We start from the raw sequence: 133,008 nt of genomic DNA on the forward strand, positions 1-133,008 counted from the left end.
CTTAAATAGTTTACAGCTGACTTTCAAATATGTATGTAGAATATACAAGGTCTGAAAATTAAGTTTGTGAACTTGTTGCAACGATGTTGCTAACCTTTTTTGATATCAGAGGGATTATTCATTATGAGTTTGTACCAACTGAACAAACAGTTAACCAAGTTTACTATTTGGAAGTGCTGAAAAGGTTGCGTGAAAAAGTTAGACGACCTGAACTTTTCGCCTACAGTTCATGGCTCTTGCATCACGACAATGCACCAGCTCACACGGCACTGTCTGTGAGGGAGCTTTTAGCCAGTAAACAAATAACTGTATTGGAACACCCTCCCTACTCACCTGATCTGACCCCCAATGACTTCTTTCTTTACCCAAAGGTTAAAAAAAATATTGAAAGGAAGACATTTTGATGAGATTCAGGACATCAAGGGTAATATGACAGCTCTGATGGCCATTTGTGGGGACAGAGTCCCAGAGAGCAGTTTCCAGGCTCTCGGCCTCATGTGGAAAGGTGCTGGCTCAGGTACTAGATGGCCATCAGCTGTGGCTAGTTGACCATCAGCTGTAGCCGGTTAGCCAATTAGCCACTGATATAAGCTGCGCTGGAGAGTGGAGTCGGTCAGTTGGCAGAAAAGCGGACAGCAGGTCGCACATCGTGTGAATCCAGCCTCCAGTGAGACTAGTGGTGTGACTCCCCTACCTATGACTCCGTGGGTATTCCTTTCTGGCCTAGCCACATCCTGCGTTCTTATGTGGGGAGTGGGAGCTGAGACCCTGCATGCCTCCCCGAACAACACCATTCTAGAAAAAGAGTTCCAAAATTGCCTCGAAGGGTGGACTAGGCACTGGCATCGATGCCTAACTTCCCAAGGGGAGTACTTCGAAGGTGACCGTAGTGATACTCAGCAATGAGGTATGTAGCACTTTTTCTAGGATGAGTTTGCAAACTTAAGTGTCAGATCTTGTATACTCTCAAAAAGTAAGAGTTTGTTTATCTATTTTTCATCCTTAAAATGTGAGGAGGTACTGTGGGGACAGAACCCCAAAAAGCAGTTTCCAGGCTCTCGGCCTCACATAGACAGGTGCTGGCTCAGGTAGTAAATGGCCATCAACTGTGATTGCATGGCCATCAGCTGTGGCTAGTTGGCCGTCAGCTGTAACCAGTGAGCCATTGGCCACTAATATAACTGCCATGGCTACGCTGGCAGAGAGAGTGGGGGGCTAGCAAGAAGATGGTGGCTGAGCTAGCAATAGTGGGTTGCAGTTAGCACGGCAGATTGCAGCTAGCAAGTAAGGTTGGTTGGCAGAGAGAACTGGACGGATAGTGTGGCTCCTGCTTCTTGTGTCTCCAACCCAGCCGCCAGCGAGAATATAATGGTATGACTCCCCTACCTATCGCTCCGTGGGTGTTCCTTTTTGGCCTCACCATATCCTGCGTTTTTATGTGGGGAGCGGGAACAGAGACCCCACATGACACCCTGCATGACATCCTAATTAACTTGAACCAAGATCAAACCAGAAATTCCCTGAGAGGTATTCACATTTGGTCACTAGGTGGCAGTCTTGCCTAAAATTAGACGGCTAGTTTTTTATTTACGTGTGTGTGTGTGTGTGTGTGTGTGTGTGTGTGTGTGTGTGTTGCAAGTTTGTATTTAAGAGAAGAGAATCATTTGAAACCCTTCAGAACTGGAAAGAGTCTCAGAGGTCATTGTTCATGTGGGGACAGAGCCCCAGGGAGTGGTTTCCAGGCTCTCGGCCTCACATAGAAAGGTGCTGGCTCAGGTAGCAGATGGTCATCACATCAGCTGTGACTAGTTGGCCAGGCTGTTACCAGTTAGCCATTACCCACTGATATAACTGCTGTAGCTAAGCTAGCAAGGTGGTGCAGTGGTGTAGCGTGGTGATGTGGCGTCCTGGCGTGACGTGGCGTGGTGGAGCGTGGATTTCGGATTGCAGAGAGGCGGATTGCCGCTAGCAAGTGAGGTTGGTAGGCAGAAATAAGTGGATGGCGGGTTGAGGATCGTGTGGCTCCTGCCTCCTGTGTCTCTAACCCAGCTGCCAGCGAGAATATGGTGGTATGACTCCCCTGTCTATGGCTCCGTGGATGTTCCTTTTTGGCCTCACCATATCCTGCATTCCAATGTGGGGAGCGGGACCAGGGACCCAGCCTGACACCCCGCATGACAGCTCATTACTTCTGTGGATCCCTCTAGTATGTCAAAGGAGAGGGCCAACATTTCACTCTCAATAGCTACAACATTCAGCTACCCAAGAGATTACTAGTTAAATGAGGAAAAAGGCACAGGCGCCAAGTCAGCTCAACATTTGAGAACTGATCTGAGCAAGCGTGGGTCAGGTGCTGCAAGAAACACACTTTGATTAAGCCCCTGCTTAGAAGAGCTCGGTCTGTGGCAACGTGTCCCAGGCAATCAGCTTGCACATAGGACAGTGAATACACACCCAGACACTGAAGCCACACCAAATTCTGATCTCAGAGACCAGTATGGAAGTGAGGAGGTTATAACAGCAGCTTCTTCAACTTCAAACAATATCCAGCAGCATCTAACACTTTATCTGGAATTCTTCCTTCTCAGTCTCCAGTCAATGCAATGAAATTAGGGAGATGCTAGAGATGACATTCACAAACGAGAAACAAGTGTCCAATAGAATGACTCCCGTTCTTGTACCAGGGAGTTAGTTTTATTCTAGTCAATGTGACTCGAGAGAGAAACTAGGCTCAGTACCAGCCTCACTGTATGACAGCCTGCTGGACTGAGCCTGGGCCAAGCTGAGGTGTAATTCTCATCTGCCATGACTCCTTGGGCAAGGCAGAGCAAACTCCTACCTCTCCCTTAGCAACTTCCTGTCCACAGAACAGGAATGATAATCCTGACCCACTTCCAGGACAGTTCCGACCTGTGGAGTTGTCCCTATCTTCACACCAGAGAAACAGTAAAGAGACCCACCTCCTCAAGAACTTCCCTGGACCAAAGTTGTTCCTCATGTTTAAGATAAACAATAATTTGTAACACCTGCTATTTATACATTTTTGGCTCTTGAGATCTGTGGTCTTGACTTATAAAATCATCTTTGAGTAGTGACTTGATGTTGCAATAACACAACAGAGAAGAGAAAGAACTATAAATCCCTGGTTGATATGAGAAGGCACTGCTAAGAAAGGTTTATGACTTATAGAAAGTATACAAGAAGAAGCATAGAATCTTTACACTAACAAACTGGATGTAATTTTATGGCAATGCATGTAATATGTCTACTATTCTCATTTTATTTTGAATGTATTCTACATTGAAAAAGGTCTTGGTTTAAAAATATTCTGAAAGCAAAAAAAAAAGAAATCTTTCACCACATGCACAACAAATTACTAAATCAGGAATCAACAAGGGACGTCAGCATCAACCTTACAGAAATAAAAAGGATTATAAAAGCACACTGAACAACTGTATGCCAACAAGTTAGATAATCTAGATGAAAGGGGTAAAGTGCTAGAAAGACACAAACTACGAAAATTGACTCAAGAGTAGCAGAAAATTTGAAAAGCTATCCAACAGTAAAGAGATTGAATTAATAATCAAAAAACATTTTACAAAAAAAGCAGAAGATCACATTGATTTCACTGGTCAATTCTACCAAACATTTAAAGAAGAATTAACACCAGTTCTTCACAAACTCTCCAAAAAGTAGAAGAAGAGTAAACACTTTCAAATTATTCTATTTGCCCAGTCTACACTAAAATAAACCAAATCAAGATATCACAAGAAAGCCTCAAATATATTTATAATTATACATGCAAAAATCATCAACAAAATAGCAAATCCAATCACAAATAAAAATGATTATATACCATGACCAAGTGGGATTTATTCCAAGCAAGAAAGGTTGGTTGAATATTTCTGAAAATCAGTGTAATACACCACATTAATAGAATAAATGACCAAAATCATGTGATCATCTCAAAGACACAGAAAAAGAATTTGACAAAATACAACACCAATTCATGATTAAAAAAAAAAAAAAAAAAAGGAATAGAGGGAATTTCCTCAACCTGATAAAATGCATCTATTAAAAACCCACAGCTAATTCCGGAAAAATGGCGGCGTGAGGTGAGCCTCTGTAAAGCTCCCCTGGAATTAACAAAAAATCGAACAACAAAAACTCCACAAAGGACTCCCTGCACAGCAGACAGGCAAGACGAAGAGGCCCACTACCGACTGAAATCACCTACAGGTGGGAGATTCGCGCTAGTGGGGGGAGGAGGAAAGGGAGAAGTGAGCAGAGACGGAGCCGCGCGGGCGCAGGACGCAGACCTAGCTCAGTGCGCGGAGCTCGCTGCTTCCCGGAACTACCGCAGCTGCGGGAGAGGGAAGAACTCGGACTGCTAGGGCTCCGCCAGGGCCCCACAGGGCTGAGGGGGCAGCATATAACACGGCTGAACCCAACGCTCACGGCAGAGACCTCGGAGAAAAGACTGAGGGAAAAAGGCTGAAAACGGTGGTTTAAGCCCGCACTGCCGAGCAGAGAACGGAGCCTTAGGCACTGAGACTAGCCGCCCCCTCCCTCCCCTCCCAGAGCTCGCCCCGCCCCCACCTGCCCGGTGCTAGAAGCGAAACAGTAGCAGTTTCAGATCAAAACAACAGAAAATTTGCTGTTTTGAGAACTGTGGACTGCAGACACAAATTCACAGCCCAACTAGTTCCAGCAAACGGGAAAGACCTGTGGAAGCAGGACCGGCTGTGGTGGTGGTCACCGCCATTGCTCTGGGCCACCTCTCACAACTCACCCCGCCCCTGACCCCACCTATCTGGGCGGATCCCTGCAGGAGTAAACAGAACTGCTGAAATATACGGGCTCTGAATCAGGAGCTGGAAGAGCTTTGGAACATCAAAAGCTCTCCGCATACCCACCGGGACACTGCGCCCTGTGACCTAGACGAACTATTAACAGAGGAGAAGCCCGTCTCCCAGGGAATCCCCCCATTGTGTGAGAAGTTGGAATAGTACAGAGAAAACATAGCACTACTGTGTGGGAAAAGAAAAATAAGTTGCAGTTGGAGAAATAATAAAACATTCTACCAACAAGTACTGGCAAACAAAAGAAAGACCTCTTCCTATCAACCTGTTGCAGAAGTCACTCCTGTAGATGTCTAGGAAGAGAAATAGTAAACCAGTAATCGCCATGAATAACCAAGGCAACAAGATAGCTCAGAAAGAAAGTGAAAAATCTCCAGAGAAGGCACTTAATGATACAGAAATATGTGACTTAAATGACAGAGAATTCAAGATTGCAGTTCTGAAAAAACTCAACGAGATACAAGAAAACACAGATAGGCAGTTTAATGAACTCAGAAACTCAATCAAAGAACAGCATGAGCATTTTACAAAAGAGATTGAAATCTTAAAAAAGAACCAAATAGAATTTCTGGAGATTAAGAACTCAATAGAAGAAATTAAGAATGAAATAACCAGCTTAGGTAGTAGAGTTGACCAGATGGAGGAAAGAATCAGTGACATCGAAGATAGAAACCTGGAAATGACACAAATAGAAGAAGAAAGAGACTTGAGACTTAAAAGAAATGAAAGAACTCTACAAGAACTTTCTGACTCCATCAGAAAGAGCAATATAAGAATAATGGGCATACCAGAAGGAGAAGAAAGAGAAGGGAACAGAGAATATATTCAAACAAATTGTCGATGAGAACTTCCCAAATTTGTGGACAGAACTGGACCCTCGAATCCAAGAAGCAAATAGAACACCTAGTTACCTCAATCCAAACAGGCCTTCTCCAAGGCACATTGTATTGAAGCTGTCTAAAATCAACGACAAAGAAAGAATCCTCAAGGCAGCCAGGGAAAAGAAGACGGTAACTTACAAAGGAAAGCCCATTAGATTATCATCAGATTTTTCAGCAGAAACTCTACAAGCCAGGAGGAGTGGAACCAAATATTCAAACTATTGAAAGAGAGAAACCATGAGCCAAGAATAATATATCCAGCAAAGATATCCTTTAGATATGAAGGAGGAATAAAGACCTTTCCAGACATACAGAAGCTGAGGAATTTTCTAATACACGACCTGCACTACAAGAAATACTAAAGGAGGCTATTCGACCACCATCAACAGGGACAATTTGTGGCAACCACAACTCAAAAAGGGGAGAGTAAAGGCCTGAACCGAATATGGGAATGGAGAAAGTAAGCGTGCTGAAGAAAATGGAATACTCTAAATATCAAACTTTCTTTTACATAAACTTAAGGGTAACCACTCAAAATAAATCCAGAATTGAAATATATACTGAAATAAAAGAAGAAACAGAGGAAACATCATAGAATACCACCACACAGAAATAATAGACAACAACAAAAAGGCAAAGAAACAATGGAGACACAGCCTTACCAGAAAACTAAAGATAGAATGACAGGAAATCCTCACATATCAATAATCACCCTAAATGTAAATGGACTGAACTCACCAATAAAAAGGCACAGAGTAGCAGATTGGATCAAAAACTAAACCCAACCATATGCTGTCTCCAAGAGACACATCTCAGCTACAAGGACAAGCATAGACTCAAAGTGAAAGGGTGGAAATTGACACTCCAAGCAAATGGTACCCAGAGAAAATCAGGTGTAGCCATAATGATATCAGATGAAACAGACTTCAAGGTGAAAAAGATAACAAGAGACAAAGATGGACATTTCATAATGGTGAAGGGACTGTACAACAAGAAGACATAACAGTCATCAATATTTATGCCCCCAATCAGGGAGCACCGAAATACACCAAGCAACTACTAACAGAACTAAAGGGAGAAATTGACCAAAACACAATTATACTAGGGGACTTAAATACATCATTGACAGCTATGGATAGATCATCCAAACAGAAAATAAATAACGAAATAGTAGCCCTAAATGACACATTAGATGAAATGGACATAATTGACATTTATAGAGCACTTCATCCTAAAACATCAGACTATACATTCTTTTCTAGTGTACATGGAACATTCTCAAGGATAGACCATATATTGGGACATAAAATCAGTCTCAACAAATTTAAGAAGATTGAAATCATACCATGCATATTCTCTGATCACAAGGCTTTGAAATTGGATACAACTGTAAAAAGAAAGCGGGAAAAAACACAAATACATGGAGATTAAATAACATACTTTTAAAGAAGGACTGGGTCAAAGAAGAAATTAGAGGAGAGATCAAAAGATACATAGAAACAAATGACAATGAAAATACATCCTACCAAAATTTTTGGGATGCAGCGAAAGCAGTTTTAAGAGGGAAATTTATCTCATTACAGGCCTATCTCAAGAAACAAGAAAACTCCCAAATAAATAACCTCATGTTACACCTTAAAGAACTAGAAAAAGAAGAACAAGTAAAACCCAAGGTCAGCAGAAGAAAGGAAATAACAAAAATTAGAGCAGAACTAAATGAAATAGAGAACAAAAAGACAATAGAAAAAATTAATATGACAAAGAGCTGGTTCTTTGAAAAGATTAACAAAATTGACAAACCCTTGGCTAGACTTACTAAGATAAAAGAGAAGACACTGATTAACAAAATCAGAAACGTAAAAGGGAAGTTATCACGGACACCACAGAAATACAAAGGATCATCCAAGAATACTATGAAGGATTATATGCCACCAAATTCAACAACCTAGAAGAAATGGACAAGTTCTTAGAAACATATAGCCTTCCAAGGCTGAACCATGAAGAACTGGAAAATCTAAACAGACCGATCACCAGTAACGAAATTGAATCAGTCATCCAAAACCTTCCCAAAAGCAAAAGTCCGGGACCAGATGGCTTCTACCAGTGAATTCTACCAAACTTTCAAAGAGGATCTAATACCAATTCTGCACAAACTCTTCCAAAAAATTGAAGAAGAGACAGTACTCCCTAACTCATTTTATGAGGCCAACATTACCCTGATACCAAAACCTGGTAAGGACAGCACAAAAAAAGAAAACTGCAGACCAATATCTCTAATGAATACCGATGCAAAAATCCTAAATAAAATTCTAGCAAATCGAATACAACAATGCATTAAAAAGATTATTCATCACGACCAAGTGGGGTTCATCCCGGGGCACAAGGATGGTTCAACATATAAATCCATCAATGTGATACATCACATAAACAAAATAAAGGACAAAAATCATATGATTATATCAATTGATGCAGAAAAAGCATTTGACAAGATACAACATCCATTTATGATTAAAACACTTAATAAAATGGGTATAGAAGGAAAATACCTTAACATAATAAAGGCCATATATGACAAGCCCTCTGCTAATCTCATAATTAATGGAGAAGAACTGAAGCCCTTTGCTCTACGTTCAGGAACACGACAGGGATGTCCCCTATCACCTCTGCTTTTCAACATAGTGTTGGAAGTCCTTGCCAGAGCAATCAGGCAAGAGAAAGAAATAAAAGGCATCCAAATTGGGAATGAAGAAGTTAAATTATCACTCTTTGCAGATGACATGATGCTATATATAGAAAACCCTAAAGACTCCACCAGAAAGCTATTAGAAACAATCAACGAATACAGTAAAGTTGCGGTACAAAATCAAAGTATAAAAGTCCATTGCCTTCCTATATACTAACAATGAAATCTCCGAAAAAGAAATACAAAAAACAGTTCCTCTTGCAATTACAGCAAAAAGAATAAAATACCTAGGAATAAACTTAACCAAGGATGTGAAAGACCTATATGCTGAAAACTATAAGACATTTTTGAAAGAAATTGAAGAAGACACAAAGAAATGGAAAGACATTCCGTGCTCATGGATTGGAAGAATCAACATAGTTAAAATGGCCATATTACCCAAAGCAATATACAGATTCAATGCAATCCCCATCAAAATCCCAATGGCATATTTTAAAGAAATAGAACAAAAATCATCAGATTTGTTTGGAACCACAAAAGACCCCGAATAGCCAAAGCAATCTTAAGAAAAAAGAACAATAATGGAGGTATCACACTTCCTGACTTTGGCTTGTACTACAGGGCTACAATAATCAAAACAGCATGGTATTGGCAGAAAAACAGACACATAGACCAATGGAATAGAATTGAGAACCCAGAAATAAAACCACATAAATATGGACAGATCATTTTTGACAAAGAAGCTAAAAACATACAATGGAGCAAAGACAGCCTCTTCAATAAATGGTGCTGGGAGAATTGGATAGCCACGTGCAAAAGAATGAAACTGGACTGCTATTTGTCACCATGTACCAAAGTTAATTCAAAATGGATCAAAGACTTAAGCATAAGACCTGACACAATAAACTGCATAGAAGAAAACATAGGTACTAAACTTATGGACCTTGGGTTCAAAGAGCATTTTATGAACTTGACTCCAAAGGCAAGGGAAGTAAAAGCTAAAATAAACCGAATGGGATTATATATATGAAACTTAAAAGCTTTGCACAGCAAAAGAAACCATTGACAAAATAAAGAGGCCACCAACTGAATGGGAGAAGATTTTTGCAAACAGTGCCTCCGATAAGGGGCTAGTATCCAGAATATACAAGGAACTCATGCAACTCAACAACAAAAAAACAAACAACCCAATTGAAAAATGGGCAGAGGACTTGAAGAGACATTTCTCCAAAGAGGACATACAAATGGCAAATAGACATATGAAAAAATGCTCAACATCACTAATCATCAGAGAAATGCAAATCAAAACCACAATGAGATATCACCTCACCCCAGTCAGAATGGCTATCATCAACAAGACAAATAATAACAAATGTTGGAGAGGCTGTGGAGAAAAAGGAACCCTCATACACTGTTGGTGGGAATGCAGACTGGTGCAGCCGTTATGGAAGGCAGTGTGGAGGTTCCTCAAAGAATTACGAATAGAATTGCCATATGACCCAGCAATCCTCTCCTGGGTATCTACCCAAAAATCTGAAAACATTTAGAGATAAAGACACGTGTGCTCCAATGTTCATTGCAGCTTTGTTTACGGTGGCCAAGACATGGAAACAACCAAAATGTCCTTCGATAGATGAATGGATAAAGAAGTTGTGGTATATATACACAATGGAATACTATTCAGCTGTAAGAAAAGATGATATAGGAACATTTGTGACAACATGGATGGATCTTGAGAGAGTAATGCTGAGCGAAACAAGTCAGACAGAAAAAGCAGAGAACCATGTGATTTCACTGATATGTGGTATATAAACCAAAAACAACAAAAGAACAAGACAAACAAATGAGAAACAGAAACTCATAGACACAGACAATAGTTTAGTGGTTGCCAGAGGGTAAGGGGGCGGGGGTGGGGGTGGGAGATGAGGGTAAGGGGGACCGAATATATGGTGATGGAAGGAGAATTGACTCTGGGTGATGAACACACAATGGGATTTATAGATGATGTAATACAGAATTGTACACCTGAAATCTATGTAATTTTACTAACAATTGTCACCCCAATAAATTTAATAAAATTAAAAAAAAAAAAAACCCACAGCTAACATCATTGTCAATAATGAAAGACTAAAGGCTTTACTTTTAAGATCAGGAATAAGGATGACTGAACTCCCCATTGCTGTTCAACACTGCACTGGAAGCTGTAGCAAAGACAATTAGACAGGAAGAGGAAATAAAAGGCATCCAGGTTATAAGGAGTAGGCACCATACCTATTCATAAATGACATGATCCGGTATATAGAAAACTCAAAAGAATCAACATCAACCAAAAAAAAAAAAAAAAAAAAAAAAAAAAATCAGAACTAATGAATAATTCAGCAAGCTTGCAAAATACAAGATCAATATACAAAGGCCAAGTGTAGTTCTACGCAGTACCAATAAATAATTCAAAAATGAAATTAAGAAAATAATTTAATTCACAATGGCATTAGAAATAAGATACTGAGGACTAAATTTAACAAAAAAGTGCAAAACTTGTACAAAATATCATTAAAAGAAATTAAAGTAGATCTAAATAAAAGACATCTCATGTTCATGGATTAGAAGACTTAATATTGCTAAGGTGGAAATATTTCCAAAATTGAGCTACAAATTGAATACAATTGTTATCAAAATCTAAGCTGTCTTGTTGAAGAAATTGATAAGCCAGTTTCAAATTCATATGGAAATGCAAGGGACTCAGAAGAGCCCAAACAATCTTGAAAAAGAACAAAGTTAGAATTGCTTGATTTCAAACCATACTACAAAACTACAGTAATCAAGACTGTGTGGTGTTAGCATGAAATGAGACATATAGCTCAATGGAATAGAATTGAGAGTCCAGAAATAAACCTTTGCATTTATGTTCAATTGATTTTTGATAAAGATGTCAAGACAATTCAATCAGAAAAAATATTCTCTTCAATGAATGTGGCTGGGAATACTGGATATCCACATGCAAAAGAATAAAGTTGGACTCTTATGTCACATATATTTTGCATTAGTATACAAACATTAACTCAGTAAATAAAATGCCTAAACGTAAAAACCAAAAGTATAAAACTCATAAAAGAAAACCTAGGAGTAAATCTTCATGACCTTGGATTAGGTCATTGTTAGATATGACACCAAACACAAAAAAAGAAGAAAAAATAGATAATTTGACTCGAAAATTAAAAACTTTTGTGCATCAAAGGACACTATCAAAAAAGTGAAAAGACAACCCACAGAATGAGAGAAAACATTTGCAAATCATATATCTAAAAAGGGTTTGTAACTTGAATATATAAAGAACTATTATACCTTAACAATAAAGACAAATACCCCAATTAAAAAATGGGCAAAGGACATGAATAGACGTTTCTCCAAAGATATATATATATATATATATATATATATATATATATATATATATATATATATATATATATATATATATATATATATATATATATATATATATATATATATATATATAGCAAATAAGCCAATGAAACTGATGATCAACATAATTAGGTATTAGGGAAATACAAATCAAAACCACAATGAGATACCATGTCACGCTCACTAGACAGGCTACAATAAAAATACAGACAAGAACAGTCTCGGCAAGGATACAGAAAAATTGGAACCCTGGTTCATAGCTTGTGGGAATGTAAAATAGTGCAGACACTCTGGACAACAGTCTGGCAATTCCTAAAAAAGTTAAATATAGGATTACCATTTGACCCAGTTATTCCACTGTTAGGTATATACCCAAGAGAAATTAAAACCTATGTCCACACAAAGACTTGTACAGGATGTTCACAGCAGCGTTGCTCATTATAGCCAAAAAGTAGAAACAACCTAAAAGTCCATCAACTGATGAATAAACAAATATTCCACACAATGGAATGTGCGGTGTTAGTATGGAATGACTAGCATACAAACGAATGAAGTCCTGATACATGCTAAACATGAATGATCTTTAAAATCACTATACTAAGTAAAAGAAGCCAGACACAGAAGGCACATACTGTATGAATACATTTATATTAAATATCCAGATTAAGTAAATCCAGAAACAGAACTCCAACTGGTGGTTGCCAGGGGCTAGAGAAAGGATGTAAAGCATATGAAAGATCACATATAATTTATTTAATTTCCAGAATGGGAAAAATCTATAGAGACAGGGAATGGATTAATGGTCTCCTCAGGATGGGTTAGGAAAAGAAGAATGGGTAGCGACTGCTAATGGGCACAAAGTTTCCTTTTGTGATGGTAGAAATGTTCCATAATTAGATTGTGGTGATTGTTGTACAACTCTGTAAACATACAAAAAACTATTGAATTATACACTGACAATCAGTGAATATTTATGATATGCAAATTTATCTTAATAAAGCTGTTTTTAAAAATAAAAAATATCCTAGAAAAGGTCAAATTTAAAACATAAGCACAAGAAATGATAATAAGAGAAACCAAGAAACTCATAGACACAGACAATAGTTTAGTGGTTACCAGAGGGTAAGGAGAGAGGAGGGTGGTAGATGAGGGTAAGGGGGATCCAATATATGGTGATGGAAAGCGAACTGACTCTGGATGGTGAACACACAATGGGATTTATAGATGATGTATTACAGAATTGTACACCTGAAATCAATGTAACTTTACTAACAATTGTCACCCCAATAAACTTTAAAAAAAAAAAGAGAACTTTTAGAAGCAAAATAGGAGAAAAGCTTTGTGACCTTGGATTAGGCAACGATATCTTAGATACAATACCAAAACCATGATCCATTCAAGAAAGAACTGATAAATTGGACACTATCAAAATTAAAAGCTCCTCTTCAAAAGGCACTGTTAATAAAATGAAGGCAAGCCCTAGACAGGCAGAATATACTTGCAAAAAAGTATCTGATAAAGGACTAGTATACAGTATATATATAAAAAACATTCAAAAGTCAATAAGAAAACAATCCAACTTAAAAATGTACAAAAAAGGGAAAATACTTTACCCAAGAAAATATATGAATGGGAAATAAGCACGTGCAAAGATGTTACGATCAGTAGGGAAATGCAAACTAAAACGGTAATGAGATAACACTGCACGCCTATTTTAATAGCTGAAACTGAAAAGATGGCCCACCAAGTGCTGGTAAGGACAAGGGGCTTCTGGAACTCTCAGATATTGTCGATGGAAATGTAAAATGGCACAACCATTTTAGAAAAGTTTGGTATCTGATCTTGGCATTTATCCACAAGAAAAGAAAGCATATGTCCATGTAAAGACTTTTACACAAATATTCATAGAAGTTTTCCTTGTAATAGACAAAAACTATAAATAATGCAAAGGCCATCAACAGATGAATAAATAAACAGATCATACTCCACTAAAACTGGAAACACCTGAAAAGATTGTAAAAGATGAACAAACTGTGGTACATTCATAAAGGAACACTCCTCAGCAATAAAAAGGAAAGAACTACCTGTAGAATCAACAACATAATTCAAATTAATTGTGCTAAAGTGAAGAAAGACAGACTCAAAATGCTACAAACTATGTAATTCCATCTCTAGGAAAGTCTGCAAAAAGCAAAACTACAAGGACAAAAGTCAGATCACTGGTTGCCAGATGCTAGGATCTGGGGGAAAGAGACTGACTACAAAGGGACAAGACGCAACTTTAGAAGTATTCATAACAAAGACAGAAATATTCTCTGTCTCTATTATGGTGGTGGTTGTACAGCTATATAAATTTGTCACAATTCTGCTATCCGTTGAAACACCTTCACTGAATGTAAATTATACCTCAATAAACCTGATCCTTTAGAAAAATAGGATATCAATGTTTATTGGAGAGACACAGGCCTTAGCCCGACCAGGGAAGAAGAGCACAGAATTGTCTTTACAATGGAATGGGGCTCCAGTGGAAAAGGTTTGTTTGCCAGGTAAATAAAGACAAAAGGGGAAGAATAGAGGAGAGGCAGGAGAGGGAAAGGCCGACTGAATGCACAAAGCTGTCAGGATATAAAAAAAGGAGAAATCTAAAGATAATGATACAACACATAGACAGCTCCTTACTGACTTAATTAGGAAGTAAGAATTCCTTTCTTGCAAAGGGATTTTACTGTGAATCTAGCCATACAAGAATTAGCAAGTTCATGGCTACTTTTATAATTTAGAGCAGTATACACTGCTAGGTTCTTCAATCAAAGCACACACAGAAAGCTTAGGCTTGGTAGATGATATACCAACCCCATTACATCACTGAAGGGCACACAGTCGGACTGTGTTTAACCTTCTCTGTACCAGAAAATGTACTTCAGTTTCCCTAGATGTAAAATGAAAATATATTTACCTCACAGATCAGTTGTGAGAACTTCTGGTTCTGGATCTAAGTTCACTGTGAATTATCAGAATAATCTTTGTAGAGTCAGAAGAAATCAAGAAATATTAGGTTTTACCTTGTGGTTTCTTATATCTTATAAATAAACTTTAATGCTACTAGTCTAAGTTTTATGTTGCTTTAAAAAAATACTTTCACTATTGAGAAGTAAAATTAAAAGGTTTTTGAAGATTGTTTTTTTGTTCATATTAGTGAGTTCTAGACCTGATGTTTCCACATCATTCTTTTAAACAATATATATTTAAAATGTATATATCAATATATGAGAAATTTAAAATACTTTGATCTTTAAAAATCTATGCTGTAAAATATATACAATAATCTTAACTGGTGAAAATGAAAACAATTAATTACACCTATATACAGAAAATCCAGAAGACCAGAGCATTACATCGCCCAAATCTTAAGTGATTAACTTTTTTCTTCCCTTTTGTAGTTTAGATTCTTTTCAATGTATAGAAATTTTAGAATCAGATTACATTAGTTACTTTAAAATTTTCCTCTCCACTCCAATACCTTTTCCAGACAGGTGGATTCCTTTTATAAGTTAATGGAAAGTGATAATTTTGCGGAGCAAATCAGTGATTTAAGCCACTAAAATTCAGCTTAATCCTCCTGGATTGGCGTCTAATTCCAACTACGCTGTCTCCTGAAAATGTACTTTCTCAGCAGGTCCTGCTAAAAGTAATAGTTTAGCATGCCTTTCTTTTTATCAATATTGACTACAGACTATATGAAAATCTTAAGGAAAAAGAAAATCTTGAGGAAAGGAAATAACATTTATAGAATAGTTACCACATAAACAGCACTATAAAAGATGCTTAATTGACATTTACAGACACACTTGGTATATGCCAGGCATTGTGGTTAAGTGCTTTACAAAAATTGACTTCTTTCAATTCTCATCACAACCATATATTTTAGGATCTATTATTATTCCCAAATTTCCAATGGTGAAACTGAGGCAGAGAGGTTAAATAATGTGCCAAGGTCACACAGCTAGTACCGGGATTCAATCTAGGTGGCTCTGCAAACTGGAGCTCTGTGCCTTTCCACAAATAAATTTGTATCATCCCCAACCACAGAACAAGGTATTATTCTCCCGATTTCACAGGTGAGACAACCGAGTACACAGTGGTTAAATAATATTCCCAAGGTCATTCAGCTGCTGTTGTAGCCTGGATAAAATCCAGGTTCATCCCGTGGAAGGCTGTGCTGAATCCATCATACTATGTCTCTAGCAAAGCATCTAAAGACACAGCCACTCTGGGATTTGTACTAACTTTAGAGAGCACACTTTATTCTCTGGCACAAACTGAGTTACATTGCTGTTATGTATTTTCTCTACTATTGTATATCCACTCCATTTTCCAAAGAATAGAGTAAAATTTAAAAAATTAAATGAACCCAGACTCAATAAACAGGAAATCCATAGTAATTATTTCTCAGGGTTAAAGAATATTTTTAAATGCCTATCAACTCAAGCTTTTCAGGTCTTGGACACAAACAGGCCATGCACAGGCTGAAGCCACATACAACGAAAGGACTTAAATCTAGACTGAAGGTTTCTTGCTTTTATATTTAATTTTCAAGTGATGTGAACTCAAGATAAAGCTGTCTGCAACTGCTCTCTCCCTTATTATCCTCACAAATGACCAACAGTATAGCAGCATCTTAGAGACGTGTTGTTACATAATTAAAATAATGTTGAGTCTCCCTGCTACATGGCAATTTAAGGATTGACTTTATAAAACAGAATGGATCGATTTTGTGGAACATGCCTGTTTGGGCTGAGAATTATCTGCACAATTATAATATTAAGACCAGGATACAGCTGTTTGTGACTAATCCCGTGCTCACTGAGTAAGTGCTATCAGAGCTTTCCACGTCACCAGACATCTGTTTCCTGTTTTCATTCTTCCCGTTATCAATCTATCCCAATTTCCTTACACCTGTAGGCCGCCTAAGACAGCCACAAGTAAGCAAGTCTGGTGTTGCCAGTCTCCTCTACCACCTTTAACTACTACTCTAGGTAGCTTAGTCATTCTACTTGAAGGGTGAGGGAGAGGCGAACCTCAGGGCCCTCAAAAGTACATTCTGAGACTGAAAGGCTGTTGCTCATGTAACCTACCTTATGTGACTAACTTCCTCCATCATTTCTGATTAAGAACTTTCCTGCTGAGGCCATACCAGTCCCTCACAAGGACAATTGTGAACTGAATCACAAAAGGAAAAAACTCCAGCAGCACTAGTAAGTTGAGGCAACAACTTACCTAATGTGATGCCCCCCACTCTGGCACACAAAAAATAGTATTTCAAGTTTGTTTCCATATTTCATGCCTGGATACAGAACAGGATGCATTCAAATTTAAGGAAGTTCATTTCTATGCAAATAGATTGAGGTCAAAGTTTCCTCAGTCCAAGGCAACATCTTATCATCACAGTATATTAGAACTTGAGAGTCACTTTACACAACTCTTGTATTACACAAAGATTGTCATTGCATTTTATATAGTTATACGAAGATTAAATGTCATGCATTTTATATAGTTAAAAAAGATGAAGTGACTTGTATAATGGATCTTATTTTAAATGGCTTAAGAATAAGGGTACAAAAGTTTAAATACCCTAATGGAAGATAGTCAGAAAAGTGTCTTTGAAATACATTAGATGTAATCAGCAAGTTCAGAACAGTGCAACACTCTATCCCTTTCTGATTGGAAAAAAAAAAGACCCCAAACTAACAGTGGTTTAGTTACCTCTAGGAAGTGGGTCAGGCAATAGCATGAAAATTTGGATTTTTTTACTTTTTACACTTCAATATTACATAATTTTAAAGCAAGCATGAACTACTTTTATAACGCTCAAGTTATTTTTCCAGTGGTGACTTTTAAAAAAGAAAATGAATTTTACTCCTGACTCTTAATGATTCGTTATAACCATCAATAAAAACATTTTCTTTGTACCTTGGAATTTTTCTTTGCAACCTATCATCTCTTCCTCCATACACTATATTCAAATACAATTTTTCAGTTACTTGACATAAGGAGCATAAGATGGTTTTCTTGTCAAAATGTTTAGAAATGGGAGGCACAAAAAAAAAAATGACTCTTCTTAGATGGTTTCTGGGACTCTGTCGTCACTCTCCTTCAAAAACATTTTTCTTACCAAAACTAATGAATTAACCAACATTAATGCAGCATTCCAGAATTGTTAAGCATAGAATTAAAGAATTCTGTACTTTTTCTGATGTTTGCTTATTGTAAGTAAATTAATCTCAGTGTTGAAGTTTGAGGAATGCCAAAATAGGTGTCAATTCCACCGCTCTTTATCCAACGTTATTTCCCTGCTGTTTATCCAACATAGCCACTCTGTTATTCACCCATCATAATAGAATGTTTAAGCTAAGAACATACGCTATCAAGTGAAGACCTCAGGCTCCCATGCAGAAGCGGACTGTATCCAAGTTCTGACCAATGGGATTTAAGCATAAGTTTTGTGTGGTAGCATCTAGGAATCTTCCTCAGGAAAAGCTGGCTCCTGGTTGAGCCCTACTAGATTACGAAGACGTGCATCTCCCTATAAGGACAGGTGAGCTGACCAGGGAGAAGCCAGGGACTCTGAGACTCGGTGGAACATAGCCAGCCTCAGCCCTAAACTCATATCTGCACTTCATCTGTAAGAAAAAAATAAACTTACCTCACTCAAGCCACTGTAATTTGGGGTTCCTATCAATGGAGCCAAAATTAATCTTAATACCCCAACTCTGTCACTTGGGGTCTCTGAAAAATAACGTTTTAAAATTTGTCCTGTCTTCTGTAATGCATAAGTGGCTATCATAGAAGAAGGTCCTAGTAGTGAGTCCTATAAGTTTTGGGTATTAAGAAATGGTTTAACAATAAGCCAAACTATATAATCCTAAGTAAAAATTGAAATATACTCTTGGTACATAAATTACTTTATACATTGAATCTCAGGTCATATATATAAGGTAAATAAGTTAACAAAACAAAATATCGCATCATTCAGGTTTTTAAATTTTTTTATTTTAAAAAAATACATAGCTGGAATCACTTTATTTCTACTGTGGAAAAATTATCATGAATTATTCAAGATTTAATTACATCAAGATAAATTGAGCCTTCTTACGGTTTACATACAACAGATCTTTGAAAAGCTAAGTAAGCTTACTAACTGCTGAATTTTTTACATTAATTTTCACAATTACCAATTGTTTTTATGGCTTATATACTCACTAAACAATTTTTTCAACATCACTTAAAATGACTGAAAGACAAATGTCTCCAATATATGAAATAAGTAAATGTATATTAGAATTAGAACACTTTCTTCAGGGGAAAAAAATGTTAATAGCTTAATAATAATTGTCTACACATCAGAGTTGAGAAAATGAACTCACCTGGAATTTTTGTTTCAATTTTAGAAAATATCGTACTACTTAGAAACCAGTCTTAAACCTTAAACTCACACCCCACATCTTTATCATCTCAAGTTGAAGGCTTACCATCTTAACACTGGGTAGCAGAGCCTCCTTGTGGCTACTGAAGAAGGGGGCACCAGCTCCCTAACAAGTGCACTAACCTTGACTGAACAGGCATACAAATCAACCCCATTCCACTTGCATATTCACTCTTATTTGCAACAATAAGACCCGGATGAAAAGATCATGAAAAAATTGACTAGAAATATTTTTAAAGTTATAATCTTCCTTTGGCAGACCACCAGGGAGTTTGTATCTTTGAGACAGAACCTATAGATTCAGTTCCTACAGATTTTAATTTTTAAATTTCTACAAAGGAGATGATTACATAGAAAACATCCAAAAACAAAATCTAGACAATTACAAATTAAGAAAATGCAATGAGATACATATGTTTCATTCCCTTTTCCAGTACTTGTTTACAACTTTGCTTTCTTGGAAGGGAATTCATGAGCTATAATACTTGAGGAGATTCTCATCTGTAGGTTTTAGGATTTTCTTATCTGCCATATTCACCACCCATCCAGGAGCAAGACCAAAGAAAATCTGCCTTGGATCCTTTCGAGTACTAAGCATTTTGAAGAGTTCATCTTTAGTGATATCAGGTAAAATATAACCATACTTCTTGGCGAGTTCAAGTCTTGCTTCAGGAAATTTGGCAGGATCCGCCAGGTAACCACGGTTCTTTGCATCAGTGTAATATGGGACCAGGGCTTCAGGTGGAAGCATTCGTTTTGGAATGGGTTGTCCCCGTAGAAAGAATGGAACAGGTTTGCATAGAATTTCTAAAACGCATTTTTAAATAAAAAAGGAAAGATGCAAATATTGGCTATGTAAATAATGATCATCTTTTAATAATGATTTTCTTTTCATTATTAATTTTTTAAATATTATCAAGATCAGAACTTAATTCCAAAAACCTTTTTTATTAAGTAGTCTTGTCTTAAGTAAGTAAGCGGAAACACTTCATTTTCAAAAGTTTGCTACTTGACAAAATTACTCCTGAGTTACTAAAAAATAATGAATTTCTTAAACATAAGTAACATCATATTTAAGTACTATGTTTAAAAACAGAAAACAAAACCTCTTTATGACATAATGGCTAAAGTATATTAAAAGAAGATGGAGCCCCAATAGCCAGACCAATAGAAGGAAATCCTGAAACAGAAAACCAAGATCTCCAAACTGCAAATCAAAGAACCATGAGGACTTTTAAAATCCTCATATGGCAGCCAGGATAAGACAAAGAGGAACAGAAGAAAATGACTACAGAACAAGCTTACCCAGACTTCTTGGATCATAGAAGGCTGTAGTAACAACACCACCATTTTTTTCAATTGCAGCAATGGCTAGTTCTGAAGCCAACTGTACTTCAATATTAACTTTCGCCTTAAAGGTGTCAGCACCCTGTAATATGTCAAAACGTCTGTAAGTAGATAGCTTGACTAAAAGTAAAGTAATTATGGCAAGTTTCCTTTTTACAGTGTTTTCTCCGCCAAAGTGTCTACAATGTAAGTCATTCCTCCTCTAAATACCTCTGCTTAGAGGTCCTATCAAACAACATCAAATTATTTTACATTTTCAGACCACCTTGTTTTACCAATCTTCATTCCCTATAAGCAGGGATGACTATATTTTCATTTAATGCATTTTGTAGACACCAATATAACCCCCAATCCCAGTACTTCATTAATTGTAGACTGCATAATCATAATAACAACTGTATGACAGAATTATTGCTAAACTATTATCATAGCTGGGGACACTGAAGCACAGAGAAGTTAAGTAATTTGCCCAAGATCACAAAGCTAGGATTCTAACCCAGGGAGTCTAGTCACAAGTGTCTGTGTTCTTAACCACATGATACCATGTGATATAGATAAGAACTTATCAATACTGTATTTCCCCGAAAATAAGACCTAGCCGGACCATCAGCTCTAATGCGTCTTTTGGAGCAAAAATTAATATAAGACCCGATCTTATATTACATAAGATGGGGTCTTGTATAAGACCCGGTCATGTATTATATTATATAAGACCAGGTATTATGTTATATTATATATTATGTTATATTACATAGGACCTGGTATTATATATTATGTCCAGTATTATATTATACACAGTATTATATTATACTATATTATATTATATCATACTGGGTCTTATATTAAAATAAGATTGGGTCTTATATTAAGTTTTGCTCCAAAAGATGCGTTAGAGCTGATGGTCTGGCTAGGTCTTATTTTTGGGGAAAAAAGGTAAGTAAACAAGAGGCCAAGAGATGGTTAAATAATATGAATGGGCTGAAACTGGCAAAAGAACAACAGATCTGACAATAATATCTGAACTTTGAAGAGGTTAGCCCTCTCTAGGGAAAAAGGCAGAAGACAACAACAGAAATTCACTTTGCATTCACTGCTGATTTTCTTATAGTCCCTAAACTGACCAAAAAAAAAAGTCTACCTTTCCCTAGATGGTCAACACTTAAAAAGTGCAGCACTGAACTTTAAAGATCTGGTTTTGATCCCTTTAGTTAGGATGTTATATATTTTACTCTAATTTCAAAACATATTCTGACAAAAATAAAAACATGGTGGCCTCATCATTCTTTTTGTGGTGCCAGAAACTTTTTGCTCTTTTGGTGTGGTTGAAACAAGCCGGCTCCCAATCAGATTCCTTTTCTTAATTATAAACTTTAACATATTTCAATAAATATTCCACTATTCCAACACACATTTTTTTGTCCATGATTCTGGTCTGCATCTGTATAATCAATGGAACCTTTAACTCAATAAAATAACCTCATTATATTACTTGTGATTTTTAATTACTATTCCATAATTGCTTAACCATTTCCCTATCCTTGGGCATTGGGGTTAGTTTCAGTATTTTCAGTTTTATATAAAGCATTTTTAGAAATGTCTTTATATCAGATAGGTTTCTTTGTTTTTCCTTTAGAACATATATTACCAAATTGGTAATTTTATGTTGAAAGCTCAAAACAGTTTTAATAGCCACTATTTATTACAAATCTGAAATCCAGAAAAGGTTAACCAGTTTACAAAGCTGTAAATGATGTGTAACTGTACTTACTCAACCACTGCTCTGGTGTAATTTTCAGGATTATTCCTGCTAGTTTAATAGACATGCATTAACAGCTGTTGGGATGTGCAGTTTACTAGCTAATGAGGTCATGGATTTTTTCCATGTTAATTTACATGTGTATTCCCTCATACACCCAAAGTAGACTCCTGAGGCTTACTCAGGTATTCGGTATTCTCTTTTCAAATCATTTTATTTGGAAAGCTTTTATCCATAAGGTTTACTTTTTCAAAGATATCTAAAAGGTTTTTCTATAAACACATGCTTCCCTCTAGTGGACACTAAGTTACTTACACAGCTGTATTATTCATATACAAGAAACAGGAATAGTTGATTTAACAATGTACGAGTTTATCTGTTTTTGAAATGCCTGGCCAATTTCTATAAACAGAAAACTTCTTTACTACAATTAGAATTGGGTTTGATTTATTCCTTTCCTCCATATTAACTGAGTGACTATCATGAGCCAATACTGAAAACATAGCAATGACTCAAAGCCCCTGCTCTCAAAAAACTTATTTAACAGTAAGGAAGACAATGAAAAATAAATGCATTACTTGGTAATAAATGTCAGGTGTTCATATATTCAAAGAAAAATACTTTGAGCAGGGTAAGGCAGGGGGTGGGATAGGGTGGGGTGGATGTGTGAGTACTCCTTTATAAAAGAATGTCAGAAAAAGATCTTCCTGATATGGTAACATTTGAACAGAGAACCAAAGGAAGCGAGGGAGCAAGCTGAATGGATACAGAGAGAAGAGCAATCCAGGACCAGAGAACAGAGGCCCTCAATGAGAATGCCAGCTTTCTAAAATCACAATTGAGTGTAACACAATCACTACTACATAATGGTTATGACACTGAAAAGGGATATATAAAATAAAGACGGCAACTGTTGATTATATAGAAATTAAATAGTCATCTATGTAACTCCAATAAATCTAATCCAGACTTACCTCCTCTACCAGCTGAACACCATAATCTCTTTTAAGTGGCTGGATGGTCACACCTCTCCCATTAACAAGCTGGGTTAAGTCGATAGGCTGAGTAGGATCAACTCGACCCAAATCAATAAGATACTGCAGTCTGTTAAGACTTAAAGGCTGATACTGGCGTCTGAAGCTACAAAACAAGAATATAACAGTTGAAAAACTCAGTCAAACTTAGCTTCCTATAAATTCTCCAAATCAACTCAACGCTTTGTCCTATGTTGTAGGGACAGAGTCCCAGAGAGCAGTTTCCAGGCTCTCGGCCTCAAGTGGAAAGGTGCTGGCTCGGTTATTAGATGGCCATTAGCTGTAACCAGTTGGCCATCAGCTGTTACCAGTTGGCCATTAGCCAATATTGCTTTGTATATAACTGCCGAGGCTATGCTAGCAAGTGCGGTTAGCAAGCACAGATTGCAGATGGCGCGGATCCTACTTCCTGTGTCTTGCCAGGCCACCAGCAAGACAGTGATACAGGAAGACCCATTGTTGGGGTATTGGAGGATGTTTGCTTCTTGTGTCTTGACTGGCCACCATCGAGAATATAGTGGTATGAACCCTGTACCTGTGGCTCCGTTGGTGTTCCTTTTCGGCCTCACCATATCCTGAGTTCCCCTGCGGGAAGCGGGAGCTAAGACCCTGCATTACGTATGTTTTCCTCCATCAATTTAGATGGTTTAACAAAATAGAACCTTCCTAAGTATAAAAAACATGTAATATTGCTTGTGTCATGCAGGGTGTCATGCGGGGACTCGGCTCCCGCTCCCCACATAAGAACGCAGGACATGGTGAGGCCAAAAAGGAACACCAACGGAGCCATAGATAGGGGAGTCATACCACTGTATTCTCGCTGGCAGCTAGGCTGGAGACACAGGAAGCAAATATCCACCAGTGCCCCAACAAGAGGTCTTCCTGCACCCTAGTCTCACTGGTGGCCAGGAGAGACACACACAGGAAGTAGGATCCAGACGATCTGCAATCCGCCATCTACTTTTCTGCCTGCCAACCCAGTACAGTCCCAGCAGTTATATCAGTGACTAATTGGCTAACTGGTTACAGCTGATGGACAATTAGCCACAGCTGATGGCCATCTACTACCGGAGCCAGCACCTTTCCACGTGAGGCTGAGAGCCTGGAAACTGCTCTCTGGGATTCTGTTCCCACAGCTTGATTTTTGGTAATGAAATAAAATCAGTACTTCCTTTGTTTTACTAAAGATAATTTGCCTTTCTAAAAATTTATTTCACTCTTTTACACAAATAATAAATTTGTGGAAAATTTACATTAATTACTGGGTGACTACAATGGAACAGATTTTTCTAGATATTATTGCTAAGCCTCTAAACAACCAGGAGAGCAGGCATTATTATCTCCATTTTGCGCGTCTTAGTGCAATGTCTGGGCTTTTTTTCCTACTAATCCAGGCTAAGTTTCATTACCAAAAATGGTTCAGGGAACAGCACAAATTGGCTTCAACGTGAACTTAAATTTCTACGAAGCTATTTTTTTTTTAGGTGATGCTCAGGAAAATTGGGGATTTTTACTTTAAAAAGCAAAGCATCTTACCTATGTCCTTCATTAAACCCATATTTGGGGATTCGGATGTAAAATGGAGTCTGGCCTCCCTCAAAGCCCAGTCTGGGCCGGGTTCCTCTCTGCCGTTCTCCTTTATGGCCTCTGCCACATTTTCTACCTCTTCTCCGACCTCTTGGGCGTCTTTCCTACAAAGAAGAGTTTTAGATCTACAGATGCATTTTTAAAAACTGTATTTTGCCTTTTCACTGTATATTTCTTTCATGTCACTCAGTCATCCAACCAACCAATACTAACACTACTAAGTGCCAAGCATGGTTCTAACTGCTGTAATGTCCACACACTCTAAATTAGTATCTTTGCCTCCAAAGATGTAATGTAGCTTATTCTTCTAATTAAAGTCCAAGTTGTGTTTCAAAGGCAAAGATCCAAGATGAAATGGGGATAAGGATTCTGGGACAAGCTGGCGCTGAAAAAAATCCTAGAATGAAACAAACACGACAAACAATGACACAGGATATTCAAGAAAACTTATTTTGTAATCACTTGTAAATATGTAATTATTACCTACATTATTTTTAAAATTGATTTATAAAGAAAATATTTTTCTTAATTTACTTCCTGTCACTTCAGGAAAGCAACAAATTGATTTTAAATTACAGATGTCAACACGTTTTATAGCTGTATTTAGTGATTTTCAGAAGAGATATCCAACGTAACAAATCAATTCAAATTTTTCCCATGAAGACAAAGACATATCAGAAAAGCACTTCATTTTAAATCCAAAATTTAATGAAAATCATTTTGCAGTTTCTGCGACTTCCCTGCAGTTTCTGCGTTCTCCCTCCCTAATTAACATAATTATGCTTTTAAGTGTAAACCTTAAGAATCAGGACCAGGTGGGAAGATTTTCTTCTGTGCAATTCAGGAGAACAAGGACTTGGCAACACTACGTTCATCCCAACACCCTTCGGGACCTGCGTCCCAGAGGACGACCCGCAGTAAAGGGCCGCTCTCATTGCCCCCGCCCCGCAGCGCTTCCTTGCTCCGCCACCAACCATTTACCGGTTTCCTGGAACCTGGATTCGGCTTTAAGTTGGCCAGACTCACACGGGGCAGGCCCCGGAGCAGGTCCAGAGGCCTGGCCCCACGACCTTTCAAGAGACCGGCCATGACCCGCAAGGACGAGAAGACCCGCCGCCGGCCGCCCTTAGCTACCGGGGAGCACACGTGGTCTCTGGACGCTGCTTTACGGCCGCGGCCCCGCCCCTGTCGTGTTGCGGCGGCCGCTGGGCCCTCTGCCCCGGGGCGGGGCGTGATCCTGGCGTTGGGGGGTGGATTTGGAAGGTTTTGCAAGTTTGTTCTGTGGGTGTTGCTTGCTCTGCCCTCTTTTATTTTTTTGTTTCTTTAGTTCTTTGGGCGTGTGATCATATTTTGAGAGTTTGTGCCTTAATGTGGGGCTCTTAACATGCAATGTTCTCTTTTGTCACGCACTGGAAACGCTGTACGTTAGAGAATCTGAGACGGTGTTGGGCCGCGTGGTCCTCCTGAGGCGGTGTCTTCTCGGAGCTCAACGTGGAACCGGGAGTAAACTGACGTGAGCGCTACATTATTAGCTTTAATCTTGGCTAATTACACGCGGTAAGATACGAAAATACTCAGTATGTGCGACTAGATACGGACAATTCTATTAATAAATATTTTGAAATAATAATATTTAGGGTCCAGCTATTAAAATGCCTGGTACCAACCTGTGAATAAGATTCAGACTGCATGCTCATCCGTGTTCGTCTATGCTTTGAGTCACTGAGATACTAACTTCACTTGTTATAATGATAGGAGCCATACTGAGCGCTTGGTAAGTGCCAGACGCTTTAAGTTAGTCTTAACTGGCTTTATGTAACTAAACCATTCATAGAGATAGATGCTATTACATTTTACTGACCGAGACAGTAAGAATTGGCAAAGTGGGTGGGGTAGCTTGACTAAGGTCTCACAACAAACGGCAGAGGCAGGATTCAAACTTACACTGTCCCCTATTATAAAAATATTTTTTATCATATAAAAATTGAATATCAGCAGCACAAAATGCCTAATATTTTTACTGTAAAAATGTTAGCTTCTGTGTTTTTGTCTTAAGTGAGTGTAAGATAGAAGACCATCTTTTTATTCTTTTTATTGTTCTTTTTATATTTCATTGTCTTCCTAGGGAGTTGTTCCTGCTGATTCCTATTAACATCACAAATAGTGAAAGTGAAAACAAATTTTTGGAGGGCAGCTACTTCTATGTTTAACTAAACCTTTTTGAAGTTATGTATAAAATTACTACAGAAGGAGGTTGCATTCATTCCTTTAAGCAATATTTATGAGCAAGACACTGAACTTGCTACTGAAAAATATACGTGGATGAAATCAAACAGGATCTTGCCTCCAGGTTGTTAAAAATCTACTAGGGGAGACTTCCCAAAATTGAATATTTTTTATAAGTTAAAAAAAATGTAAACATCTTGAAGACCTAATAGCACAAACACAAGAAAAATACAAATATATGAGTTCTATAAAACTATGAAGATAAGATCTGGACTCTAGAAGTACAAAAGAAAATATAGGGGGGGAAAGTGAAAACTGGTTCCTGCCTTTAAGGGTTTTCAATTCAATATTTTTCATGATCTTCTTGTTAGAAATGTCATACTTCTGGGAAGAAAACTAAAAAATATATTGCAAAATGTTACCAAATCTACAGAAAGATACACAGTTTTTTTTCTCTACATACCTAGAAAAATCATTGTTTGCATAACTATTAATTTCTGGGTGTGTTAATGCCAATAATGTTTCTGGTTTTTTTATCAGGGAAAAAAACTATCAAATAAATACAAGACAGTCTGCTACTCTTCTTGGAAGTAATGTTTTTTGTTGTGCAGGTTTTATAATGTTATTGGTGGACATCAGTTAATAGTGGAAATCAGTTAATATTGGAAATAATAGTTGTTTGTAGTTAAATTGTAGGTTCCATGTTTGTTTATCCTATATCCAATATGTTGATTAAGCATAAAACTCAAAATAATTTTATGAGTTTCATGTGTGTTTTAAGAATGTCAAGTAAGGTATGTGGTGAATAAGTCATTACTCCTTCCTTAAGCCTATAGAAGTTTTACATCATCATTATCATTACCCAATAATATTTATTAAGTATGCACATGCTTAGGGTGTTGTGCTAAACCCTGTTTAAATCATGTTAAGGAGACCTTGTAATAAGAAAACATCTCAACAACTAGTTAAGGTCCATCTTGATTCCAGCCTGTTAATAGTGACTATTGAATCATTATATAAAAAGAATGAAATGAACCTTGTAAAGATGGTATAATTTGAAGTCCCTTGGGAAGACCTTTTTCTCCCACATTCCCAAATAATCTTTTCCAACCTATCCCAGTGCCTGACAGTCTGTCAACATAGATTAATTCCTTTGAACTCTTTATTTAAAAAAGAAAATTCTCAAGGTGGATAAAGAATGAGAGGGGGGGGGTGAAAATCAAAGGAGATAAATTCATCACACACATTATGGCTTATCTAAACCATAATGATAATACACTATGAAATGAAGTGTCTGATCATCTTAAGCCCTGTGTTTGAGATTAAAAAGACAAAACAAAAACAGGCACATAAAACTCTCCCATCTCCCTAAATGAGATCACACATTTGGCAGGAATGGCAACAAGAGGAAGAAAGAAATGTCAATGATTAGATTATTACTGAATTTTTCAATGGAGTAAGAGCAAGACATATTAAGAATAGTGCTGGGGCGGGCGGGTGGCTCAGTTGGTTAGAGCGCGAGCTCTGGGCAACGGGGCTGTCGGTTCGAGCTGCGCCCTCTGCAACTAGAATGAAGTCAATGAGCTACCGCTCAGTTCCCGGGTGGCCAGATAGCTTAGTTGGTTGGAGCATGGGCTGTCAACCACAAGGCTGTCAGTTTGACTCCTCGACTCCTGCAAAGGATGGTGGGCTGCACCCCCTGCAACTAAGATTGAACACGGCACCTTGAGCTGAGCTGCCGCCGAGCTCCTGGTTGGCTCAGTTGGTTGGAGCGCATCCTCTCAACCATAAGGTTGCCAGTTCGACTCCCGCAAGGGATGGTGGGCTGCACATCCTGCAACTAACAGCAACTGGACCTGGAGCTGAGCTGCGCCCTCCATAACTAAGATTGAAAGGAAAAAAACTTGACTTGGAAAAAGTCCTGGAAGTACACACTGTTCTGCAATAAAGTCCTGTTCCCCTTCCCCAATAAAATCTTAAAAAAAGAAAAGAAAAAGAATAATGCCAATAATAGCCTAATAGGCTAATTTTGTGATGATCAAAATTGAGGAGTGGGAGACAGCTCTGGAGAAGTGATTTTCCTTAGTGAAAGAGGGAGGGAACCAAGAGCATTGATACTGGGAGAAGAAAAATACAGAGAGCTGTGAAGAGGGCATGGAATGAGACTGTAAATAAATGTCACCTTAATAAAACCTACCTAGTTTTGTCAAAGGTTGGTCCTGACTTAAAGGTCTTCATTCACACCTAAATAGGTTTTTAAATTTTATTAAAGTATAGTCATGTGTACATTTGCTATGAAAAAAAGCAAATCATACAGAAGGGCCTGTAATGAGAAGCAGTAGTTCGCCATAGGCAGTCACTTTTAACTTTGTTTTTATTTCTTCTGGTGATTGCCTCCATGTTTATAAATTAAAATGTCTATCACTAATTGTTTTAACAATATTTGATGTTTATTCACTTGTTTTATGATCAATGAAGATTTAGATAATCTGAACTATTTCCTCCTTGTATTTTGGTTCTCTCACGATAAACGATGTAATTTAAATAATGTAATGTACTTTAAACATCTATTTCTAGGATTTTCAACTTTCAAAAATATACATTTGCTCCTCACTGTGTGTAAGATGAAGATATCGAGATCCCCAATCTCTCACATTAACATCCCCTTTTATTTTCCAGCTTCTGTTAGCCATATCTTATAATATGCCTATACACTTATTTAGTGTAAATAAAAAAAACTACAACAATTACTGTATATTTGCTCTCTCTAAGCAATTTTCAGTATTTCCCTCTTTCCTGGCCACAAAGAACTGCCTTTCAGACTAACAGGCTTTTTTTAAATTTCATGGTCACAAACCTCAAATTGGTCATCCTATTCCAGTGTTCTAGAAAACTTACTTTTTCACTCTCCACAGTAATTATTTTGTATCTCCACACACACCACACCCCCTCTATTTTCCTCCCTCTACCCCTCCTTCCCTCTCCCTCGCTCCCTGCCAATTTTCCTTATACTTTAGAAAAAGAAGTTACGCGATAGGGAACTTCCTCCACATCTCACTACTAAATGTACAATCCTTCCTATAGAATGAATTCATCCTCTGCATTCTATTAAAGTGAAGGAAGTGGCTTTTTTCTTTTTGTCAGTCTTGCCACCTCTGATGTGGACTCCCGTCCTTTCTATATGCTTAAGGATTTCGTTGTTTTGATTACCCCCTCCTGCATCATCAATATCTCATGCTGAATAGTCTCAGCAGCATATAAAAATGCTCTTAGCACTCATCTTAAAAAACTAAACACTTCTCTCTACCCCATCATTCCTCCGTATCTGTCAGCTGTGCCCATTTCTCTGTTTGCTTTCACAGAAAAACTCCTCAAAAGAGTTCTACATGGACAATCTCTATTTCCTCCTCTTTGATTCATACTTTTTCCTGTGAATAACCTGCACGTTGCCAAATGTGATAAATACAAATCAAAACCACAATGAGATATCACCTCATACATGTTAGGATGACATTTTAAAAAAGAATGAAAAGTATTGGTGAGGGTGTGTAAAAGTTGGAACCCTTGTACACTGTTCTTGGGAGTGTAAAATGGTGCAGCCATTATGGAAAACAGTATGAAAATTCCTCAAAAATTTTTAAAAATAACTACCAGCAATCCCACTCCTGGGTATATATTCCAAAGAATTAAAATAAGGATCTTGTAGAGATATCTGCACCCCTGTGTTTATTACAGCATTACTCACAATAACCAAGATAACAACCTGCATGTCCATCGACAGACAAATGGATAAAGAAAATGTGGGGTATACATACAATTAAATATTATTCACACTTAAAAATTAAGGTAATCCTACCATTTGTGACAATATTGATGGACCTAAAAGACGTTATGCTAAGTGAAATAAGTCGCAGAAGAACAAATATTGCGTGATTCCTCCTATATGAGGTAGCTAAAATAGTCAAACTTACATAAACAGAAAATAGATTGGTGGTTGCCAGAGAGAGGATGGGGGTGGGGGACATGGAGAGTTGTTGAATAATATAAAGTTTCAGTTATGCAAGATGAATAAGTTCTAGAGATCTACAATATTACAACATTCTGCCTATAGTTAACAATATGGTGGTGTGCACTTAAAAATTTAAGAGGGTAAATTTCAACTTTAGTGTTCTTATTACAAAACAAGCAAGGGGACAGTAATTTTTTAGCGATGATGGATATGTCTATTACCTGGATTGTGGTGATGGTATCATGTATGTATGCATATGGCCAAACTCATCAAAATGTATGAGTATATATTAAATATGTACCAATTTTTGTATATTTTACCTCAATAAAGCTGGATAAAGTAGAAATTCTCTGTTCTCTTAAGTGACTTCTTAGCAGCATTCAAGGAGGTTGACTACTTCCTTCTTGAAACACTTCCTTTGTTTGGTTTATGGATAGCCTATATTTCTGTGTTTCTTCCATCCCTGATTGATCTCTCTGTTACTTTTTACTGGCTCCTCCTGTACTATCTGACCTCTAAATGTTGAAATTTATTTTTTTGTATGTAGATGTTCTCCCTGAGTGATCTTAAATGGCTTGTAAATTTTCAGATTTGTATCTGCATCCCAAATCTGAGTTCAACTTCTGTACATCCAGCTGCTTGATTGATATCTTGACTGGGATATCTTCTTAACAAGTCAAAGGGAATTCTAGATTTCCAACTCTCTGCCACAGTCCCCTAAAACTGCTCTTCCTTTATATTCCCCATCTAAACAAATGATTCCTCCATTTACCTAGTTATTAAAGCCAGAAACCTGAGAGTCATTTTTGATGCCTCTCATTCCCATTTTCCCACATCAACAAGAGCTATGTCTTTGATCCACAAACGCCATGCTGGTTCAACTCATCATCATCTTGCATAGAAAAATGCTACAATCTACTGACTCCTCTCTTTATTTTCACTTCCACTGTTGCCCTCTTTCAGTCCCTTCTTCAAAAGTAGTCAGAGTCTCATTACCTTTCAGTGATTTCATGTTGCACTTAGAATAAAATGCAAACTTGCCATGGCCTAAAAGAACTAGGCTGATCTGCTTCCTGCCTGTCTATCTTCAAAGTGCCAGGGATACTGCAGTGAATGATAGGCTGATCTTCTGTTCTAATGTAGTTTTCTGAATTTGTGTGTGTGTGTGTGGGGGGGGGGTTGCTATACAATAAACAAGTACAAATTTAAAAATAAAAACCATTTCCTAGAGTAATGAGTATCATGAAGACAAACGGAGTATGTTGGAGAGTAATTGATATTTGTGGTGGTTTTTAGACTGACTAGTCAAGGTTTGCCTCTCTGAAGTGACATTTGAACTGAATGCTACAAAAGGATTTTTAGCACTTTCTAAGCAAAGGTTTATTTCTTATTACATCATAATCCAACTGAGGAACTCTGCTCCTTATCTGTCTAACTCTAGGGTATAGGCTAAGAGAGTAACCACCATCTTAAAACTTGCAGGTTGCTGTGACAAAAGGAAAGAGGATTCGGGAGGGTCTCACACAAGCAATGAAAAGTGCTCATGTGGAAGTGACACTTTTCCACCTACAATTAATTGACCATAAGTACATGATCCCACCCAAACCAAAAATCTAGGAAGTATGATCCTACCATGTCCCAGAAGGCAAAGAATCAGAAATATTTGGAAAGTGTTAAGGACAGCCATCGTCCTTCATATTCACAAGGGAAAATAAAAGGGAGGGAAAGGCATAGATACATGCTTATTAATGGAAAGAGTTTTAACAAAGCCATCCGTATTGCCAGGTCTGATCCCACTGGTAAGCATATAATAGACACAGAAGATGGTTTGGTGAATCTAGCCAAGACTTGATACTATCCCATCCCTCTAAGAATGAGGAAATGGTTTTGTACTATTTTACAGAGCTGAAAGAATGAGCCCATAGAATGTTACCTCATTCTCTTTACTCAAGATTCCAGTTTGCTCAGCTTCAGTCAACTGCCTTAGCTTTTCTAAAAGTCAAGAACAGTCTGGAAATATATGCATTCTCCATATCAACTCAGTAAAAATCAAAGAAATGGGCATAAGACTGACTCAGTGATTTTTCTGAATGGTTGATGATTTTCATTTCAAGATTATTATTACATATGACACATACATTTGCAGGAAGGAGTAAAAAGATTCAAGGTTATAATGATGTACTAAGGCATACATGTTTTTTCTTCTAGTGCTTTCATGATTTCTTTTTTAAAAATTCTTTGTTCTGTTTGAGATCTTTATTGTGAAACATTCCAGGCCTTATATTAAATATAATTAATGAGCTGAATACCTGTGTGCTCACCACCCAGTTTACAAAACAAAAAATATATAGTAGGCCCCGAGCTCATACAGGGCTGGGAATACTTTATGATCCTACCAACTAAATTAAAAAAATATATATTAACACAAGGATATTCTCAAAAGGGTATTGCATCAGTGTTGGGACCAAGTTATTCCTGTACTAAAGGCTGTAGTGGACCCACCTAACAAAGCATAAAAGCAAGCCTCAAAAGGACCAAGTTGACTACAAGTGATTTATCTACATCTCAAAAGAGGCGCCAAAATATTTTTGGAAAAAAAAAACAAAACACAGCAACTTCAGCAACTCACAAAATAAAATTCACAATATTTAGTATTTGTGTTTTTTTTAAATGCAAAGAAGCAGGAAAATAAGATCTAAAAAAAAAAAAATGTAATCAAGACCAAAGGCTCAGAAACTACAGAGACAATACAAGTAGTTGGCAGGAATGTTTAAATAGTATAAATACAGTTCATATGTTCAACAAAAAAAGGATGAATATTTTAAGGAGATAGGAAAAATGTAAAAAAAAATTTCGGTGGAGGGGGGTGGTAGATGAGGGTAAAGGGGGTCAAATATGTGGTGATAGAAGGAGAACTGACTGGGTGGTGAACACACAATGGTATTTATAGATGATGTAATACAGAATTGTACACCTGAAATCTATGTAACTTTACTAACAATTGTCACCCCAATAAACTTTAATTAAAAAAAAAAAAAGTGGCAAGAGAAAAGCAGTTAGTTACCTACAAGGGAGCTCCCATGAAACTGTCAGCTGATTTCTCAACGGAAAGTTTGCAGGCCAGAAGGGATTGGCAGGATATATTCAAAGTGATGAAAAGCAAGGACCTACAACTAAGATTACCCAGCAATATCAAAGGACAGATAAAGAGCTGCCCAAACAAGAAAAAGCTAAAGGAGTTCATCATTACTAAACCAGTATTACAAAGAATCTTAGAGAGACTTCTTTAAGATGAAAAAAAAGATAAAAAATATGAATTATAAAATGGCAATAACTACATATCTATAACCAATCACTTTCAATATACATGGAGTAAATGCTCAAATCAAAAGGTAGGGTGGCTGAATGGATAAGAAAAGAAGGCCCTTACATATGCTGCCTACAAGAGACTCACTTCACATCAAAAGACACACACAGACTGAAAATAACAGGATGGGAAAAAGATATTTCATGAAAATAGAAACAAATAAACAAAAGGCTGCGGTAGGAATACTCAAATCAGACAAAATAGACTTTAAAACAAAGATTATAACAGACAAAGAAGGACCCAGTAATCCAATTCTGGGTATTTATCAAAAGAAATGCAAAATGCTACTTTGAGGGGACGAATGCATCCATATGTTCATTGCAGCACTGTTTACAATGGCCAAGATGTGGAGGCATCCTGGGTGTCCATCAGTAAATGAATGGATAAAGAGTAGGTGATATATATATATATATATATATATATATATATATATATACACATGTTGTATATATATATATATCACCTATGAAATGGAATATGTAATGTAATTATATATATATATATATATATATATATATATATATATATATATGTAATGGAATGTTGCTAGGCCATGAAAGGAAATGGGTTTTTGGCATCTGTGGCAGCATGGGTGGACCTGGATGATATTGTGCTGAGTGGAGTATGTCAGAGAAAGATACATGCAACATGATTTCACTTATATGTGGATTCTAAAGAACAAAAAAATAAAACAGGAAAATATTAATAGAAATTCACAACAATGCACTACTGGACTACATTTATAAATGGTTTAGGTGGTAAATTTTTTGTGGTTTTAACAAAATAAAAAAACTGCTAATCTAGAAGGCAACAAACAAAACAAATAACTAAATTCTAGAAGTGAAAAATGAGAAGAAAAATATAGTATGGAAAAAATTATCAGATTAGACACTGTAGAAGTAGACATTAATAAACTTAAAAAAGTTAATAGAAATCACCTGCAATGAGACAGGAAAAACTGGAAAAAAATATCAATGAGCTGTACTCAAATGGACTAATATAGATATAATTGGATTCCCACAGAGAGGAGAGGGGATGGGATAAAAAGTTTTGAAGAACTAATGGCTGAAATTTTTCCAAATTTAATGAAAATTATAAAATCCTATTTCCAAGAAGCTCAATGAATCCCAAGCAGAACAAAGAACTACACCAATACACATCATAACCATGTTTCTTAAAATCAGTCATAAAGAAAAACAGCAGCCAGAAAAATAAGACACACATACAGAAGAACAAACGAGTGACAGAGAACTTCTCATTGGAATAAATGAAAGCCAGAAGACAATGGAGCAACACCTTTAAAGTGATGAAAGAAAAACAATGGTCACCTAGATTTCCATATACAGTAAGTATCCACTTAATAAATGAAAGTGAAATACTCAGACATAACAAAGCTAGAAAAATTCACCACCAGCAGTCCAGCATTATAATAAATATTGAAAAAAATCCTCCAGATGGAAGAAAAATAATACTAACTATAAACCTGGAAATATACAAAGAAATAAAAAGCACTAGAAATTGAATGTTTGTGATTAAATATAAAATACATTTCCCCTAATTTCTAAATATTTTAAAAACACAATTGACTGTTTAAACTAAAAAAACAACAATGTGGAGTTACTAATATAGGTATGTAGAAATAAAACGTGTAACAATAGCACAAAATCCAGGAAAGATAAAATGCAAGTAAACTACGTATTATAATCAGCTTATACTACACATAAAGAATAATATTAGAAGGTACATTGTAATAAGTCAAAGATGTCTACTAAAATGCTAAAGTAACTTATAAAGAAAACAATGAGGTATAGAAATTAATGGTAGGAATAATAACTTTTTCCCAATAAGTAAATAAAGGAGATTAAATGGAATCATAAAATATACTAAGTTATCCTAAACAAAGTCTGAAAAAGAGCAAAATATCACAAAGAAGAGATAGAATGAATAAATAGCAAAATGGTAGATTTAATCCAAACACACCAATAATCACATTAAATGTAAATGCTTTAAACACAACAAAAGGTAGAGATTTTTGAAACAAAAAGGTAGAGGTTGTCAGATTGTATGGAAAGACAGAACAGTACTAAGTACACATGTACCTAATAGAGTTTCAAAATACATTAAAAAAGAAAATGATAAAATTGCAAGAAGAAATACATCAATCCACAGTTATAGCCGCTATTATAAATGTCAATGTCCCTCTTTCAATAAATGATAAAAGAAGTAGAAAATCAGTAAGAATATAGAAGACTTGAATCAACAAACATTCTACCTAACATTTTTTTTTTTTTAATCTGGCTGGATCGTTGACCAAGCTAGATCATAAAATGGGCCTTAAGGAAAGTCTTAATAAATGTGAGAGAATTCAAATAATACAAACTATGATTTCCAACCACAATGGAATTTGGAAACAGCAGAAAGATATCTGGAAAATCCCCATATATTTGGAGTCTTAACATTTCTAAATAACCCATGAGTCAAAGAAGAAATCACAGAAGAAATTTTAAAATATTTTTAATAGAATGAAAATGAAAGCATGACGTATCAATATTTGTGGGGTGTAGCTAAGCAAGTTCTTAGAGAAAATTTTATAGAAATAAGCATTTATAGGGGAAATAAAAGTCTCAAGTCAATGGTTAAAGCTTAAGAAGCTAGATAAAGGAGAGCAAAATAAATCCAAGTAAACAGAAAAGGAAATAAAAGAAATCAATGAAAATAAAAAAGAGAAAATGAAGAAAAAGAGAAAACCAATTAAACTGTAAATAGTTTGTTTGAGATCAATAAAACTGGTAAACCTCAAGCAAGACCAACAACAGGATAAAAAGAGAAACGACACAAACTACTAATAGGAAAGAGAGAGGAACCATGACTACAAATCCTTCAAACATTAAAAGAGATATAGGAATATAGTGGACACATTTATGCCAATCAGCTCAGAAACTTCGATAAATTAAGTGGACAAATTCTTTGCAATCCACAAACTACCCAAGCTGATTCAAGAAACAATAGAGACAGGACTTCTGGAATGGTGGTGTAAGGAGCTTAGCAGAACATCTCCCAAATGAAAAAAATCACTTAAGTGATGAAAATTATTATTGTTTTTTAATTTAAGTTCTATGGAAATTGTCCTAATGGCATAGAGCAAATGAAGAAACATTTATTCAAGAAAATCTAATAAATCTTGGTAAGAACAGCAAGAATCTGTGCCATTTGAGTTGTGTGCCACTCCTTTCACCACCAACCCCATCCCCAACTTGGAGAAATATCAACTCTATGCAGCTATGTACAGGAAAATGGGTTCTCTGTCTCCCCTCTTAGCTCCCAGTCTCAGGGTGACAGTTTCTCCCTGTAAGAGTAGGCTGCTGGCATCTCTAATACCCTCAGCTTCAGTTACAAGAACTCTATTCCAGGCAAGTGCAGCCAAAAGGACTGGGGCCCTTTTACCCCAACTAGTCCTTACTTGTAGGGTGGAAGCTCTACCCCAGTTGGTGGCAAGTTGAAAATATTGGTCCAGAGAGCCTGTGGGGGCAGAGCCCCAGAAAGTAGTTTACAGGCTCTCGGCCTCACGTGGAGGAGTGCTGGCTCGGGTAGTAGATGGCCGTCAGCTGTGGCTGATTGGCCGTCAGCTGTAGCCAGTTAGCCAATTAGCCGCTAATATAACTGCTGCGGCTACGGAGGAGAGGGGAGGAGAGTGAAAGAGAGTTGTCGGTGGGTTGCAGACAAAACGGACAGCAGGTCGTACGTCCAGTGAACCCAGCCTCCAGTGAGACCATAGTGGTATGACTCCCCTACCTATGGCTCCGTGGGTGTTCCTTTTTGGCCTCACCATATCCTGTGTTATGTGGGGAGCGGGACCAGAGACCCTGCAGGCCTCCCCGCATGACAAATGGCACAGCGAGCAGGGTATGGTGCCGGCCAAAACCTACCGAAGCATGGTGGAGCGGTTTGTTCGTGTGAGAGCCCAGCTTCGGGAGGCCCATGAGGAGCGACACCGGGAACGGGAGGCACGGTCTGCCTGGGAGACTCGAGCCTCCAGCTGGCACACCACCTTCTTGGGCATAGAAGGCGGTGTCCTCCTTTTGTTGGTCTGCTGCGGCCTTAGGATCCGAAGCTTGTGGATAGCTTACAAGGAGGCCTCCACCAACTCAGACACCTGCCACGGTGAGCAAGATTCCGACCAGGTAGGAATGGAGTCTGACTCTGGGCAGGAGGACGTGTGGCCCCCACACAGTGTGTGGTGTCCGGTGGCCACTGTTCTCAGGAGTTGGACCCAAGGAGGGGTGGGAGGACATGGACGGCTCTCCAGCCAGTGTGGAGAGGGCGCTGCAGGCTCTGGCTGAGCAGTTGCTGGAGGAGGAGAAGGCTACAGCCGGCCGCGTGGGCTGGATGTTCCTCACGGCCTTGAGTCTCAACACGGAAAATGCACTTAATGAAGTGGCCCAGGTGCCTGACCAGGTGTCCCGGTTGGCGGAGCTGGAAGCCTGGGTCCGCCTGTTTGAAGAGGGGCCCCAAGGTGGAGACTCTGAGGCAGAGGCGGAGGAAGCAAGTGGAGACAATGTAGCCCCCAACTCCCAAGCCCGGCCAATCTTGAAGCAAAAGGTAAAGCATGAGCAACCTTTGGGCCCCAGGGGCATTGCTGCTGGCAACCCAGCTGTGACTGAGTTCACAACCTACACCCCATACACTCCCACTGAGTTGCAGGAGCTGGGGAGGCGGTACAGACAGCGCCCTGGAGAGCCAGTCTCAGCTTGGCTGTTACGTTTATGGGATGAGGGAGCAGACAACATTCTCTGCTCCCCAGGCGAGATGGAAAAGCTAGCCTTCGTGACAGTGCATCCATCCCTGCGACAAAGGTTACAAAACTGCCATAGGTTGGCCCACAACCAGGGCAACCATTCTCTAATGGAGTGGCTCACTGCTGCGGTACGCACAGTATGGGGACAGGCTGGCGAGCTGCCAGACACTGTGAGTCCATGGCAGTCATATACAGAACTTACGCAAATAATCCGTGAAATGGGTATGAGACATGCTATTTTTAACCTCAACATGCAGGGCCCAGATGACGAGCTTTTTACTGCCAGCATGAGAGATCTGGTGTTGGATACTGCACCTGCAAGTGCTTTTGGATCCTAGGTTTCTATTCTTACAGAGTATGTAGGGCAACGGATCCATGAAGTTACAACTGCCATGGTCACCCTAGGGGATGTAGAAACCTGGAGGCGAAGGAAGTTAAGAAGGTGGTCCACGCAGTTGAGACCTGGAATCCCAAATGAAAGGTAAATTGTGAGGTCGCAGGCCTCAGAGAGTAACACGCGCACAAATGTGGCGTGAACTCGTGGCAGCAGGGGTTGATAGGAAGAAAATAGACCAGCAACCCAATGCACTCCTGCTTGAACTTTGGAAACAGTTGCGTCCAGAACAACAATTCGGAGAAGCATAAAGGAGGAGTCTGGCAAAGCGCGACCCGTGTCCCTCCAGGACTTCATGCAGCCGCTTGAGGCCGACTCCTTGCAGCTTGATTAGGGGTGGGGCCAAGGTACCCGGTCAGAGGGGACGAGCAGGGACCGGAGGCCCCACATGGAACTGTCCATACATTGGTCCCCTTCGAATGTACAGAGGGTTTTGGCTCTAGTTGACACTGGTGCTGACTGCAGTCTCGTTTATGGGAACCCAGAACTGTTCCCCGGACCAGCAGTCTGCATTGATGGCTACGGGGGAAAAACTGTGACTGTGAAAGCCGTTTCCTTACCACTGGGTATAGGAAGGCTCCCTCCTCGTACCTACAAGGTTTATGTCTCCCCCGTTCCGGAGTATATTCTAGGGGTGGACGTGCTACATGGCCTCAGCTTACAGACATCGGTAGGAGAGTTCCGTCTCCGGATCCGGGTGGTGAAAGCAGTGACACACAGGCATGCTCACCACCCTCCTCAAGCGTTGCCACAGCCCTGGCGCGTGGTTACAGTGCGACAGTATCACCTGCCAGGAGGACAGGAGGAGATCGGTCATACAATATTGGAATTGGAGAAGGCACATATTGTGAGGCCAACGCACAGTCCCTTTAACTCCCCAGTATGGCCTGTCAAGAAGCCAGGGGGGACCGGGCGAAAGACTGTGGACTATAGGGAGTTAAATAAGGTGACGCCACCCTTGCACGCTGCAGTGCCTTCAATTCATGATTTAATGGATCGTCTGACTGTCCGCCTAGGGACATATCACTATGTAGTGGACTTGGCCAATGCTTTTTTCTCCATTGACATTGCACCCGAGTGTCAAGAGCAGTTTGCTTTTACGTGCGATGGGCGTCAGTGGACTTTTCAAGTCCTTCCACAAGGATACTTGCACAGCCCCACTATCTGCCAAGGGCTTGTGGCCCAGAATTTGGCACAGTGGGATCACCCATCCTCTGTGGCCTTGTTTCATTATGTTGATGACATTCTGTTAACCTCAGATTCTCTTTCTGATTTAGAGCAAGCAGCTCCCTCTCTTCTCCGCCACCTGAAGTCACGCGGCTGGGCGGTGAATGAGGAAAAGGTCCAAGGCCCTGGCTTATCCGTCAAGTTTTTGGGTGTTGTGTGGTCGGGTAAGACAAAGGTTATACCTGAGGCAATCATTGACAAAATACAAGCCTTTCCCCGGCCGACCAAGATCTCCCAACTGCAGACGTATTTGGGTCTGCTAGGATATTGGTGGGCGTTTGTACCCCATTTAGCACAAATGGCAAGGCCCTTGTACAATATGATAAAAAAAAGGGGGCCTCATGGGATTGGACTGAGGCTATAGAGCAAGCCTTCGTTGCCACGAAACGGGCAGTGCAGCAGGCACAGGCTCTGAAAGTAGTGGACCCAGGCCGCCCATTTGAACTTGATGTTCACATAACCCAAGAGGGGTACGGATGGGGCCTCTGGCAACGGCAGGAGCGTCTCCGGTTGCCAGTGGGATTTTGGTCCCAATTATGGAAAGGAGCGGAGGTCCGCTACTCTCTAATAGAGAAACAGCTGGCTGCTGTGTATGCAGCCCTAGTGGCCACAGAAGCCATCACAGGAACGGCACGCGTGTTGGTTAGAACAACGTATCCTGTCCAGGGGTGGGTCCGTACGTGGACCCAGGGACCCAAAACGGAGGTGGCACAGACCACCACCCTCGCCAAGTGGGGTGCCTACTTGGAGCAACGTAGCACCCTTAGTTCAAGCCCTTTGAGCACAGAGCTACAACAGGTCCTGGGGCCTGTGGAGCTTGTAGCCCAGGCTGAGCCAAGTGCTCTGCCTAGAGGGCAGGACTTGGAGCCCTCGCCCTACAAAGAAGGACAGTCCCCAGTACCTGAGGATGCCTGGTTTACCGATGGTTCTAGCCGAGGGGCTGCAGCTGTTTGGATGGCTATTGGTGTGCAGCCCAAAACAGACACCATTTGGTTTGACACTGGGATGGGCCAGAGTAGCCAGTGGGCTGAATTACGGGCTGTGTGGATGGTGATCAGCCACGAGCCTGGGCCCCTAGTTATTTGCACTGACAGCTGGGCGGTGTTCCGGTGCCTAACGCTGTGGCTGCCTACATGGAAACACCAAAACTGGTTGGTGGGACACCGTCCACTGTGGGGTCAAGCCATGTGGCAGGACCTCTGGGACCTAGGGCAGAAAAAGGAGGTGACCTTAATGCATGTCACAGGTCACTCCCCCCTAGTGTCCCCAGGTAATGATGAAGCAGACGCCCTAGCACGTGTACGATGGTTAGAGCGGGCTCCTGCCACTGATGTGGCCCATTGGCTGCATAGGAAATTACAGCATGCTGGAAGCCGAACCATGTGGCAGGTGAGCAGACGCTGGGGCCTGCCTTTGAAATGGCAGGAGATAGCAGATGCCTGCTATGACTGTGCCGTCTGTGCCCAGGACAGCCCCCAAAGGCAGAGGCTCCCCTGGGAGACACAGCAGATTACGCGAGGGAGGGTGTCCCTCACTCGCTGGCAAGTGGATTACATTGGACCCCTGCCTAAGGCCCACAATGCGATATATGCATTTACAGCAGTGGACACTGCTACGGGGTTGATGTTTGCTTGGCCCTGTCCGGCTGCGGATCAGCGGCATACAGTGGTCGCCCTTACATGACTGTGCGCCCTCTATGGGCGCCCCCAAGTCATTGAAAGTGACAGGGGTACCCATTTTACGGGGCAAGAAGTGCAGCGCTGGGCTGCCAGGATGGACGTGCAATGGTTGTTTCATACCCCGTACAATCCGCAAGCAGCTGGCATGATTGAACGCTATAATGGCCTTTTGAAGCAAGGTCTCCGGGTGTCAAAACACCCTCCCACGATGCGTGACTGGGCCTCGCGTCTATGGGACGTCCTGAGAGTCCTGAATGAGAGACCACGGAAGGGAGGGCCCGCGCCAATAGAAGCTCTGCTACATCGAACGGCCGCTCCCATTCAATTACAAGTTACCACCAGTGAGACTGTTAAAGCCAGGCTACGGCAGAAATGGGAACATTTTGCTGCCAGCACCCACATGCTTGAAAGCAGGGGAACGGCAGCAATGGACTTGGCCCTGGCAGGTCAAAAGCCCCCACTGTCGGTGGTTGGGTCTGATAGCCCCATGGGGGGCCGGTTTGACTCATGATTTGCAAGTGACGCCAGGGGTGGTGGCTGAGTGGCCACCACAAGTGACTGTAGTATACAGAGGTCCCGATACCGGGAAGATTTTGCAAGGAAACTATGTGCTCTCACTATGGCCTATTATGGGGTCCCTGTTCTGTTACATGTTGAAACTATGCAAGGGACCCCAAGCACTGCCATAAATGTTTGGTACCACAAACCGGGAAAGGTGCCAGTGGCAGCAACCCTCCTTTCCCAGGACAAGAAGCTGGCATGTATCCTCCCAGATGGAAGGGATTTGCCATTGTTGGTTCCTAAGACTACGGTTTCTTTTCGTCCATAGGTGTCAGTAGGCTAATATGACACAGGGACCCTCGCGGAAGACGCTTGTCGCATAGATTGTGAGGCGAGAACCTGTAGGGGTGGAGTGTGGGGACAGAGCCCCAGAAAGTAGTTTACAGGCTCTCGGCCTCACGTGGAGGAGTGCTGGCTCGGGTAGTAGATGGCCGTCAGCTGTGGCTGATTGGCCGTCAGCTAGCTGTAGCCAATTAGCCAATTAGCCGCTAATATAACTGCTGCGGCTACGGAGGAGAGGGGAGGAGAGTGAAAGAGAGTCGTCGGTGGGTTGCAGACAAAACGGACAGCAGGTCGCACGTCCAGTGAACCCAGCCTCCAGTGAGACCGTAGTGGTATGACTCCCCTACCTATGGCTCCGTGGGTGTTCCTTTTTGGCCTCACCATATCCTGCGTTCTGTGGGGAGCAGGACCAGAGACCCTGCAGGCCTCCCCGCACGACAGAGCCCAGCCCCAGCTTGCTCATAGGATGCAGGTTCCATACTAAGAAGGATGTTATAAGCTGAATTGTGTCCCTGTAAAATTCACATGTTGAAATCTTAACTCCCAGTAACTCATAATGTGATTGTATTTGGAGAAAATGTCTTTAATAAGGTAATTAGGTTAAAATTAAGACATTAGGGTGGGGCATAATTCACAATGACTGGTGTCCTTATAAGAAAAGGAAATTTTGGCAAAAACCTATATTGAGGGAAGACATTGTGAAGACACAGGGAGAAGACAGTAATCCACAACCAAGGAGAGGCTGTGGGGACAGAGTCAGGAGTGCAGTTTCCAGGCACTCGGCCTCACGTGGAAAGGTGCTGGCTCACGTAGTAAACGGCCATCAACTGTGATTGGATGGCCATCAGCTGTGGCTAGTTGGCCATCAGCTGTAACCAGTGAGCCATTGGCCATTAATATAACTGCCATGGCTACGCTGGCAGAGAAAGTGGGGGCTAGCAAGAAGATGGTGGCTAAGCTAGCAAACGTGGATTGCAGAGAGGCACAGAGTATAGTGGTATGACTCCCCTATCTATGGCTCCGTGGGTGTTCCTTTTTGGCCTCGCCATGTCCTGCATTCTTATGTGAGGAGCGGGAGATGAGATCCCACATGAGTCCCTGCATGACACATGGCGCAGTGAGCAGGGTACGGTGCCTGCCAAAGCTCTCCGAAGGGCGGTGGAGCAGTTTGTGCATATGAACCCTCAGTCTCAGGAAGACCAGGAGGAGCAGCTCCCGGAGAGCTGGATTCCTGTGGAGGGGCAGAAGACGTGGACAGATCTCCAATCAGCATAGGCCGGAGAAAACGAAGGTTGCTGCGGCCCTGTGGGCTGGGAAGTGCTTGCTGAGGCAGCCCGGATGCAGGACTTGTAGTCCCAGGAGGAAACGCTTGTTGAGTCCTCCATGGGAGATGAGGGTGAGGTCAAAGTCGTTCCTCACTCCCAGGACAGCCCTGGCGAATGACTATGGACTATGGGGAATTGCCTTCCATTCCTAATTTAATGGACCGCCTGACTGTTTGTTTGGGAACATACCACCATATAGTGGAACTGGCAGATGTTTGCTTTTGTGTCTTGACCGGCCACCATGGAGAATGTGTAAGCACCTTGACTGTGAGTCACTGTTGTTCCAGCACAGTACCCTGAGAGGTCCAGCGAAAATCGCCGTGCCCTGAGAACCCTGGCTGAGCCCAGGAAGTCTGGCTGTGCCCAGTGAGAGCAGCAGTGCCCTGAGAGCCCTGGCTGAGTCCAGGAAGTCTGGCTGTGCCCAGAGAGAGTGGCAGTGCCCTGAGAGCCATGGCTGAGTCCAGGAAGTCTGGCTGTGCCCAGAGAGAGCGACAGTGCCCTGAGAGTCCCTGGCTATGCCCGGGGAGACTGGTGGTACCCTAAGAAGCCCAGGAAGTCTGGCTGTGCCCAGAAGAACTGGTGGTGCCCCGCAAAACCCTGGCTGTGCCCAGAGAGCCTGGCTGTGTCCAGGATATTGCATTCACCTCCAGGCTCCTCTTACAGGGCCCCTCGTGGACAATGCTTGTCGCGTAGATTGTGAGGCAAAACGCTTAGGGGTAGAGTGTGGGGACAGAGCCAGGAGTGCAGTTTCCAGGCTCTCGGCCTCACGTGGAAAGGTGCTGGCTCAGGTAGTAAATGGCCATCAACTGTGATTGGATGGCCTTCAGCTGTGGCTAGTTGGTCGTCAGCTGTAACCAGTGAGCCATTGGCCACTAATATAACTGCTGTGGGTATGGTAGCAGCAAATCGGGCTAGCAAGAAGATGGTGGCCTAGCTAGCAAGTGCGCATTGCAGTTAGCAGTGTGGAGGGCAGAATGTGGACTGCAGATTGCAGAGAGGCACATTGCAGTTAGCACAGGGGATTGCAGATCGTGTGGCTCCTGCTTCCTGTGTCTCCAACCCAGTTGCCAGCCAGCCTATAGTGGTGTGAATCTCCTATGTATGGCTCCATGGGTGTTCCTTTTTGGCCTCACCATGTCCTGCGTTCTTATGTGGGGAGCGGGACCAGAGATCCCGCCTGACACCCTGCATGACATCTGTACCTTGGTAGCTTCATACTTTTCTTGATATAGATCTTGTGTATTCTTGTCAAGTTTTGCCAAAATATATATTTGAAAACTTCTGCTGTGAATATTTTTTCTTTCATTACATGTTCTAACCAGCAATAGTTTGTAGCTAGAACAACCATTCATTTCTGTACATTGATTTAGTAACTGGATATATTTCTGAATTTTCTCATTAGTGACTTTTAAATAGCTTTTTATTAATTTACCCTTTGTATGTTAATCATGAGATAATGATAATTTTGTATTGTTTCAGTTATTATGTTTATTTCATTCCCTTACAAAGGGTAGAGAGAGATCAATTACAGTTGACCCTTGAACAAGACAAAGGTTAAGCCTCCCCCACCCCCACAGTCAAAAATCCACATATAACTTTTGACTCCCCCAAAACTTAATGACAGTCTCTTGTGGACACTAAAACCCTGAGATGCTCTATTTCCTTATATAAAATGGCATAGAACAATGCAGTCAGCCATCTATCTACAACTGCAGATTCCTAGAAATCCTGGCTGGTTTAAACCTACAGGTGCTAATCCTGGAAATATAGAGATCTGATGCTATATTCATTGAAAAAAACATCTGTGTATAAATGGACCCTCCCAGTTCAAATCTCTGTTTTTCAAGAGTCAACTGTAATTAGACCACTGAGGTTTCTTAGAAGATATAGGACTTGGGAGACGTCATCAAAATGGCGGCGTGAGGTGAGCCTCTGGAAATCTCCCCGTGAATTTACAACAAATGGAAAAACTGTAACTCCACAAAGGACTCCTTGCACAGCAGACAGGCAAGACAAAGGGTCTCACTACTGAATTCACCTAAAGGTGGGCAAATTTAGTGAGCAGGGGAGGAGGCAAGGGAGAAGTCTGGAGACAGGACCACGCAGGCACAGGACACAGACGTAGCTCAGTAATCCGAGCTCGCTGCATCCCGGAACTACTGCAGCTGTGGGAGAGGGAAGAACTCGGATTGTTACCGCTCTGCTTATGGCTCATGGGGCTGAGGAGAGAGCATATAACATAGCTGAACGCAGCGCTCACAGCAGAGGCCTCAGAGCAAAGACTGAGGGAAGAAGGCTGAAAACAGTGCTTTAAGCCCTCACAGCCCCAGAGAATGGAAGCCTTAGGCACTAAGACTAGCTGGCCCCTCCCTACCCTCCCAGAGCTCGCCCTGCCCCCACCTGCCCAGTGCTAGAAGAGGAACAGTAGCAGTGTCAGATCAAAAGAACAGGATATTTGCAGTTCTGAGAACTGTGGTCCACAGACACAGATTAACAGCCCAACTAGTTCCAGCAAAGGGGAGGGAGCTGTGGAAGCAGGACCGGCTGTGGTGGTGGTCGCTGCCATTGCTCTGGGCCAATTCTTACAACTCACCCCGCCCCTGTCCCCACCTATTTGGGCAAATACCTGCAGGAGTAAACACAACTGCTGAAACACACAAGCTCTGAATCTGGTGCAGGAAGAGCTTTCGAACTTCAAAAGCGCTCCACATCCCACAGGGATGCTGTGCCCTATGACCCAGGCAAACTGTTAACAGAGGACAAGCCCACCTTCTAGGGAATGCCCCCACTGTGTGAGAAGCTAGAATAGTGCAGAGAAAACATAACACTACAGTGTGAGAGAGAAAAAATGGCAGCAGTCGGAAAGAAAATAAAACATTCTACAAACACGTAATATAAAACAAAAGAAACCTCTTCCTATCAACCTGTTACAGAACCCATCCTATAGATATCTAGGAAGAGACATAATAAATCATTAATTGCCATGAATAACCAAGGCAACAAGACAGCTCAGAGAGACAATGAAAAGTCTCCAGAAAAAAAACTTAAAGATATGGAAATATATGACTTAAATGACAGAGAATTCAAGATTGCAGTTCTGAAAAAAACTCAATCAGATACTAGAAAACACAAAAAGGCAGTTTAATGAACTCAGAAACAGAATCAGAGAACAACATGAACATTTTACCGAAGAGATTCAAATTTTTAAAAAGAACCAATAGAATTTCTGGAGACTAAGAACTCAATAGAAGAAATTAAGAATGAAATAGCCAGCTTAGGTAGTAGAGTTGACCAGATGGAGGAAAGAATCAGTGACATCGAAGATAGAAATCTGGAAATGACACAGATGGAAGAAGAAAGAGACTTGAGACTTAAAAGAAATGAAAGAACTCTACAAGAACTTTCTGACTCCATCAGAAAGAGCAATATAAGAGTAATGGTCATACCAGAAGGAGAAGAAAGACAGAAGGGAACAGAGAATATATTCAAACAAATTATTGATGAGAACTTTCCAAACTTGTGGAAAGAACTGGATCCTCGAATACGAGAAGCAAATAGAACACCTAATTACCTCAATCCCAACAGACCTTCTCCAAGGAGCATTGTATTGAAGCTGTAAAAATCAACGACAAAGAAAGAACCCTCAAGGCAGCCAGGGAAAAGAAGACGGTAACCTACAAAGGAAAGCCCATAAGATTATCATCAGAATTCTCAGCAGAAACTCTACAAGCCAGGAGGGAGTAGAACCAAATATTCAAACTATTGAAAGAGAGAAATTATGAGACAAGAATAGTATGCGCAGCAAAGAGATCCTTTAGATATGAAGGAGGAATAGAGACCTTCCAGACATATAGAAGCTGATGGAATTTTCTAATACGAGACCTGCACTACAGAAATTCTAAAGGACCACCATCAACAAGGACAATTTGTGGCAACCAAAACATAAAAAGGGGGAGAGTAAAGGCCTGAACCGGAACATGGGAATGGAGAAAGTAGGCATGCTGAAGAAAATGGAATACTCTAAATATCAAAATTTCTTTTACATAAACTTAAGGGTAACCGCTCAAAAAAAAAAAAAAAAAAAAAAAAAAAAAAAAAATCCAGAACTGAAATATATACTGTAATAAAACAAGAAACAGATGGAAAAATCATAGAATGCCACTACACAGAAATAACAGACAACAAAAAGGCAAGGAAACAATGGAGACACAGTCTTACCAGAAAACTAAAGAGAAAATGATAGGAAATGCTCACATATCAATAATCACCCTAAATGTAAATGGACTGAACTCACCAATAAAAAGGCACAGAGTAGCAGATTGGATCAAAAAACTAAACTCAAACATTTGCTGTCTCCAAGAGATGCATCTCAGCTACAATGACAAGCATAGACTCAAAGTGAAAGGGTGGAAATTGACACTCTAAGCAAGTAGTATCCAGAGACAATTAGGTGTAGCCATACTGATATCAGATGAAACAGACTTCAGGGTGGAAAAGGTAACAAGAGACAAAGATGGACATTTCATAATGGTAAAGGGGAGTATACAACAAGAAGACATAACAGTCATCAATATTTATGCCCCCAATCAGGGAGCACCGAAATATACCAAGCAACTACTAACAGAACTAAAAGGAGAATTGACCAAAACACAATTATACTAGGGGACTTAAATACGTCATTGACAGCTATGGCTAGATGATCCAAACAGGAAATAAATAACGCAATAGCAGCCCTAAATGACACATTAGATGAAATGGACATAATGACATATATAGAGCACTTCATCCTAAAACATCAGACTATACATTTTTTTCTAGTATACATGTCACATTCTCAAGGATAGACCATAAATCTAATCTCAGCAAATTTTAGAAGATTGAAATCATACCAAGTATATTCTCTGATCACAAGGCTTTGAAATTGGATATCAACTGCAAAAAGAAAGCAAGAAAAAACACAAATACATGGAGATTAAACAACATACTTTAAAGAACGAACAGGTCAAGGAAGAAATTAGAGGAGAGATCAAAAGATACATAGAAACAAATGACAATGAAAATACATCCTACCAAAATTGTTGGGATGCACCGAAAGCAGTTTTAAGAGGGAAATTGTGACAAAGAGCTGGTTCTTTGAAAAGATTAACAAAATTGACAAACCCTTGGCTAGGCTCACTAAGATAAAAAGAGAAAAGACACGAATTAACAAAATCAGAAATGAAAAAGGGGAAGTTATCACGGGTGCCACAGAAATGCAAAGGATCATCCAAGGATACTATGAAGGACTATATGCCACCAAATTCAATAACCTAGAAGCAATGGACAAGTTCTTAGATTCATATAGCCTACCTAGGCTGAACTATGAAGAACTGGAAAATCTAAACAGACAGATCACCAGTAAGGAAATTGAATCAGTCATCCAAAACCTTCCCAAAAGCAAAAGTCCAGGACCAGATGGCTTCACTAGTGAATTGTATCAAACCTTCAAAGAGGATATAATACCAATCCTGCTCAAACTCTTCCAAAAATTGAAGAAGAGACAGTACTCCCTAACTCATTTTATGAGGCCAACATTACCCTGATACCAAAACCTGGTAAGGACAGCACAAACAAAGAAAACTACAGACCAATATCTCTGATGAATACCGATGCAAAAATCCTAAACAAAATTCTTGTAAATCGAATGCAACAATACATTAAAAAGATTATTCATCATGCCCAAGTGGGGTTCATCCCAGGAGCAGCAGGATGGTTCAACATCCACACATCCATCAATGTGATACATCATATAAACAAAGTAAAGGACAAAAATCATATGATCATATCAATTGATGCAGAAAAAGCATTTGACAAGATACAACATCCATTTATGATTAAAACACTTAATAAAATAGGTATAGGAGGAAAATTCCTTAACATAATAAAGGCCATATGACCAACCCTCAGCTAATCTCATGATTAATAGTGAAAAACTGAAGGCCTTTGCTCTACGTTCAGGAACATGACAGGGCTATCCCCTATCACCTCTGCTTTTCAACATAGTGTTGGAAGTCCTTGCCAGGGCAATCAGGCAAGAGAAAGAAATAAAGGGCATCCAAATTGCGAATGAAGAAATTAAATTGTCACTCTTTGCAGATGACATGATGCTATTCATAGAAAACTCTAAAGACTCCAGCAAAAATCCATTAGAAACAATCAACAAATACAATAAAGTTGCTGGCTGAAAAATCAACGCACAAAAGTCCATTGCATTACTATATACTAACAATGAAATCTCAGAAAAAGAAATTAAAAAAACAATTTTTTTTGCAATTGCATCAAAAAGCATAAAATACCTAGGAAGAAGCTTAGCTAAGGATGTGAAAGACCTGTGTGCTGAAAACTATAAGACATTTTAAAAAGAAATTGAAGAAGACACAAAGAAATGGAAAGACATTCCGTGCTCATGGATTGGAAGAATCAACATAGTTAAAATAGTCATATTACCCAAAGCAATATAAAGGTTTAATGCAATGCCCATCAAAATCCCAGTGGCATTTTTTAAAGAAATAGAACAAAATTCATCAGATTTGTTTGGAACCACAAAAGACCTCGCATAGCCAAAGCTATCTTAAGAAAAAAGAACAGTGCTGGAGGTATCACACTCCCTGACTTTAGCTTGTAATCAATAATCAAAAACAGCATGGTATTGGCAGAAAAACAGACACATAGACCAATGGAATAGAATTGAGAACTCAGAAATAAACCACATAAATATGGACAGATAATTTTGGACAAAGAAGCAAAAAACATACAATGGAGAAAAGACAGCCTCTTCAATAAGTGGTGCTGGGAGAATTGGAAAGCCACGTGTAAAAGAATGAAACTGGACTGCTATCTGTCACCATGTACCAAAATTAACTCAAAATGGATCAAAGACTTAAGCATAAGACCTGAAACAATAAACTGCGTAGAAGAAAACATAAGTACAAAACTTATGAATCTTGGGTTCAAAGAGCATTTTATGAATTTGACTCCAAAGACAAGGGAAGCAAAAGCTAAAATAAATGAATGGGACTATATGAAACTTAAAATCTTCTGCACAGTAAAAGAAACCGTCGACAAAATAAAGAGGCAACCAACTGAATGGGAGAAGATTTTTGCAAACAGTGCTTCTGATAAGGGGCTAATATCCAAAATATACAAGTATCTCATGCAACTCAACAACAAAAAAACAAACAACTTAATTAAAAAATGGGCAGAGGACCTGAAGAGACATTTCTACAAAGAGGACATACAAATGGGTAATAGATATATGAAAAAATGCTCAACATCACTAATCATCAGAGAAATGCAAATAAAAATCACAATGAGATATCACCTCACCCCAGTCAGAATGGCTATCATCAAGAAGACAAATAGTAACAAATGTTGGAGAGGCTGTGGAGAAAAAGGAACCCTCATACACTGTTGGTGGGAATGCAGACTGGTGCAGCCGTTATGGAAGGCAGTGTGGAGGTTCCTCAAAAAATTACGAATAGAATTGCCATATGACCCAGCAATCCCTCTCCTGGGTATCTACCCAAAAAATCTGAAAACATTTATCCATAAAGACATGTGTGCCCCAATGTTCATTGCAGCTTTATTTATGGTGGCCAAGACATGGAAACAACCAAATGTCCTTCGTAGATGAATGGATAAAGAAGTTGTGGTATATATACACAATGGAATACTATTCGGTGGTAAGAAAAGATGAATTAGGAACATTTGTGACAACATGGATGTATCTTGAGAGTATAATGCTAAGCGAAATACGTCAGACAGAAAAAGCAGAGAACCATATGATTTCACTGACATGAGGTATATAAACCAAAAACAACAAAAGAACAAGACAAACAAATGAGAAACAAAAACTCATAGACACAAACAATAGTTTAGAGGTTATCAGAGGATAAGGGGGGCGGGGGGGTGGGAGATGAGGGTAAGGGGGATCAAATATACGGTGATGGAAGACGAACTGACTCTGGGTGGTGAATACACAATGGGATTTATGGATGATGTAATACAGAATTGTACACCTGAAGTTTATGTAACTTTACTAACAATTGTCACCCCAATAAACTTTAATTTTAAAAAATGAAGATACAGGACTTGGGTGAACCTTTCAGGAATAGTAGCATTTGGATTGGGAAAGGGGTGGATGACTGAAATATTGAGCTGTCCTACTCTCTACTAATGGGAGGTAATTGATGGAAGTGATTGGTGGACCCTGGAACTCTACATGTTACATCACAGAAAAATTCACATACTAGTAATTTGTCACAAGTTGTGTTCATAGTAAGAGCTAAAGATAGTATTGTTTTCTCTATTAACATCATTAACTGTCAACTGAAAGGTGTCATCGCCAATTCAACATCAACAGGAGTCCCCAGTTTGGGGTGCTGTGAGGAGACAGAAACATTATTTAGTGCAAACAGCTCAATTGTGAAACAGCACAGCTATGGAACAGCTTCACTTCAGAACAGCTCAATTGTGATATAGGTTGGAGTGGAACAGCACAGCTGTGAGCTCAATACACAGCTGTGATACAGCATGGCTAAGAGGGGGCCCCGTGCTTTGGCTCTGGTGTTACAGTTCTGGTGTTACAGTTCTGGTGATACAGCTTAGCTGATATTGCAGCTCCAGCCACAGTAAGTCTTAGACAGAAACTGAAAATACTCCACACCAAGATAAAGGATAAGCTGGCTTTTATAGGGAAGAGTTCCTACTCCAGGCTCCTGATTGGTCCGTTCTTATGCAATGTAGACTCCAAATCCTCACAGTACGATTGGTCCAAAAAGCACTGTCCTGATCGGTTAGTATGGAACTGCTGACTAGTCAGTGAAGACGCAATTGAGGATATTGCTGCTCAGCTCTGATTAGATGGGTAAAGTCTATTGGCTGAAATACAAATTCCAGGAACTCTTTTGTTAAGGGTTGGCTCAACCAGTGGGAACACAGTGCAGGTAGGCAGTCAGTGTGGGAGGCATGCAGTTTAGCAAGGGCTTCTCCCTGAAGCCTGGCTTGGATGTTTAGCAATGGCTGCTAGGCTCTGTCTATAAATTTGAGCCTAATTAGCCACTTCTCAATAGGTACATTACTTCTCATACTTAAAAGCCTGAGATATATACTTGTATGTGAAATGTGAGTCACATTATCATTTTCAATAAAGCAGCATCAACTTAACATTTTTGAGAGCCCACAAAATTCTCAGCACTTAAAGTCAAGGCAAGAATGATAAAAAACAAACAAACAAAAAACCAATATGAAATAAGATCCCCAGTGTTTTGGCATTCTGGTTATCATGTGAATTAATTTTTTTTTTTTTTTTTTTTTTTAGTTATGTTCACCAGCTTCCTTCCCTATCTTACATTGCACTTTCTATAACGATTGTATATATGTCCTTTAAGTTTCTCCAGTGAATTGTAAACTGAAGGTCAGAGATTTGGCGTTACAGTGCTTCCATCTCTTGTTCTCCCATGCACCATTCCCTCTCCTATCATGTATTTGATATGCATTGAGCCTCCCAGGCAGAAAACGGACCTCTAGTTTCAGGCTTAATCATCACTATGTCAGTACCCACCAATCAATAAATTGTGGATTTTCGGTGACAACTGAATGTTTTCCTTTCCAGCTGAAGTTTAAAAGAGATCAGTCGATGCCAAAACTACACACTGGTGTAGCTCCAAATGGAAACAATAGCAAAAGTTGTACTGGCTTCTCCCAGTCCAGTCCTTCCTTTCACAAATGAGTACACCCTGGTTTTGGAATCAAAGGTGTATCTGCAGGCGGGTATGACTGGCTTTGGGGTTCATTCTTTTCACTACAGTGCCCCAACACTGGAGACAAAGCCAGGTTTCAGGGACCACGCTACTAGCCTGGGCCTGAGAGCACCTTCCCCAGGATGGCCTGGACGCCCGGCGGGAAGAAGCGCAGCCTGGCTTCCCGCACCGGCCACGGGGAAGAGAAGGTCAGCTCCGGCCGCGGTTCCGTCACAGCCAATCCGGCGGACCGAGAAGGCGCGCATTGTGACGCGCTGAGAGAGGATTGCGGCGCGGGAGGGGAGAGACTAGAGGCCTCCCGGACGCGGGCGCGCGGAGCCCGCGGAGGTTGGCGCGCACGCGCCTGGGCGCGCGCCCGGTGGGGCGGTCCGGGAATCACCGCCCCTCGCAAGCCTTTGGGCCGCGGCCGGGTGCCTCTTCTTCCTTTCGGTTCCGACGTGCTCTGCAGGTCAAGCCGGTGTATGTGCGGCAATAACATGTCTGCCCCGCTTCCCGCCATCGTGCCCGCCGCTCGGAAGGCCACCGCTGCGGTGAGTAGCGAGGGGTCGGAGGGGTCGGCGGGGTCTGCTAGGCCCGCTGCCGGCCACTGCCCCTCGCGCGGGGTGGGCATCGCAGGCAGGTTGGCGACTGGTGTATAGGGACGCTCCGACCTGCTTGGCTCCGATTGGGGTTGGGGTGGCCCGCGCCGGCCGGGCCCCAGCTGCATGGGGAGAGTGCAGGAGTTGCGGCGGGGCCTGAGGACCAGTCCCCACCACCCCCAACCCAGCCCGGAGTCCGAGTCTTCTGCATTGCGGAGCGAGTGCGGCCCGCGGAGTCCCGGGACCCCCGGCTGCCCAGCCTCAGCTTGGACGGACCGGCGTTGGAGTAGAGACACTAACTCGGGTGGCTTTATAGCATGTTTCTGTCTTGTTTGTGGATGCGGGAAGTCTTACGTCCGCAAGAAAATGACTATTTTCTTACCTTCCACTCTTCTCCGAAATTAAAGAAGTTTGGAGATTTAGTTTCTTATAAAATTAGAAGTGATTTTTTTACAGTACATGTGAGACTTTTATGGTTTGACTTGAAAGACAACTTTTTTTCTTAGAATGTGATCATTAGCACTTAAAAATGGTTAGGTGGAATCTTTTTAAGTGTTGAAACTCCACCTTAATAATCTTAGGACCTACCCAGAGAGTATTTTTGCCATTTACAAGAAGTCCGTAGAGATTAGTTAACTTGCTGAAGGTAGTGTTCTGTAATTCTGGCATCCACCTTCACCAAAGCTACAGTGTGTAACAATTCTGTGTGCGTTTATTTAGGCATTGCTTATTAATTTTTCCTCTTCTCCTCTAGGTGATTTTCCTTCATGGTTTGGGAGATACAGGGTAGGTACCATTATTAGTAACAGTAATGAAATGAGGTCATGCAACTCCACTTATACAATCAAAAGTTTAATATTTAATAACTATGACTGTATTTAAAAAGATTGCTAGTAGTATTTCTTACAGTCCAGTAATAAGACACAATCTTTTCTTTTTTGAAAACCCCCAGAATTTTCCCCTTATTGTCTTGAATTTGTCATTTTTTTCAACTCCTGTTTCTGAAACATATTAAAATTGCAAACTTCTTGAGTTGCTGGGGGTATTGGATAGCAGAGATGGGTGGAATGTTTGGAGAGACTGCAATTGAGAGCTTTCCAGAGGAGTTAAAATTTCAGGGCAGGTTTAGAAGAACTGGTTGATTTTGATAAGAGAAACAATACCAATTCTAAGTGAGAACTTGGATGTTTGCTTAAAAGAAAAAATCAGTTGAAGGGCAAGGGAGGCAATTCAAAGATTTATTTGGAGGTTTCTCAAACAAATTTTGTTGTGCTCACTTTAGATATATGATTTATCTTTCAGGCTTCTACATTGAGAGGTTTTTGTTTCTAATTTAAGTCAGTGATTATCTGTTTGAAACTTAGATAAAATTGTTGTTACAAAATAGTTGTTACAAAATTATAGAATTGGAGGAAAACTGAAGATTAATAAATTTTGATAAAGTAGTAAAAAAAACTGTTAAATCTAATTTACAAGGAGGTATTGGGTTATAATATTTTTTTCTTTTCTGTATTCTTTTAGATTAATTTTTAGAGGTGATTCCTAATAGTCTTTTGTGCCTAATAAATAGAGGTCCATGACATACTTTGTATGGAGTTACAGAAAACGTTGTAGGACTTTTTTCTGGCAATCAGGTAGTCCTATGAAAATGATAGGTTTATTTTACTATTTCTTTTACTAAACAGAGGTGTAGAGAGGCTCTGTTTTATAACCAAATCCTTCTTGATGCTGAGAAACGGGGAGGAACTTCCTATCCGGTAACTTTCCCATTAAAGAGATCCTGAAGAATGAGTCCAAGAGAAAAGTGTAAGAAGATTCTCTGTGGACCTGTTTAGCCAGATTCCATAGACTGAAGTTAAGAGTGAAAATGATGAAAAAATAACAGTGAGACTAAAAATAGCAAGAGCATCCATGACATCTTGATTAAGAATTAAGTTTATATTAAAAAATAAAGGTCTCCAATTCTGAAAGTACTTTGTGAGATAACACTGAAGAAAAGCTGACCCTAGTTTGGTTCCACAAATACGTGGTGAAATTCAAAACAAACCATATGACAAGTGGCAATTTAATGTTTGTGATAATTTTAGAGAACTAAGAAAGTACATTTGTCAGGTTAACTTGGAGGATGTTGGGATTAAGCAGTTTTGAACAACAGTGGGACAAAGGTTTAATGACCACCATAATTGGAAGGCATTTTAAGACTGACAAATGAAGCAGGCAACTCCATAGATTCTAACAAAATTTATTATAGGGTAATAAACTTCTGGGATGATTAAGTCTGAGTCTGAACAGAAAAGACAACTCAGCAGCACAAATTATTCTCAGCTAATAGACTCCTGTCACTGTAGTATAGTATAACTTGGGTACTAATGACTGACAAGATAAAGGGACAAAGAATACAGTAGCCCCAGGCACCATACCTCATCTTCTGGTGGTCTTGTGATAGAAGATTGTTTATAATCAATACTATCACCATTTTGATGTTGTTTATAATCAATATTATCACCATTTTGATATTTATCTCTGCTGTCATTATGACTGTTATTAACAAAAGTATTTATGGCTACCTTTTAAGGAACACAGATAATCATGAACTAGAAAGCTTTGCTATGCTTCCTAAGGACAGTGAAGTTGGTCAAAGGTTACAGCATGAAGCACATCTGGGACACAGACATGGAGTTGGTATTGCTTACATCTACATCAATACAAGTTTGTTGCTATAAAAATGGGCAGCTTTTGCCCTTTTTTGTTAAGGTTCTTTTTTACAGAACCAGCCAAGGTGTGCTGTCTAGAAACTTAGGTCTTGCAGTCTGTGTCTTTTAGATTCCTCATGAAAAAAGTATTTGGTGTCCGAAAAGATTGGGAGACCCTTTATAACTGTATATTTTTTTCAATTCTAATGTCATTTTCCCCACATTTTTATGTTCCTGTTTTTGAGATTAGTATTCATCTTACTTACTACATGTGTTTATTGTGATGGAGATTTTTTTTTTCATGAAAATTTTTTTTCAGTGGTGCCTCTTGACAATCTTCTAGTGTCTAGGAAGTAGGATAAGGCATATTCTCCTCTTGAAGATATGCAGCCAATGCACTAGCACCTTTAAAGCTCTAAGAAGTTCTGCAGTAAAGAAACATATCTGACCACCAAGTGTTCCTATAAACTGTGAAACTAGTATTCAAAGAAATACATTTTCGACCATACTGTATTTCATGTGATCACAGTTTTCCTTGCAAAATAAAAATAGCTTTTGTTATGATTATGAAAATGTTACATTTGTATTTCTAAAAAATTCAAAATGCAAATATACTTGAGAAAAGAATGAAACTCAGTTGAAATCCTACAACCCAGACATACGTATTTATTGTTGATAGCATTTAAAAAAATGTTTTATTTTTAAATCTTTCCAAATTTATAGAATAGTTACAAGAATAATGCAAATATCTCAGTACCTTTTACCTAGATTTACTACTCTCTATGAAATGTTACTATGTTTGCTGAACCCTTTGAGAATAAATTGCAGATGTGATTCTTTGATTCCAAGCACTTTAGCATGTATCTCCTAAGAACAAGGAGAGCCTCTTATATAACCACAGAACAGTTAATCAAATTCAGGAAATTTAGCACTTATTTAATGTTAGTACCTTTTTTTTTAATTAAAGTTTATTCAGGTGACAATTGTTAGTAAAGTTACGTAGATTTCAGGTATACAATTCTATATAACATCATCTATAAATCCCATTGTGTGTTCACCACCCAGAGTCAGTTCTCCTTCCATCACCATATATTTGATCCCCTTTACCCTCATCTACCACCCTCCTCCCCCCTTACCCTCTGGTAACCACTAAACTATTGTCTGTGTCTATGAGTTTTTGTTTCTCATTTGTTTGTCTTGTTTTGTTGTTTTTGGTTTATATACCACATATCAGTGAAATCTTATGGTTCTATGCTTTTTCTGTCTGACTTATTTCGTTTAGCATTATACTCTCAAGATCCATCCATGTTATCACAAATGGTCGTATTTCATCTTTTCTTACCACCGAATAGTATTCCATTGTGTATATATACCACAATTTCTTTATCCATTCATCTATCGAAGGACATTTTGGTTGTTTCCATGTCTTGGCCACCGTAAATAAAGCTGCAATGAACATTGGAGCACACGTGTCTTTATGGATAAATGTTTTCAGATTTTTTGAGTAGATACCTAGGAGTAGGATTGCTGGGTCATACGGTAATTCTATTTTTAATTTTTTGAGGAACCTCCACACTGCCTTCCACGATGGCTGCACCAGTCTGCATTCCCATCAACAGTGTATGAGGGTTCCTTTTTCTCCACAGCCCCTCCAACACTTGTTAATATTTGTCTTGTGGATGATAGCCATTCTGACTGGGGTGAGGTGATATCTCATTGTGATTTTTATTTGCATTTCTCTGATGATTAGTGATGTTGAGCATTTTTTCATGTATCTATTAGCCATTTGTATGTCCTCTTTGGAGAAATGTCTCTTCAGGTCGTCTGCCCATTTTTCAATGGGGTTGTTTGTTTTTTTGTTGTTGAGTTGCATGAGTTCCTTGTATATTTTAGATATTAGCCCCTTATCGGAGGCACTGTTTGCAAAACTCTCCCATTCATTTGGTTGCCTCTTTATTTTGTCGATGGTTTCTTTTACTGTGCAGAAGCTTTTAAGTTTGATATAGTCCCATTCATTTATTTTAGTTTTTACTTCCCTTGCCTTTGGAGTCAAATTCATAAAACGCTCTTTGAACCCAAGATCCATAAATTTAGTACCTATGTTTTCTTCTATGCAGTTTATTGTTTGAGGTCTTATGCTTAAGTCTTTGATCCATTTTGAGTTAATTTTGGTACATGGTGACAGATAGCAGTCCAGTTTCATTCTTTTGTGCATGGCTTTCCAATTCTCCCAGCACCATTTATTGAAGAGGCAGTCTTTTCTCGATTGTATGTTTTTTGCTTCTTTGTCAAAAATTATCTGTCCATATGTATGGGGGTTTATTTCCGGGTTCTCAATTCTATTCCGTTGGTCTATGTATCTGTTTTTCTGCCAATACCATGCTGTTTTGATTATTAAAGTAGTACAAGCTAAAGTAAGGGAGTGTGATACCTCCAGCATTGTTCTTTTTTCTTAAGATTTCTTTGGCTATCCAGGGTCTTTTGTGATTCCAAACAAATCTGATGATTTTTGTTCTATTTCTTTAAAAAGAAATAGATCCAAGACTGGGATTTTGATGGGGATTTTATTAAATCTGTATATTGCTTTAGGTAATATGGCCATTTTAACTATGTTGATTCTTCCGATCCACAAGCATGGAATGTTTTTCCATTTCTCTGTGTCTTTTTCAATTTCTTTTAAAAATGTCTTGTAGTTTTCAGCATATAGGTCTTTCACATCCTTGGTAAAGTTTATTCTTAGGTACTTTATTCTATTTGCTGCAATTACAAAAGGACTTGTGTTTTTTATTTCTTTTTCTAAGATTTCATTGTTAGTATATAGGAATTGAATGGACTTTTCTACGTTGATTTTGTAGCCAGCAACTTTACTGTATTCGTTGATTATTTCTAATAGCTTTTTGGTGGAGTATTTAGGGTTTTCTATATATAGCATCATGTCATCTGCAAAGAGTGACAATTTAACTTCTTCATTCCCAATTTGGATGCCTTTTCTTTCTTTCTCTTGCCTGATTGCTCCGGCGAGGACTTCCAACACTATGTTGAAAAGCAGAGGTGATAGGGGACAGCCCTGTCGTGTTCCTGAACATAGAGCAAAGGCCTTCATTTTTTCACCATTAATTATGAGATTAGCTGAGGGCTTGTCATATATGGCCTTTATTATGTTAAGGTATTTTCCTCCTATACCTATTTTATTAAGTGTTTTAATCATAACTTGGTGTTGTATCTTGTCAAATGCTTTTCTGCTTCAATTGATGTAACAATATGATTTTTTGTCCTTTATTTTGTTTATTTGGTGTTTCACGTTGATGGATTTCCGAATGTTGAACCATCCTTGTGCCCCTGGGATGAACCACACTTGGGCATGATGCATAATGTTTTTAATGCATTGTTGCATTCGATTTGCTAGAATTTTTTTTCGGATTTTTGCATCTGTATTCATCAGAGATATTGGTCTGTAGTTCTTTTTTTGTGTTGTCCTTACCAGGTTTTGGTATCAGGTTAATGTTGACCTCATAAAATGAGTTAGAGAGTACTGTCTCTTCTTCAATTTTGGAAGAGTTTGTGCAAGATTGGTATTAGATCCTCTTTGAGGGTTTTGTAGAATTCACTAGTGAAGCCATCTGGTCCCAGACTTTTGCTTTTGGGAAGGTTTTGAATGACGGATTCAATTTCCTTACTGGTGATATGTCTGTTTGGATTTTCCAATTCTTCATGGTTCAGCCTACGAAAGATATATTTTTCTAAGAACTTGTCCATTTCTTCTAGGTTATTGAATTTGGTGGCATATAGTCCTTCATAATATTCTTGGATGATCCTTTGCATTTCTGTGGTGTCCATGATAACTTCCCTTTTTCATTTCTGATTTTGTTTATTAGTGTCTTTTCTCTTTTTATCTTAGTGAGCCTAGCCAAGGGTTTGTCAATTTTGTTAATCTTTTCAAAGAACCAGCTGTTTGTCACATTAATTTTTTCTATTGTCTTTTTGTTCTCTATTTGATTTAGTTCTGCTCTGATTTTTATTATTTCCTTTCTTCTGCTGACCTTGGGTTTCATTTGTTCTTCTTTTTCTAGTTCTTTAAGGTGTAACGTGAGGTTATTTATTTGGGATTTTTCTTGTTTCTTGAGATAGGCCTGTAGTGATATAAATTTCCCTCTTAAAACTGCTTTCGCTGCATCTCAACAATTTTGGTAGGATGTATTTTCATTGTCATTTGTTTCTATGTATCTTTTGATCTCTCCTCTAATTTCTTCCTTGACCCGGTCGTTCTTTAAAGTATGTTGTTTAATCTCCATGTATTTGTGTTTTCTCCTGCTTTCTTTTTGCAGTTGATATCCAATTTCAAAGCCTTGTGATCAGAGAATATGCTTGGTATGATTTCAGTCTTCTAAAATTTGCTGAGGCTGATTTTATGTCCCAATATATGGTCTGTCCTTGAGAATATTCCATGTACACCAGAAAAAAATGTATAGTCTGATGTTTTAGGATGAAGTGCTCTATAAATGCCAATTATGTCCATTTCATCTAATGTGTCATTTAGGGCTGTTATTTTGTTATTTATTTTCTATTTGGATGATCTATCCATAGCTGTCAATGATGTATTTAAGTCCCCTAGTATAATTGTGTTTGGTCAATTTCTCCCTTTAGTTGTGTTAGTAGTTGCTTGGTATATTTCGGTGCTCCCTGATTGGGGGCATCAATATTGATGACTGTTATGTCTTCTTGTCGTATAGTCCCCTTTACCATTATGAAATGTCCATCTTTGTCTCTTGTTACCTTTTTCACCCTGAAGTCTGTTTCATCTGATATCATTATGGCTACACCTGATTTTCTCTGGGTACCATTTGCTTGGAGTGTCAATTTCCACCCTTTCACTTTGAGTCTATGCTTGTCCTTGTAGCTGAGTTGCGTCTCTTGGAGACAGCATATGGTTGGGTTTAGTTTTTGATCCAATCTGCTACTCTGTGCCTTTTTATTGGTGAGTTCAGTCCCCTTACATTTAGGGTGATTAGTGATATGTGAGGATTTCCTGTCATTCTATCTTTAGTTTCCTGATAAGGGTGTGTCTCCATTCTTTCTTTGCCTTTTTGTTGTTGTCTATTATTTCTGTGTGGTGGTATTCTATGATGTTTCCCTCTGTTTCTTCTTTTATTACAGTATATATTTCAGTTCTAGATTTTTTTTTGAGCGGTTACCCTTAATTTTATGTAAAAGAAAGTTTGATATTTAGAGTATTCCATTTTCTTCAGCACACTTACTTTCTCCATTCCCATATTCCGGTTCAGGCCTTTACTTTCCCCGTTTTTATGTTTTGGTTGCCACAAATTGTCCCTGTTGATGGTGGTCGAATAGCCTCCTTTAGTGTTTCTTGTAGTGCAGGTCAAGTATTAGAAAATCCCCTCAGCTTCTGTATGTCTGGAAAGGTCTTTATTCCTCCTTCATATCCAAAGGATCTCTTTGCTGGGTATATTATTCTTGGCTCATAATTTCTCTCTTTCAATAGTTTGAATATTTGGTTCCACTCCCTTCTGACTTGTAGAGTTTCTGCTGCAAAATCTGATGATAATCTCATGGGTTTTCCTTTGTAGATTACCATCTTTTCCCTGGCTGCCTTGAAGAGTCTTTTCTTCGTCGTTAATTTTTGACACCTTCAATACAATTTGCCTTGGAGAAGGCCTGTTGGGGTTGAGGTAATTAGGTGTTCTATTTGCTTCTTGGATTCGAGGATCCAGTTCTTTCCACAAGTTTGGAAAGTTCTCGTCGACTATTTGTCTGAATATTCTCTCTGTTCCCTTCTCTCTTTCTTCTCCTTCTGGTATGCCCATTATTCTTATATTGCTCTTTCTGACGGAGTCTGAAAGTTCTTCTAGAGTTCTTTCATTTCTTTAAAGTCTCAAGTCTCTTTCTTCTTCCATCCGTGTCATTTCCAGGTTTCTATCTTCGACGTCACTGATTCTTTCCTCCATCTGGTCAACTCTGCTACCTAAGCTGGTTATTTCATTCTTAATTTCTTCTATTGCGTTCTTAATCTCCAGAAAATCTATTTGGTGTTTTGTCAAAATTTCAATCTCTTTGGTAAAATGCTCATGTTGTTCTTTGATTGTGTTTTCGAGTTCATTAAACTGCCTGTCTGTGTTTTCTTGCATCTTGTTGAGATTTTTCAGAACTGCAATCTTGAATTCTCTGTCATTTAAGTCACATAGTTCCATATTTTTAAGTTCATTTTCTGGAAACTTTTCACTTTCTTTCTGAGCTGTCTGGTTGCCTTGGTTATTCATGGTAATTACTGATTTATTATTTATCTTCCTAGACATCTGTAGGAGTGGGTTCTGCAACAGGTTGATAGGACGAGGTCTTTCTTTTGTTTTCCGGTACTTGTTGGTAGAATGTTTTATTTCCCTCTGACTGTAGCCCAATTTTGTCTCTCACACTGTAGTTATGTTTTCTGTCCACTATTCCAGCTTATCACACAATGGGGGAAGGCGGGCTTCTCCTCTGTTAGCAGTTCGCCTGGGTCATAGGGAGCCATGTCCCTGTGTGGATGCGGAGAGCTTTTGAAATTCCAAAGCTCTTCCTGCAGCAGATTCAGAGCCCGTGTGTTTCAGCAGTTCTGTTTACTCCTGCAGAGATCTGCCCAGATAGGTGGGGACAGGGGTGGGGTGGGTTATGAGAGGTGGTCCAGAGCAATGGCGGCGACTTCCACCCCAGCCAATCCTGCTTCCACAGCTCTCTCTCTTTTGCCGAAATTATCTGGGCTGTGAATCAGTGTCTGCGGACCAAAGATCTCAGAACTGCAAATATTCTGTTCTTTTGATCTGACACTGCTACTGTTCCGCTTCCAGTACTGGGCAGGTGGGGGTTGGGTGCACTCTGGGAGGGTAGGGAGGGTCGGTTAGTTTCAGTGCCCTAGGCTTCAGTTCTCTGCGGCAGTGAGGACTTACTTAAACCACCATCCTCAGCCCTCTTCCCTCAGTCTTTGCTCCGAGGCCTCTGCCATGAGCACTGGGCTCAGCCGTGTTTTATACTTTCCCCTCAGCCCTGAGGGCCATCAACGGAGCCCTAGCAGTCCAAGTTCTTCCCTCTCCCGCAGCTGCGGTAGTTCCGGGATGCAGCCAGCTTGGAGCACTGAGCTAGGTCTGCATCCTGCAACTGCATGGCTCTGTCTCCGTACTTCTCCCTTCCTCCCTCCCCTGCTCACGGGATTTGCCCACCTTTAGGTGAATTCAGCAGTCAGACTCATAGTCTTGCCTGTCTGCTGTGCAACGAGTCCTTTGTGGAGTTATAGTTGTTCGATTTGTTGTAAATTCTAGGGGAGATTTCCAGAGGCTCACCTCACGCTGCCATTTTGATGACGTCTCTTCTAATGTTAGTATGTAATATTCTACATATTCAAACTTTGTCATTTGTCCCAGTGATGTCCTGTATAGTATTCCCCTCTTCCTCCATCCCCCCCCTGTCCCCCCGTCGCCCACCGCAATTCAGTTCCATTACTTGCATTTAACTCTTTAGTCTGTTAATCTGGAACTGTTCCTCAGCTCTTTGTCTTTCATGACACTTAACATTTTGCAGAGATCAGGCTAGTCCCTCAGTTTAGGTTTGTTCGACATTTCCTCACGATGAGATTTAGTTTGTGCATTTTTGGTATCACTTCCTTGTAGGTGAGATGTCCTATTTCTTGCATCAGATCAAGAGACAAGTGATGCTGTTTCTCCCATTATGATGTTAACGTGGATTGTTTGATTAAGCTGGTATCTTCCAGGTTTCTCTACTGTAGTTATTTCCCCTCCGTATTTAAAAAGCAAATTGTAGGGAAATACTTTTAGACTATGCAAATTGTACATCAGACATTCACCTGATATTTTTATAGTATCTATTGATAATTCTTAGCTTGAATCAATGGTTACTTTGATGTGATTTTTCTAATTTTGTCGTTCCTTTTGTTTATAAGCCCTCCTCATTTATTTAGTGTGGATATTTCATCATTGTTATTATATTTTACATTTTTAAACTTTTTTCTTTTAAAATAACTCCAAATTTATATGAAAATTACAGAAATGGTATTTACAGCTCCTTATACCCTTCTCTCAGATTATCCAATTATTAACATTTCTGAAACATTTGAGAGTAAGTTACAGATATTGCCTGATTACTCCATAATACTTCAATGTATTTTGTAAGTACAAGGACACTCCCACATAACCGCAGTATAACCATCAATCAAGAAGTTAACATTGATCTAATACTACCATCAAAGTCACCAATCCCATTCACATTTCCTTGGTTTGACCCAGTAATGTCCTTTATGGGCCAACAACACCATCCAAGATCACATTTTGCATTTAGTTATTGTGTCTCCTTCAGTCTGGAACAGGCTTTCCTTGTCTTTCATGACCTTAACATTTTCCCAGAATACTGGTCAATCACTTTGTAGACTACCATGTTTCCCCGAAAATAAGACCTAGCTGGACAATCAGCTGTAATGCATCTTTTGGAGCAAAAATTAATATAAGACCCGGTATTATATTAATTATATTACATTGTATTATATTTATTATATAAAACTGGGTCTTATGTTATAGTAAAATAAGACCGGGTCTTATATTAATTTTTGCTCCAAAAGATGCATTAGAGTTGATTGTCCAGCTAGGTCTTATTTTCGGGGTAACACGGTATCCCTCATTTTGGGTTTATGTGTTGTCTCCTCTGACTTAAGCCTTTTTGGCAGGAACACCACAGAGGTGTTGCTGTACTCGTCTCATTGCGTCGTATCAGACACACATTGTGGTGATTTTCGTACCTTTACATGTGATGTGACATTTTATCAGCTGGTTAAGTTAGTGTCTGCCAGGTTTTTCCACAGTAAAATTGATCAGTATATGGTACTTAAAAATATTTTGTTGCAGATATTTTGATATTTATGAAAATATGTGTTTCTCACCAATGGATTTAGCATCCATTTATGATTCTTGTCTGAATCGTTATTGTGATAATTGCCAGATAATGATCTTTAAAATTTTTTCTTCATTTTAAATTTATTTGTTGTCAGTCTATTGTGGGGTAGAGCTTTCTCCCTTATTTATTATGTACGCATGTATTCTTTTATATATTTAGAAATTTTAAATCAGTAAAGATCTTTGAATTCTGTTTTACTTCTGTTAAATCTATCGTTGTTTATTTTGATTACTTAAATTGTTTTATATTTAGCCAGTGGGAGCACCTTCAAGCTGGCCGTTATGTCTTTGGGACATGCCCCATCACTCCTTGAGCCCTTCCTTGCTTTGTGTTGCAACAGGATCTTTTTCAGGATCATCTTACATTCTTCCTGCATCAGCCCTAGACTCAGCCATTTTTTTCAAGAGCCCTGGTTCTTTTTAGTGGAAATGTTATTTAGGAACCAAGACCTGAGTGCTATGTGTGCTTATTGCTGGAGTCGCTACTTCTGGACCCATTCCAATGCATAGAGCAAGAAATAACATCTATCTACATACATACGTATGTGTACGAGTACACACATCTGTATCCGTTTTGATATTTATATATATTAAAACTTTTGAGTTTACACTGATTATACCAATTCCAACCCAACACTACAGTGTTTATCCTATCCTTCCCACTTTCCATATTTGTAATTTTATGAGAAACTTAGCTTCTATTCGGGCAGTTCTGGCCAGTAGAGCAACGTGGGACATGCTCCTCTCCAGGTGCCCCAACCCACAGCTCTGCAACATACATGGAAACACATGTTCTCCAACCCCCCACAGATGACTGCGACACCTGAAAGCTCAGTTCCAAATAAAGAAAAATGGGAAAGAAAAAAGGCCAGGAAGAAAACTTGGCTCTTTTAATTTAAATCCGTCCCTTCCATATATTCCAGGAATTACTGTTCTGTATTTCCAGTCTATGAGACTTTTCTAGCATGAGGAAATTGTAAAAGCTTAGAAAAGAAAGTTTCAAATACAGTAGTTAAGTGGATCAGATCTTACTCAGAGGTCAAACAAAAGATTGAAAAGAATATTGAATTGGCATCATGGATATATTTTGCAAGTCTTTATTTGCAAGTCTTTCTGTAATCAAGAACTAAAAGAATTATAGAGTATGATTTAGGGATCATTTAGTTACAAGGAATAGAAAGCCATTCAATCAGTTTAAGCAAAAAGTGGAATTTATGGAGGGTACGAGGTGTGATCAAAAAATATGGTGAGGGAGGCCAGTTGTCTCAGTTGGTTAGAGCGCAGTGCTCATAACACCAAGGTCGCCAGTTCGATGCCCACATGGGCCAGTGAGATGCACCCTCCACAACTAGATTGAAAACAACGACTTGACTTGGAGCTGATGGGTCCTGGGAAAACACAATGTTCCCCAATATACCCCAATTAAAAAAAAAATACGGAGAATGTTTAAGTGAAAAAATCATTGCAATAAAAGACACATTACGATTAATCCCCCTCAAAATACTCCCTCTTGCTTTGAACATACTTATCTCTTTGTTCTTGCCACTTTCTGAAGCAGTTCTGGAAGTCTTCTTTTGTGAGTGTCTTTAGTTGCCCCGTTGTGGCTGCCTCGATGTCCTGAATCATTTTCACTTTGGGGAAGAGCCAGAAGTCACATGGTACCAGATCTGGTGAATAAGGTGGGTGAGGACACACTGTAATGTTTTTATGTGGCAGAAATTGCCATATACCAGAAGCAATGTGTGACATGGAGCGTTGTCATGATGCAGGGTGATTTATGGCACACTTTAAAACACACCTTCTCTCAACCGTAGCTCACACCTGTCTGACTGCACTGAACATGTTGAAACTTGTCACACACTGTTACTAAAGTTTGACACACCACTTCCCATATTGAAGATCCCTGCCTTTCTGCTAGATGGCACTCGGCAGCAGCATTCATCATATTTTCTGATCACAACAGAAAGGCTCCATGTTATACATCACTTCTGGTACAGCAACTTCTGTCAAATAAAAACATTACGGTGTGTCATCATCCGCCTTATTCACCAGATCTGGCACCATGCTACTTTTGGCTGTTCCCCAAAGTCAAAATGACCATGAAAGGTAAATGTTTTAAATCGATTCAGGACATTGAGGCAGCCATGACAGAACAACTAAAGACACGAAAGAAGACTTCCAGAACTGCTTCTGAAAGTGGCGAGAACGACGGAATAAGTGTGTTTGAAGAGAAGGGGAATATTTTGAAGGGGATTATGGCAATGCGTCGTTTACTGGAATAAATTTTTTAAATTTAAGTCACTATATTTTGTGATCACACCTCATAAACGAGCATAGCTTACTAGTATATAAACTCCATGAGGGCAAAGATTTTAAAAAATTCATTGACATATATAATTCACATACCATAAGATTCACCTGAGAACAGTATTGGATATGTAGTAGCACTAAGTATTTGAAGAATAAATGAATGAGGAGTTAAAAGGCAAGACATGTAATGAGCATTAGACACCAACTGTATTAATTTCCTAGGGCTGCCGTGCAAATAACTACAAACTAGATGGCTTAAAACCACATAAATTTATTCTCATAGTTCAAGAGGCTAGAAGTCCGAAATTAAGGCGTCAAAAGGGCTACATATACTCCCTCCAAAGGCTTTAAGGGAGAATCCTTTGCCTCTTACAGCTTGTGATGGCTCCTGTTGTTCCTTAGCTCGTGGCAGCCTATTTCCAATCTCTGCCTCTCTCTTTATACTTTTCTGCTGTTTGTCAGCGTTCACTCCTCTTTATGAGGACACTGGTTACTAGATTTAGAATCCATCCTAATCCAGTATAATCTCATCTTAATCCTTAACAAATTGCATTTGCAAAGAGCCTGTTTCCAAATAAGGTCACATGCTGAAGTTCCAGGTGGACGTGAATTTTGGGGGGTACTATTCAACTAACTACAGCAAAGTTATTCTCACTGCCTTTTGTGGCCTCATGATTTCTTACTTTTGCTTCTTTCTGTTATTATTGCACAATTTTCTCTGCTGACACATTTTTAATGTCCGTAGTTTTCTTACAGTGTCTTTGGCTCTGGTATCGGTAATGCTGGCCTCAAAGAGTGATTTAGAAAGTGTTTCTTCTTAGTAGTTTGGGAAAAGTTAGAGAAGAATTGATTTTAGTTCTTTAGATGTTTGGTAGAATTCACCAATGAAACCATCACTTCCCTTTTCTCTTTTGGGAGATTTTGATTACTGATTCATCTTCCTTACTTTACTAGTTATAGGTCTATTCAGATTTTCTCTTTCTTGGTGACTTAGTCTCAGTAGGCTATAGGAGTTTGTGTTTATCGGAATTTGTCCATTTCATCTAGGTTATCCAGTTTGTTGTGTACAATTGTTCATAGCACTCTCTTATAATTCTTTTCTTTCTGTAGAACCAGTAAAAATGTTCCCATTTTTATTAATGATTTTAGTAATTTGAGTCTTCTCTCTTTTTTCTTACTCCATGTAGTTAAAAGTTTGTCAATTTTGTTCCTCTTTTTGAAGAACCAACTTTCGGTTTCTTTGTTTTTTCTCAATTGTTTTTCTATTCTCCATTTAATATAGCTCTGTCCTAATCTTTACTATTTCCTTCCTTCTACTAGCTTTAGCTTTAGTTTCTTCTTCTTTTTCTACTTCCTTAAGTTGTAATTTTAAGTTGTTGATTTGATATCTTTCTTGTTTTTTACCTTAAGCATTTATAGCTATAAATTTCCCCCTTAGATTACTTTTGCTGAATCCCATATGTTTCGGTGTGTTATGTTTTCATTTTCATTCATCTCTAAATGTTTTCTAATTTCCCTTGAGATTTATTCTTTGATCCATTGATTGTTTAAAAATGTGTTGTTTAGGGGTTAATATTCAAAATATACAAAGAATCCGTACAACTCAATAGCATAAAACAAATAATCCAATTTAAAAAATGAGCAGAGAAACAGACATTTTTTCTTGAAGACATACAAATGGACAACAGGTATTACATGATTTCACTTATACATGGACAACAGGTGTATGAGAAGGTGCTCAATTTAACTAATCATTAGGGAAATGCAAATCAGAACCACAATGAGATACGTCACCTCACACCTACCTGAATGGCTATTATCAAAAAGACAAGAAATGACAAGTGTTGGTGAGGATGTGGAAAAAAGGGAACCCTTGTACGTTATTGTTGGGAATGTAAATTAGTGCAGCCATTATGGAAAACAGTATGTAGGTTCCTCAAAAAATTGAAAATATAACTACCATATGATCTAGCAGTTCTATTTCTGGGTATATATTTGAAGGAAATGAAATCACTATTTCAAAGAGATATCTGCATCCCCAGGTTCATTGCAGCCTTATTTACAATAACCAAGACATGGAAACCACCTAATTGTCCACCAGTGGATGAATCAATAAAGAAAATGTGACACACACACACACACACACACACACCGGAATATTATTCAGCCATAAAAAGGAAGTCCTGCCATTTGCAACAACATGGATGTATCTTGAGGGCATCATGCTAAGTGAAATATGTCAGACAAGGAAAGACAGGTATTACATGATTTCACTTACACGTGGAATCTAAGAAAAAAGAAAAAAAGCCAAACTTATAGTTACAGAAAACAGATTGGTGGTTGCCAGAGGCAGGAGGGTGGGAGAGTGGGTGAAATGGGAGAAGGTGGTCAAAATGTACAAACTTCCATTTATAAGATAAGTCCTAGAGATGTAATGTACAGCATGTTGACTCAGTTAGTAATACTGTAGTATACATTTGAAAGTTGTTAAGAGAGTAACTCATAGAAGTTCTCATCATAAGGAAAAAAATTTTGTAACTATGGTGATGGATGTTAAACTTATTGATTTTGCAATATATACATATATCAAAGCATTATGTTGTACACCTAAAAACTAATGCAATGTTATGTGTCACTTATATTTCAAGAAAAGAAGAATAAAAAAACACAATGAGATACCACTTCACATCTAGTAGGATGTCTGTAATAAAAAAGACAGATAACAAGTATTGACAAGAATATGGAGAAATTTGAACCCTCATACACTGATTGTGGGAATATAAAATGCTTTGGAAAACATTCTGGTAGGTCCTCAAACTGTGAAACATAAAGTTACCATACAACCTAGAAATTCTACTCATATTGAAATTGAAAACATGTCTACACTAAAACGTACACAAATATCCACCTCAACAGTATTCATAATAGCAAAAAAGTATAAATAACCCAAATGTCCCTCAACTGATTAATGGTTAAGCAAATGGTGGTATATCCATAGAATAGAATGTTATTAGGCCGTAAAAAATAATGAAGTACTCATACAATGTGAATGAACCTTGAAAACATCATGCTAAGGGAACAAAGCCAGTAACAATGTGTGATTCCATTTATATGAAATGACCAGAATAGGGAAATGTGTAGAGACAGAGGCTACAGGTCTGGGAGTTATGGGGGTAATGGGTAGTGACTGCTATAAGGGGCGCAAGGTATATTTTGAAGGTGGTGAAAATGCTCAAATTGTGGTGATAGTTTCACAGCTGTGTGATATACTAAAAAAGTAAAAAATGTACACTTTAAATAAGTGAACTGGATGATATGTTAGTTATATCTCAATGAAACTTATATAGAAAACAAAACAAATAAAAAATAAAGGTGTTTAGAGGCAGCTGCTGGGGCGTCTTTCTTTCCAAGCAAGGTGGCGGGGGTGCAAGGCTGGTATGACTCTCGGGCAGCCACATCTGTCTTGCCAGGGTCTCTCCACCTTGGATGTTACCAAAGTGATGCTACTTTCACACGAAGTTATCAGCAGACAAGCCACAATTAACGTAGGTACAATTGGTCATGTAGCTCATGGGAAATCCACAGTTGTAAAGCTGTTTCTGGAGTTCACACTGTCAGGTTAAAAAATGAAGTAGAAATATTACAATCAAACTTGGATAATGCTAATGCTAAGATAAACTTGATGACTCAAGTTGTCCTTGGCCAGAATGTTATAGATCCTTTGGAAGTAGTACACCCGATGCGTTTCCTACAGACATTCCGGAGACTCAAGGGAACTTAAGATTAGTCAGACATGTTTCTTTTGCTGACTGTCTTGGCCATGATATTTTGATAGCTACTACCTATGCTGAACAGTGCAGCAGTTATGGATACAGCTCTTGTGTTAATAGCTAGTAATGAATCTTGTCCTCAGCCTCAGACTTCTGAACATCTGGCTGCTATAGAAATCATGAAACTGAAGCATATTTTGATTCCACAAAATAAAATTGATTTGGTCAATGAAAGCCAGGCTAAAGAACAGTATGAACAGATCTTTGCATTTGTACAAGGTACAGTAGCAGAAGGAACTACTGCTATTCCAATTTCTGCTCAGCTGAAATACAATATTGAGGTTGTCTGTGAGTAAATAGTAAAGAAAATTCCAGTACCCCCAAGAGACTACTTCAGAACCCCAACTTATTGTTATTAGGTAATTTGATGTCAACAAACCTGGCTGTGAAGTTGATGACCTAAGGGGGGTGTAGCTAGTAATCTAAAAGGAGTCTTAAAGGTGGGTGAGGAGATAGAAATCAGGCCTGGTATTTTTTCCAAAGACAGTGAAGGAAAACTCGTGTAAACTAATCTTTTCCAAAATTGTATCACTGTTTGCAGAACATAATGATCTTCAGCATGCTGCTCCAGGAGGTCGTACTGGAGTTGAAACAAAAATTGACCCCCCTTTGTGCTGGGCTGACAGGATGGTAGGGCATGTACTTGGTGCAGTTGGAGCTTTACCCGAGATCTTCACAGAATTGGAAATCTCCTATTTCCTGCTTAGACAGCTGCTAGGTGTGTGCACTGAAGGAGACAAGAAAGCAGCAAAGGTGCAAAAGTTGTCTAAGAATGAAGTGCTCATGGTGAACATACCTAGGATCCCTTTCGACAGGAAGAAGAGTTAGTGCAGTCAAGGCTGATTTGGCAAAATCATTTTGACTAATCCTTTGTAGGATTTTTTCTCCTACTTCTGTAGGAGAAGAGAAAGAGTTGAGAAACACTGGCATTTAATTGGTTGGGGTCAAATAAGAAGAGTTGTGACGATCAAGCCAACAAAAATGATGACTGAAAAATTCCAGTTAAATAATGCATTTGGATAAAGTCAGACTGTTCTCTTAACAACCTAGGGGTATATTTTCAAAGCAATACTGGAGAATAAATTTCACTACTCATTACCTTAGTATTAATAGTAGCTATTATTCTCATTTTTTGATGGTGAAAATTGAACCTCTAGTACTAAAATGGAGTCTACAATAAATTGAAAAATTGGCATAATGTTGGATTAAATCTACATTTTACCAGAAATTAATCATTCCCAAATAATGTTTAATTTATATATCAATGCAGGTTTGAAATGAAACTATTTGCTACAACCAGCCTTTGCCATAGCACACACTGAACCTATTTGAAATAAAGTTTTTCTTATGTTCATGATTCATTTTTCAGTAGCTCTAGGATTGAAAGGATTGTTAAACCAGTGAAAACTTGAAAACATGAATTCTTGAACACCAGCTTCCCTTTGCCTATTTTATGTTGCTTTATCTTGGCAGTTTTGAGTAAAAAGAAATTAATGGGTTGAAATAAAAGAAGTGTTTAAATTTAGGTCCAACAATTTTGTGAATTTTCAGTTTTACTGTTGTATTGGTTTCTAACTATCCTGTGTGGTCTGAGAAGATACTTTGTATGATACCTATCTTTTAATATCTGTTGAGACTTAATTTATGGCCTAACTTACGGTCTATTCTGGAAAATGTCCCACGTGGACTTGAGAAGAATGTGTATGCTGTTATTGGGTAGAGTGCTCTGTATATGTTTGTTATATCTAGTTAGTTTAATTTAATGTATTGTTTAAGTCCTCTATTTCCTTATCTTGTCTCTGGTTGTTCTATCCATTAATTGCGAGCAGGGTATTGAAGTCGCTAGTGATTTTTGTAGAGCTGTCTACTTCTCCCTTCAATTGTTTTAGGTTTTGCTTCATATATTTTGATGGTCTGTCATTATGTGCATAAATGTTTATAATTAATATGTCTTCATGCTCTATTGAACTGTTATTGATATATAATGTCCTCCTTTATCTCTTAACCTTTTTTTATTTAAAGTGTATTTTGTCTGATGTTAGCATAATCACCCTTACTCTCTTGGTTTTTATTTGCATGGAATATGTTTTTCCATCCATTCACTTTCAACTTGTTTGTGTCTTTTGATCTCAAATGTGTGTCTTGTTCACAGCATATAGTTGAATCATTTATTTTTATCCATTTTGTCAACTAAAATGTCCAGCAAAAAAAGAATATTTGGTAAGTTAGAATTCCAGCCATTTCTGTGCAGAAAGGTATCTTCTGAAACAATACAGCATATTTGCATAAAAATAGAAGTGTATTCACTGAAATGTTGATTTTTTTCCTTGATTTTGCCATTACACGTGATTTTCTTTTTGTTTTGCTTTTCGCCCTAATTGTCATAAGGAATAAAACCCAGTACAGTGTGCGTGTGTGTGCATGCGTGTGAGAGACAGAGACAGAGACAGAGACACGAGGAAAACATGGCCTATATCTTACAGCTCTTCTGTGTGGATCTTTTCTAGATCCCCATAGTGGAACGTAACCTTGTCCTCCTCTTCCATATTCTGACACTTTTCATAATATTTTTGTAGTGCTTAAACTTTTATTTGCAAGGTATATGATGTTTTACCTACTAGATTATAGGTTCACTGAGGACACAGTCCATATCTTAATCTTTGTATCTTTCATGCATGTACGATAGTTATGATTTTTTTAAAAAATTCCACTCCTTTTGTTTTTCTTCTTTAACACATAAGAAAGACATTTTCTTGGGCTGTTACATTGGGCTAGGGCTGTTGTCCAAAGACCATGTGTATATTGGGGAAAAAGAGAGGTTTATGCGGTTAAAATATAAACAAACATAGCTAAAAGTAGCATATCTTAGGAAAACACAAAATAGAGATGAGTAATTCATATTAATAATTGTGAGATTATGATTTTAGGCTCAAATAGGGGGTAGTGTCATGAATAGTTAAGGTTTAATGTGGCATTGCTTCGCTGTGTATATGTTTGGGTTGCATAGTTGAGAAGGAACTCTTCAAAAGCCTCACTTACTCAAACAGGGCCAAGAACTAGTCAGTAAACCAAAAGGCATTTCAACTGCAGAGTCTATTCTAAAGCTCTACTACCTTACCAGAATGGACTCTAGCTTTTTTATTCTTAGTCAAATGTATGTGTATGTATATATGAGAACTACAAAAGGCCATATGAACATATGTATTCAAAAAGCTATATAAGACCCTTTGGTATGGAGAAAATAGCCAAGGTTTTACTATATTAAGAACAATTCTAAAATTAACGTACAAAATATTTTATTCTGTTTCTGTGGTCACCATTGACTTATCTTTACTATTTACAAACTTTATAAAGTAGCTTTACTTTATAAAATATAAGGGTGTAAGGCTGACATTTTAGACAACTACCGTGTTTCCCTGAAAATAAGACCTAACTGGAAAATAAGCCCTAGCATGATTTTTCAGGATGACATCCCCTGAACACAAGCCCTAATGCATCATTTGGAGCAAAAATTAATATAAGACCCAGTATTATTTTCGGGGAAGCACGTTATATAAAATCAAGCTTTTATTATATGTAGTAATACTTTTAGGAACATAATTGAACCTATTGCAATTTGGACTCTTAATAGGTGGAAAATTGTGTTTTATAATTGTTATTTTTAGTAATTACATATTCCCAAAGCTATAATTAGCTGAAATAATACCGTGGTGTTTAGGGCTTATTTAGTTATCCCAGAGGTTGTTAGTACAAATCCTGAAATAGAAAACACAGTGATGATGCACTTAAGAAATTGAAAAAAAGAGAAACTGAAAGTATACATAAAATTAGTATTGGCAGTGACCATGGAAAGAACATTTTATAACATGGCTATACTGTTATATTTTGCAGGGGTAGCAGATAGGTTTTATATTGTAAATGCTGCTTCGAGTACCTTGTTGAAAAGGTCTCTAAGAGTGGCATAGAGTGTGGTAAATGTCTGGTCTCGGCCCAGGATCTGGGAGTAGCAGCCCATATGCCAGATATTTATCATTGCTGCATAATATTGCTAATTAAACACATTAAAATGCAATTATAGGGGGCCAGCCAGGTGGCTCAGTTGGTTGCCGGTTTGACTCCTGGACTCCCACAAGGGATGGTGGGTTCTGCCCCCTGCAACGAAGATTGAACATGGCACCTTGAGCTGAGCTGCCACTGAGCTCCCAAATGGCTCAGTTGGTTTGGAGCCTGTCCTCTTAACCACAAGGTTGAGGGTTTGACTCCCTCAAGGGATGGTGGCCGTCTACAACTAACAACGGCAACTGGACCTGGAGCTGAGCCGCGCCCTCCACAACTAAGATTGAAAAGACAACAACTTGACTTGGAAAAAGTCCTGGAAGTACACACTGTTCCCCAATAAAGTCCTATTCCGCTTCCCCAATAAAATCTTTAAAAAACAAAGATTTAAAAAAATGCAACTATACTATTTGAAAGCTAACAATCCACATAGTTTGGAATATTATTCCTGATTCTACTGAAAATAGTAGACAGAAAACCTAGAGGTCATTAACACCAAAAAATAAATATATTGAACAATATCACAGTCAAGTCAATAGCCCATAATAAATGGAAGTTAAAATAGAAAAGGCAATGAAAAACTGATTAAAGTTGTTTGAAATAGATAGGTCTAAAATACATACTTGAGTAATTAATACAGCACATGCCTTTATACTTAGCAGATGGCAGGTGATTACATTGGCAAAATCTATAACCCTGTCTTAAAATTATTTCCCAAATCCTTTCAGACTTATCTCAGGGCAGGTAAGTCAATTCACTTAAATGTATCCATCTTGTACCCTTTACCCTAACTCAGTAGACTCTGCATCAGCAATGAGTAGCCTGTAGCCCAGGGGCCATACTCAGTGGTCTACATTTAATTTCAGGAATCCCTTCATTGTAAGGGGGAAACAGGCTCAGAGAAGGCCACACTCAGCCGACTCTAGTGACTTAGTGCAATACTTCACTAGTGGTTGAGTGTGGCAAGCAGAGATTTTTTCAGTTGGTTTGCAACTGTTAATACAGTTCTTAACTCAGATTCTCTTAGTCTAGGAACTTTTTTGAGGTGGAATTTTAACAATTATTTTGAAAATTGTATTGTGGTATAATACAGTATTCAAATGTTCAGCTGGATAAATTTTTACAGAACCATGTCACCATTGAGCTGATGAAGATATAGAACACTCCTAGCATCTCAGAAATATTCCTCCCCTTTCTAGTCAGTACTCTCCCATCTACAGAGGTAACCATAATTCTGACTTCTGTTACTATCGGGTAGTTTTGTCTGTGCATGTCTATCATACAAATGAAATCACGTGTGTCTTCTGTGTCCACCTTCTTTTCATTATGTTTGCAAGGTTTATCCACTTGAACATAATTTTTTTTTATTATACATTTGTGTAACTCAAATATGTATGTGTGCTTTTGGTGTAAAGAAATCCCAGATTGCTGTCATTGAGCGTCCCCAATTGTTAATCTTTTTAACTCTTTGAAATCAACCTTAAGCATGATCTTCCATCACTAAATACTCCACTGTGTATTTCCCATTCATAGGGACACTTACATAATTTCTACATCATAAAACACTCCAACTAGGAAATCAGCATTGATCCAACACTACCAACTAGTACACAGAATCCATTCAAGTTTTGCCTACTCTCCCAACTATGTCTGTTTCCTTCCTGGTCCAAGATCTTTTCCAGAAATGTGTTACTTTTAAGCTGTCAGTCTTCAGTGTGAAAGTGTATCAGCCTATCTTTCATTTTTTGAAGAGTACAGCCTTACTTTCAGTACATTCTGTAGAATGACACTGAACTTGGGTCTAATGTTCCCTCATGATTGGGCTCAGGTCATATATTCCTGTTTTCTTTTTGGTAACAGTTTGATTAAGACATAATTTATATACCACACAATTCACCCATTTGAATTATGCAATTCAGTGATCATTTAGTATATTCAGAAAGCTGTGCAACCATTTTTATCACTCCAAAAAAAATAAAATCCCTGTACTCTTTATCACCCCCATGAATCAGTCCTAGATAACCGCTAATCTACTTTCTAGCTCTAGATTTAACTATCCTGTGACATTTCATATAAATGGAATCATACAATAAGTGGTGTTCTGTAACTGGCTTCTTGTATTTAACATGTTTTTAAGGTTCATCCATTTTATAGCATATATGAGTATTTCATTGCTCTTTATTGTAATATTTTATCTTTTTTTCTGTTTGTTTTTTTTAATTAAAGTTTATTGGGGTGACAATTGTTAGTAAACTTACATAGATTTCAGGTGTACAATTCTGTATTACATCATCTATAAATCCCATTGTGTGTTCACCGCCCAGAGTCAGTTCTCCTTCCATCACCATATATTTGCTCTCCCTTACCCTTATCTAACACCCCTCTCCCTCCTTACCCACTGGTAACCACTAAGCTATTGTCTGTGTCTATGAGTATTTCATTCTCATTTGTTTGTCTTGTTTCTTTGTTGTTTTTGGTTTATATACCACATATCAGTGAAATCCTATGGTTCTCTGCTTTTTCTGTCTGACTTATTTCGCTTAGCATTATAAGCTCAAGATCCATCCATGTTGTCACAAATGGCCCTATTTCATCTTTTCTTACTGCTGAATGGTATTCCATTGTGTATATATACCACAACTTCTTTATCCATTCATCTGTTGAAGGATATTTTGGTTATTTCCATGTCTTGGCCACCGTAAATAAAGCTGCAATGAACCTTGGAGCACACATGTCTGAGGATAAATGTTTTCAGATTTTTTGGGTAGATACCCAGGAGAGGGATTGCTGGGTCATACGGTAATTCTATTTTTAACTTTTTGAGGAACCTCCACACTGCCTTCCATAGCGGCTGCACCAGTCTGCATTCCCACCAACAGTGTATGAGGGTTCCTTTTTCTCCACAGCCTCTCCAACACTTGTTACTATTTGTCTTGTTGATGATAGCCATTCTAACTGGGGTGAGTGATATCTCATTGTGGTTTTTATTTGCATTTCTCTGATGATTAGTGATGTTGAGCATTGTTTCATATGTCTATTTGCCATTTGTATGTCCTCTGGAGAAATGTCTCTTCAGGTCCACTGCTCATTTTTCAATTGGGTTGTTTGTTTTTTTTGTTGTTGAATTGCATGGATTCCTTGTGTATTTGGGATATTAGCCACTTATCGGTGGCACTGTTTGCAAAAATCATCTCCCATTCAGTTGGTTGCCTCTTTATTTTGTCGATGGTTTCTTTTCCTGTGCAGAAGCTTTTAAGTTTGATATAGTCCCATTCAGTTATTTTAGCTTTTACTTCCCTTGCCTTTGGAGTCAAATTCATAAAAAACTCTTTGAAACCAAGGTCTATAAGTTCAATATCTATGTTTTCTCCTATGCGGTTTATTGTTTCAGGTCTTATGCTTAAGTCTTTGATCCATTTTGAGTTAATTTTGGTACATGATGACAGACAGCAGTCCAGTTTCATTCTTTTGCACGTGGCTTTCCAATTCTCCCAGCACCATTTATTGAAGAGGCTGTCTTTTCTCCATTGTATGGTTTCTGCTTCTTTGTCAAAAATTATCTGTCCATATTTATGTGGTTTTGTTTCTGTGTTCTCAATTCTATTCCATTCGTCTATGTGTCTCTTTTTCTGCCAATATCATGCTGTTTTGATTATTGTAGCCCTGTAGTACAAGCTAAAGTCAGGGAGTGTGATACCTCCATCATTGTTCTTTTTTTATTAAGATTGCTTTGGCTCTTCGAGGTGTTTTGTGCTTCCAAACAAATCTGATGATTTTTTGTTCTATTTCTTTAAAATATGCCATTGGGATTTTGATGAGGATTGTATTAAATCTGTATATTGCTTTGGGTGTAATATGGCCATTTTAACTATGTTGATTCTTCTAATCCACGAGCACGGAATGTCTTTCCATTTCTTTGTGTCTTCTTCAATTTCTTTTAAAAATATCTTATAGTTTTCAGCATATAGGTCTCTCACATCCTTGGTTAAGTTTATTCCTAGGTATTTTATTCTTTTGCTGCAATTGCAAAAGGAATTGTTTTCTTTTTAATTTCTTTTTCTGAGATTTCATTGTTAGCATATAGGAATGCAGTGGACTTTTATACATGGATTTTGTAGCGGGCAACCTTACTGTATTCGTTGATTGTTTCTAATAGCTTTTTGGTGGACTCTTAGGGTTTTCTATATATAGCATCATGTCATCTGCAAAAAGTGACTATTTTAATTTCTTCATTCCCAATTTGGACGACTTGTATTTCTTTCTGAATGCCTGATTGCTCTGGGAAGGACTTCCAACACTATGTTGAAAAGCAGAGGTGATAGGGGACAGCCCTGTCGTGTTCCTGAACGTAGAGCAAAGGGCTTCAGTTTTTCACCGTTAATTATGAGATTAGCTGAGGGTTAGTTATATATGGCCTTTATTATGTTAAGGTAGTTTCCTATTATACCTATTTTATTAATTGTTTTAATCATAAATGGATGTTGTATCTTGTCAAATGCTTTTTCTGCATCAATTGATATAATCATATGATTTTTTGTCCTTTATTTTGTTTATATGATGTATCACATTGATGGATGCGCAGATGTTGAACCATCCTTGTGCCCCTGCGATGAACCCCACTTGGTTGTCATAAATCTTTTTAATACATTGTTGCATTCGATTTGCTAGAATTTTGTTTAGGATTTTTGCATCTGTATTCATCAGAGATATTGGTCTGTATTTTTCTTTTTTGTGTTGTCCTTACCAGGTATTGGTATCAGGGTAATGTTGGCCTCATAAAATGAGTTGGGGAGTACTGTCTATTCTTCAGTTTTTTGGAAGAGTTTGAGCAGGATTGGTATTAGATCCTCTTTGAAGGTTTGGTAGAATTCACTAGTGAAGCCATCTGGTCCCGGACTTTTTCTTTGGGAAGGTTTTGGATGACTGATTCAATTTCGTTACTGGTGATCGGTCTGTTTAGATTTTCCAGTTCTTCATGGTTCAGCCTTGGAAGGCTATATGTTTCTAAGAACTTGTCCATTTCTTCTAGTTTATTGAATTTGGTGGCATATAGTCCTTCATAGTATTCTTGGATGATCCTTTGTATTTCTGTGGCGTCCGTGATAACTTCCCCTTTTTCATTTCTGATTTTGTTAATTAGTGTCTTCTCTCTTTTTATCTTAGTGAGCCGAGCCAAGGGTTTGTCAATTTTGTTAATCTTTTCCTAGAACCATCTCTTTGCCACATTAATTTTTTCTATTGTCTTTTTGTTCTCTATTTCATTTAGTTCTGCTCTGAATTTTATTATTTCCTTTCTTCTGCTGACCTTGAGTTTCATTTGTTCTTCTTTTTCAAGTTCTTTAAGGTGTAACGTGAGGTTATTTATTTGGTATTTTTTTTGTTTCTTGAGATAGGCCTGTAATGATATAAATTTCCCTCTTAAAACTGCTTTCGCTGTATCCCAAAAATTTTGGTAGGATGTATTCTCATTCTCATTTGTTTCTACGTATCTTTTGATCTCTCCTCTAATTTCTTCATTGACTCAGTCGTTCTTTAAAAGTGTGTTGTTTAATCTCCATGTATTTGTGGTTTTTCCTGCTTTCTTTTTACAGTTGATATCCAATTTCAAAGCCTTGTGATCAGAGAATATGCTTGGTATGATTTCAGTCTTCTTAAATTTGCTGAGGCTACTTTTATGTCCCAATATATGGTCTGTCCTTGAGAGTGTTCCATGTACACTAGAAAAAAATGTATAGTCTGATGTTTTAGGATGAAGTGCTCTATAAATGCCAATTATGTCCATTTCATCTAATGTGTCATTTAGGGCTGCTATTTCGTTATGTATTTTCTGTTTGGATGATCTATCCATAGCTGTCAATGTTGTACTTAGGTCCCCTCAAATAATGGTGTTTTGGTCAATTTCTCCCTTTAGTTCTGTTAGTAGCTGCTTGGTATATTTCGGTGCTCCCTGATTGGGGCCATAAATATTGATGACTGTTATGTCTTCTTGTTGTATAGTCCCCTTTACCATAATGAAATGTCCATCTTTGTCTCTTGTTACCTTTTTCACCCTGAAGTCTGTTTCATCTGATATCAGTATAGCTACACCTGATTTCCTCTGGATACCATTTGCCTGGAGTGTCAATTTCCACCCTTTCACTTTGAGTGTCTGTTTGTCCTTGTAGCTGAGATGCGTCTCTTGGAGACAGCAAATGGTTGGTGCCTTTTTATTGGTGAGTTCAATCCATTTACATTAGGGGTGATTATTGATATGTGAGGATTTCCTATCATTTTATCTTTAGTTTTCTGGTAAGACTGTTTCTCCATTGTTTCCTTGCCTTTTTGTTGTTGTCTGATATTTCTGTGTGGTAGTATTCTATGATGTTTCCCTCTGTTTCTTCTTTTATTACAGTATATGTTTCAGTTCTGGAAGTTTTTTTTGTTTTTGTTTTTGTATTTGACTGGTTACCCTTAAGTTTATGTAAAAGAAAGTTTGATATTTAGAGTATTCCATTTTCTTCAGCATGCCTACTTTCTCCATTCCCATGTTCCGGTTCAGGCCTTTACTCTCCCCCTTTTTATGTTTTGATTGCCACAAATTGTCCCTGTTGATGGTGGTCGAAAGGCCTCCTTTAGTTTTTCTGTAGTGCAGGTTGTGTATTAGAAAATTCCCTCAGCTTCTGTATGTCTGGAAAGGTCTTTATTCGTCCTTCATATTTAAAGGATATCTTTGCTGGGTATATTATTCTTGGCTCATAATTTCTCTGTTTCAATAGTTTGCATATTTGGTTCTACTCCCTTCTGGCTTGTAGAGTTAATGCTGAAAAAGCTGCTGGTAATCTAATGGGCTTTCCTTTGTAGGTTACCGTGTTCTTTTCCCTGGCTGCCTTGAGGATTCTTTCTTTGTCATTGGTTTTTGACAGCTTCAATACAATGTTCCTTGGAGAAGGCCTGTTGGGATTGAGGTAATTAGGTGTTCTATTTGCTTCTTGGATTTGAGGATCCAGTTCTGTCCTGAAGTTTGTGAAGTTCTCATCGAGTCTTTGTTTGAATATATTCTCTGTTCCCTTCTGTCTTTCTTCTCCTGCTGGTATGCCCATTATCTATATTGCTCTTTCTGATGGAGTCAGAAAGTTCTTGTAGAGTTCTTTCATTTCTTTTAAGTCTGAAGTCTCTTTCTTCTTCCATCCGTGTCATTTCCAGGTTTCTATCTTCGGTGTCACTGATTTCTTTCCTCCACCTGGTCAACTCTACTTTCCTAAGCTGGCTATTTCATTCTTAATTTCTTCTATTGAGTTCTTAATCTCCAGAAATACTATTTGATTCTTTTTAAAATTTGAATCTCTTCGGTAAAATGTTCATGTTGTTCTCTGATTGTGTTTCTGAGTTCATTAAACTGCCTTTCTGTGTTTTCTTGTATCTCTTTGAGTGTTTTCAGAATGGCAATCTTGAATTCTCTGTCATTTAAGTCACATATTTCCATATCTTTAAGTTCATTTTCTGGAGGCTTTTCATTTTCTCTCTGAGCTGTCTTGTTCCCTTGGTTATTCATGGCAATTGATGATTTATTATTTCTCTTCCTGGATATCTACAGGAGTGGGTTCTTCAACAGGTTGATAGGAAGAAGTCTTTCTTTTGTTTTCCATACTTGTTGATAGAATGTTTTATTTTCTCTACAACTGCAGCATTTTTTTCTCTCTCACACTGTAGTGTTATGTTTTCTCTGCACTGTTCCAGCTTTGCATACAATGGACTGTTTTCCTGGGAGGTGGGCTTCCCTCTGTTAACAGTTTACCTGGGTCATAGGGCGCAGCATCTTTGTGGGCATGTGGAGAACTTTTGAAGTTTCAGAGCTCTTCCTGTGCCAGACTCAGAGCCCGTGTGTTTCAGGAGTTCTGTTCACTCCTGCAGGGATCCGCCTAGATAGGTGGGGACAGGGGCGGGGTGAGGTGTGAGAGGTTGCCTAGAGCAATGACAGCGACCACCACCACAGCCAGTCTTGCTTCCACAGCTGCCTCCTCTTTGCCGGAATTACTTGGCTGTGAATCTGGATCTGTGGACCACAGTTCTCAGTACTGCAAATTTTGTATTCTTTTGATCTGATACTGCTACTGTTCCACTTCTAGCACTGGTCAGGTGGGCCGGGGCAAGCTTGGTAGGGTAGGGAGGTGGCAGCTAGGCTCAATGCCTAATGCTTCCATTCTCTGGGGCAATGAGGGCTTAAACCACCATTTTCAGCCTTCTTCCCTCAGGCTTTGCTCCAAGGTCTCTGCCGTGAACGTTGGGTTCAGCCGTGTTATATGCTGTCCCCTCAGCCCTGTGGTCCATAAGCGGAGCCGTAACAGTCTGAGTTCTTCCCTCTCCTGCAGCTGCGCTAGTTCCGGGATGCAGTGAGCTCGGAGCACTGAGCTAGATCTGTGTCCTGCGCCCACCCGGCTCCATCTCTGCACTTCTCCTTTCTCTCCTCCCTCGTTCGCGTAATGTGTCCACCTTTAGGTGAATTCAGTAGTGAGCCTCTTCCTCTTGCCTGTCTGTTGTGCATGGAGTCCTTTGTGGAGTTATAGTTGTTCGATTTGTTCTAAATTCCAGGGGAGATTTACAGAGGCTCACCTCACACCGCCATTTTGATTTTACCCTCATTGCTCTTTATTGTTGATCATACTCCTTTAAATAGAATTGCTGAGTGATAATACCAGCAGTATATGAAAATTCTGATTTTTCTCCATTCTCATTAAATCTTGCTATTTTTGTCTTTTTGGTTATAGCCATCCTAATGGGTGTGAAGTGGTATCTCGAAGTTTTTATTTGCATTTACTTAATGACTAATTTGTTGAGTATTTTTTTCTGTCCTTGTCGGCCATTTGTATATCTTTGGACACATGTCTCCTGAAGTCCTTTACCCATTTAGTTTTTGTTTGTGAATTGTAAGAGTTCTTTACATATTGTGTATACTTTTTAGACCCTTTTTAGATACGATTTGTAAGTACTTCTCCCATTCTGGCAGTTGTCTTTTTACTTTCTTCATTTTGTCCTTTGAAGCACATCAGTTTTTAGTTTTAATGATTGAAATTTTTGTTGTTGTTGCTTGTGCTTTTGGTGTCACATCTAAGATACTATTGCCTAGTCCAAGGTCACAAAGGTTTTTGTATATTTTATATATTTTTTTAGGAGATTTATAGTTTTATCTTTTACATTTAGGTCTTTGGTACATTTTGAGTTAATTTTTGTATTTGTTATGAGGTTGGAGTTCAATTTCATTCTGTTGCATGTGGATATCTACTTATCCCAGCTACTTTTGTTGAAAAGACTATTCTTTCCCTATTGATTTGTTTTGACATCCTTTTCAGAAATGTTGACCATAAAAATACTTGTGTTTATTTCTGTATTCTCAAGTTTCTTCCATTGATTTACATGTCTTTCTTTATTTCAGTTCCACATTGTCTTTATTACTGTTGCTTTGTAGTAACTTTTGAAATTGGGAATTGTGAGTCCTTCAACCTATTCTTTTTCAAGATGTTTTTGGCTAATCTGGGTTTCTTGAGTGTCCAAATGTATTTTAGAATTGGTTTGTCAATTTCTGCAAAGCCAGCTGCAATTCTGACAGAGATTGTATTGACTCCATAGATCAGTGTGGGGACTACTACTATCTTAATATTATCTTTCAGTACATGAACATGGCATGTCCATTTATATAGACCTTTAATTTCTTTGAACATGCTTTGTAGTTAAGTAAACTGCATAGTAAAGTAGTTTAAGTAAAGTTAAGTAAACTACATTGTAAAGTCTTATATGTACATACACACAGACATACAGATAAACTCACATATAAACACACAAATACACGTGTGTGCACACATATATAAGTTCTAGAATATTTTAGCCTGGCTCATAGTGTTATATAAATGTCAGTATTAACACTGTTACTAATTTTTTTTGTATATCCTTAACACTTTCGGGGAAGGTGGATTAAAATAGAAAAATAATTACCAGAAAACCATTTAACATTTATTTCAGACTATTTTACACAAAAAATGTAAGCTACTTTTATTTAATCTTTTAATAGAGACAACATGTAAAAAGTATCAAGTATAATGTCAAGTGTAAAGCAGGAAACTGTAGGTATGTGTAGTATGATCCCATTTTAGTAAAAATCTTTTTCTTAAAGTGATATGCATGGGAAAAAATGGAAGGAAATACATCAAAAGATTACCTGTTTATTTCTGGCTAGAAGGATTATGATTATTTACATTTCTTGTTTTTTTCATATTCTATTTTGAATATATGTGTACATAAACAAAGGACAGAATGCTAATTTAAGTTATTTTTAATAGTGTAAACATGTAGAGATATCAGACAACTGGTTTACTATACTCCTCTGAGGAGTATACAAAATATTAATTCATACAAAATATTAATTATACAAAATATTAATTCATACAAAATATTAATTATATTACCTGTCTTCCCTACTTTGTTAGGCACATTTTTGTGAGGTTATAAAGAGATACAAAAAAGATATCTATATTTTGTAAATTAGAATGCCTTGTGGAAACATAGGAAAGAAAACACACTTCTCTTTAGAAATCATCTTTATACATAAGTAAAGCTTAAAAGTCTTTGGGTTGTTTCTAGGTTGATGCTGGTGTTTTAATTAATAGCATTGATGGCCCACACTTTTAAGATGAGTTAAAATTTATCCTGACAAACTTCTTAAAGTACTGTTCTGTTACTAATTTACTATTAATTGAAACAGTACCTAATGGCATTGTTCAAATAATTTCTCTACTAGGCATGGATGGGCAGAAGCCTTTGCGGGTATCAGAAGTTCACATATCAAATATATCTGCCCGCATGCGTAAGTATTTTTAATCTTTAAGCTTGTGATTCAGAATCGGGAGAGGAACAATTGTGATAGATTTACTTTCCTGAAAAGCATTTGAATATAATTAATTTTTATTCTTATATTCTGTTTAAGAATAAATATTAGTAAATTCTTTAAATCTATAATAATATCTTAGTTACATTGATTTCTTTTCTTTTGTTGAGAAATTTATAATAGTGTTGTCTTAGAGGTTAGTGAACTCACCGCCAGAACAATTCTTTTAGCTATACAAACATCTGTTAAATTCTAAGGATATCCGTGAGGTATCTGTGAAGGGGATTTACCTGTTAGGTTTGTGAGAAATATTTACTATGTTGAAAAACTTCTGCATTTTATCAGTTAGAGGCAATGTTTTGTACTGTGGAAAGAACACAGACTTTGGAGTCTGATAGATTTGGTTTAGAATTCTGAAAGTGTTTGTGGATGTCAAAAAGAAGCTAGTAGGTTTTGAGCAAACTCAGAAAATCAATAAGTCAGTCAAGTTTTAAGTCAAAAGATTGCTGAGAAGCAATAGCCATGGAGAAGGCAAGTGGTAGGCGTGTGCTAGTAGGTTAGTAATTTCACCCTCAGAAGTGGTAGTGGCAGCAGAGGTGATAAATGTGAAAGAGGAAATGGAAAGAGGAAAAACAGAGGGCTTATCATTTTGTGAATCTGCTCAATTGCTACTGGCCCCAGAATTGAATTCGGTCTAAGGCTATTTCACAACCTAGGGGCATTTATGTTCTCAAAGAAATTTTAAGGAGATTTTGTAATCTCTAAAATAGACTTGTTTCACTGAGTTAGGAGGATTGTGGTGAGATGTAGTCACAGTGTATTTATTTTTCCTTTCTTTTCTACCTAGCTACATTCAGGTTGTCCAGCAAAATTTTTATCACAGACTTGAATTGGGTGTAATGGACACTTAGGTAAAACTTGTATTTTCCTTATTTATTTAGAGGTCTCTTAAATAAGCAGGTATATATAGCTAAGAACTAGAAAATAAGCAAAAATGTAATCTGAGTTTATGGGAGTTGATGTTACATTATCTGTGCAATAAATTGCTCATGTCCTTAGCCCTTAAGCCAGAGTCATATTTTGTACATTTCCAGCTGTCTTGGTTACTGGTTTTTCTTCTCATGTCTGGTTTGAAAGTATTAAGTAAGGGTGTTGAGAAAGGAAAATATTTTTTATTTGCCAAACTTAGTTCTTTCCAGCTGCTGCTCTGTCTTCAGAACACACTTGGAGAGTATGGGGAACAGAATTGTACAGGTGTGGATGCAGTGAAACAACTCATAGGTTAAAATTGTAGAATACAGTTTTGTGTAAGCCTTAAGTAATTACCTATCTTTGATGAAATTTATCAAGTTTTTTGCTTTGTTGTATTCTTATTTTGCTGTGGTTTTTTTTTCTTTCCCATGTAGACCAGTTATGCCAGTAACATTAAATATGAATATGGCTATGCCTTCTTGGTAAGTAAGAATTTACTTATTCAGTAACAACTTTATATTTATACTTAGTTGTTTTAAAGCAGAAGTGCTTTTGTGTATAGCAGTTTTTAATTAGCTATTTTAAGTTGCAAAGTTAAATAAATAACTTTAAATTTAACCTTTAATTATTTAAGTTTTTATATTTTAGATTCAGGGGCAAATTTAAGGAGTCAACAGGTAGAGAAACAAGAGAGAGTGGGTAAATAGAAATACTGCAGAAAATATCTCCCACTGCTTGATAAACTTTTGTTGATTTCGGTAACCAAACATTTGACTGACCCTATGTGTCTTTCTGATTAAGCCATGGTGTCTTTACCCTTCCAACTTCTTCTCTTTCTGTAGAGCTGGTGAATTTTTAAGAAAACCATTTCCTCTTGAACCCTTTCAAGATATTTTCACATTCCCTCTATGCTTCATAGTCAGGAAGCAGAGTCAGGTCTTTGTTCCTCTGCGCCACTTCCAGACTATGAGTTTTTTCCTGCTGCTGTCTGAGACGCGTGCAATCAGGTCTTTTCAAAAATGTTAACTTTGATACCTGATTTTTTCCTTTCCACTCTGTTTTCTACCACCATTTTATCTTTTGGGTGACTACTGGATCTTATGTAAATGGCCCATTCACAAACTTGACTGGCTTGTTACTTCCTTGGCTCTTCTCTTCCCCAGTGACATTTTGTTCTCTCACCTTTAGTCATCAGCAGTCATTCCTTGGGCCTTGTCATCTGGAACTGTCCCATCTCTGAAGTCACTTAATTCAAAGCTGATATTAAGCATAATTGTTCATCCTTTGAGTTTGTTTCCGTTTCCATACTATTTGTTCTTAGACCTCTTTAGGACTTCCAGTCTACTGTCTGTCTTCTCTACTTCTTCCCATCCATCACTAACCCACCCCTGCACTTGCTCTTTTATCTACTTTACAGTTCTTGGCAACTGTTACAAGTTTCTGTCTACCTTGGCCTTTAGTTCTTTCATATTTTCCCTCTCTAGCAAAATTGCCGTCCAAAACCAAAATTTCTACCTAATGTTGCTAGAGACCATAATGATAGTGTATAACTTGATAAAGAAGTAGAAAGGCATAATCTATGATGTAATCTAGGCATTATCATGCTAACTGAAATAAGTCAGACAGAAAAAGTCGAGAACCATATGATTTCACTGACATGTGGTATATAAAAATGAAAACAACAAAGGAACAAGACAAACAAATGAAGAACCAAAAACTCATAGACACAGACAATAGTTTAGTGGTTACCAGAGGGCAAGGGATGGTAGATGAGGGTAAAAGGGATCAAATATATGGTGATGGAAGAACTGGGTGGTGAACGCACAATGTGATACATAGATGATGTAATACAGAATTGTACACCTGAAATCTATGTAACTTTACTAACAATTGTCACCCCAATAAACTTTAATTAAAAAAAAAAAAAAAGGTAAAAGAAGTTGAAAGGGCCAAAGGAAGGCTTCCCTTGGTCTCTGGTTTGAGAGATCTGTAATACGTGATGAAAAAGTTTTTCAGAATATGAATAGAGATTAGTAGCTAAATTTCATTGTATCGACTTACGATGCATTAGAAGGGGAAATGAGTAGCTGGAATTTATTGCAAACTTAGGAGTGTGGGTTGAGGTTCCTGCGTTGGTGCAAGATTGGACTAGATAATATTTTAGATATTCTTACACTAAAATTATGTGGCACTGTGACTTTTTAACATTAGAATATATCTAGTTGGGATGAAAGGCATTTATAGAATGTTACATTCACATGTTTAAATTAATTATTTGGCCTCTGTAGACATTTTGAGTCTAATGTTGTAGAGAATACATTTGGTCAGCCCTTTTTATCCCAACTGCTATGAGTTTGGCATACCAACAGTAGATATTCTTAGAATCAAATGATTCTTTTAAGATTTTGCCTTATTTTCCAGGTTTGATATTATTGGGCTTTCACCAGATTCACAGGAAGATGAACCTGGAATTAAACAGGCAGCAGAAAATGGTAAGTACAGAAAAGTTTTGTAAAAACAAAAGCATTCTGAGATATTTTAGTAGATTGAATAGTTTTATTGTGGTTAGAGCGCAGTACCCATAATACTACGGTCGTCGGTTCGATTCCCACATGGGCAAGTGAGCTGCGCCCTCCACAACTAGATTGAAAACAATGACTTGACATGGAGCTGATGGGTCCTGGAAAAACAAACACACTGTTCCCAATATTTCCCAATAAAAATTGGAAAAAAAAATAAAGAAATACCACAAAATTATCTGAACCCAAGAGGTGGTGCTGTTTCCATTTCTTTCTGATCACTCACTCTCTAGCTTGTCTGCCATGATGGCCACATGGACTCACTTAACTGCGCTCAGTGAAGATGGGTGGGGGGAGGAAAGTGGCATTTATCAAGCTTCAACACTGTCAGATGAATAATTTTGCTTTGATTTACATATCAAATGGAGAAAATAGCAAAATGTTCAATAATCGTGGCCAGTTATCTTCATTAAGGGGACTTGAAATACAGATGAAAATAATAATATAATGATGTAATGCTATATAATGCAAATTATATTAATTTTAGTGTGGTATTAATAATAGATGCCACTGACTGAACACTTAGCTATAAAACTAGGCAATTCTTATAAATCATCTCATTTAATACTCCTGTGAATTGAGTATTAGCTATACTTTACAGTATCTCCAAAATGTGTTCTCTGGTTAGTATTCCATGCTCCCTTATGAACAGGATAATTCCGTTTATTTTTTAGGTGAAAGAATAAAGAACACGGACTTATTGGGAAAAATCTGGATTTAGAAAATGCACAGAAGCATCCTTTTACATACGTGTTCTGAAATATTTGCAAATAGACAATGTGATGACTAGGATTGACTTCAGAATGCTCTAAGTGGTGACACAGCAGGCACTGATAAAATTAGCCTGGCTGTGAATTGATAGTTGTAGAAGTGAGGTCCTGTGTACCCAGGGAATCATTGCACGTTCTTTTAGCTTAAAACCCCAAACAAGTAGGATCCTTTTAAAAAATATTTTTTAAAATCTTTTTTAAGGACTTTTAATAACTTTAAAACAGGGAAGAAGATGCATTCAAAACACATTGGATATTTAGTAATGTCAAACCAAGAACACTGACTGTTAGGGTCATCAAAAAGGAGATCAAAGCTAGAATCCTAGAGCTAGGATTTTGTCAAAAAAAAAAAAAAAGTGACAAAAATACATATTGGGTATGGGAATGAGTTATTAGGCCCTGTGGAAGATAGGAGCTGGGCTTTTTGGAGAGGACAGGTAGGCTTGGTGAGTTCCAAAGTAAAAAGTTCTGTTCTAATGATAGAGTTGGCCTATGACATAGTTGCCATTTCTTTCCTCTTCGAGGTGATGTATTATTGGAGAGAATTAGGCTCAGACTCAGCTGTGAAAGAAAAAGTCTCTGTCTGTGGGCTGAGAAACTATGTTACTGAACAAAGAAGCCAGTGCTCAGGTTAAGTCCAGGGAGCACAGTGGTGCCCTTGCCCTTATGCAGAAGGTGACTGAAATTAGATCCTACTGCTCCACAACTGACTGCTGTCATTGTAGTTTGTTAACTTTATCTCAGCTGTTGGTGTAACCATGGGGAGTAAAGCTTTGTGAAACTGAGGGAAAATAGTCCCAACAGTTCCGTCGCTGCTAGCAGCTAACATTTACCAGGCACCCACCGCAGCCTTCCCTCCTCAGAGCTCGGCTGTTTCCTGCCACTTCTGCATCTTCTTTCCAACTGAGGCTGTGCAGTCTTTCCCTAAATAAATCACTCTACTTCTCAACAGTTCTTTTATTTCTTAAGCCCTCTTTACTGTTCTAAACCCATTCTCCTATGCCCTAATCAGGGTATCCCTACCTTGTCATACTAATCCTAACTTAGAACTAAACTTTATGAAAAAACAAAATAATTTTTAATTTGTGCACGTGGTTGTTGTTTTTTCCCCAATGTTCTAATAATTAAAGCAGATTTTTGGTTTTTGATAAAAAGGAAATATAAAGTTGGAAATTTTAATCTTAAAAAATGAAACTCTTGCATATATGTTAAAAATGAAAAACGATACAGTGGTACCTCGGTTTTCGAATGTAATCCGTTCCAGAAGACTGTTCGAGTTCTGAAACGTTTGAAAACTGAGGCACGGTTTCCCCATAGAAAGTAATGCAAAATGTATTAATCTGTTCCAGACCTTTAAAATCAACCCCTAAAATTGCAAATTTAGCATGAATTTTACTGTCTAATGATACTATAGATCCATAAAATTTATGGTGTTCGTAAACCGAAATGTTTGTCAATGGAGACATTCCAAAACCGAGGTACCACTGTAAATTTGTAAAAGGTGCCATTATTCCAAAAACTCAGAGTGACCATAAAGAAAAGGAAATTCTTGGAGTTATCAAATATGTTTAATGATGCATGCCAAAGTATTTTGCAGAAAAAGAAGAACTCATTTGATTTGGTCCTACATTTACTGGCTATAGGAAAATTTAATACTGTGTTTTTTAAAAACTGTTGAAATAACTGTAAATCACAAACCATGTAATCTGCTTTAAGTACTTACATTTTTGGGGGGGAGGGTCATAGAATAAGCGTTTATTATCAGAGCACTGGTGGTCTGAGAAGGCAGTGGGTTAACACCTCCAAAAACTGCCTTCTTAACTACTTACTATTTTAAAATCACAACTTTTAGGTACAAATTCCTATGGTTCATTTGAAGAGAGAGAAGTATAAAATGTATGTAAGCAGAATTGACCATAGATAAAAGAATATCCATGTATTGATGAAAGAACCGTTGTTTATAAAGTATGTAACAAGAAACAATTGAACAGTTTTAGTAGCACCTGGAAAATCTGAGTTTTATGATGAAAATACATTCTAATTTTGTATTTTAATAGAGTGCTTCAAGTTTTTCACTTGTTTTGACTTTTAATATACTTTATGCTTTTCTGTCATTAATATTTTTCCATTTAAATTGTATCAATGGCTTTAACTTTGAAAGTATTGGTGATTTAACTTTCATGTTGTTTTTAGTAAAAGCTTTGATAGAGCAAGAGGTGAAGAATGGCATTCCTTCAAACAGAATTATTTTGGGAGGATTTTCTCAGGTAAGATAAAGTTTGGGTGGTATGTCAGTACCATCAGTATATTTATCTAGAAGTCTGTGGTTTCAATCCTTTTTCTATGAAGGAGTCCTTTTTTAAGAAGATGTTATGGAATCTGATATACTAAGTATTTTTAATGCTGAATTAAGTACGAATGGACTAGAAATAATTATTGAGAATACTTTATACTCTTTTGCTTTTCTAGTTTTCTCTCTTCAGCAGTAGCCTTTACCTTATAGATTACATCTAGAAAATGAATTTATTAAGTAAATTGATTGGAACCTGGAATATTAACGCTATGTATCCCTTTAAACAAAACTAACTTAAATACAGATATAAGTCCCCTGTCTAGGAGGAGACTACTAATAGGAACAGTAAGGTGTAAGACAAGAGAATTTCTTCCCTCTTTTTGTAACAGATTCTCACTGGTTGAGCCCTGCAGATTCCCCTGCAATCCATGTGGGGCGAGATCAGAGTAGGGGCTCCCACAAAGCAGCCCACATGCTGGGGGGCACTGGTCCCACTGGAGGTTCAGGGGAGACCTGTCTGTGTGCTGCTGTGTTAGCCTGATATAGAGGCAATACGGTCAATGTGTGCTGCTTCTCTTACCCTTCTAATGCAGTCTGCTTGGTCTCTGTGGTGCTTCAGCCTCACGCTTGTACTCTAGGATTCTCTCAGAGGTGTCTTATTCTTGAATTGTTGTTAGTTGTTCTTGTGAGGGAGAGCGAAGTCAGGAACAACCTATGTTGCCATCTTGGTGTTGTCACTCTATCCTCTTCCCTCTTTTTATCATGTAAAATAGGTTTTAGATATAAATATGTGCTTATTTTTGGTATCTTCTCTTTATGTACTTTTTCTTCTACCTTCTATACTTTTTCTGTAGGCACAATGACCTCATGTTGATATTACGTCTTTATTTCAGCTTATCATCTGTTTGCCCTGTCATCCATCCCCAAACTGTTATAGCTTCTAATCTGTAAATCTTCTAAATCATTAACTTAGTGTCAGACAACCTGCAATAGGGCAATGTCACAATTAGGGAATTATTTAAAAGTTAGAATTCAGTAAAAAGGTAGGCTGTTGATACAATACAGTAAAAACATGTTACTGCTTTGGTATTTGTTGAAATTCACAGATAATATACTTTGTATTACACATTGTGACATAAGTATAGGTAGAAAAATGAATGCTTGATTCAAATAGGAGTGAACATAGGAGTCTGTGTACTTGACATTTGTTGATCACAATTTATAGAAACCAACTCCTAATACCTTAAGCAAGAAAAAGTTATGAGCCTGTGGGATCACATTAAGGAAACAAAGAACAAGAATGAAGCAAGGCCTCCGGAAATAGCTAGGACTTGGAAAGCCATCAGGACCTTCTCTCCGTCTTCATCTCCGCTTTTCTGCTCATCTGCTTCATTTGCTGCCGTTGGCTATATAAGCTTGTGCAGCCTATAGCATTTCCAGTTCTTGAGTTTACATGTTACAGCTACACAAAGAGACAGTCACTGAATCCCAATTTCAAAATCCTGGGAAGAAAGAACATGACTATCTTGAATGAGAAAGGATCTCATGTCTTCATGTGGCCCAGTGACCCATGGGCAAGGTCAGAGTGATGTGGCATCTAGATGACTGATAGGAATGCAGTTCCCAAAATGCAGGGTGTTGTGAGCTGAATAGGCAGATATTCTAAAGGTGTCTGCTATATATTCCTTATTATCTTGAATTCCTGTTTTGGAAAATAACACCAATTTAAGAAGAGATTTGATTGTATACCTAACACTTTTCAGAGGAGAAACTAGTAACTGTGAATTCAGAATATTCCTAGGGCAGTTGTGAGTGCAGCAGTTAAAACTCTGCTAACTGTGTTTTGACTGACTGGGTAGTCGTTATGTTTTCACAATGTTCAGTTTAGAGAAACCATGTGCTTTAGGACACTATAGGATGGATGTTGTTTGCCTGATTTGATTTGAAATAAGCCACCTAGTTTCATCTTTTTATGGACATTGTTAACAAGAAATCTCTTAAGTTGCTGTTAGCAGAAGATGTGTTCCATTTACTTTCCCTGCTTGTCTTTCCAGGGAGGAGCTTTATCTTTATACACTGCTCTTACCACACAGCAGCAACTGGCAGGTGTCACGGCACTCAGTTGCTGGCTTCCACTGCGGACTTCGTTTCCACAGGTAGCCTGATTGATTAAGCAACATTAAATTACTGAGATAAGAGATAGCAGATAATGTTGGGGAGAGAATAATTTTTTTTAATAAAGTTTATTTTTAGAACAGTTTTAGGTTCCCAGCAAAATTGAGCAGCAACTGCAGAAAGTTCCCGTTTGCCCACTGTCTCCATATATAGACAGCCCTCTTCCCACTGTTGACATCCTGCAACCCAATGGCACGTTGGCTACAATCAGTGAACCTACACTGACACATCATTGTAACCCAAAGCCCATTGTTTACATCAGTCATCCTTTTTTTGAATTTTATTAATACCTTTATTCATTTATCAATGGACACTTGGGTTGCTCCTACCTTTTGGCAATTGCAAATAATGCTGCTGTGAACATGGGTGTGCAGATACCTGTGTGAGTCCCTGCTGTTGGAAGTGGAATTGCTAGATCATACGGTAATTTTTAAGATTTTGAGGAGTCTCCATATTTTTTTCCACAGCAGCTGAGCTACTTTACATTTTCACCAGCAGTGTACAAGGGTTCCAGTTTCTCCACAACCATACTGACATTTCTTGTTTTCTGGGGTTTTTGTTTGTTTGTTTGTTTGTTTGTTTTGATAAAAGCTATCCTACTGGGTGTGAAATGGTATCTCATTGTAGTTTTGGTTTGCATTTCTTTTTTTTTTAAGTTTATTGGGGTGACAATTGTTAGTAAAATTACATAGATTTCAGGTGTACAATTCTGTATTACATCATCTATAAATCCCATTGTGTGTTCCCCACCCAGAGTCAGTTCTTCCATCACCATATATTTGATCCCCCTTACCCTCATCTCCTGCCACCCACCCCCCTTACCCTCTGGTAACCACTAAACTATTGTCTGCGTCTATGAGTTTTTGTTTCTCATTTGTTTGTCTTGTTCTTTTGTTGTTTTTGGTTTATATACCACATATCAGTGAAATCATATGGTTCTCTGCTTTTTCTGTCTGACTTATTTCGCTTAGCATTATACTCTCAAGATCCATCCATGTTATCACAAATGGTCCTATTTCATCTTTTGTTACCGCCGAATAGTATTCCATTGTGTATATATACCACAACTTTTTTATACATTCATCTATTGAAGGACATTTTGGTTGTTTCCATATCTTGGCCACCGTAAATAAAGCTGCAATGAACCTTGGAGCACACATGTCTTTGAGGATAAATGTTTTCAGATTTTTTGGGTAGATACCCAGGAGAGGGATTGCTGGGTCATATGGTAATTCCATTTGTAATTTTTTCAGGAATGTCCACACTGCCTTCCATAACGCCTGCACCAGTCTGCATTCCCACCAACAGTGTATGAGGGTTCCTTTTTCTCCACAGCCTCTCCAACACTTGTTACTATTTGTCTTGTTGATGGTAGCCGTTCTGACTGGGGTGAGGTAATAACTCATTGTGGTTTTTATTTGCATTTCTCTGATGATTAGTGATGTTGAGCATTTTTTCATATGTCTATTTGCCATTTGTATGTCCTCTTTGGAGAAATGTCTCTTCAGGTCGTCTGCCCATTTTTCAATTGGGTTGTTTGTTTTTTTTGTTGTTGAGTTGCATGAGTTCCTTGTATACTTTCGGTATTAGCCTCTTATCGGAGGAACTTTTGGCAAAAATCTTCTCCCATTCAGTTGGTTGCCTCTTTATTTTGTCGATGGTTTCTTTTGCTGTGCAGAAGCTTTTAAGTTTCATATAGTCCCATTCGTTTATTTCAGCTTTTACTTCCATTGCCTTTGGAGTCAAATTCATAAAATGCTCTTTGAACCCAAGGTCCATAAGTTTAGTACCTATGTTTTCTTCTATGCAGTTTATTGTGTCAGGTCTTATGCTTAAGTCTTTGATCCATTTTGAATTAATTTTGGTACATGGTGACAGATAGCAGTCCAGTTTCATTCTTTTGCATGTGGCTATCCAATTCTGCCAACACCATTTATTGAAGAGGCTGTCTTTTCTCCATTGTATGTTTTTTGCTTCTTTGTCAAAAATTATCTCTCCATATTTTTGTGGTTTTATTTCTGGGTTCTCAATTCTATTCCATTGGTCCATGTGTCTGTTTTTCTGCCAATACCATGGTGTTTTGATTATTGTAGCCCTGTAGTACAAGCTAAAGTCAGGGAGTGTGATACCTCCAATATTGTTCTTTTTTCCTAAGATTGCTTTGGCTATTTGGGGTGTTTGTGGTTCCAAACAAATCTGATAATTTTTTTGTTCTACTTCTTTAAAAAATGCCATTGGGATTCTGATGGGGATTGCATTAAATCTGTATATTGCTTTGGGTAATATGGCCATTTTAACTATGTTGATTCTTCCAATCCATGAGCACGGAATGTCTTTCCATTTCTTTGTGTCTTCTATCTCTTTCAAAAATGTCTTGCAGTTTTCAGCATACAGGTCTTTCACATCCTTGGTTAAGTTTATTACTAGATATTTTATCTTTTTGCTGCAATTGCAAAAGGAATTGTTTTTTGTATTTCTTTTTCTGAGATTTCATTGTTAGTATATAGGAAGGCAATGGACTTTTTTACGTTGATTTTGTAGCCGGCAACTTTACTGTATTCGTTGATTGTTTCTAATAGCTTTTTGGTGGAGTCTTTAGGGTTTTCAATATATAGCATCATCTGCATAGAGTGACAATTTAACTTCTTCATTCCCAATTTGGATGCCTTTTATTTCTTTCTCTTGCCTGATTTCTCTGGCAAGGACTTCCAATACTATGTTGAAAAGCAGAGGTGATAGGGGACAGCCCTGTCGTGTTCCTGAACGTAAAGCAAAGGGATTCAGTTTTTCACCATTAATTATGAGATTAGTTGAGAGTTTGTCATATATGGCCTTTTTATGTTTAGGTATTTTCCATCTGTACCTATTTAATTAAGTGTTTTAGGCATAAATGGATGTTGTATCTTGTCAAATGCGTTTTCTGCATCAATGGGTATAATCATATGATTTTTGTCCTTTATTTTGTTTATGTGATGTATCACATTGATAGATTTGCGGATGTTGAACCATCCTTGTGTTCCAGGGACGAACCCCACTTGGTCGTGATGAATAATCTTTTTAATGCATTGTTGTATTCGATTTGCTAGAATTTTGTTTAGGATTCTTGCATCTGTATTCATCAGAGATATTGGTCTGTAGTTTTCTTTGTTTGTGCTGTCCTTACCAGGTTTTGGTATCAGGGTAATGTTGGCCTCATAAAATGAGTTAGGGAGTACTGTCTCTTCTTCAATTTTTTGGAAGAGTTTGAGCAGGATTGGTATTAGATCCTCTTTGAAGGTTTGGTAGAATTCACTATTGAAGCCATCTGGTCCCGGACATTTGCTTTTGGGAAAGTTTTGGATGACTGATTCAATTTTGTTACTGTTGATCGGTTTGTTTAGATTTTCCAGTTCTTCATGGTTCATCCTTGGAAGTCTATATGTTTCTAAAAACTTGTCCATTTCTTCTAGGTTATTGAATTTGGTGGCATATAGTCCTTCATAGTATTCTTGGATGGTCCTTTGTATTTCTGTGGCGTCCGTGATAACTTCCCCTTTTTCATTTCTGATTTTGTTAATTAGTGTCTTTTTTTATCTTAGTGAGTCCAGACACGGGCTTGTCAATTTTGTTAATCTTTTCAAAGAACCAGCTCTTTGCCACATTAATTTTCTCTATTATCTTTTTGTTCTCTATTTCATTTAGTCCTGCTCTGATTTTTGTTATTTCCTTTCTTTTGCTGACCTTGGGTTTCATTTGTTCTTCTTTTTCTAGTTCTTTAAGGTGTAACGTGACATTATTTATTTGCGATTTTTCTTCTTTTTGAAATAGGCCTGTAATGATCTCCCTCTTAAAACTGCTTTGCTGCATCTGAAAAATTTTGGTAGGATGTATTTTCATTTTCATTTGTTTCTATGTATCTTTTGATCTCTCCTCTAATTTCTTCTTTGACCCAGTCATTCTTTAAAAGTATGTCGTTTCGTCTCCACGTTTTTGTGTTTTTTCCTTGCTTTCTTTTTGCAGTTGATATCCAATTTCAAAGCCTTGTGATCAGAGAGTATGCTTGGTATGATTTCAATCTTCTTAAATTTGCTGAAACTGATTTTCTGTCCCAATATATGGCCTATCCTTGAGAAGGTTCTCTGTACACTAGAAAAAAAAAGTATAGTCTGATGTTTTAGGATGAAGTGCTCTATAAATGTCAATTATGTCTATTTCGTCTAATGTGTCATTTAGGACTGCTATTTTGTTATTTATTTTCTGTTTCGATGATCTACCCATAGCTGTCAATAATGTATTTAAGTCCCCTAGTACAATTGTGTTTTGGTGAATTTCTCCCTTTAGGTCGGTTAATAGTTCCTTGGTATATTTCAGTGCTCCCTGATTGGGGGCATAAATATTGATGACTGTTATGTCTTCTTCTTGTATATTCCCCTTTACTGTTATGAAATGTCCATCTTCGTCTCTTGTTACCTTTTTCACCCTGAAGTCTGTTTCATCTGATATCAATATCGCTACACCTGATTTTCTGTGGGTACCATTTGCTTGGAGTGTCAATTTCCACCCTTTCACTTTGAGTCTATGCTTGTCCTTGTAGCTGAGATGTGTCTCTTGGAGAAAGCATATGGTTGGGTTTAGTTTTTTGAACCAATCTGCTACTCTGTGCCTTTTTATTGGTGAATTCAGTCCATTTACATTTAGGGTGATTATTGATATGTGAGGATTTCCTGTCATTCTATCTTTAGTTTTCTGGTAAGGCTGTGTCTCCATTGTTTCTTTGCCTTTTTGTTGTTGTGTATTATTTCTGTGTGGTGGTATTCTATGATGTTTCCCTCTGTTTCTTCTTTTATTACAGTATGTGTTTCAGTTCTAGATATTTTTTTGAGTGGTGACCCTTAAGTTTATGTAAAAGAAAGCTTGATATTTACAGTATTCCATTTTCTTCAGCACGCTTACTTTCTCCATTCCCATATTCTAGTTCAGGCCTTTACTCTCCCCCTTTTTATGTTTTGGTTGCCACAAATTGTCCCTGTTGATGGTGGTCGAAAGGCCTCCTTTAGTATTTCTTGGAGTGCAAGTCGTGTATTAGAAAATCCCCTCAGCTTCTGTATGTCTGGAAAGGTCTTTATTCCTCCTTCACATCTAAAGAGTATCTTTGCTGGATATATTATTCTTGGCTCACAATTTCTCTCTTTCAATAGTTTGAATATTTGGTTCCACTCCCTCCTGGCTTGTAGAGTTTCTGCTGAGAATTCTGATGATAATTAATGGGCTTTCCTTTGTTGGTTACCGTGTTCTTTTCCCTGGCTGCTTTGAGGATTCTTTCTTTGTCGTTTTTTGACAGCTTCAATACAATGTGCTTTGGAGAAGGCCTGTTGGGATTGAGGTAATTAGGTGTTCTATTTGCTTCTTGGATTCGAGGATCCAGTTCTGTCCACAAGTTTGGGAAGTTCTCATTGACAATTTGTTTGAATATATTCTCTATTCCCTTCTATCTTTCTTTTCCTTCTTTTATGCACGTTATTCTTATATTGCTTTTTCTGATGGAGGCAGAAAGTTTTGTACAGTTCTTTCATTTTTTTAAAGTCTCAAGTCTCTTTCTTCTTCCATCTGTGTCATTTCCAGGTTTCTATCTTCCATGTCACTGATTCTTTCCTCCCTCTGGTCAACTCTACTACCTAAGCTAGTTATTTCATTCTTAATTTCTTCTATTGAGTTCTTAATCTCCTGAAATTCTATTTGGTTCTTTTTCAAAATTTCAATCTCTTTTGTAAAATGCTCATGTTTTTCTCTAATTATGTTTCTGAGTTCATTAAACTGCCTTTCTGTGTTTTCTTGCATCTGATTGATTTTTTTCAGAAGTGCAATTGAATTCTCTGTCATTTAAGTTACATATTTCCATATCTTTAAGTTCCTTTTCTGGGGACTTTCCACTTTCTTTCTGAGCTGTCTTGTTGCCTTAGTTATTCATGGAAATTACCGGTTTATTATTTCTCTTCCTAGACATCTACAGGAGTGGGTTCTTCAACAGGTTGATAGGAAGAGGTTTTTCTTTTTTTTTCCAGTACTTGTTGGTGGAATGTTTTATTTTCTCTCCGACTGCAGCCTTGTTTTCTCTCCCACACGGTAGTGCCATGTTTTCTCTGCACTATTCCAGCTTCTCACTCAATGGGGTGATTCCCTGGAGACGGCTTCTCCTCTGTTAATAGTTCGCCTGGGTCATAGGGCGCAGTGACCGTGTGGGTATGCAGAGAGCTTTTGAAGTTGCAAAGCTCTTCATGCACCAGATTCAGAGCCCGTGTGTTTCAGCAGTTGTGTTTACTACTGCAGGGATCCGCCCAGATAGGTGGGGCCAGAGGCAGGGTGAGTTGTGCGAGTTAGCCCGGAGCAATGGCGGCGACCACCACCACAGCCGGTCCTGCTTCCAGAGCTCCCTCCCCTTTGCCAGAACTAGTTGTGCTGCAAATCTGTGTCTGCGGTCCACAGTTCCTAGAACAGCAAACATTCTGTTCTTTTGATTTGACACTGCTACTGTTCCGCTTCTAGCACTGTGCAGGTGGGGGCGGGGCGAGCTCTGGGAAGGTAGCGAGGGGGCGGGTAGTCTCAGTGCCTAAGGCTTCCGTTCTCTCCTCGGCAGTGAGGGCTTAAACCACCGTTTCAGCCTTCTTTCCTCAGTCTTTTCTCTGAGGTTTCTGCTGTGAGCTTTGGGTTCAGCCTTGTTATATGTTATCCCCTCAGCCCTGTGGGCCATAAATGTAGCCCTAGCAATCTGAGTTCCTCCCTCTCCCGCAGTTGCGGTAGTTCTGGGATGCTGTAAGCTTTGCATATTGAGCTAGGTCTGCGTCCCGTGCCCGTGCGGCTCCATCTCCACACTTCTCCCTTCCCTTCTCCCTCACTTGCGGGATTTATCCACCTTTAGGTGAATTCAGTAATGGGCCTCTTCTTCTTGCCTTTCTGCTGTGCAGGGAGGCCTTTGTGGAGTTATAGTTCTTCAATTTGTTGTAAATTCCAGGTGAGATTTACAGAGGCTCACCTCACGCTGCCATTTTGATGATGTCTCCTCTCATCCTTTTTTAAAAACACTTTTCTTAGACTTTTGTGATGTATTACTAGGCTTTATGGGTATACTACATTGTCTTCACTGTGAATTCTGTAGAATGGAATAAGAAATAATTCCTATTATCATAAATCTTATATTTGAAGTACTTGATACTTTCTAAGATGTATACAAAATTACAAAGTATAAGCAACACACAAACATGTGTCAGACATCTGTGCATCGAATCATCCGAAGGTGGGCAAATCGTGTGTGCAGGGAAGGAGGGAAGGTGGAAATACACAGACACGGGCTGCAGGATGCAGGCCACAGTGCAGAGCTCACTGCAGTCTTGGGAGAAGGAAGAATCCAGGCTGCAGTTACTCTCCCTGTGGTCCAAAGTCCTGCTTGAGGTATCACCATATATATAATACGGTTGAACCCAGTGTTTCGGGTAGAGACCTTGGAGCAAAGAATGAATACAGAAGGGTGAGAACTGTGATTTAAGCCCTCACTGCCAGGCAGAAAACAGAAAACAAAGACACAGAGCATGACCGATTTCCCCCCACCCTCCCAGTGTTAGAAGCAGGCTCCAGAAGAAAAGGTAGCAGTGTGAGATTAGGGAACAGAATAACTACAACATTGAGAACTGGAGCTATGGTTCCACAGCCACAAATGCACATTCTGGCGATAGGGAAAGAGCTGTAGGGGCGAGATAGCTGTGGGCTAGTAGTCGCCATTGCTCAGAGCCACAAATGCACCAGCTACCTCTCACAGCCAACCCAACCCCTCTCTTTCTGGGCGGATGCCTGCTGGGGCAAGCAGAGCCACTGAGACACACAGGCTCTGCATCAGGCTGCAGGGGCAGCATTGAGATTTCAGAAGCTCAGATCTCTTATCGTCCTCCATATCCTTCCATGAAGGCGGTGCCCTGACAACCAGGCAACCTGCTCAAAGAGAAGCCTACCTTTCGTTGCATGAGAAGCCAGAATAGCACAAGAGAAAATGTAACGCTACAGCATGAGAGAAATTAAAAGGCTGCAGTGGGAGAGAAAATAAAACATTCCAGCAGCACCTTCTAGAAAGAAAAACACAGATCTTTTCTTATCAGCCTGCTGCAGAACCCACTCCTGTAGATTCCTAGGAAGAGAAATAATAATTCATTAATTGCCATGAATAACCAAGGTAACAAGGCAGTTCACAATGAAAATGAAAACTCTCCAGAAAATGAATTGAAAGACATAGAAATATGTGACTTAAATGACAGAGAATTGCAGTTCTGAAAATACTCAATGAGATGCAAGAAAACACAGATAGGCAGTTTAATGAACTCAGAAACAATCAAAGAACAAAATGAATATTTTACCAAAGATATTGAAAGTTTAACGAACCAAGTAGAAATTCTGGAGGTGAAGAAATCAGTAACATAAATGAAGATTAAAAAGCCCGCTTAGATAATGGAGCTGATCCAATGGAGGAAAAAAATAGCAATATTGAAGATAGAAATCTGGAAATGACACAGATGGAAGAGGAGAGAGACTTGAGAGTTAAAAGAAATGAAAGAACGCTACAAAAACTTCCTGACTGCATTAGAAAGAGCAACATAATAATGGGTATACCAGAAGGAGAAGGGAACAGAGTATATTCAAACATATAGTCAATGAGAACTTCCCAAACCTGTGGAAAGTACTGAATCCTCGAATCCAAGAGACAAACAGTACACTTAATTACCTCAATCCCAACAGGTCTTCTCCAAGGTGCATTGTATTGAGGCTGTCAAAAATTAATGACAGAGAATTGTCAAGGCTCCCAGGGGGAAGAAAACAGCAACCTATAATGGAAAGGCCATTAGATTATCAGATTTTTCAGCAGAAACTCTACAAGCCAGGAGGGAGTAAAATCAAATATTCAGACTATTGAAAGAGAGAAATTATGAGCCAAGAATAATATATCCAGCAAAGATATCCTTAAGATATGAAGGAGGAATAAAGACATTTCCAGACATACTGAAATATACTTAGGGAATTTTCTAACACATGACCTGCATTACAGGAAATACTGAAGAAGGCTATTTGACCAGAAACAAAAAATCAAAAGAATACAAAACCATGAGCAAGATTACTAACCGACAGAAAGAATGAGTAAATGGCAACCCTTACACAAAATAGGGCACTATACACTTAAACATAACATACAGGCTAAAGAAGATAAAAACATTTTTTTTAAAAAGGAGAAAGAAGAACAAAGTTGCTACTGCCACTCAGAAATCAACTCACAGCATAAGTACAAATAACTTGTGACAACAAAAACATAAAAGGGGAGAGAGTAAAGGTCTGAATCTGCAAAAGGGAATGGAGATAAGGGTATGCTCAAGAAGAAGGACTACTGTACATATGAAACTTTCTTTTACATAAACTTAATGGCAACCACTCATAAAAAATCCAAAACTAAGATATATAACATAAAAAAAGAAGGAACAGAGGGAAAAAAATTGTAGATTACCACCACACTAAAATAACAGACAGTAACAAAAAGGGAAAGAAACAATGGAGACACCGAGATACCAGAAAACAAAAGACAAAATGGATATAGGAAATCCTCATATATCAATAATCACCCTACATGTAAATGGAGTTAACTCATCAATAAAAAGGCACAGAGTGGCAGATTGGATCAAAAAGCAAAACCCAACCATATGCTGCCTCCAAGAGACGCATCTCAGCTACAAGGACAAATACAGACTCAAAGTGAAAAGGTGGAAATTGATACTCCAAGCAAATAGTATCCAGAGAAAAGCCATACTGATATCAGATGAAACAGACTTCAGGATAAAAAAGGTAACAAGAAACAAAGATGGACATTTCATAATGATAAAGGGGACTATACAACAAAATAACATAATACTTATCAATATATACTTATATGCCCCCAATCAATATATACTTATATGCCCCCAAAATATATAAAGCAAGCACTAACAGAACTAAAGAGCGAAATTGACCCAAATAAATATAGTAGGGGACCTAAATACATCATCGAAAGCTATGGATAGATCATCCAAACAGAAAATAAATAAGGAAATAGCAGCCCTAAATGACACATTAGATTAAATGGACATAGTTGACATTGATAGAGCATTTCATCCTAGAACACCAGACTATACATTCTTTTCGAGTGTACATGGAATATTCTCAAGGATAGACCATCTATTGGGACATAAAACTGACCTCAGCAAATTTAAGAAGATTGAAATCATATGAACATATTCTCTGATCACAAGACTTTGAAATTGGGTATCAACTGAAAAAAGCAGGATAAACCACAAATATGTGGAGATTAAACCACATGTTTTTAAAGAATGACTGGCTCACAGAAGAAATAAGAGGAGAGATAAAAAGATACATAGAAACAAATACGAATGAAAATACATCCTATCAAAATTATTGAGATGCAGCGAAAGCAGTAATAAGAGGGCAATTTATATCATTACAGACCTATCTGAAAAAAACAAGAAAAATCCCAGATAAACTACCTAACATTACGCCTTAAAGAACTAAAAAAAGAACAAATGAAAGCCAAAGTCAGCAGAAGGAAGGAAATAATAAAAATCAAAGCAGAACTAAATGAAATAGAGGACAAAAAGATAATAGATGAAATTAACGCAATAAGAGTTGGTTCTTTAAAAAGTTTCATAAAATTGACAAACTCTTGGCTAGACCCATTAAGATATAAAGAGAAAAGATAAACAAAATCAGAAATGAAACAGCATAAGTTACTATGGTTACCACAGAAATACAAAGGATCATACAAGAATAATATTGTTACTGGAATCTCCGTTCTTGGGGACGCAGTGAAGAATCACAGGTCAGCAAGCTGATTACTATGCAATCAGTGTTTATTAGTGATACATTCTCAGGGAAGACAACGGGCCTAGCTGAGGTGCGAGAGATGGGGGGAGAGAGAGAGACAAAGAGAGACAGACAGAGAGAGACCTAGTCGAGGTGGGAGAGCGAGGCCTAGCTGAGGTGGGAAAGATAGGCATAGATGGGGGGGGCGAGAGAGCGAGCGAGAGAGAGAGAGAGAGAGAGAGAGAGAGAGAGACTAGAAGGAGGGGGTGGAGGCCGGAGGTGAGAGAGCAAGAGACAGAGAAACCTGCCCCTTTTCCAAGGACTTAGCGTTTGCTGGGTGGAGTGATGGGGCTACATATTGATTTGGTGGGAAAAACGTGGTGCATGTTCTTCCACCTGAGGGCATGACCTAAGATGGGTGAAGGTCTGTTGACTCAGATCATTATCTTGCTTCAGACCACCTCTTGTCATCTCTTGTAAAAACAGCTATGTGGCTGGAGACAGTTAAAGCTATTTATGAGCTTTTTCTGTTGTCACTGTGGACCCCCTGCCATCCATCCTCCTCCTCCTACATTTTAAAACTTCTGCCTAACACAATGAAGGACTATATGCTACCAAATTCAATAACCTGGAGGAAATGGACAAGTTCTTAGAAACATAAACCTTCCTAGACTGAATCACAAAGAATTGGAAAATCTAAATACACCAATCAACAGTAAGGAAATTAAATCAGTCCTCCAAATCTTCCCAAAAGAAAAAGTCCAGGACCAGTGAATTCTACCAAACATTCAAAGAGGATCTAACACCTGTCTTCCTCAAACTCTTCCAAAAAATTGAAGAAGAGGCACCACTTCCTAACTCATTTTATGAGGCCAACATTACCCTGATACCAAAACCTGGTAAGGATAACACACAAAGAAGAAAATTAATAGACCAGTATCTCTGAGGAATACAGATGCAAAAATCCTAAACAAAATTCTAGCAAATCACATACAGCAATGCATTAAAAAGATTATACATCATGATCAAGTGGGGTTCATCCCAGGAACACTGGAATTGTTCAACATATGCAAATTGATCGATGTGATACACCACATATACAAAATAAAAGATAAAATTCATGTTTATATCAATAGATGCAGAAAAAGCATTTGACAAGATGTAACATCCATTTATGATTAAAACACTTAATAAAATGGGTATAAAAGGAAAATACCTTAAAATAATAAAGGCCATATATGACAGAGCCTCAGCTAATAGCATAATGATGAAAAGCTGAAGCCCTTTGCTCTACATTCAGGAACAAGATAGGGTTGCCCCCATCACCACTGTTATTCAACACAGTATTGGAAGTCCTAGCCCCAGCAATCAGGCAAGAGAAAGAAATAAAAGGCATCCGAATTGGAAATGAGGAAGTTAAATTGTCACTCTTTGCAGATGACATGATTCTTTATATAGAAAACCCTAAAGACTCCACCAAAAAGCTATTAGAAACAATAAACAAATACAATAAAGTTGCCCGCTACAAAATCAACGTACAAAAATCCATTGCATTCGTATATACTAACAATGAAATTTCAGAAAAAGAAATGAGAAAAAAATTCCTTTTGCAATTACAACAAAAAGAATAAAATACCTAGGAAGAAACTTAATAAAGGATGTGAAAGACCTATACGCTGAAAACTCTAAGACATTTTTAAAAGAAATTGAAGAAGACACAAAGAAATGAAAAGACATTCTGTGTTCATGGATTGGAGGAATCAACATAGTTAAAATGACCATGTTACTCAAAGCAATATACAGATTTAATGCAATCCTCATCAAAATCCCAATGGCATTCTTTAAAGAAATAGAACAAAAAAATCATCAGATTTGTATGGAACCACAAAGCACCTCGAATAGCCAGAGCAATCCTAAGAAAAAAGAATAATGCTGGAGGTATCACACGCCGACTTCAGCTTGTACTATAGGGCAACAATACTCAAAACAGCATGCATGTTATTGGCAGAAAAACAGACACATAGACCAATGGAATAGAATTGAAAACCCAGGAATAAACCCACATAAATACTGACAGATAATTTATTTTTATTTTCTTATTTTTCAGTGTCTCACTTTTTCCTTCTTTTTTTCCCTTACCCCCCTTCTTCCGTCTTCCACCCCCCACCGTCCCCCACTCCAGTTCAAGCTCTTGTTTCTCAGTCTAGTTGTGTAGGATATAGCTCTTTGGCCCATGCTAGTATTATGAACTTGCGCTCCCCTGGCTGAGGCAGTCGGTCTCCAGTCGTTGGCCGGCCGCTCACAGCAGCCCATGGCAGCTCTCCCTGGCTGCCGGCCACTCACATTGGCCACTGGCTGCTCCTGGCAGCACAGGTAGCCCATGGCAGCACAGAGCAGCCCATGGCAGACCTCAGCAGCCCGCGGGGTGCTGCCCATAGCAGCTCACAGCAGTTCAGGCTGAGCTCCTGCTGCTCATGGCCGCCCAGCTCTAGGGAGAGCTGTTGTTCACAATCTTAGCTGTAGAGGGCGCAGCTCACTGGCCCATGTGGGAATCGAACAGGTGACCTTGGCGTCAGGAGCTCGGCGCTCCACCCACCTGAGCCTCCGGGCCAGCCCAACAGATAATTTTTTACAAAAGAGCCTAAAGCATAAAATGGAGAAAAGAAAGCCTCTTCAATAAATGGTGTTGGGAGAATTGGAAAGCCACATGCAAAAGAATGAAACTAGACTGCTATCTGTCATCATGTACCAAAATTAACTCAAAATGGGATCAAATGCCTAAACATAAGACCTAAAACAATAAACTGTGTAGAAGAAAACATAGGTACTAAACTTATGGACCTTGGGTTCAAAGAGGATTTTATGAATTTGACCTCAAAGGCAAGGGAACAGACACTTCTCCCAAGAAGACACAGAAACGGCCAACAGATATATGAAAAGATCCTGAACTTCCCTAGTTATTAGGTAAATGCAAATCAAAACCACAATGAGCTATCGCCACACACCTGTTAGAATAGCTATCATGAGCAAGACAAATAATAACAAGTGTAGGAGAGGCTGTGGAGAAAAAGGAACCCTTGTACCTGGGGGGAATGTAGACTGGTGCAGCTGCTATGAAAGGCAGTGTGGAGGTTCCTCAAAAGATTAAGAATAGAATTACCATATAACCTAGCAATCCCTCTCCTGGCCAGTATATACCCAAAAAATCTGAAAACATATTTCCATTAAGATGTATCTACTCCGATGTTCATTGCAGCATTATTTACAGTGGCCAAGACATGGAAACAACCAAAGTGTCTTTCGATACATGATTGGATAAAGAAGATGTGGTATATTTACACAGTGGAATACTACTCTGCCATAAGAAAAGATGAAATAGTGCCATTTGTGACAACAGGGATGGATTTTGAGATTATTATTCTAAGTGAAATAAGTCAGACAGAAGTCGAGAATTGTATGGTTTCACTCATATGTGGGATATAAAACTGAAAGCAACAAAGGAACAAGACAGAGAGACAAAAACTCATGGACACAGCCAACAGTTTAGTGGTTACCAGAGGGTAAGCGGGGAGGAGGAATAGTAGAAGAGGGCAAAGGGGGTCAAATATATGGTGATAGATCGAGAATGGACTCTGGGTGGTGAGCACCGACAGTGATGTATAGATGATGTATTATAGAATTGTACACTTGAAATCATGTAATTTTACTAACCACTATCACTCCAATTTAATTTAAAAAAGAAAAATACATTTTAAGATATTTATAAAATTACAGGTATTTTTTGCACATAGAAGTAATTTTGAATACTCAATATGCTCACTGTGTGATAGTAGAATCTCCTATACAATATCATTTCTAAGTACTCAACAGTGTAAAGCAATATATACTATATACGTGGGAGTTGTAGACCATATTTTCAAATTATTCTTTAAATCTAGTGTTTTTTCTTGTCACTATATAGTAACTCTTTGGTGTCTCGAACATAGTAAGTGCTGTTTATTAACCATCTTATTTAAATCAAATAAGAGCTGAGAAGAACATGGTTCAGCTAAAACATTCCTCTCCTTTCAGGACAATGTGAACATATAAAGAATAATTAAGATACAATCTGCTTCAAGGAACCAGTTCATTGGGAAAGCATATATGATAGGGTAATCATGTGTTCTATAAAAGTTTAAAGAGATGTGGAGAGAATAAGGATGGAAGTAATTTTATTTCTGTGGCCAAATATAATCTATAATGTAATTAATAACATGTTGAATGTGCATATCTACCCACATTTTTGAGTGCCTGGCATAATACTCTGTACATTTGAATGAATAATACTAGTTTTGTTATGTTTTTTTGCAGGGTCCTATCAGTGGTGTTAACAGAGATATTTCTATTCTTCAGTGCCATGGAGATTGTGACCCTTTAGTTCCCCTAATGTTTGGTTCTCTTACTGTCGAAAAGCTAAAAACATTGGTAAATCCAGCCAATGTAACCTTCAAAACCTATGAAGGCATGATGCACAGTTCAAGTCAACAGGTAAATTTTGGAAGCAGTGGTTAATGTGCAACTTTTTTACATGTGATATTTTTAAGATAAATAACACTTCACTGCTTAGGGATTTAAAGGAATTAATGAATTCACACTGAATGATAGGTTAGCAGGACTTAGATCAAAATTTATTCAATTTAATTCAAACATTCACTGATTTCCTGTTACATGCAAGCATTGTACATAATTCAAAGACAAATAGAAATTTTATTAAAATTCAAAAGGGATTAATTAAAATTAAAAATTTAATAGGGGAGAAGGATATATATATCCAAGTAACTATAGGAAGCAGAATGTGATATGTGTTATATTAGAAGTTTTAAAAAAGTTATTTGAAAAACAGGAGCGTGAGATCAATTTTATCTTAGGAGGCACTTAGATCATGATGAAAGAGCTAGGTTTTGAACACTGGGTAGGATTTGGATACCAGGTGTGCAGAGAAAGGACTGTAGGACAGGAAAAGCAAGCTGTCTAGTTGTGCTGTAGTCTTATGAAAAGCTAGGTGTCATAGAACAGAGACAGAGGAGAGACTCGGTTTTAGAGAGCTTTTATGTCGTGCTGAGCATGGACTTGTTCTCTAGGCAGCAGAAAGCCATTGACATTTTTTGATCAAAGCAAGATATAATCTAATCTACATTCTGGAAACAAATGAAGCAGAATCCAGTAGAATTTAGTAACTAATTCTATGGAATGGGAAAGAAGAAAGTATCAAAGAGGCCTTATATTTCTACTCAGATGACTAACATGATGCCATTCATAAATTAGGTACAAGGAACGTTTTTAGGGTAACAGGAGGAATAAATATTGAGTTTAGTAAACGTAGTGAGATTGATGTGCCCCAATGATATCAGGATGGGATGTTAGAAATACTTGTCTGAAGCTCAAGCCTGTAATAGAGATTTAAAATAGTTACCAATATTATTAATCAGTGAAGAATTACAATGGGAGACTATCATGAGAAAAAAGCCAAGGGTCAGAACTTTGGGGGAGTTAAAAGGAGTTAGAATTTCTGAGTGGGAGTGAACAGTATCCCAGGATTGAGAAAATGATTAAGGTAGGCCAGGAAGAAAGTATCCAATAGTCAGCCACCTGTGACCTTGGCATTTGGGGAGGTACAGCAGTGGATTGTATGAAGTAGACAGGGAAATGAAGAAGCAGAGGCAACATGAGAAGACTTTTTTTAACACTTGAGCGTTTAATGAGCATGTGGCTTCAAGCTACCAGGATACAGGCTCCTCCAACGCCCTTAATCTTCTCCTCAGCTCTTCTGCTGAAAAATTTGGCCGTCAGATGACAGGCTGCCTTGGGAGTTTTCCCTTCCCCAGAACTTTGTAGTAAGTACCCTGATTGCACCACGTCAATGATAGGAGCAGCTCCTATCTTATTTCTGGCAGCGTTTACCCATGTCTGCTCACTGACCAAGGTCCACAGTTTATGAGGGTTGACAGTTGGGCAGAAGCTCTGGTTCCTCTTTAAGCGATAATGCCTCATACCAACTTTCCCAAAGTAACCTGGGTGATGTTTGTCAAAGTTGATCCCGTGGTGATGCAGCCACCAGCATTACCTCAGCCTCCTGGGTGCTTCCAGTGCTTGCCAATGCGGCCATGGCCTTGGCTCACGTGGCACTGAAGATTCTGGTTCTTCCTCAGTCTGGAAGGCATGTTGTCAGCCAAGATGAAAGAGCTGAAAAGACCTTTTCAAGAAAGGTTTTGGTAAAGGGGGAGGAGAGTAGGAAGCCTCTTCTTAATAGGATGGGAGAAAGAAACCCCTATGAGTGGGGAGGAGGGAGGGAGAAGATGCGATAGAAGATAATTGATAGGGGAAAGCCTTAGAGGGATCATATAATATAATTGAGTCCTGAAATGGGTGGTGGTTGCCTTAAAAGAGGAGAAAAACACTTTTTAATCCAGATAGAAGAGGATGGATGAATAAAAACAAGGATTGTTGTGGTGGAGAAGAGAGTCATTGAGAGCTCACATTAGATCCTCACAATCTGAAAAGTAAAGTAGGAGATGTACTCACTTAATCAGAATGAAGGAGGCCTTGATAGATTTGGAAGCTTGAAAAGGCCTAGAATAAAAACTGATGGCTAAATATTGATGAAGTCCAAGTTAACGTTGTTTTGTAGCTGCTCATGTGGCTAAATCATTTGCTTTAAGGGATGAGAAAGCAGGTAATAACATGATTTATGTAGAAAGACAAGGGGGCCTGAGATTCTAGGGTGTTATTGAGAATGTAGTTGAAACTGTCGTGAGGTACTGAATCCAGAAAGGGAGGTGAGCTGTACTCTGCTCATCCTGGAGGGACTGAAGATCTAGAGCAGTGATTTTCAAAGTCGGCATTGCTTCACAAGGACCCAGGAGCTTAATAGACAGATGCCCAAACTCAGCAATTTTGATTCAGTACGTTGAGGCCTTGGGGTTGAACTCAAGCATCTTTGTATGGAGTTGTTTTTAAAATAAAAGCTCCATAGATGATGTCTTTTGTGCGATCACATTGGAGGACACTAGGCTGAAGGATTAGAAGCAGAAAGTGACAAGAGGTAGAACAATAGGAGGTGGTGTCATAGGAAACTTAAAGGACTTAAGAGTGTTGTAAAATAGACCACTTTTGTGCTATGGCTTTCTTTTCTGAGTGACTAAATTATAAGATTGAAGGTTCTCTGCATTGCTAATTTGTGGGTCTGTGAGGCTAAGTCTTGAAATACTACAGATGATAGGAAGAAATAAATATGTTTGGGGGAAATGAGAAAACTGAGCTAGATGCAGGAGTCTTCTACAAAAGTTTTTTCTGTAATAAATATTTGGTATATTCATTTTCGTATTTTTCCAGGCCTATCTTAGGTACATGCTCTCTTTCAAATGGTTGCTTATATGTACATCCTTATGAAATGCACAAATTATTTTAGGGTATGGATTTAGCATTTTGTTCTCATGACAAAATGTTAAAAGCTAGGCTTTTCCATGGATACGTAGTTGACAGTTATCATATACTTCCTGAAACTTCTCGGTATAGATATTGTCACTTCTAAATCCCCTTCATCTCTCTTACTCTCATGTCTTATTTGTTCAAGTATAGCAAAATGCAGACCATTTTCCTGGAAGTAGATAGTACATGGGAGCTATTGTGGAATGTACAATAATAATAATAATCAGGAAATGTTCTGAAATTTCTATTGGAGCCTCATATCTCTGTTATGACTTATTTCATTGTAGTAGTAAAAATGTGGTTTCATCTTACCTATGCACACCACTGATTTAGTTAGTGGTATGTTAGTTGGGATTTAATTTCTGATTTGTGTAACAGTTAAATCACTTTATTTCAAACAGGAAATGATGGATATCAAACAATTCATTGATAAACTCCTACCTCCAGTTGATTGACATCACTAAAAGGTCTTGTGTAGAAGTCCATACCAGCGTCATTGTAATGGAGTATAACTTTGTTCTGTACCCTATCTTGAAACTTGTAATGTTTGCAGTGTTAAACTGTTTTGCAAATACACACCAATGACACAGACTATGTAGTATCTCATCATGGGAAATTTATGATCTTTTAAGTTTCTATATATGTATTTGTATAATATGATCCAGAATATACTAGTATTAAAAAAGGTGAAGCAGCTAGCTTCTTTTTCCCAACTGTGATTCAGGAAAATAATAAAATACTCCAACCAGACTTTTTATTACATCATTTGAAAATTATTAGTATGGTTAATGAAATCTTGTTCAGGTATAAATGAGCAGTTAAGATATAAATAATTTATAAATGCTGTGACTTAGTCTATGGACTTATTCCAAAATTACTTAGTCACCATGCAGTATCTGTATTTTTATATATGTATTCATATATGCTTAATGATTATAGTACATAAGAATGAGGTGTTATTACATTATTCCTAACAGTAGGGATAATGCTTCTAAGTGTCAATAAAGAGTATTATTGCTCTCTTCAATAAATGGCCCTTTTAGTTTGGGAACCAGGCTTTTTTCCCCCGTTATCATTTCTTAATATTCTTTTTTCCTCTGTTGAAAAGTGTTCTTTCTTCCCTCTTATCCTTTAACACAGACCAAATATCGCCTCCTTGCCATAGACATCTGCTTTCAATACACGCTGTAATTTGACATTCTGAATCACAGACATGATAGTATTTAAAATGTATTTATACTTAAATAAAAAAACCAAGCATCACTTCAAACTTCCTACACTACTAATTTGTTAAACTATACCTTAGCTCAAAGTTATGCTATGTAGTTATTAGAATCTTCAGTCCAGTTTGTGGTTGTATTTTTTCTGTAATTGACTGAAAGAATAATTAGGTCATATTCTAGTGTGTTCTGGAATATTTAAGAATGATCTTAACTAATTTCTAAGATGATTTGCTCTAAGATTATTCTCCTTGTAGCACAGTCTTAGTTTACTTATTTGTACGTATGTTTGAAATCAGCTACTGTAGGAAATGAACAATCCATTAGAAAAATTTGCTTTACTTTTATCTGCCAATGGACTTATTTGAAATATTCACTTTAGTTAGGTGATTTTTTTAAAATTAGTTTTTATGCAAGCGTAAAAGTAGCAGTCATTTGATTTTAAATAGTCAAGTTTTTTAGATTATTGGTAAAGCTATTTGAAAACAAATTTATGGGTTATAAAGTGTAGTCAGAACTCAGTACATATGGTGTAGTTACCACCCAGTTTAATATATAGCAAAAATACATATATGCTTGATATTTCTGAACTGTTGTTAACTTTTCTGCTGTATTCCAATTGACTAAAACAATGTTAGAAATGCATCTTTATAAATGGGTGCTAATTGAAAATGGAAATAATTTAGTAATGGACTATATAGAATGTTAATAATGAAGCCATATGTTTATGTCTGGATTCAAAAATTTTAAACAATCATTTAATAAGTCATTTTGCTTTACCTTGATGAATATAAGCTGTTGTTTCAGTTATAAAAATCAGCAAGATCTAATTTATGGCAAGAGATATTCCGTTGAAATATTGTGCTGTAATGTGGGGAAATGTAAATCTTTTTCACGGTTTCTATCAATGTGAAATAAAATTTAATTCTGATTTTTCTGTGACTGTTTTGAATAGTTTTGAATATTTTAACATTTGGGTTTGTCTTGGCAAGGCTGTCTATAATGAAAAGGGAGAAAATGACAGTGTAATCACAAGAATATACCTTTGGAGAGACAAATTTGATGAGGTAGGTCGGCATCATCAAATGGATGGAACCAGGCATGAAAAAAGCTTCCCTTGTTACTCAATTTTAATAAGCTAAAAAATATATTCATAAATTTGGTTTTCAGCGTTCCTAAATCTATTTAAGTTTTGTTTGGTGTTTCCTTTTGTCTCTTCCTTTTATGTAGTACTCATGGGATTTTTAAATTAGTGTCATAAATCAGTTATCCAAATAGTTTTTTTTCCTTTTATTCACTTTTTTTTTTTTTTTTTAAACAATTGAAAGCATGGTCTTTTTTCTTGTTCTTTTTTTTTTTTTGAGATTTTGTTGGGGAAAGGGAACAGGGCTTTATTGGGGAACAGTGTGTACTTCCAGGACTTTTTTCCAAGTCAAGTTCTTGTCCTTTCAATCTTAGTTGTGGAGGGTGCCATTCAACTTCAAGGTGTTGTCCTTTCAGTATTAGTTGTGGAGCACGCAGCTCAGCTCCAGGTCCAGTTGCCGTTGCTAGTTGCAGGGGGCGCAGCCCACCATCCCTTGCGGGACTCGAGTAGTTGAACTGGCAACCTTGTGGTTGAGAGCCCACTGGCCCACGTGGGAATCGAACCGGCAGCTTTCGGCGTTAGGAGCATGGAGCTCTAACTGCCTGAGCCACTAGGCCAGCCCCTCCTTTCATTCACTATTGACTTCTAACTTTTCCTGGTAAAGGAACTCTTCTGTTCTCTTTAGCAGTCCTTCAGTTTCTGCTTTTGAATACTTAAAGTGACCAGCTCACCTTTTTATAAGGCTGTGTGGGGACAGAGTCCCAGAGAGCTGTTTCCAGGCTTTCAGCCTCGCATGGGGAGGTGCTGGCTCAGGTGGTGAATGGCCATAACTGTGATTGGTTGGCCATCAGCTGTAACTGGTTAGCCAATTGGCTACTGATATAACTGCGGGGCTGCGTTGATTGGTTGGTTGGTTGGCAGGCAGAGGAATGAATGGTGGACTGCGGATTGTGTGGCTACTACTGCGTGTGTCTTGCCGGCCGCCAGAGAGAATATAGTGGTATGACTCCCCTATCTATGGCTCCGTGGGTGTTCCTTTTTGGCCTAGCCATATCCTGCATTCCTATGTGGGGAGCGGGAGCTGAGACCCTGCAGGCCACCTGGCACGACAAATGGCACAGCGAGCAGGGTGTGGTGCTGGCCAAGGCCTACCGAAGGATGGTGGAGCAGTTTCTGCATGTGAAAGCTCAGCTTCGGGAGGCCCGTGAGGAGCGATACCGGGAACAGGAGGCGCGGTCTGCCTGGGAGACTCAAACCTCTGGATGGCACGCCACCCTGTTGGCCAGAGCAAGTGTCGTCTTCCTTTTGGTGGTCTGCTGCTGCCGTGGGCTCCTAGAGTTGTGGACATCTGACACGGAGGCCTCCACCCACTCAGACACCTGGCACGGTGAGCAAAATTTCGACCAGGTAGGAATGGAGTCTGACTCTGGGCAGGAGGACGTGTGACCCCCACACAGTGTGTGTTGTGCAGTGGCCACTCTTCTCAGGAGTTGGACCCCCAAGGAGGGGTGGGAGGACATGGATGGCTCTCTGGCCAGCGTGGAGAGGGCCCTGCAGGCTCTGGCTGAGTGGTTGCCAGTGGAGGCAAAGGCTACAGCCGGCCGTGTGGGCTGGATTTTCCTCACGTCCTTGAGTCTCAACACAGAAAATCCGCCTAATGAAATAGCCCAGGTGCCATACCAGGTGTTCCGGTTGGAGGTGCTGGAAGCCCTGGTTCGCCTGTTGGAAGAGGGGCTGCACAGTGGAGACTCTGAGGCAGAGGCGGAGGAAGCAAGTGGAGACAATGTAGCTCCCAACCCCCAAGCCCGGCCAATCTTGAAGCAAAGTATAAAACGTGAGCAACCTTTGGGCCCCGGGGGCGTTGCTGCAGGCAACCCAGCTGTGACTGAGTTCACAACTTACGCCCCATACACTCCCACTGAGTTGCAGGAGCTAGGGAGGCGGTACCAACAGCACCCTGGAGAGCCAGTCTCGGCTTGGCTACTACATTTATGGGATGAGGGAGCCGACAATATTCTCTGCTCCCCAGGCGAGATGGAAAAGCTAGCCTTTGTGACAGTGCATCCGTCCCTGTGACAAAGGTTACAGAACTGCCAAAGGTCAGCCCCAAACCATTCTCTAATGGAGTGGCTCACTGCTGCGGTACACACAGTATGGGGACAGGCTGGCGAGCTGCCAGACACTGTGAGTCAATGGCAGTCATATATGGAACTTACTCAAATCATCCGTGAAATGGGTATGAAACATGCTATTTTCAACCCTAATATGCAGGGCCCAGATGACGAGCTTTTTACTGCCAGCATGAGAGATCTGGTTTTAGACACTGCACCTGCGAGTGCTTTTGGATCCTCGGTTGCCATTCTTACACCCTATGTGGGGCGACGGATCCATGAATTTACAACTGCCATGGCCACCCTAGGGAATGTTGAAAGCTGGAGTCGAAGGAAGTTAAGACAGAAGGTCCGTGCAGTTGAGACCTGGAAGCCCAAATCAAAAGTCAGGGGGCGAGGTCATGGGCCTTAGAGAGTAACACGGGCACAGATGTGGTGTGATCTCGTGGCAGCAGGGGTCGATCAGGAGAAAGACCTATAACCCAATGCACTGTTGTTGGAACTTTGGAAACAGTTGCATCCGGAACAGCAATTCTGGAGAAGCCTAAAGGAGAAGTCTGGGAAAGAGCGACCCGTGTCCCTCCAGGATTTCATGCAGCTGCTTGAGGCCGACTCCTTCCAGCTTGATTAGGGGTGGGGCCAAGGTACCCGGTCAGAGGGGACGAGCAGGGACCGGAGGCCCCATGTAGACGAGCAGGGACCGGGGCCCCATACATTGGTCCCCTTCTAATGTGTGGAGGGTTTTGGCCCTAGTTGACAGTGGCGCAGACTGCAGTCTTGTCTATGGGAACCCAGAACTGTTCCCCAGACCAGCAATCTGCATTGATGGCTATAGGGGAAAGACTGTGACTGTGAAAGCTGTTTCCTTACCACTGGGTATAGGAAGGCTTCCCCCACGTACCTACAAGGTTTATGTCTCCCCCGTTCTGGAGTATATTCTAGGGGTGGATGTGGCCTCAGCTTACAGACGTCGGTAGGAGAGTTCTGTTTCCTGATCCGGGTGGTGAAACCAGTGACACGTGAGCATGCTCACCACCCTCAAGTATTGCCACAGCCCTGGCGCGTGGTTACAGTGCAACAGTACCGCCTGCCAGGAGGGCAGGAGGAGATTGGTCGTGCAATATTGGAATTGGAGAAGGCACATATTGTGAGGCCAATGCACAGGCCCTTTAAGTCCCCAGTATGGCCTGTCAAGAAGCCAGATGGGACCTGGCAAATGACTGTGGACTATAGGGAGTTAAATAAGGTGACGCCACCTTTGCACGTGGCAGTACCTTCAATTCACGATTCGATGGATCGTCTGACTGTCTGCCTGGGAATATATCCCTATGTAGTGGACTTGGCCAATGCTTTTCTCTATGCTTGTCACATAAATTGAGGTGAGACCCTGGAGGGGTGGAGTGTGGGGACAGAGTTCCAGAGAGCAGTTTCCAGGCTCTCGGCCTCACATGGGGAGGTGCTGGCTCAGGTGGTAAATGGCCATCGACTGTGATTGGTTGGCCATCACCTATAACCGGTTAGCCAATTGGCTACTGATGTAACCACAGGGCTGCATTGATTGGTTGGTTGGTTGGTAGGCAGAGAAGTGAATGGCTGACTGCGGATTGTGTGGCTACTACTGCGTGTGTCTTGCCTGGCCACCAGTGAGAATATAGTGGTATGACTCCCCTATCTATGGCTCTGTGGGTGTTCCTTTTTGGCCTAGCCATATCCTGCATTCTTATGTAGGGAGCGGGACTAGAGACCCCGCAGGCCGCCCCGCACGGCAAATGGTGCAGCAAGCAGGGTCTCCTGCACGACAGGCTGCTTGTTCTACTCGTATTTTTGGATAACCCTAATGGTAAGAGAGTTCTGTATCAAAACATTTCCAACTCTTTTTTAGATTTATTCTTCACAGCAGCACCCTATTTCATGTGATAAGTTTTTATTTCATCATTCTTTTATAACTATTGTGTTCACAGTTAGATGTGGTCAGAGCATGGTATTAATAATACCTATTGATAGATAACAACAGTGTCTTATGTATAAATAAATAATTGGGAAATTTGCCTGCATTGAAGTCAGCCTTATTGCTACTTTTTAAAAGTAGATAGATACATATTTACACCATCCTACCCTGTTTCCCCCAAAATAAGACCTAGCCGGACAATCAGCTCTAATGCGTCTTTTGGAGCAAAAATTAATATAAGACCTGGTATTATATATTATATTATGTTATATTCTGTTATATTATATGACCCAGTCTTATATTAAAATAAGAGTGGGTCTTATATTTATTTTTGCTTCAAAAGATGCATTAGAGCTGATTGTCCGGCTAGGTCTTATTTTTGGGGAAACATGGTAACAATGTATCTTTTATTTTAAAATAAAAATTACTAAAAAGCAAAAATGTAATTTATTAAGTATGTAACGTACTCCAGGCTCTGTACTAAGCATTTTATATCTTTTATTCATATACTCCTCACATCAACTTTATCTTTGTTTTATAGAATAGGAAACTAATACCTAGAGAGATGTACTGTGTGCCTATGATTACAGAGCTATTATGTGTAAGAGCCAGGATTCAAAATGATGTGCCTAACTGTGTGGTCTACTACCTTGTTCTATGCTCCCGGGAGGTAGTTTAAATGCTTCTAAACACACACACAAATCTGTTATTTCATATACTTCAAAACACCTAGAAATGCTGAATAAACTGTGATAAACATCAGTTTACTGTAAAGAAATTGTAATCTCAAGTGCCCAGAGAGAACTAAAAGGGAAACTAAAACCCACGTGGTACACCTAACTTTGGGACTTAGGAAATAAGTCACCATTATAAAGCCAGGAACACTTTAAGGGCTGCACTCTTAAAACTTTTTGTAGAAAACAAAATCTGATTCTCCAGGAAGGGAAAGCAACTAGAGAGAGTCTACTTAAACTGTCACACAGTACACTTATGAAAAACAACACTAGAGGTCAGAAGTTTATGTAATAATATCAAATTTGGGAAAATGGCAGTTTGGAACATTCTACATGGATAAACTCATTTAAGAGAGGGCAAAATAAAACCATTTTTAAATAAATAAAGTTTATAAGAATACTGACAGAACTTTTAAAAGATATTCTTTCAGAAGAAGAAAGAACCAGAGGAAAGGAGAGATACAAAGTATGAGGAACAGACAGTAGTAAACATTTGGGTAACTAAATGAGCATTGGCTGCATAAAACTGGTAACACTAATTTGGGAGCTGAAGTTTTGGATGGAAATAAAGTACGTGCAAAAATCAATTGTATTTTACATACATGTATCAATGAACGTGTGAAAATCCAAATTAAAAATGACAAAATTATAGAGATGGAAAACGGATTAGTGGTTGCCAGGAGTTAGACATAGTGGGAATGAAGGAGTTTGTGTGAGTATAAAGGGGTATCATGAAGATCTTTGAGGGGATGGAATACTTCTGTAACTTGATTGTAGTGGTAGTTACATGAATTTACACATGTGATAAATGAAAGAACTATACACACATTTTATAAATGTCAATTTCCTGGTTTTGATATTATACTATAGTTATATAAGATCTAACCACTGGGGAAAACTGGGTAAAGTGTATACAGGATCTCTTTACTATCTTTACAGTTTCTTTGCAATCTATGAATGTTTCAAAAGAAAAAGGTTTTTATACATACAGAATGGGAGGGCTGGTAGAAGTTGATATATTCTATGGTTCTTTTATTTTCTGAGAGTAAATGAAAAATATTCATTCCCTTTAAATACTCAATAGTGTAAGGCTAACTTAAAAAACAATACAAATATATGTAACTTCCAACCTAGTGGGGGTGGAGATATAGTAAACAAAGCTCATTTAAAAAAGGTAAGAAAGAGACATCAAAATGGCAGCGTGAGGTGAGCCTCTGGAAATCTCACCTGGAATTTACAACACATTTAAAAAGTATAACTCTACAAAGCACTTGCTGCAAAACAGATAGGCAAGATGAAGAGGCTCACTACTGAATTCACCTAAAGGTGGGCAAATTGTGCGAGCAGGGGAATAGGGAAGGGAGAAATGCGGAGACAGAGCCACAGGGCGCAAGACGCAGACCTAGCTCAGTGCTCCGAGCTCATGCATCCCGGAACTACCACAGCTGTGGGAGAGGGAAGAACTCGGACTGCTAGGGCTCCGTTTATGGCCCACAGGGCTGAGGGGACAGCATATAGCACGGCTGAACCCAACGTTCACAGCAGAGACCTCGGATCAAAACCTGAGGGAAGAAGGCTGAAAACAGTGATTTAAGCACTGACTGCCACAGAGAACGGAAGCCTTGGGCACTGAGACTAGCCGCCCCCTCCTTACCCTCCAAGCGATCGCCCCACCCCCACCTGCCAATGCTAGAAGTGGAACAGTAGCAGTGTCAGATCAAAAGAAAAAAAATATTTGCAGTTCTGAGAACTGTGGCCAGCAGACACAGATTCGAAGCCCAACTAATTTCGGCAATGGGGAAAGACCTGTGGAAGCAGGACCGGCTGTGGTGGTGGTCGCTGCCATTGCTCTGGGCCAATTCTGACAACTCACCCCACCCCTGTCCCCACCTACTGGGGGATCCCTGCAGGAGTAAACAGAACTGCTGAAACACGGCTCTGAATCTGGTGCAGGAAGAGCCTTGGAACTTCAAAAGCTCTCCGCATCCCTACAGGGACTCGGTGCCCTATGACTCAGGTGAATTGTTAACAGAGGAGAAGCCTGCCTTCCAGGTAATCCCCCCATTGTGTGAGAAGCTGGAATAGTGCAGAGAAAACATAACACTACAGTGTGAGAGAGAAAAAAAGGCTGTAGTTGGAGAGAAAATAAAACATTCTACCAACAAGTATTGAAGAACAAAAGAAAGACCTCTTCCCTATCAATCTGTTGCAGAACCCACTCCTGTAAATGTGTAGGAAAAGAAATAAATCATTAATGGCCAAGAATAACCAAGGCAACAAGTAGCTCAGAAAGAAAGTGAAAAGTCTCTAGAAAAGGAACTTAAAGATATGGAAATATGTGACTTAAATGACAGAGAATTCAAGATTGCAGTTCTGAAAACACTCAAAGAGATACAAGAAAACACAGAAAGGCAGCTAATGGACTCAGAAACACAATCAGAGAATAGCATGAATATTTTACCAAAGAGATTCAAGTTATAAAAAAGAACCAAATAGAATCTCGGGAGATTAAGAACTCAATAGCAGAAATTAAGAATGAAATAGCCAGATTAGGTGGTAGAGTTGACCAAGAGGAGGAAAGAATCAGTGACATCGAAGATAGAAACCTGGAAATGACACGGATGGAAGAAGAAAGAGATGTGAGACTTTAAAGAAATGAAAGAACTACAAGAACTTTCTGACTCCATCAGAAAGAGCAATATAAGAATAATGGGCATACCAAAAGGAGAAGAAAGAGAAAAGGGAATAGAGAGTATATTCAAACAAATAGTCGATGAGAATTTCCCAAACTTGTGGAAAGAACTCGATCCTTGAATCCAAGAAGCAAATAGAACACCTAATTACCTCAACCCCAACAGGTCTTCTCCAAGGCACATTGTATAGAAGCTGTGAAAAATTAATGACAAAGAACCGTCAAGGCAGCCAGGGAAAAGAAGACGGTAACCTACAAGGGAAAGCCCATTAGATTATCATCAGATTTGTCAGCAGAAACTCTACAAGCCAGGAGGGAGTGGAACCAAATATTCAAACTATTGAAAGAGAGAAATTATGAGCCAAGAATAATATACCCAGCAAAGATATCCTTTAGATATGAAGGAGGAATAAAGACCTTTCCAGACATACAGAAGCTGAGGGAATTTTCTAATACACGACCTGCACTACAAGAAATACTAAAGGAGGCTATTCGACCACCATCAACAGGGACAATTTATGGCAAAGAAAACATAAAAAGGGGGAAGTAAAGGCCTGAACCGGAACATGAGAATGGAGAAAGTAGGCATGCTGAAGAAAATGGAATACTCTAAATATCAAACTTTCTTTTACATAAACTTAAGGGTAACCACTCAAAAAAAAAAAAAATCCAGAACTGAAATATATACTGTAATAAAAGAAGAAACAGAGGGAAACATCATAGAATACCACCACACAGAAATAATAGACAACAACAAAAAGGCAAAGAAACAATGGAGACACAGCCTTACCAGAAAACTAAAGATAGAATGACAGGAAATCCTCACATATCAATAATCACCCTAAATGTAAATGGACTGAACTCACCAATAAAAAGGCACAGAGTAGCAGATTGGATCAAAAAACTAAACCCAACCATATGCTGTCTCCAAGAGATGCATCTCAGCTACAAGGACAAGCATACACTCAGTGAAAGGGTGGAAATTGACACAACAAGCAAGCAGTATCCAGAGAAAGTCAGGTGTAGCTATACTGATATCCGATGAAACAGACTTCAGGGTAAAAAAGGTAACACGAGACAATGATGGACATTTCATAATGGTAAAGGGGACTATACAACAAGAAGACATCACAGTCATCAATATGTATGCCACTAGGCAGGGTGCACAGAAATAGACCAATGAACTACTAACAGAACTAAAGGGAGAAATTGACAAAACACAATTATACTAGGTGACCTAAACACGTTCATATACAGCTATGGCTAGATCATCCAAACAGAAAATAAATAATGAAATAGCAGCCCTAAATGACACATTAGATGAAATGGACATAATTGACATATTCATCCTAAAACATTAGACTATACATTTCTTTCTAGTGTACATGGAACATTCTCAAGGATTTGCTGAGGCTAGTTTTATGTCCCAATATATTGTCTGTAGTTCTCGTGTATATTGGGACATAAAACTAGCCTCAGCAAATTTAAGAACATTGAAATCATACCAAGCGTATTCTCTGATCACAAAGCTTTAAAATTGGATATCAACTGCAAAAAGAAAGCGTGAAAAAACACAAATACATGGAGATTAAACAACATACTTTTAAAGAATGACCCGGTCAAAGAAGAAATTAGAGGAGAGATCAAAAGATACATAGAAACAAATGACAATGAAAATACATCCTACCAAAATTTTTGGGATGCAGCAAAAGCAGTTTTAAGAGGGAAATTTATATCATTACAGGCCTATCTCAAGAAACAAGAAAAATCCCAAATAAATAACCTCATGTTACACCTTAAAGAACTAGAAAAAGAAGAACAAATGAAACCCAAGGTCAGCAGAAGAAAGGAAATAACAAAAATCAGAGCAGAACTAAATGAAATAGAGAACAAAAAGACAATAGAAAAAATTAATGTGACAAAGAGCTGGTTCTTTGAAAAGATTAACAAAATTGACAAACCCTTGGCTAGACTCACTAAGATAAAAAGAGAGAAGACACTAATTAACAAAATCAGAAATGAAAAAGGGGAAGTTATCATGGACACCATAGAAATACAAAGGATCATCCAAGAATATTATGAAGGAGTATATGCCACCAAATTCAATAACCTAGAAGAAATGGACAAGTTCTTAGAAACATATAGCCTTCCTAGGCTGAACCATGAAGAAATGGAAAATCTAAACAGACTGATCACCAGTGAGGATATTGAATCAGTAATCCAAAACCTTCAAAAAGAAAAGTCCAGGATCAGATGGCTTCACTAGTGAATTCTACCAAACCCTCAGAGAGGATCTAATACCAATCCTGCTCAAACCCTTCCACAAAAGTGAAGAAGAGACAGTACTCCTTACTTATTTTATGAGGCCAACATACCCTGACACCAAAACCTGGTAGGGACAACACAAAAAAGAGAACTACAGACCAATATCTCTGATGAATACAGATACAAAAATCCTGAACAAAATTCTAGGAACTCAAATGCAACAATCCATTAAAAAGATTATTTATCACGACCAAGTGGGGTTCTTCCCAGAGTCACAAGGATGGTTCAACATATGCAAATCTATCAATGTGATACATCACATAAACATAAAAGGACAAAAAAATCATATTGTTATATCAATTGATGCAGAAAAAGCGTTTGACAAGATACAACATCCATTTATGATTAAAACACTTAATAAAATAGGTATAGGAGGAAAATACCTTAACATAATAAAGGCCATATATGACAAAACCTCAGCTAATCTCATAATTAATGGTGAAAAACTGAATCCCTTTGCTCTACGTTCAGGAAAATGACAGGCCTGTCCTCTATCACCTCTGCTTTTCAACGTAGTTTTTGGAGTCCTCGCCAGAGCAATCAGGCAAGAGAAAGAAATAAAAGGCATCCAAATTGGGAATGAAGAAGTTAAATTGTCACTCTTTGCAGATTACATGATACTATATATAGAAAACCCTAAAAACTCCACCAAAAAGCTATTAGAAACAATCAGGGATTACAGTAATGTGGCTGGTTACAAAAATCAACGTACAAAAGTTCATTGCATTCCTATGTACTAACAAATCTCAGAAAAAGAAATTTAAAAAAACCCACAATTCCTTTTGCGTTTGCAGCAAAAAGAATAAAATACCTAGGAATAAACTTAACCAAGGATGTGGAAAACCTATATGTTGAAAACTACAAGACATTTTGAAAAGAAATTGAAGAAGACACAAAGAAATGGAAAAACATTCCATGCTCATGGATCGGAAGACTCAACATAGTTAAAACAGTAATATTACCCAAAGCAATATATGCAGATTTAATGCAATGACCATCAATATCCCAGTGGCATTTTTAAAGAAATAGAACAAAAAATTATCAGATTTGTTTGGAACCACAAAAGACCTAGAATAGCCAAAGCAATCTTAAGTAAAAAAGAACAGTGCTGGAGGTATCACATTCCCTGACTTTAGCTTGTACTACAGGGCAACAATAATCAAAACAGCATGGTATCGCCAGAAAAACAGACACGTACAACAATGGAATAGAATTGAGAACTCAGAAATAAAACCACACAAATATGGAGAGATAATTTTTGACAAAAAAGCAAAAAACATACAATGGAGAAAAGACAGCCTCTTCAATAAATGGTGTTGGGAGAATTGGAAAGCCACGCGCAAAAGAATGAAACTGGAGTGCTATCTGTCACCATGTATCAAAATCAATTCAAAATGGATCAAAGACTTAAATATAGTACCCGAAATAATAAGCTGCATGTAAGAAAACATAGGTAGTAAACTTACGGACCTTGGGTTTAAAGAGCGTTTTATCAATTTGACTCCAAAAGCAAGGGAAGTAAAACTAAAATAAACGAATGGGACTATATGAAACTTAAAAGCTTCTGCACAGCAAAAGAAACCATCGACAAAGAGGCAACCAACTGAATGGGAGAAGATTTTTGCAAACAGTGCCTCCGATAAGAGTCTAATACTTAAAATATACAAGGAACTCATGCAACTCAACAACAAAAAATCAAACAACCCAATCAAAAAATGGGCAGAGGACCTGAAGAGACATTTCTCCAAAGAGGACATACAAATGGCCAACAGACATGAAAAAATGCTCAACATCACTAATCATCAGAGAAATGCAAATGAAAACCACAATGAAATAGCACCTCACGCCAGTCAGAATGGCTATCATCAACAAGACAAATAGTAACAAGTGTTGGTGAGGCCGTGGAGAAAAAGGAACCCTCATACACTGTTGGTGGGAATGCAGACTGATGTAGCCACTATGGAAGGCTGTGTGGAGGTTCCTCAAAAAATTACGAATAGTATTACCGTATGACCCAGAAATCCCTCTCCTGGGTATCTACCCATAAAATCTGAAAACATTTATCCATAAAGACACGTGTGCTCCAATGTTCATTGAAGCTTTATTTACGGTGGCCAAGATATGGAAACAACCAAAATGTCCTTCGATAGATGAATGGATAAAGAAGTTGTGGTATATATACACAATGGAATACTATTCGGCAGTAAGAAAAGATGAAATAGGACCATTTGTGACAACATGGATGGATCTTGAGATTATAATGCTAAGCGAAATAAGTCAGACAGAAAAAGCAGAGAACCATAGGATTTCACTGATATGTGGTATATAAACCAAAAACAACAAAAGAACAAGACAAACAAATGAGAAACAAAAACTCAGAGACACAGACAATAGGTTAGTGGTTACCAGAGGGTAAGAGGGGAGGGGGGTTGTAGATGAGGGTAAAGGGGATCAAATATATGGTGATGGAAGGAGAACTGACTCTGGGTGGTGAACACACAATGGGATTTATAGATGATGTATTACGGAATTGTACACCTGAAATCTATGTAGTTTTACTAACAATTGTCACCCCAATAAACTTTAAAAAAAGAAAAAGAAAGGCAAGAAAAGAGGAAAACATAAAATATTGAACGATAAATTTCATAATTTGGTAGAGGCAAGTAAAATAGTAATTACAATTGTAAATGGATTAAATTTGCCAGTATAATGACAGAGGTTACCAGATTGGGCAAAAGATTCACATCATTCTCCATTTTAATTACAATAGAGTCTGTTTAATTACAGAAAGGTTTAAAGTAAAGAGATGAGAAGATATAAGAAACGATATAAGTAATATGGCTTATCCCATATAAGGTCAAATAAAGTTTAAGGCAATGAACTCATGTCCACATAAAAACTTGTACATGAATATTCATAGCAGCATTATTCATAATAGCCATAATGTGGACCGAACCAAGTGTCTGTAATATGATGAGTGGATAAATAAAATATGGCATATCTATACAATAGAATAGAATTCAGCAGTAAAAAGGAATGTTACAACATGGATGAAACTTGAAACAAAAATATTCTAAAGTAAGATTGTATGATGGTTGTACCACACTGTGACTTTTATAATCCATTGAATTGTATAGGTTAAATTAAGTGAATCATATGTGCTAATTATTTCTAAATAAAACTGTTTTTAAAAATAGACTTTCATGCCATGGGATTATTATTAGGATTATTAAGGATAAAAATGATCAGTACGTCATGATAAGAGTAGTAATTTTCCAGGAAGATGTGCTAAAAACACTTAAAAAAGCAAAAAACAAAACAAAAAGTGACGAAATCAACTTTACCGAATTCTGAAAAACTGTCAAATGTTTAGCAACCGAGCAAATGCTTACTGAAGAAAAAGTTGACTGAAACCCACCCAGTAGGAAAGCTTTGTGCCATTTTAACTTACCCTTGCTTAAGTCCCCCTTCCCAGACATGGTGATGGTCTTGAAGATGGCAGTTTTCATTCCTGATATGGGTTCCAGATATTGGAGAAAGCAAAGTAGATCTTGTTTTCAAAGAATTGTGGTTGTCTCTGAGGTGGCTCCTTGAAGGACTAATGTAAAGGGTGTGCCTTTATTTTGCCTAACTCAGAACTCTCTCACTTTGGAGAAGTAGCTACATGGAGGATTTTTCTCAAAAAATATTTACAGGAGAATAAACCGGCCACTACTACTTAGGGCAAAGGACGTAAGTTGGGGCAAACAATAGCTACACTGAAAAGCCTGGGAAGAAAGGCTGTGGAATGAGACACTTTGGGGAATAAAGGTTTTGAAAAGCGTCCACATATTCCTAGAAAGCTAGAAGGCCATGTGCATGTTCAGGGCAGGGCTGCATGCTCAGAAAGATCCAAGAAGGCTCTAAGCTCTCACCTCTAGCTGATCTTGAAGCCCTGGGCAAACAAGACGTGAATGTGAAGGCAGAGTTGTAAGCCGCCCAGTTCAGTGTCAAAAGCATGCCCCAATACACCCAAAGCCCATCTGCAAAGACTGGGAGGTTTTATATTTGTTTGTTTATTTGTTTGTTTGTTTGTTTTTTGTCTACAGTTATTTAAGGAAGTATTTGTCAAATCACTAGCTGGACATTAATCTAACAAAACAGAGGTTTAGTGACCGCATATGACAATGAGTATAATTTTTACCAAAAAAGAGTTTAGAAAAGTCACCAAACAAAAAGAAGAAAGGAAACAAAAACCCACCAACTATCCCTCAGCAAAGAAAAACAAGTCTGATTTCCAGGGTTAGTACATTATAATATTCATAATGTCCAGTTTTCACCAAAAAATTAAAAAGCATGCAAAGAAAAAGTCTAGCCTATTCACAGAAAAGGAAATAGAAGAAATTAATATAAACTGTCCCTGAGGAAGCCCAGACTTAGACTGACTGGACAAAGACCTTAAAACCACTATCTTAAATATGCTCAAAAAGCTAAAGTAAGCCATGGGAAAGGATTAGAAAAGGAGAAATATATCTCAATAGCAATAGAGAATATCAATAAAGAGATAAAAATTATTAGAAGATACCAAATTAATATCTGGAGCTGAAAGAACAGCAAATGAAATGAAAATTCACTAGAGGGAAACTACAGCAGATTGTAGCAGTCAGAAGAATCAGCAGACTTGAAGATAAGACAATTACAATTATCTCTTTTGAGGAGCTGAACGAAAAAAGAATAGAGAAAAATTAACAGACTAAGAAAACTGTGGGAAACCATCAAGTATACCAACACACACATCATGGGAGTGCTAGAAAGAGAAAAGGGAGAAGGGGAAAAAATACATATTTGAGGGAATAATGGCCCTTTCCTCTCAAATTTGATGAAAGACATGAATCTATACGTCCAAGAAATTTAATGAACTCCAAGTAGAATAAACGCAGATATCCACACCAAGCCAATTAAAATCAAACCATAAAAAGACATAGTCTTTTTTTACCCCCTTCTTCTGCCTCCCCTCCCACTCTGGTTCAAGCTGTTTCTCAGTCTAGTTGTGTAGGACACAGCTCCCCAGCCCATGCTGGTATTATGGGCCCTGGCTGAGGCAGTTGGTCACCAGTCGTCGGTCGGCCCCTCACAGCAGCTCTTGCTGGCTGCAGGCCACTCACACTGCCCTCCCCCCCCCCCGCCCCGGGCTGCTCATGGCAGCATATGGTAGCCTGTGGCAGCACTCAGCAACCGCCGCCAGCAGCTCACGCCAACCTCTGCCTGCTCACTGCAGCCCAGGTCCAGGGAGAGCTGTTGTTCACAATCTTAGCTGTAGAGGGTGTAGCTCACTGGTCCATGTGGGAACCAAACCTGCGACATTGGCATTAGGAGCATGGTGCTCCAACCACCTGAGCCACTGGGCTGGCTTAAAAGACAGTCTTGAAAGCAGCAGGAGTGAAGCAACTCATATCCAAATTGCCTCAATAAGATTAACAGTCAATTTCTCAGCAGAAATTGCGGAGGCCACTAAGCAGTAGGATGTTATATTTAAAGTGCTCAAAGAAAAAAATATTAAAGAATAATTCTATATCTGGCAAAACTGTCCTTCAAAAATGAAGACATTAAGACATTCACAGATGAATAAACATTAAGGGAGTTCAATGCCAATGGACTTGCCTTTACAAGAATTGCTAAAGAAGTCCTTCAGGCTGAAATGAAAGGACACTAGACAGTAACTTGAAGCCATGTGACGAGACAAAATCAGTAAATGTACTTACATAGGAAATATAAATGACAGTATTATTGTATTTTTGACTTGTGACT

General features: G+C 38.6%; 2 protein-coding genes and 2 pseudogenes across 4 annotated transcripts; 2 read left to right on the forward strand and 2 right to left on the reverse strand.

Moving 5' to 3' along the window:
- Nucleotides 1-18,877: 18,877 nt before the first annotated feature.
- On the reverse strand, nt 18,878-26,219 carry MRPL15 (mitochondrial ribosomal protein L15). Its single transcript, XM_019711080.2, has 5 exons — nt 26,038-26,219; nt 25,006-25,160; nt 23,410-23,575; nt 20,638-20,761; nt 18,878-20,139 (listed from the first exon to the last, which is right to left on the reverse strand). The coding sequence occupies exons 1-5, from the start codon at nt 26,143-26,145 to the stop codon at nt 19,802-19,804; spliced, it is 891 nt and encodes a 296-aa protein (XP_019566639.1). The 5' UTR covers nt 26,146-26,219; the 3' UTR covers nt 18,878-19,801.
- Nucleotides 26,220-55,004: 28,785 nt separating this feature from the next.
- LYPLA1 (lysophospholipase 1) lies at nt 55,005-117,258 on the forward strand. Of its 3 annotated transcripts, XM_019729833.2 has the most exons (9): nt 55,011-55,251; nt 56,054-56,085; nt 87,905-87,970; nt 89,398-89,445; nt 91,385-91,455; nt 94,506-94,579; nt 96,660-96,761; nt 111,991-112,167; nt 115,509-117,258. In XM_019729833.2, exons 1-9 carry the CDS (start codon nt 55,183-55,185, stop codon nt 115,560-115,562), a joined length of 693 nt encoding a protein of 230 aa, XP_019585392.1. In that variant the 5' UTR covers nt 55,011-55,182; the 3' UTR covers nt 115,563-117,258. The 3 variants fall into 3 exon arrangements, with proteins under 3 accessions (XP_074174895.1, XP_019585393.1, XP_019585392.1); XM_019729834.2 differs by lacking the exon at nt 96,660-96,761 and having other exon boundaries at nt 55,010-55,251; XM_074318794.1 differs by lacking the exons at nt 87,905-87,970; nt 89,398-89,445 and having other exon boundaries at nt 55,005-55,251.
- LOC109446434 (eukaryotic translation initiation factor 2 subunit 3, X-linked) lies at nt 72,688-75,377 on the forward strand (annotated as a pseudogene).
- Nucleotides 113,167-113,840, reverse strand: LOC141568563 (large ribosomal subunit protein uL15-like; annotated as a pseudogene).
- Nucleotides 117,259-133,008: the final 15,750 nt, after the last annotated feature.

This window comes from Rhinolophus sinicus, linkage group LG14 (assembly GCF_036562045.2).
Source record: "Rhinolophus sinicus isolate RSC01 linkage group LG14, ASM3656204v1, whole genome shotgun sequence".
NCBI lineage: Eukaryota > Metazoa > Chordata > Mammalia > Chiroptera > Rhinolophidae > Rhinolophus > Rhinolophus sinicus.

Bases quoted from the DNA above. Each gene is read 5' to 3' on its own strand.
- MRPL15 (XM_019711080.2), bottom strand. From the start codon at position 26,145: ATGGCCGGTCTCTTGAAAGGTCGTGGGGCCAGGCCTCTGGACCTGCTC. The intron at 20,762-23,409 runs GTAAGTCTGGAT...GACATATTACAG, and splicing joins GTGTTCAGCTGGTAGAGGAG to GGTGCTGACACCTTTAAGGC. The intron at 20,140-20,637 runs GTAAGCTTGTTC...AATGCGTTTTAG, and splicing joins CTATGATCCAAGAAGTCTGG to AAATTCTATGCAAACCTGTT.
- LYPLA1 (XM_019729833.2), top strand. From the start codon at position 55,183: ATGTGCGGCAATAACATGTCTGCCCCGCTTCCCGCCATCGTGCCCGCC. The intron at 87,971-89,397 runs GTAAGTATTTTT...TTTCCCATGTAG, and splicing joins AAATATATCTGCCCGCATGC to ACCAGTTATGCCAGTAACAT. The intron at 96,762-111,990 runs GTAGCCTGATTG...GTTTTTTTGCAG, and splicing joins TGCGGACTTCGTTTCCACAG to GGTCCTATCAGTGGTGTTAA.